The sequence below is a fragment of the Macrotis lagotis genome, chromosome 1 (genome assembly GCF_037893015.1).
Source record: "Macrotis lagotis isolate mMagLag1 chromosome 1, bilby.v1.9.chrom.fasta, whole genome shotgun sequence".
NCBI lineage: Eukaryota > Metazoa > Chordata > Mammalia > Peramelemorphia > Peramelidae > Macrotis > Macrotis lagotis.
In genome coordinates this window covers 143,473,680-143,617,858 of record NC_133658.1, presented here as the reverse complement: position 1 = coordinate 143,617,858, position 144,179 = coordinate 143,473,680, and the positions used below count along the sequence as shown (strand labels likewise).

Below are 144,179 nucleotides of genomic sequence, written 5' to 3'. Positions count from 1 at the left end.
TCTGAACCTCAGTTTCCTCCTCTGTTAAACTGGGATAAAACTCCTAGGCTAGTTGTGAGGGTTAAATAAAATGATATATGAAAAGTGCTTCACAAACCTTAAAGAACTATATAAAATCAACTATTATTGTTAACAAATGAGATGATATATATATGTAAAACACTTTGCATATTAATATCAACCCTTATATTTCTTTTAGTGTCTTCTTATGCTTTAACAGGTACATTTGTTGTTCACATTGAATTAGATTTATTGTTGGGGATGAAATGATGTTTGATTATAGTCTTTTATAAACTGAAGGGACCTAAATGATTATTGAATTTTGGGCTCTATTTCCATCCAGCTTTTTATAATCTGGCCATATCATTCCCTCACACTTAGTGAAGCATAGTGACTCCATTTTATTTCCAGGATAAAATATAAATTCTTCTGTGTGAATTTTTATGACCTTTATAGCCTGGCATTTTCCTATCTTTCCTGTTGTCTCACACCTTAATCCCCTCCATGTGTTCTTTGAACCAGGGACTCTGACCTCCTTGAGTTTCCTCAATACTTAATCTCCCAACTTCATATATATTCAAATACATACACATCTATACATAATGTTTGTATGCATATGTAAATATGATATAGATTTATATATACAATATGCATAAACATATGTTACATATATACATGGATACACATGTATATTCATATGGATATATATGTGTGTATATATAAATATGTTTTATTTATTTATATGTAGTTATTTCATGCTGTCCTCCCCAGTTCCTTGAGTTTCTTGAAGATGCTTGTTTTTACCTTTCTTTTTATCTCTGGGACTACTACAAAGTCTGACACACAGTAGGCACTTCATAAATGCCTGTTCTGTCACTGCTCCAAGTCTCCAGATAACCTCCTTTTCTCTTTGACCTTGAGGTGCACATTAGAGAAGATTCTCAATAGTACATGATTGGAGTCCCTGAAATACTCACTCCCACCCCACCCCCACTTTGACAGATGTTTTATAGTCTAGCTAGTAGAAGGGATTTGCTCAAATGACTTAGAGGGAGAGCTGGGACTCTTCAGACTTCTAGTCTAGTGTTCTTTTCATATGCTGGGATGCTTCTCCTCTAAACACAGTTTCCAATCCAACCTAACACGTATTTGTTAGTGCTCTGCAGGAAAGAGGAGAAAGGATGTTAGCTTTATGGGGGAGAGAAAATCTACAAAACAATGACAGTTTTGATATGTGTGTGAGGAAGAAAGGAGAGTTTGAGAATGAAGTTATGCAACTGGAGAATTCTGGGAGTTTGGGGAACTAAGGGATAACAAATTGGAGAAATAAGGGAGTTTGAAAAAAGGGGAGGGATATTTAGAGGGAAAGACATTCAGCTATGTTTTGTACATGTTGAATCTGAAATACCTAAAGGACATCATATCCATCTGGAGATATTAAACAAGTGAGTGGTGAAGTGGAACTGAGACTCTGGAAGGATATCAGATTTGGAATACATAGATTTGAGAGTCATCTCCATAGAGATTATAATTGAACCCATGTGAGCTGAGGCCACTAGGAGAGAGTTCTGGGAGAGAGCCTTGGAGGTTACCCACAATTGGTGGTGGAATACAAAGGATCCTAATCCAGTACAATCAGACAAATAGGATAATTATAACAACATTATTCTTATTGTTATTAATAATATTAATTAATATTGATATTAATAATACATTACTATTAAAAGTAAACAACGAGCATTTGTGCAACTCATTAAAAATTGTGAAGTACTTTACAGGTGTTATGTCATTAGATCTGGAAGAACCAGAGCAATGGTTCCAGGACTGTTACCAACACCCAGGGAGAAGATTTATTAACAAAACCTCATTAAAAGGAGAAGAGAAATGAATGAGAGTTGAGGAAGAGAGGAAAAGAGTAAAGACAACTTTTTCTAGGGGTTTATTGAGGAAAGTTATAGGATAATACTATAAGAAGATATTAGGATAAGGTGAGGCTCTTTTAAGGTTGGGAGAGACTTGGTCATGTTTGTAGGTAGCAATGAAGGAATAAGTAAATAGGAGAGATTGGAAAATGGAGAGAGAGAGCGAGAGCGAGAGCAAGAGAGAGAGAGAGAGAGAGAGAGAGAGAGAGAGAGAGCGAGAGAGAGCGCAACAGAGATAGAGAGAGAGATAGAATGTAGAAAGACAGAGTCAGAAGGGAGAGAGGGAAGAGAGGGAGGAATTGATTGAAAAAGCATGCACCATAGCCTTTGATGCAGCAACATCACTATTAGGTCTGTATCCCAAAGAGATCATTAAAAAGGAAAAAATACTCACATGAACAAAAATGTTTATAGCAGCTCTTTTTTGTAGTGGCAAAGAATTAGAATTTGAGGAGATATCCATCAATTGGGGGATGGCTTAACATACTGTGGTATTTGAATTTGATGGAAAACAATTTTTCTGTAAGGAAATCATGAGCAGGTGGATTTCAGAAAAACCTGAAAAGACTTAAAATGAACTGATGCTGAGTGAAATGAACAGAACCAGGAGAACACTGTACACCTCAACAACAATATTGTGTGATGATCAACTATGGCAGATAGCTCTCTTCGGCATATAATGATCAAAGATAATTCTAAGACTTCTGATGGAAAATGTCATCCACATCTTGAGAAAGAACTATGGAATCGGAATGCAGACTAAAACTTACTATTTTTAACTTTTTAAAATTTGCTTTATGCTTTTTTCTTTTTCATGTTTTTTTCCTCCCTTTTGTTCTGGTTCTTCTTTCACAAGGTGATTAATATGGAAATTTGTTTAACATGATTGTACATATATATGCTATATCAGATTATTCATTGTCATGGGGAGGAGGGAAGGGGGAAGTATAAAAATGAGAAATTCAAAATCTTATGAAAATGAATGTAAAAAACCCATCTTTATATATAAAATTGGAAAAAATAAAATATTTTTTTAAAAGAGCATAGACCTGGAAGTGATGAGCTCAAGGGCTCATACAGCGGTACTAATCTTGGTAAAAAGGGCAACCTCTCTGTCAGAGAATGGAATAGGAAAAGACTGGATGGTTAGTTGAGAGGTTTTGAGATGTGGCATAGAAGAGAGTTCAGACAGAGAGTCTTTATTTTCTCAGTAAAGTAGGAGATCAAGTTCTCTGATGGGGACTGGGGGGCTGAGTTAGTGGTACAGTAGATTTAAAAGAAGGCTTGGGGGGAGGGTGATAAAGATTTCAATTAATGCTGAATAAAAGGTTTGTCATGACCAGAGATTGCCTGGTTGAGTATAGACAACATAAACTTCTACTGGACCCAATCATCATGTTGTAGGACTCCCCTTCCAATCCTCCAGTATTGTCCACTATAGGACCTTTGTAGGAGTGGAGGAAGATGATGCTGGTAGTAACCTAAGGTTAGAATTTGACAAGGCATGAGTGCCAATAGAACCAAGAGCAAGGAGAGTCAAGGGAATGAAAATTGCCTATTAGTCATTTTGTTTCAGTTACACATGGATAACATGATAGTGCTGATGTAATATTAGGAAGTCTCCTAGAATATTTGTTGGTTCCCTGTGATGGCAAGAGTAAAGCCACATGAGATGACAATCTATATCACTGGAAAGAGTATCCACACATCCCAGATTCATCAGCACATCTAAACAAATATGTCTTAACTTTACCACACCACCCCTACAAGGTGGGAATGTTCCAAGAAGGCAGGGGCAGAGTCTTATCTGAAGCATCAGATCTGTCACCTGAACTGAATTCATTTCCATGCTTCATCCCCACCTTTACCTTAATCTATGCTATGAAACTCAGATTCCTTTGAATAAAACAAAATTTTATTGATATTTTTGTTTTTACTTTTTTAACTAAATTTTCCCTGTACTTATTTCCTACCCCTTCCAGAGAGTCATCCCATGAAATAGATTTTTTAAAAGAAAAAAGAGAAAGAAGAGAAAAGAAATAAGTAAAATAAATTAATACATCAAAAGAAAAATTTTAATATTTATGCAATGTGGAGGCGGCTAGGTGGCACAATGGATAGAGCACTGGCCTTGGAGTCAGGAGTACCTGAGTTCAAATCCGGCTTCAGACACTTAATAATTACCTAGCCATGTGGCCTTGAAAATTCTAAAAAAAAAATTTTATGCAATATTCTATATGTGTGGATCTCACACCTCTGCACAGGACTAAGAGGAAGCATCTTTCAGGATTAAGGGGAAATGTCTTTTAGATCTCATTGTTTTTGTTGTTTTGTGGTTATTCTTTTTATTTACATCATGTAGAAATTGTGTATATTGTTTTCTTGACTCTGTTTACATCATTTTGTATCAGTTCCTGGAAGTCTTTTCATGCTTCTCTATATTTGGCATTTTGTTGTTTCTCACAGCACAATAAAATCACACTACATTCATGTACTGCATTGTGTTTCATTCATTCATTCACTCACCGCCATATGAAATTTATTGTTTGGTACATTTTCCTTTTCTTCAAGCCTAATAACTTACCTGAAGAAAATAATAATACTAACCATTTCTGAAGATGTCAAGGATAGTGGGGCTATCCCACAGAACAAATAAAGTAATGTCCTAGTATCTTCCAGTGGGCCACATTCTTGTCCATTGTTAAAGAGCATGTATTATATTGTATCTCCTGGTTAACCCCTTGAGTCTCATGATATAAGGGTGCTATGTCAAAAATGACTGGTGACACTACAAGAAGAGCCCCTTCTGCCATAGGTTAGGTGAATGCGGCCTCTTTGTTGCAACACAGACAAAAACTTTGAATTTCTAGTTAACAGAAGAAAGGGATTTCTATTTTTGAATTGTTATATCCATATGACAAAAGACTAAATGTTTTCCTAATTGATCCTGAGACTGGATCTCTGCCTTTTTTGTTTTGTTTCCCTGAGTATAGATGACTTAATACCTATCTGAAAGAATGAATATTTCCTGTCTAGGTAGCTGACAATCTTGTGAATCTGAAAGGTTGAGAGTGGTGCAGATTGCCAGTAGGAGATACTTCCACAGCTGGGATGCTTCTTTGAACAGGGAATGACCATTAGTAGGATCACTATAGAACTTTAAATTCTAAACCATGAGTTGGCTGACCAGAAGATCTAAACCTTCAGTTGCTTCCATCAGAATAGTTTGAGAGGAAAGTGGGATCTATTCATCTTGCCTTATGAGATTTCCCAATGTCTTTTTTTTTTACCTCCTACCTTGATGGGTTACTATTTTATGTTTCAAATATTTGTCAGTGTGTGCTTGTAAGTCTTTTGTGTTCCATTTTTTAAGTAAAGGAGTAAATAAATAGCTGTTCTTTCATGGTAAATGCTAATTTGTACATTGAGTAATTTTTCTATATATGTGCCATATCTAAATTTTATTTAAGAGATTTTCCCCAGGGGTTGGAATCAAGGAATTGTAAGCAAAAGTCTAAACTACCCTTCTTTGAAGGTGGACCTCCTCAATACAGAACTCTTCTTGAATTCAGTATTATAGTTTTTTTGTTAATGGAGAGTTACCCTAAGGCCATGGGTGTTATAGATAATTATACATTTCTTGATGATTACCTGAAATGCAATAGTTTTCACAGGATGTCCAGGACTTAATTTTTTGGTAAATGTATGGTTGCTCTAATCCATTTACACATTTATAGTTATTGTGTATTCATGATTCTACTTATTTCACTCTATCTGTTCATGTAAATCTTTCCTTTGCTTCTCTGTATTCATCACATGGATCATTTCATACAACACAGGAATTTTTCATTATATGTACATCTAACATGTTTAGCCATTTCCCAATCCATGAGCATCTACTTCACGTGATACTCAGAGACATCTAATAAGTCCTTCCTAAATTTTCTCTTCTCCAGATTAATTTGCCTTAATTCCTTTGATTAATCCACACATAGTATGAATTCAAGATTCTTTAGCAGTCTGGCAACCTTCTTTTGGATGCTCAAAACTTATGAATGCCTTTCATAAATTTGACCATCTTTGGAGACCATTATTTTGTAGATAAAGTCTGATTGGGCCTAATAGTGTAGGACTATGACCACTCTATGTTAGGGACTATAATTTTCTTGACATAGTCTATAATGACATTAGCTTTTAAGTTTTTTGCTTTTTATACCCTTAGTTTATATGGAATTTGTACATCACTAAGCCCACAGAACTTTTCAGGTTAATTCTGCTTGCTGTGTATGCCTGATTTATCTATTTGTGGAATTGATTTTTTTGAACTCAAGTATAATATTTTAAATTTAATCCTATTAATTTTCATACTTTTGGATTCAGCCTAGTGACTTAACCTGTCAAAATATTTTCAGATCTTGATTCTGCCACCTATTGTATTAACTATCTCTCCTAAATTTATCCCCAAAGCATGCTGTGTATGATTTTATCCAAGTTACTGATTAAAAATATTAAACAACACACTCAATTAGAAACTTCTTTTCAAAGGAGACTTGAGATCAATAATTGAAACTCTTTGGGTGGGTCCAACCATTCAAATGAGGTGGATTAGGTCCATCACTCTATCTGTTGAACTTCCTCTGTGGCCAGAAATTCTTGAGTTCAAATCTGTCTTCAGAAACTCATTAATTGTGTGGCCTTGGACAAGTCACTTAATTCTGTCTACCTCAGTTTCTGCATCTGTAAAATAAGCTGGAGAATAAAATGACAAACTTCATGGAGAGTTGAATATGACTGAAATGAATCAACATACACACCATCATGTGCCAGGCACTGGATTAAGTAATGGATACAAAAAAGGCAAAACCAATTTTGAGGCAACTCACTATCTACTAGGAGACAATATAAAAACAACTCAGTACAAACAAGATATCTACAGGCAACATTGGGTATGATTTTAGAGGGAATGTACTAAGATGAAAGAGAATTGGGAAAGTTCTAGTAGGACTTTAGATGAGACTAAAGAAATCAGAAGATGAGGATGAGGAGAGAAAACATTTCAGGCCTTATATTCTCTTGATTTTCAAGTCTAGTAATTCTATCAAAAAGAAAAAATGGAGACTTCCGGCCAAGATGGCAGAGAGGACAGGCACAGTTCTAAAGTCTCCTGATCTTTCCCCCATCTATCATATGAAACAAACCTATTTAAAGAAATCTGACCCACAAAACCCAGAAAGAAAAGCCAGGAGAAAGAACATCTACCTCAGAACTTGTCTCTGGCAGCAGCATTGGCCGAATTCGGTCCGGTGAGTCTGGGCTCAGAGGGAGGATCAGCCCTGATCAACCAGATTAACAGCTGAATTGGAGCTGGGAGTCTGGGGGCCCCAAGAGCCGGACCTGCTGGATCAGTGGTGGGGCTAGACGGCAGGGGCTTGAGTCAACTAGGGAGCAGAGGCACTGGTGTTAGTGCTGTCCCTAGGGAGCTTGAGGACAGGGCTAGGGGGAGAGTTCCGGTGCAGGAGAGCTGGGGACACCATCCCTGGGCTCCTCTGGTCTGAGGAACTCAAAGTCCATGCCTCCATTACAGCTCAGACCTCTTCCCAAACAAACAAATGCAAGCTAGTTCTGCCTCAGGCCCAGGTGTGTGAGCAGAAGAACCACCCAAGCTGATGAATGACCTCAGGCCATGGTAAAGAGCACCATTGACTGAAGGCAAAAGAATTCAATAGCTCCAACTCCTCCCTTCAAGCAAAGGGAGAAGGCCTCAATCAAGGTCACAGACACTCCAGAGAAAGCAACCAGCACCTCCTACTGGCCAGCTAGAGAAATTGCATTCAGTGGGTAAAGCATTTAGTGATCCGAAGCCCTTGTGAACCAGACCCTTCCCAACTCAAGGTCTTAGCAAAATGAGGAAGGGTCAGCGGAAAGGTGGATCCATAGAAAAATTCTTAGAAGGGAAAGACCCTAACTCAGAAAGACCTAGAACCTCTGAGGAGAATATGATCTGGTCTTCAGCACAGAAAGACTTCCTTGGAGAAATAAGGAAGGAACTTAAAAATTTGGGAGAGACAATTAATACTTTGCAACAAGAAAACGAAACCTTAGAAAGTACTTAGAAAGTACAAAAGTACAAAAGGAGAATAAATCTCTCAGGTCCTCAATTGTACAAATACAAAATGAGAATAATTCTCTCAGATCCTCAATTGGGCAAATGCAAAAAGAAAATAATTCTCTCAAAACCTCAATTGGTCAAATGGAAAGGTCTTTCAAAAGTAGAATTAGCCAATTGGAAAAGGAGTTGTAAAAGGTTAATGAAGAAAATTCCTCCCCACAAAAAAGAATGACGTCTACAGAAACTAATGACTCCATGAGACAGCAAGAGTCAGTTAAACAAAATCAAAAAATAGAAAAAAATAAAAGAAAATGTAAAATACCTCATCAACAAAACCACTGACCGCAAGAATAGATGGAGGAGGGGCAACCTGAAAATTATAGGACTTCCTGAAAACATTGAAGAGAAAAAAAAGCCTGGACTTAATATTACAGGATCTAGTGATGGAAAACTGTCCTGATATCATGGAATTGGAGGGCAAAGTAGTTATTGAAAGAGTACATAGATCCCTACCAGAAAAAGATCCTAAAATGAAAACACCAAGGAATGTTGTGGCCAAATTCCAGAACTATCAGATAAAAGAGAAAATCCTGCAAGCAGCCAGAAAGAAACAATTTAAATATCAAGGAGCCACAGTAAGGATCATGCAGGACCTGGCTGCACCAACATTAAGGGATTGAAGGGCCTGGAACAAGATATTTCAAAGAGCAAGGGAGCTTGGAATGCTTCCAACAATCTACTTTCTTGCAAAGCTGAGCCTTCTCTTCCAGGGAAAAAGATGGACATTTAACAAAATAGAAGAATTCCAAAAATTTCTGATGAAAAGAGCAGAGCTAAACAGAAAATTTGGACATCAAACAGGAGGTTCAAAAGACACATGAAAAGGAAAAACAGAGGGGGTGGTAAAAGGAAAAAAATGCTATCCAGTAAGTTGAAACTATATCCCAGCATGGGGAAAAAGATTCTCATAAATCTTGCGAATTGTAACTCTAACAGCGAGAATATACCTAGCCAGAAATGATGGACATTTCATGACCTATCCATGAGACTGCTATCTAAAGAGATGTAACTGGCTTTAACCCCACTTAGGAGAAAGATTCTAATAATTCTCAGGAATTTTGACTCTATTAGATAGAATATACTGAACTAGAAGGGACAGACACTCAGAATTTTCTATGACTTAGATAGAATGATCTAAAAAACACTACCTCCTTAAAAAGCGGGACAGGAAAGAGATGGAAGGAGGGAGGGGATTGAATGGGGTAAATCTCATTACACTAAGAGGTATAAAAAACCTATGGTAATAGAGGGGAAGAAGGGAGCAGATGAGAAACACCTAAATCTTCTTCTCATCAGACTTGGCTTAAAGTCAACCTACATATACTCAATTAACTTATAAAACATCTAACCTTTCAAGTATTAAAAGGGAAAAATGGGAGGGGGGATGGAGAAAGGGAAGGGGAGTGGGGGGAAAAGGGGAATTAACGAAAGGGAAGGGAAAAGGGGAAAAAAGGAAAGGGGAGGGTGTAATATAGGAGGGCAAACACATTGAAGGGGGTGGTATTCAGAAACAAAATACTGAGGAATATGGATAAGGGGGGGGAAGGGGGAAAATACAAACAGAGGGAAGATAACATGGAGGGCAATAAAGAATTAGTAATCATAACTTTGTGAATGGGATGAACTCTCCCTTTAAAACGTAAGCAAATAGCAGAGTGGATTAAAAACCAGAATCCTACAATATGCTGCTAACAAGAAACTCATTTAAAGCAGAGAGATACATATAGAGTAAAGGTAAAAGGTTGGAGGAAAATATATTTTGCTTCAGCTGAAGTAAAAAAAAAGCAGGAGTAGCAATCCTTATCTCAGACAAAGCAGCAGCAAAAATAGATAGCATTAAAAGAGATAAGGAAGGAAGCTTTATCCTCCTCAAAGGTACCATGGACAATAAAGTCATTTCAATACTGAATATATATGCACTCAGTGGGACAGCACCCAAATTCTTAGAGGAGAAGCTGAAAGAACTACAGGAAGACATAGACAGCAAAACTCTGCTAGTGGGAGACCTCAACTTCCCACTATCAGATCTAGATAAATCGAATCATAAAATAAACAAGAAAGAAGTTAAGGAGGTAAATAGATTGTTAGAAAAATTAGATATGGTAGACTTATGGAGGAAACTGAATGGGGATAGAAAGGAATATACCTTTTTCTCTGCAGTACATGGAACTTATACAAAAATTGACCAGGTACTAGGACATAAAAACCTAATGATCAACTGCAGAAAGGCAGAAATAGTGAATATATCTTTCTCAGATCACAATGCAATAAAAGTCATATGCAATACTGGGCCAAGGAGATATAGACCCAGGTCAAATTGCAAAATGAATAACCTCATTTTGAAAAATGAGTGGACCAAAAAACAAATTATAGAAAGAATTAGCCATTTTATCCTAGATAATGATAATAATAAAACAACATACCAAAACCTATGGGATTCATTCAAAGTGACTCTCAGGGGATATATTATAGCTCTAAATACTTACATGAATAAATTGGAGAAAGAGGAAATCAATGAACTAAACATGCAACTAAAAAAATTAGAGAAAGAACAAATCAAAAATCCCTAATTAAATACCAAATTAGAAATTCTAAAAATTAAAGGAGAAATTAATAAAATTGAAAGCAAAAAAACTATTGAATTAATAAATAAAACCAAAAGTTGTATTATGAAAAAACTAATAGAAATTGATAAACCTCTGTTCAATTTGATTAAAAAAGAAATCAGAAAACCAAATTGCTAATATCATAAATAAAAAAAGGTGAAGTCACCACCAATGAGGAGGAAATTAAAGTAATAATTCAAAATTATTTTGCCCAGCTCTATGCCAATAAATCTGATAATCTAAGTGAAATAGATGAATATTTACAAAAATACAAGTTACCCAGATTAAATGAAGAAGAGATTAAATACCTAAACAACCCTATCTCAGAAAAAAGAAATTCAACAAGCCATCATTGAACTCCCTAAAAAAAAATCTCCAGGGCCTGATGGATTCACAAGTGAATTCTACCAGACATTTAAGGAACAATTGGTTCCAATTCTATATAAACTCTTTGGAAAAATAGGGAATGATGGAACTCTGCCTAACTCTTTCTATGAAACCAATATGGTGCTGTTACCTAAACCAGGAAGAGTTAAAACAGAGAAAGAAAATTATAGACCTATTTCCCTAATGAATATAGATGCAAAAATCTTAAATAAAATCTTAGCAAAATGATCACAAGAAGTTATCACTAGGATAATACATTATGATCAAGTAGGATTTATTCCAGGAATGCAGGGTTGGTTCAATATTAGGAAAACTGTTAGTATACTCAATTATATCAACAACAAACCTATCAGAAATCATATGATCATATCAATAGATGCTGAAAAAGCTTTTGACAAAATACAGCATCCATTCCTATTAAAAACACTAGAGAATGTAGGAATAAATGGACTGTTCCTTAAAATAATTAGCAGTATCTATCTGAAACCATCAACAAGCATTATATTCAATGGGGAGAGGCTAGAGGCATTCCCAATAAGATCAGGGGTGAAACAAGGGTGCCCATTATCACCACTACTATTCAATATTGTATTAGAAATGTTAGCATCAGCAATTAGAGAAGAAAAAGAAATTGAAGGAATTAGAATTGGGAAGGAAGAGACAAAACTCTCACTCTTTTGCAGATGGCATGATGGTCTACCTAGAGAATCCCAAGAAATCATCCAAAAAACTACTGGAAACAATTAGCAATTTTAGCAAAGTTGCAGGTTATAGAATAAACCCTCATAAATCATCAACTTTTCTATATATGTCTAGCAAGAAACAGCAGGAAGAGCTAGAAAGAGAAATCCCATTCAAAGTAACCTCACACAATATAAAATACCTGGGAATCTATTTGCCAAGACAGACTCAGAATCTTTTTGAAAACAATTATAAAACACTTCTCACACAAATTAAATCAGATTTAAATAACTTGGCAAATATCAACTGCTCATGGATAGGGAGTGCTAATATAATAAAAATGACAATTCTACCAAAACTAAACTATCTGTTTAGTGCCCTACCAATCAAAATTCCAAAAAATTACTTTAATGAGTTAGAAAAAATTGTAAGTAAATTCATATGGAGAAACAAAAAGTCAAGAATTGCCAGGAGGTTAATGAAAAGAAGTGCAAAAGAATGTGGCTTAGCCCTACCTGATCTAAAATTATATTATAAAGCATCAGTCATCAAAACTGTTTGGTATTGGCTAAGAAATAGAGTGGTGGACCAGTGGAATAGACTAGGTGTAAAAGCAGGAGATGATTATAGTAATCTGCTGTTTGATAAACCCAAAGAGTCTAGCCATTGGGATAAAAACTCCCTCTTTGATAAAAACTGCTGGGATAATTGGAAGTTAGTATGGAAGAAACTTAGATTAGACCAACACCTAACACCCTTTACCAAGATAAGATCCAAATGGTTACAGGACTTAGACATAAAAAACAACATTATAAGCAAATTAGAGGATCAAGGACTAGTTTACCTGTCAGATCTATGGAAAGGGGAGCAGTTTATGACTAAGGAAGAGTTGGAGAACATCACCAAAAACCGATTAGATTATTTTGATTACATTAAATTAAAAAGCTTTTGCACAGATAAAACCACTGTAATCAAGATACAAAGAAATGTAGTAAATTGGGAAACAATCTTTACAACTAATGATTCTGACAAAAGACTCATTTATAAAAATATACAGAGAACTGAGTTATATTTTTATTTTTATTTTATTTTATTTTTTTAGGTTTTTTGCAAGGCAAATGGGGTTAAGTGGCTTGCCCAAGGCCACACTGCTAGGTAATTATTAAGTGTCTGAGACCGGATTTGAACCCAGGTACTCCTGACTCCAAGGTCAGTGCTTTATCCATTATACCACCCAGCTGCCTGAGTCATATTTTTAAAACAAAAAGCCATTCCCCAAATGACAAATGGTCAAAGGATATGCAAAGGCAATTTACAGATGAGGAGATCAATGAAATTCATAGCCATATGAAAAAATGCTCTAAATCATTAATTATTAAAGAAATGCAAATTAAAGCTTCTCTGAGGTACCACCTCACACCTCTCAGATTGGCCAATATGACCAGAAAGGATAATGATCATTGTTGGAAGGGTTGTGGGAAATCTGGGACACTGTTACACTGTTGGTGGAGGTGTGAACTCACCCAGCCCTTCTGGAGAGCTATTTGGAACAAGGCCCAAAGGGCAACAAAAATGTGCATACCCTCTGACCCAGCAATACCACTACTGCGTCTATACCCTGAAGAGATGATGAGAAAGGGTAAAAACATTACTTGTACAAAAATATTTATAGCAGCCCTGTTTGTGGTGGCAAAGAATTGGAAATCCAGTAAATGTCCTTCAATTGGGGAATGGCTTAGCAAACTGTGGTATATGTATATCATGGAGCACTATTGTTCTATTAGAAACCAGGAGGGATGGGATTTCAGGGAAGCCTGGAGGGATTTGCATGAACTGATGCTGAGTGAGATGAGCAGAACCAGAAAAACACTGTATACCATAACAGCAACATGGGAGTGATGATCAACTTTGAAGGAATCGCTCATTCCATCAGTGCAACAATGGGGAGCAATTTTGGGCTGTCTGCAGAGGAGAGTGCCATCTCTCTTCTCTAAGGATATGATTTCTCTCTCATCACACCCAATTTGGATCAAGGTACAACATGTAAACATAAAGACTGACAGATTGCTTTCCATGGGGGGTTGGGGGAGGGAAGTAAGATGGGGGGAAAATTGTAAAACTCAAATAATATCTTTAATAAAAATTAATTAAAAAAACAAAAAAAAAAAGAAAAAAAAGAAAAAATGAGGTTACTTGGAAATGGATTGTTGCTGCTGGTTCTTTGTAATCATGATTTCCTTTTCTTAATTTTCTCTGTTGAATCCCTTCAATATGTTTGTGAATTGAATTCAAACTCACTGGCCTATGGGGGTAGACCCTCCTCTTTCTTAAAAAAATCAGGACAATGTTTCTTTTTAAGTCATAAGGTACCTCACCCATACTGCTTGATTCATCCAAGATTCCTGGGGTGATTTAGCCATAATGTCTGCTGGGGTTTGTAGTATCCTAAAGTATATGGTTTTGGGGAGGCTTTTAAATAGAAATTATAAAGGATAACTATGTAGTTTATATTATCTTCCTAGTAATTGAAACTTGAGTACAAACATCCTATTATTTATTTTTATTCTGCTCTTTTTGGTTCAAATATAATTGCCTTTGGCAGAGAAAACAAAAGCAAAAAATAAGAATGGAAACAACTCTGTCTTTTTTCATTGTTCATTTTCATAATTCACAGGATTTAGAGTTTGAAGGGATCTTAAAGATCACCTAGACTATTGCCCTAATCATACACATGAGGATACTGAGACTTAGAGAGGCATATAGAGGATCAGGGACCTTGGGTTGGAAGATATACTTCAAAGATCATTGAGTCCAACTCTCATTTTATAGATAAAGAAATCAAGGCTCAGGGAGGGTAAGTGACTTCTCAAAATTAGACCTTAGGATTTCAGTGACGGGATTTGAACCTAGCACTCCAGAGCCATTCATTCTTCTTTCCACAGGACATTGAGTTTTTCTTGCCTAAAGTTATACTTATCCTTATAAAGTGGCAGAGCTGAGATTTAAAGTCAGTTGGTCTGACTCAAAATCCAGTACTCTTTCTACTCTACCCCAATTGATATAACCACAAACCAGGTTGAATAAGGTATTTAGAAAGAAAATAGAAAACATAGGACTGTGTTTTCTGGAGTTATTTTTCGAGTCATGTCAGAATATGGTTTTCTGGAGTAATTTTTCAAGCTATGACAGAATATGGTTTCCGGAAAGTTTTCCACCAGATATTCACTTTTAGTTGATTCAAATCTTCTCCCTTGCTTGATCATTTTATGAATCTCTATAGCTTCTGATGCTGAAGTACCATTCCAAGGCAAATAAACACAGTCCTTTAGAACACTCCCCCAATCCTCTTTTGGTTCCCTTTCACTGATGCCCAGTACCCTAAAGTAACTCTCCACTCTACTGTGGCAGCCTTAGTTTTCATGCTCCTCCCATTTCCTCATCACCCCCATCCCTATCCTTACTTCTAATATAAGTTATCAAATCATAGCTCCTCAGGACTCTTCCATTAAAATACATAGGTCAATCTTTTAATCACATAAACTGATCCTTGTTAATCTGGTAGATAGGCTAAAGTGTTAACCTTTTCAGATAACACATTGTTTCACCCAAGTTAAAAATGCCTGATCCTTTAAGAACATAGCCTTCTCAATCAATTTTCGTCCCAGTGAATTTGACTCAGTAGTCATGGAAGAATGACCTGCTACCTAAAGTTCCCCCATTCTTACTGAGACAACTTCATTGTCAATTAATAGAGTATATCATATGCATAATATAAGAATATCACTTTTTTGCATGAGTTGAGGGGGGTAGGATCATGAATTAGCTAGAAGTAATGAAGAGGTAGTTGACAAATCCTCTTAGTTGGGGAAGAATGATTAGGGGAAGAATACAAGATATTGATAGAGAAGAAACCAAACTTGTATACATAGATGGATGATTGCAAACTGTTAAGGAGAAAACTTGTCTTATTCAGACCATGGGGCACTAAAAGGATCATCATTTTCTTCCTTCTCCTCTCCTCAAGGTAACTTCTTTGCACCTCAGACAGTAAGTCTTAAAATATGATAGCAGAAAGGGAGAGGAGTCACGTAATTGTCAAGGTGATAGTGTAGTTACTTTTAGCAGAACATTCATATACCACCACCTCAAAATAGCAGCAAATTTACTCTACTACTGCTATTATAAGTACTACCATCACTACCACCCCTACTAGTTCCACTATAATTACTACTACAATTATCACCACCTACCATCACCACCACCACTACACCACTACCATTATCACCACTACTACCACCACTACTCCACTACCATTACCACCACTACTACTAGCACCACCACTACTGTAACTTATTGTCACCTAACCTCTGCAAAGCATTTTAAAGTTTTCAAAGTGCTCCATGTTTACTACCATATTTAATCTTCACCACAACCTTGTGATATACCATTTTAGAAATGAGGAAGTTGAAGTTATGAGAAAATTATGTACAAAGTCACACAGCTAGGAAGTGTCTCAGATAGGTTTCAAACTCACATTTTTCTGACTTAGTTCAGCACTCTTTCCACCATGTCAACTAGCTGCATTTAAAATAGCTAGAGGAAGAGAAGATAGAAACATTTCCCTACAATATAAAATCTTCTGATATAAAAACAGAGAGCCCAAGCCACCTGAAGTCTCTACTCACCCAAACTATTCTTAGCCCCCCAGTCAACCTGTTTTTGATTTATTCAGGACAAACTAGCTAATACACTTATTTTAAGTCTAGGTTGGTATAGATTATTTTTGTCCTTCCAAGGTTATGACTCAATATGAATTCCTTGCTGCAACCCAATAATAGGTAGAGAACAGTGATACTGATCAGTCACTTATCAGACAGAGAATGAGACTATGAGGGGAATGTATAGTCATGGCAGTGTACAGATGATGGTACCAGGGGAGAAACTTCTTTGTTATGGTTTATCTTTTCCCTGTGAAAACTGAAGACAAAAATGCTAAAGACCAACCACTAAGCAGCAAAAAATAATAGTGAAATTAAAAGAAAGAGGAAAAAGGATAGATCTAACAAAGTTCACAATATCATCAATAAAGATTAAAGGAGGCTGATCTAAAAACAGAAAAAAGAAAGAGACAATAAATGCCAAGAATCCCCTAGTTATGATGGATGTAGAAACACTAGAAGGGTTAAAAAGAAAAACAAGAATTTTAAAAGTAGAATTTTAGATAGAAATTAGGTTAGAAATCAGAACTCTCTAAGCTGTTATCAGTATGATTAAATAAGAGAGATGCCAACTTAGAACACATGGCAGAGACCCTATTCATTATAATAAAAATCTTGAAAAGGAGAATGACAGATTTTGAACTCAATATTACAGAAGTGGAAGAAAATTTGACAGGATAAAGAGAAAGACAATTTTGAAGGAACATATGAATTCTATATAATTCAAAACATCTGACCTTGTATGCCTCTATAATGATGATGGCTATGGTTATGGCTATGTCTATTACTACCACTAGTGCAAAGAGCTGGTGCAGTAAATAGAGCACCTCCCTGAAGTCAGGAGTATTTTAATTCAAAATCTGGCCTCAGATACTTAGTAATTATGTGATCTTGAGTAAGTCACTTGACCATGCTTACTTAAGTTGCTCATCTGTAAAATGAGCTGGAGAAGGAAATGGAGATCCTCTTTAGTATCTTTGCCAAGAAAATTTCAAATGGGATTGAGCAGAGAAAAATATGACTGAAATGACTCAACAACAACTCTAACAATATTATCACTACCAGGAGATATTGATATAGCATTTCAAGGTTTGCAGAACACTTTACATACATGATCTCATTTGATTCTAAAAACAACTTTGAAGTTGGTGACATTATTATCCTCCATTTCACAGAAGAAGAAACTGAGAATCAGAGGTTAAATGATTTTTCCATGGTCATACAGCTATTAATTATTAGAGGTAGGATTTGAAATAGTACTCTCAGAGATCATTTAAATATTATACATAGCCCGTGGTGGGAGAGATAATAAAGAAACTTGAATGCTATTATGCAGGGATTAATACAAAAAATAATCCACAATATTGAAATCAAATGGCAAAATTCTGGTCTATAGGATCCACAAATCTTCAGTAGAAAGAAGCCCAAGTTTTAAACTCCCTAAATATATAATGTTTAAATATCAGAATTTCAATGACAACAAATACTGTAAATCAAGACAAAGGTCTTTGGTAATGAAAAAACGAATTTTAGGATTACTTTTTATCTATGAGAAATTAAAGGAGATCAGAATGAATTTCCAAGATAGCCTATCTTGCAAAATGGAGCCTGATCATTAGTGAAAATGAACCCTGAGTAAGAGGAATTGAGTCATTTCTCCAACAGAAAACAAAGATGAGAAAAATATTGGATGTACAAAAACTCTGAACAAGAGAAATAAAAGAAACATCAATATAAATATGCCAATCAAGGAAAAGACCTAAGCAATGAAGTCACTATTCTCATAATGATTTGGCAAAACTATTGTTAAAATAACCCACAAAACACTAATTGAAAACTAAAGAAAAAAAACCATGAGGATAACAGAAGGTCAAAAGTATCTAAGGGGCTAAAGATTTAAAGGGAATATAGCAAGTAACCAAAAGGAAGGAAGAAAAATTAAATTAATATCCTGTGTACTAAACTCTACATTTTTTTCTAAATGAATCAATATTATTTTTGTAAGTGGGGAAGAAGAACAGATAACCACCAATCAACTAATCAGCAAACATTTATTACTTATCTACTGTACCAGACACTGTGCAATGTGCTGGATACAGAGAATACAGAGAAAGGCAAAGACATGGTCCCTAAACTAGAGGAGCTGATATTCAAATAGGGAAGACAGGAGTTAAACAACTATATACTAACAAAATAGATGTTAAAAAATCAAAGGTAGAGAGCTGGGGGCAGAGCCAAGATGGTGTCAAGAGCAGATAGTGTCTTGGGCACTCTCTCATAAAACTTCTAAACTAAGGACTCTAACTAAATTTTTGAGACACAGAACCCACAGAAGGACCTAGTGTGGCAGTTCTCCTATTCAAGGTAACCTGGAAAAGAGCAGAAAGGCTCTGCTCCCCGGGGTTGGAGGGGCGCCCTTTCAGAGGTGTGGCCAGCAAGAGTGAAAGAACTTCAGCCTCCTGGAGGCAGCCCCAAGGTGCTGGGAGCTGCGGCTCACAGCCATGGGCGGGGGGGGGGTACCTGACCAACGCCCCGGGGGAGCACCGGGCACAAATTGGGGGAACAGCAGGGGACCTCTGCCAGAGTGTGCATAGCCCTCAGTACACACAGCTAGCAGTATGGCCAAGGCAGTCCAGATCCAGGAAACAGAAGCAGGCGGAGCTGGCAAGCAGAAGCCCCCAGGGCATGAGCCCATTGAACCTAAGGAGGGGAGTGAAGAGAGATTGGTGAGCTGTCCTCTGCCCCTGGAACAGAACACTGGGGTTCTGACCACATTCAAATACTGATTGCAGTCTAAGCCCCCCATAGAACAGCAGGCCCCCCCCATCTCAGCCCCATAGCAGATGGGGGTGCATATAGTCATTCACAGACCAGGAGGGAGGACAGAGCCTCTCACACCAAGACCCTTGTGGGAGTGTCCCAAAAGCTCAGGAAGCACCCCCAAAACAGTCTAAGGCTCGGAAAATGAGCAAGCAGAGAAACAAGAGGAACATCATTGAGAAATATTTTACCTGTGAGCCCAAGAAAGATCAAAATACTCAGTCTGAAGATGAGGAAGCACAAGCTCCTGCATCTAAAGACTCCAAGAAAAACAGAAATTGGGCTCAGGCTATGACAGAGCTCAAAAAAGACTTTGAAAATCAAATGAGGGAGTTAGAAGAAAAACTGGGAAAAGAAATGAGAGAGATGCAGGAAAAACATGAAAATGAAGTCAGCAGCTTAGTCAAGGAAATCAAAAAAAAAATGCTGAAGAAAATAGCATGCTAAAAACCAGCTTAGGTCAAATGGATAAAACAGTTCAAAAAGTTATTGAGGAGAAGAATGCTTTAAAAAGCAGAATTGGCCAGATGGAAAAAAAAGAGATAAGAAAGCTCTCTGAGAAGAATGGTCCTTTAGACAAAGAATAGAACTCAGGGAGATTGATGAATTTACCAGAAATCAGGACTCAATACTTCAAAACCAAAAGAATGAAAAATTAGAAGAAAATGTGAAACATCTCATTGAAAAAAAAAACAACTGATATGGAAAACAGACTTAGGAAAGATAATTTAAAAATTATTGGAATACTTCAAAGTCATGATCAGGAAAAGAACCTTGACATCATTTTCAATGAATTACTACAGGAAAATTGCCCTGATATCCTAGAAGAAGAGGGCAAAATAGAAATGGAGAGAATCCACATATCCCCCTAAGAAAGAGATCCCCAGGAATATTACAGCCAAGTTTCAGAACTCCCAAGTCAAAGAGAAAATACTACAAGCAGTGAGAAGGACACAATTCAAATACCCTGGAGCTGCAATCAGGATCTCACAGGACTTAGCAGCAACTACATTAAAAGCTCATAGGGCTTGGAATATAATACACCAGAAGGCAAAAGAGCTTAGAATGCAACCAAGAATCAACTACCCAGCAAAACTGAATGTCCTCTTCCAGGGAAAAAGATGGACTTTCAATGAACCAGGGGAATTTCAAACGTTCCTGTTGGAATGGCCAGAGCTGAACAGAAGGTTTTATCTTCAAATACAGGACTCAGGTGAAGCATAGAGAGTGGAGGAGAAGGGGAAAATATGAGGGACTTGATGATGATGAACTGTATGTATTCCTGTATAGAAAAATGACACTGATAATACTCATATGAACCTTCTCAATTATCAGAGCAGGTAGAAAGAGCTTTTATAGATGAAGCACAGGAGAAAGCTGAATTTGAAGATAAAATATGATGTAAAAATGGAGTCAAAAGAAAAAAGGGAAATGTAATGGGGGAAAGAAAAAGGAGAGGGAGAATAGGCCAAGATATTTCATATAATAAGATTTTTCATTATTACAATGAGATACTGCAATGATATGGAAGCGGGGAAGGCAAGGGGGAATGAAGGAACCTTTGCTCTCATCAGAGGTGGCTAGGAGAGGAAACAGCATATATACTCAATGGGGTATAGGCATCTGGAGTAAGAAGGAGAAGGGGGTATCAGGGGGAAGGGGGGGATGTGAATGATGGAGGAGAATTTAGACCATGGGGGGAGAGTGGTCAGATATAACACATTTTCTTTTTTACTTCTTGCAAGGGGATGGGATTGGATGGCCTGTCCGGGACCATAGGGCCAGGTGGATGCTGGGCCTAAGGGGTGGTATGGGTCTCAGGGTCTCTTGGCCCCAGAGCTGGGGATCTGTCTGCTGTGCCACTCAGCTACCCTACAGCAGAGTCAGAGTGAAAGGAGAGAGAAAATCTAGTACATGAAAGTGGAGAAACACGAAAGGAGGGAGTTGCAATCAGCAATGGCAATGGTGGAAAAATATGGAAGTAACTTGTGATGGACTTATCATAAAGAATATGATCCATCCATGACATAGCTGGTAGTTTTGGAACACAGACTGAAGCACATTTTTTATTAATATTATTGTTTTGGGGGGGTTGCAGGGCAAATGGGGCTGGGTGGCCTGCCTGGGGCCACATAGCAGGGTAATCGTTCAGTATCTGAGGCTGGATTTGGACCCAGGCGCTCCTGGCTCAAGGGCCAGTGCTCTGTCTGCCACTCAGCTGCCCCTACTATTATTACTATTTTATTTTATTTTAGGTCTTTTTTTTTTCTTTTTTTTGGTTTATGCAGGGCAGTGGGGTTGTGGTGGCTTGCATGTCACACAGCTGGGTGATTGTTGGGTGTGGGGGCCAGATATGGGCTCGGGTGCTCCTGGCTCCAGGGCTGTTGCTCCATCCACTGCACCACCTGGCCATACCTACAATTATTACTATTATTTTTTTTTAATTTAAATTTTAATTTTTTTCTCTCCCCTTTACTTTATTGCTCAAGAGAGTCTATATTTTTGGGGGAGGGGGTACTTTGTTTACTCTTAAAGAAGAATATTTTATTAATGTATAAAAACATTGTACAAAATGAGAATAAATAAATATTAAATTACAAAAATTAAAAAATTAAAAAAGTTCCCTTCTAAAAAAATAAAAAATAAAAAAAAATGGGAGGTAATTCCAGAGATATTGGCAGTTGGGTGGTTGTAGCAGAGGGAAAGGCATAAGGACTAGAAAAAATTTCTTGCAGAAAGTGAGATCTAAGCTGTCTTGAAGAGGACAAAGAACATTCTCATGAACTGGCACAAAGTTAAAATGTGGAGGATCTTGTTTGGGAACCAGCAAAAAGAATAGTTTTGGTGGATCATAGAGTGTATAGAAAAGAGTAGACTGGTAAGCTAGGAAGGGTTCAGATTGTCAAGGTTTTAAAAACCAAATAGAATTTTTAATTTGATCCTACCTAGAGGAAATAAGAAATCAATAAGGTTTATTGAGTAGGGAAAAGTTGCTTGAATGAAGGGAAGGAAGGCAAGACTAAATGAATGAATGTATAAATGAATAAAACATTTATTAAGAACTTAATGGTGCAATGTAAAGAGCACTGACTTTGGAGTCAGGAAGAGGGGAATTTAATAGTTGTGTGACCTTGGACAAGTCACTTAACTCTGATTGACTGGTATCCAGAGCCATCTCTAGTTGTCCTGATTCATATCTGGCTCTGGAGGAAAAAATGAGGCTGGTGATCACTCCCTCAGATCCATTTTATGTGATTGTCATGGCATCACCTCCTTAATGTCAAGGTCTTCTTTGAGAATAAAGGACAATCATTAATATAGTTAAAACATTGTGCTAAGTGATGGGAATACAAAGAGAAAAGAAAGTTCCAATCTGAAGGATCGCAGTTTCTAATAAGATAGACAACAAATATGGAATGTTTCAACTGCAAATTAAATGGAAAGAACTTATGGTTCTTTAAGTATGACAAAGTAATATTAATGCCACTTCTTTAATGTCACCTACACTCCACAGAGGAGAGTTGGGGATACATTTCTACTCCGCTTGACTATGTGCAAAGAAAGAATAACAATTTCTTTGGTCTCTTGACAATAACAGAAGGCTACACAAATACAGATTAGAGAGTGAAGCGGGGAAGAACTGAGGTTTGGGGGAATGGGAAGCTGATTCTTCTCTAAAGGAAGAGAGGAATAGGGAGTGTCACTAACATACATTTTCTAGGGAAGGATGATAAGGATCTCATAAAAGGTTTTGTTTAGAGGAAATTGGCACCCTTGGAGACCACCTTTGATAGCAAGACTTGTGCTCCATAGAAATGGTTCTCATTCCAAGAGTGTTCCCAGAGAATGGCCAAGGTGGAAGCAGAAAATACATCCAGAGGAAGGATATACTGACCCTAGGAGGGATGAGTGATTGTTATGGCAAAGAATTGGAAATTGAGAGGTTGCCCCTCAATTGGGGAATGGCTAAACAAGTTGAGCAATATTATTTTTCCTATAAGAAATGATGAGTAGACAGATTTCAGAAAAATCTGAAAAGGTTCACACAAATTAAAACAAAGTGAATAGTGTACACAGTAACAGCAATATTTTATGATGAACAACTGTGAATGACTTAGATTTTCAGCAGTACAATGATCCAAGACCATTCCAAAGGCCTCATTGATAAAAATGCTGTCTCCCTCCAGAGAAAGAACTGATGGAGTAAGTCTGAATACAGGTAAAATAATGTCTTCTTAAACTTTTTTCTTGAAGTTTATTTTTTGTCTATGACTCCTTTTACAACATGACTAATATGGAAACGTATTTTGCATGAATGAACATGTGTAATCTTTATCAAATTACTTGCCTTCTCAAAATGGGGCAGGGGGAAAAGAGGAAAAGGAAAGATTTAGAAACTCAATTTTTTTTAGGTTTTTGCAAGGCAAATGGGGTTAAGTGGTTTTGCCCAAGGCCACACAGGTAGGTAATTATTAAGTGTCTGAGACCGGATTTGAACCCAGGTACTCCTGACTCCAGGGCCGGTGCTTTATACACTAGGCCACCTAGCTGCCCCTAGAAACTCAATTTAAAAAAAAATTTTTTTATTAAAGATTTTATTTGAGTTTTACAGTTTACCCCCCAATCTTACTCCCCCCTCCAGAAAGCAAGTCAGTCTTTACTTTGTTTCCATGTTGTACATTGATTCAAATTGAGTATGATGAGAGAGAAATCATATCCTTAAGGAATAAACAAAAAGTATAAGAGATAATAAGATCAGACAATAAGATATATGTTTTTTTTTTTCCTAAATAAAAGGGAATGATGCTTGAACTTTGTTCAAACTCCACGGTTCTTTATCTGGATACAGATGGTATTCTCCATTGCAGACAGCCCCAAATTTTTCCTGATTGTTACACCGATGGAATGAGAAACTCAAAACTTTTTTAAAATGATGAAATTAAATTTATATGTAATTGGAAAAATAAAATGCTTAGAAAAGCAAGAATGATAATGGTAAGAGTGAGGTCTCATAATTTCATACTGAGAATAAATATGAAGAGTTTTGCAAACCTTTAACCATTATTATCATACAGAGCAATTCCCACCATGTGATTCTTTCTTTTTCCTGAAATGATATTTTGGGGCATGACATACAATAGAAGAGGGCTCCCATAAAATAAACAAAGTAAAAATGTGTAATAGAGAATAGCATATGATCTATACATGCACTAATAAATAAATATAATAAAGGAAGGAACATATTTTTTCTTCCATAAGTCCTACTTTCCAGAAGCATGAGGACATTGAGAGAAAAAAGAAGGAATAAATAAAATAACAAATGATTAGAACAGATTTCAGAATACCTTAGATTGTAGAAATAAGGGAGTGAAAAAAAGTAAGTGAATGGATTTTAAGAAAGATTGCTGTAGAAGAGGATTATTCAAAATCAGTGTTTTGGGGGAGAGATGAAGCATTCTGAATTTACTTTTACCTGGGCAGTCTCTTTGTGTGTGTGTGTGTGTGTGTGTGTGTGTGTGTGTGTGTGTGTGTGTGTGTTTAAAGAGGAAGAGAAACTAGTGTATTAAGTCACTTCAGGAAATTTGGAATAGGGTAGGTAATTAGAGGAGCTTGAGAAGAGTTCAGGTAAAAATCAAGAAACAAATTATTTTAAATTATTTTAAGCAAAAATATAGGAGAGATGTACTAATTTAAAAGAAAAAGGGGGGAAATAACACAAAAAATTACATTTAGGAAAACACAGTCTTAATAATTATAACTTTGACTGTGAATATGTTAAACTTCTTAATAAAATGAATGATGATAGAATAAATAAGGAAGCAAAACCCAACAACTTGCTCTAAACAAGAAATTATTTTAAAAACAAGGATATGCTCATAATTAAAATGATGCTGAAATAATTTACTGAATACTGAATTATGATATTTAAAAGAACATAAATTTCAATTCTCTTACACATTTTTACTTTGTTTATTTTATGGGAGCCTTCTTCTATTGTATCTCATGCCCCAAAATATTTCATGAAGAAGAAAGAATCACATGGTGGGAATTTCTCTGTATGATAATAATAGTTAAAGGTTTTCAAAGCTCTTCATATTTATTCTTAGTATGAAATTATAAGGCCTCATTCTTACCACAGCTAAGCAAAATAAAAATCTGTTATGTCTTAAACCATCATAGATAATAAAATATAACTATTAATTACATATGCACCAATTAGCATAGTATCAGATTCACAAATGTAAAAATAACTACATTTCTATTCTCTCTCTCTAAACATAATAATTGTAGGAGTTATTAATGTTCCTTTCTCAGAGTTAGATAAATATAACAAAAAGAAAAACAAAATTGAAAATGCATAATTTAATAGTATATTGGGAAAAAAGTCAAACAACTTAGGTTGCTGTTTGAACAGGAACATATAAAAATTTACAAATTCTTAGCATCAGTGATAGCCTATATATACCATATATTAGGTAGGACACAGAAAATTATACATAAATATTAAAAGGCAGATATATTAAACATATCCTTTATGGACAACATTGCAAAAAAGTATATATGTAATATATGTATATACACATTATATTTAGTATATAACCAAAAGTATAGACAAATAAAAATCAACAACATCCTAAAAACATCAGTGTGTCAAAGTAACAATTAACTCCTATGCAAAAGGGATGATAATGAGGCAATGTACCAAAATTTGGGGGTTGCTGCTAAAACTGGCTTGAGGAAAAGAGCATACCTCCAAAAATGTACATTAACAAAACTGAAAAAGAAATGAGTGAACTGAGCATGCAATTGAGAATTTTTAAAAAGTCATTAACAAACCTAAGTTAAGAACAAAACAAATCTTGAAAATTGAGGGAGGAAAAAAGCTGAAAAGGAAAAGCTTCTGGAAACAAGGTTTGGGGCTTCTTTTATAAAAAAGAATGAAATGGATTAACTGTTAACTAAACAAATATAGAAGAAAAGAGAGAAGAAAATGTCAACAAAATGAAATATGAAAAGGGCGAATTTATGAAAAATTGACTAGAAATAAGAATCATCAGAAGTTACTACCTGCAATCATGAAAGTAAAGCTAAAAATTTAAAATAAAAGGATTTTTAAAAATTAAAAAAAATTTTCAAAATTCCCATACTGATAAAATAAGAAATAGAAATCTTAAACAATACATCCTCAGAAATAGAAATTTAACAAACATTTTTTGGGTTGTTGTTTTTTTTTTGCAAGGCAATGGGATAAAGTGACTTGCCTAAGGTCACACAGCTAGGTGTTTGTGTTAAGTTAAGTGTTTGGGGCTGGATAACAAACCTTCATAAAAAAGGTTGTCATATCTTCTCAGTAGACTTGCAAATAAATTCTCACACATGTAAAAAGCTATTAATATATGTCAAAACTTATTCCTAATAATTCAGAAAGAAATCATTCTACAAAACTTCAATTATGAGACAGATAAAACATATTGGACAGATAACCAATCTAGGGAATTTTAAAGTATAGAAAGAGAACTATAGGCTTATATTGCTAGCTACCATATATGTTAAAACTCCAAAAGAAAGGCTACAGAAAAATATCTACTTAATTATTCAAATTTTTAAGCTGTATTTCTTTTACCAAGAATACAAGAATAGTTCAGTATTAGGACCTTAATAATTGATTTATTAAAATTAATTGATCACTATTAATAATTTAAATATAAAAATAAAACCATATGTTTATATTAATAATATAATTAAGATTATTATGTTGTAATATTTAATAATTTAATCATTCAAGTAGCAAAAAAATTATGATTATATTAATAGGTTGAGAAAAAGGGTGGCAAAAATTTAACTTTCTTATGCTAAAATCTCAAGTGAAGGACTTTTTTCTAATAAGATATATATACATGCACACATTCATGTATGAATATATATATATACATATACACAGCTTTTGGTTTTGTGTATATACATATGTACATAGGTACACAAATATACACATATGTGTACATTCACATATGTAAAACTGTTTTTATTATTTGCAATGGAGAAATATGAAACACCTTTTTTAAAAATAAAGAGGTAAAACAAAAATATCTCCTAGATATTCCTAGAAGTATTAACACTATTAAACAAGAGAAAAAATAAAGGCATATACCTCGATGAAGAAAAGATAAAATCATTCCTTTTTATAAATGTCATGATGACTTACTTAGAAAGCCTAAGAACCAACTTTAGTAAAAAATAACAGGATATAAAATTAATTCACAAAGATTAAGAGGTGTTCTATGCAGGAATAACAAAAATCAAAAGAAAATAATACTGGGAGAAATCCCATTCAAATAACCACAAAAGGTATAAAATATTTGGGAATCAACCTACCAAAATGCAATAAAATAAAAGACGATAAATATTTGGAAGAGTATCCATAGTTCATAGTTAGACTACACCAATAAAATAAAAATGAAATTGTTACCAGAATGAATTTATAGGTTTAGTACTATTTCCATCAAAATAACCAGGGTTTATTTTATAGAACAAGCAAAAATAATAACAAAATTCATTTGGAAGTACAAAAGGTCTATAATCCCAAGGAAAATAATGAAAAAAACAGTAAGAATGATGGGAAGTTAGAAATTCCAGACCTCCAAGCTATAATCAAAACTTTTTGGTACTGGTTAAGAAATAGTAAAGATTACTGGAATAGATTCAATGAACCAAAACCAGCAACAAATACGGTATCTCTGTGTATTTATGTAAACATTCTGAAAATGACTTCTTATTCAATAATTTCTGGGAATGCTAAAAACTATTTGGCAGAAGATAGTTTTAGAGTAGAATTTTATAGCAGATATCTTCAGGTGTCCTTATCCTCTTGTCTCCTACATTTTTCTTTTCTCCTTCTTTTGCCCTCAGGAATTCTGTCCACACAATTCGGATTCTCCCTGGGGGTCTGATCTCTTTCTCTCCTATTTTAATGTGCCCACCTTAGAGTGAAATTCAAGGAATAACTCTAAAACAAAACTTAGGTATAGCTCATGTTTAAGGTTTCCATATATATGGGTAACAGGGTCCCCTTTCTCAAAGGTGATTAAAGTACAATATAGATGTCAGGTAAGGGATAGCTTTTTATTTACTTCATTACCAAAAAAAATGTATAAGACACAAAAGACTCACAGGTTCATGTGAGGAAATACAGGGAACATAAAATACTCAATTAACTCATTGTACTTATTGTACAACTCTGAAAGGTAAAAATCATTTGAAGACTGTTGAACAGATATTGCCCAGTTCACCTTAGACCTGAACTATCTAAGTTCTCATGAATGACTTGTAGATCTTTATTATGTGACATTATTCCTAGTAGTACATGGTAGTATATAGGATCATTAATTTCAAGTTCAAAGGGACTTCAGAGATCATCTAGTTCAATCCCATTTTATAGATGAAACTAAGTCCAAAGGAGGTTAAATGACTTGCCCAACTTTAACTATAGGACAGATGCCCTCTGATAAAAGCTGTCAAACTCCATGTCTTAGGGTTACCAGTTATTGATCTTTACTAGGAAAAGAAAACATCAAAAATGAAGAAGACAGCCAGGAATTGGGAGGCCTATGACCTTCAGTTTCAGGCTCATGTGGGCAGTCACATTTTTGCCATGATCATGTGCTGCTGCTACAAGTCACCATTAATCCTGAGGTTGGGAGGGGAATAGAAGAAATCCTTTCTCACTTCACTTACTGGAATTCCAAGGGAGAAATCATTAAAAATGACGAAGGTCCACAAGGGTAGAACCATCCCATATAATACTTTTATACATGATAAAGTGAGTAGTTTCTCTAATAACAGTCTTCCCCCAATTCTCAGTTGTCTGTAATCAAGGGAAAACTCATTCTTAGGGATCAATCAGAGAAGGGCATTGTGTCTTACCAGGAAGGGGTTAGAATACATATCTAGTTCCATAGGGAATGCTCTCTTCTAGCTATGCCCAATGGCAATCTCACCAGCTTTCTTGGGAGATTTATCAAGGTTCTCCTTATAATCACAACTATAACAATTTCTGAGTGAATAGATCAATTAAATATAAAATGTTACTTCATAAATAAATGAGAGGAGAACAGGAATAAATGATTTTCACATCTCTGATGAGGGGAAGAATCCTTAACCATAGAAGAAATTAAGGTGATCATATAAAAGAAAATAATTTTAATTACATAACATCAGGAAAGTTTTTGCATGATGAAAACCAATGCTGAAATAAGAGAAATGGTCAAGTGAGAAAAATATTTGCATCAAATATATCTGATAAAAGTCTGATATACAAGATTTATAGAGAACTGAAATAATGTTATATAGAAGACCAAGAATCATTCTTTAAAGTGGTCAAGGGATAGAAATAGTTTTCAAAAGAATTGCAAACTCTCAACTGCCATTTGAAAAATTGCCCTAAATTATTACTATTAAGAGGAATGTGAATATAAATAACTCTATTGATTCACTTTTCCTATCAAAGGTGACAAAAGATACAAAAAAATTAATGTTAGACTAAGTGGGAAGATAGGGATTATTAGAGTGCCAATATTCTGAAAAATACTTGTAATTACTTAGAGAAAATCATCAAACTATTCATATCTAGGAAGTCAATATATCTGGGCATATAATACAAGATAGACAAAGATAGAAAATATTATATAATAATATATGCATAATATTAATGTAATTATATCTAATATATTATGGTATGGAATTTGAACATATAAAATGTCTATCAAAATGTTCATTGTAGTACTTTATGTAGTAACAACAAACTGGAAACAAAGTAGACGCACACATTGATTTTTGGAGTGGCTGAAGAAATGGTATTGGAATGGAATGAAGTATTATTATACTGGAGGTAGAAATAAAATGAAGACTTCAGAGAAACCTGGGAAGACCTGCATGAACTGATGTAGAATGAAGTTAAAAAAGACTCCAGGGATATTCGTGAAAGTAACACTAAAGCCAAAGTACAATATCTGAATCATTATAATGACTAGTTTTGACCCTGAAAAGAGATGATGACAGGCATCTCCCTCCTTTTGATCAAGAGGTGAGAGACTCAGATATAAAATGTTGTATATGTTATCAGAGACAATATTTATGTTGGTTTATTTTGCTTAACTAGTTTTCTTTTTAACTAGGATGCTCCTTGTGTGGTTGGGGAGTATAAACAGAAATGTCTCTGAAGTAAAAAACAAAATCATCAACAGAGCTTATTATTTCCTTTTATTCAGAACTGAACATAACATAATTCAGAAGTAATCTAATCAGAGAAGAGTACAATGGGACTATCATGTCCCTTATTCTGGACATGATCTTTTCATAAATTCAGTTCAAGATTGCATTAGGTTTTCTTGGCTTCCATGTCACATCTTTTTTTTACTCATATCAAGATTTAGTCAATGAAAACCCTAATTCTCCCCACCTAAATGGTGACCCTGAGCTGGGTAGAGATACTCAGCTTTCCCCTGAAGGGTTGGAAGTCTCTTTTGTGAACCACTGAAGCAAGGCATCGTTAGTGAGCAGAGAGGAGGAGGAGAGAACAAAGAGCAAGGAGCCCAATTATTAATAAGGCAGCAGTCCCATCCATCTTAATGAGACAGGGCAAAGAAAACAGCAGCCAAGCAGGCAGTATACAATTACAGGCCTCATTGTTCTATAACAAAATTTAATTTAATTGAAAGAAAAATCTCTTCTAAACTAGAAAATAATTCCTAATTCTACATCTTCTTGGCTCCTCAAGGTTGATGTCACCATATGCTAGAGCTCCGCTCTCCATAAAACTATTAAGTATGCTGTGATCTTTAGTTGCTCTTTAAAAACCATTAACTAAGTGTTTACCTTATGGCAGGCAATGTACTAAGCAGTGGGGTCATAAAGATGAAAACAAAAATAGAACCTACTTTCAAGAAGCTTACATCTTACTGTGATAAATTGTCTATATCTACATGTGTAGATTTGTATATCTGTACATACACACATAAATATCTATCTCTAAACAATATAGCACATATTATCTTATATAGTTACTGTGACATATAATATCCTATGTAAATGTATATTATAAAATATATTAAAATGTAATATAACAATATAGAATAGAACCTATAATGTATTATAGAATAATATACAATATATCATGACATTTTAGAATATACATGCTAAAATATATAAAATATATTAGCAAATATATAGAATATGATAATATATAATATATGATATATTAAATATACTAAAATATATAATATATTACATAGATATCTCTACATATTATATATATATATATATCTGTCTATTGAGAGAGAACAAAATGCAAAATACATAATAATGAATAGAAAATAATTTGGAGATGTTAGGGTCCTAAAACCTGGAGAAGTCAGGTAAGGTCTCATATAGGAAGTAGCAATTGAGCTGAGCCTTGGAGGAAACTAGGATTCTAAGACAATAAGTTCAGGAGGGAGTATATTTCTGGTAAAGAAATGAAAATGAATGTTAGGCACAGAAATGGTCCATGCCAAGGTATGGATATTGGAGATGGAATGGCATGCATTGAGATTAGCAAATAGGGTAGTAGAATATAGACTATATGAAGGGGGAGTAATATGTGATGAATTTGGAAAAGTAGACTAGAGTTCCTGCAGTATTTTAAATGCTAAACAGAGAAGCTTGTGTTTTATCCAAATGGAAATAGATACCATTGGAACTTCTTGAACAGGAAAGTGACATGCTCAGATTTAGGAATATAAATTTGGCAGCTGCCAGAGGAGTATGGATTGGAGAGGGGGGAACCTGGTAGCAAGAACTTCCATAGGAGGTTATGGCAATAGTAAAATGTGAGTTGATGAGGTAGTGAATTAGATTGACAGCTGAGTTAGTAAAGCAGGGAAAGATGTGAGCGATATTGTGGAGATAAGAGTCCATGAGATATGGCACCTAATTGTACACATGAGATGACAGAGAGTAAAGGGTCAAAGATGATGGCAAGGTTGCAAACTTGGGTGACTGAAAGCATAGCAGTGCCCTCAACAGAAGAAGGGAAATTAGGAAGAAGGGTGGATTTTTGGGGAAAGATAAAGAGTTTGTTTTGGACATGTTGAATTTAATATGGGACTCAGATAAATGACAATTCATGACTGAAGGTAATATTCATAGAGATGACAACTGAATCCATGTAAATTGATGAAATCATTTGGGGGGAGAGAGAGAGAGAGAGAGAGAGAGAGAGAGAGAGAGAGAGAGAGAGAGAGAGTTAGTGTGGTGAAAGAAAAGAAAAGAATGGGACTTCCTATATTTGCTAGGATTGGAAGTTAGAAGATGAACTATAATCTTTGGTTATCAACATTTCTGACTACTTTCTTAGGAAATCAAAAAGGAGGATTTTGTGAAACTGACACACATTCAAACACACTGATTATTGAGAGGTGAAATGATTTTCCCAAAATCATACAGAGCTAGGAAAACTGAGCCATATGAATTTTTGACTCAAAATTTAAGAAATTTTTTTTTAATTTTAAGAATTTATCATAAGAAACAGTGCCAGGGCTCTAAAAATAGCTTTCATCTGAAACCTTTGGATATAGCTCAAGTGGATGTGATTTGGTTTGAGGCCTAAACACTTATCTAGGTTGGTTGGACAACATTAGTACTTTGAAACTGATCTCTCCTTTCTGTTCATACAGGAACAACATAGTGTGGAGGCCAATAAGGAGAAAATTGATAATTGATAATGCTCAATGGTTAGAAAGATGGGGGTGAATCTGACAACCTAAAGGAAAGAATGATTCAATTCCCATCATTGTGGCAGATATCTGGGGGAGGTCTTCCAAGAGGAAGTGGTGATGCAATGACTGGAAATTGCTCAATTCATACATACCCCTAATAAGTCCTTTTGGGGAGGTTGGGTCTCATTCCATTAGAAGATGGTTCATTATATGTGACTGCTAGCATTTCTGATTCATTCCTTGGGAAATGAAAAATGAAGATTTCAAGGCACTGACATGTGTGCAGGCACACTGGGGTCCCTTGAGATGCTAACCTTCATTCTTATCTCTTGCTTGCTTCACTGCTCATGAATAAAACATTGCTTGCCCTGTGTTGCCCTGGAATCAATGCCCTGCCTGGTGTTCACCGGAAACCCAGGCATCTGAAGAACATGTTTTTGCCTTGCAGCACCTCTTGCCATCCCCACCCTCCCTGGGACAGAGTCCAGTCCCACAGAGGAGGATGCATTTTAGATGGCAAGTTATTACAAGATGATAAATACCTATGTATTTTCAATGAGCAACTGCCAGAAAGTTTTCTCCTGGTATGACATGGTCTTTGACCATCCAATTCTTGTTGTTTGGCACAGTTATTAGATAAGGGATTGCTGCAAGTAGCTTTTTCTTTAAGTAAAAGATAATATAGGGGATGTAGGCACATGTTGGAGAATCAAGAGGCCTGGTTGTTGCTGACTTACTGTGTGAGCTTGGGCAAGTCACTTAAATTATTTGAACATGTTTCACTGCTTGCCCTTAAGACCATTTTTGAACTGGGTTTTTAAAATTTGTGTGTATTGTTGTCATGGACCCTTTTATCTGTCAGTCTACTGAAGCCCATTGACCCCTTCAAAATCATGGTTTTAAATACATCAAATAAAATACATGAGATTACAAAAGAAATCAATTAATAATCTTGAAACGTAGCTATTCAATTATAAAAAAAATTTCAAAGACTGTTAGGTTTAGAACTCCTGCTTTAGAACATTGGTAAAATACAATCTCTTCATGTTTCATTTTGCTTTATTTCTTTTAGGGAGATGACCTTTTCTGGACCTAAATTCTGTGATCCAATGAAAGCTTATTGTCTCACCTTTGCTCAGAAATGTTCAATATCTTCCTATTACTAATAGAATGCAATGAAAGCCTTTAGGCTGTCATGCCACAATGTAGTTGGGTTAGGTTCTAACTTGCCTCTTCAGACTTATTCCAAGACAGTCTCCTTCAAACACACTAAGGACCCTGATCTCACTCTGCTCACTCCTTTCATATCCTCCATGCCTAGAATGTACCACCTACTACCCCCTGACTTCCTTTCATTTTTTTCAAGTTGTAGTCCAAGAACTGATTCCCTCATGAAGTCTGTCTCCTTATTACATCTCTTAGCCCACTCCATTTTGCTTCTTTCATTCATGAAATCATTTTCTGCCATTTATTATATCATGGTTTCGGACTATTTCCCTCACTATAGATTCCTTCATACATATTTCTTATCACCTATTTTTCATGCTGGTCCCTTCATTGCCCAGGATACTGGATCATAGTGATAGAAGGTACTTTAGAGGTCATAAAAATCCAATCAATTCATTGTATAGATGAGGAAACTGAGGTATGGAATGGTTAAATGATTCGACTAGGATCACTCAAGTAATAAGTGATTTGAGGAATGATTTGAACTCAGGTCCTCCTAACTCCAAGCCTAGTGCCCTATCTACTATGCCATGCTGCTTCTCCCCTGCACAATCAATGATTATTGAACTGAGATGTAACAATGGAAGAGTTGGCATATCTCAGGGGGAAAAACTGTAGATATCCCTTCAGTATGGATAACATTAGGCAATGAAAAGAAGAAAATGATAGGAAAAACTACAGTAAATGGTTATTCTGCATGCATACCCTTCTAATGTTGGGGAGATGACCTTGTATATAGGTATGTATGAGGGTGAATGGATAATTTCAGCATGAAATTATAGCAATTTGATTCCAGGTTCTAGACAGGATTATGTTTTTTTAGGAGGCAGCTAGGTGGCAGACACAGTGGATAGATTCCTAGACTTATAGTTATGAAAACCTGAGTGCAAATCCTGCCTCAGTCGCTTACTAGCTGTGTGACCCTGAGCAAGTTACTTAATCTTTTCGCTTCTGCTTCTTCATCCACAAAATGAGGATAACAATAGCACTTCCTTTTACAGTCCTTGAGAGGATCAGATGAGATAATCTTTGTAAAGCTCTTTACAAACCTTAAAGTGCTTTGTAAATGCTAATTATTCTGATTCTGATTCTGATTCTGGAATTTGCAGAAATCTCAGGAGACTAGTGTTCCATAACAAGGGGTAAAGGGCAAAGAGTATTAATCAGGAGACTTGGTTATAATTTGAATTATTTTATTAGACCATTACTCCAGACTTGTTGAGTCAAGTTGTATATTCATCTGTATGTATTGTTCCGTCTTTCAAATACATCCACAAGGGCAAAGATGAAACTAACCTGCCTTTAGCTAACTGTTCTCAGGAAAGTATATTGAATTTGAAATAAACTTTGTGGTTTGATACCATTGAAGTGACTTGTACAAGCTCCAAATCTATCCTGATGGGGAGAAGTATCCAGAATTGGAAGCAAATTGGGATCTCAGGTAGAGTTTGAGCCTGGGTGAATGGCACAGGCCATTTTTATAGGGACCCAAACTAGCAATTCAATCACTAGTCTCTGGAGAATACCCTTTGTCAGTAGGTTTGTGAGATTATTGCATCTGCATCCTTGAGAAGACTTTCTTTGGAGGGCCTGCCTCTCTCCTAATGAACTAAAATCAGTCATTTGGTAAAAATCATCTCAGTTGCTGCCATTGTCCTTGGAGAGGTAGAGCTGAATGGGGAAGGAGGAGGGAGGGAGAATTGGATAAGGGAGATGGATGGGGAGGGCCAACAAATACACCATGCAACCAGGACAACTAATATATTCTATTATGCTCCTTGAGCCTGGCCTCTGGAGAAAGGAATACTTCTAATCTGAAGATTTGTGAGGAGAGACTCTATACCAAGCTGTCTCACACTATCTTGCACCCTTGAGGGTCCTCATATTTTAGAATCAGCCTAAGAGTGACTGTACACAAGAGTTATAGGGCTCTGGGTCTGGCCATGTCCTAGTCTTGTATGACAATCTCAAGAAAACTCACAAGAAGGATGGGCTGTCTTTATGGAATTTGCAGAGCTGGGGGAAGGGACAGCTTTTTAAGTAATAGAAGAGAATAGTAAGGACTTGAAGGAAGATTCATGTAGGGCATTTGTTATGGATTGCATTGATTTAGGAAAGCAAAAAGAGGTGAGGAAGAAGGGTGTTTGACAGTCCAGCATGAAGGCCGCCATATTTAAGAAGTAGATGGGTGGTATGTGAATGTGGGTGACAGGGATTAATAGACTGATAAAGGTGTGTAGGAGAAGAGTCAGGCTCCTTGTAGCTTACCTGCCTGGACATATCTCTCACTCCCCATTCTTCCTGCCTCACAACTCAAATCTGCAGGGAACATTCACCTAACTGTGTAGTCTATGTCTGTTAGCCCTCTTTGTGTGCCCCAAGGCCCCCCTGCAGATGTACCTTGAAGTCTGACTCCACCAGAAACATTCCTCCCCCAGAGAATAATGGGTGGGAGACAGTGTTCTGCACAGCCCACGGATCTCATGTTCCGAGGCTAGTTATCCTTGGAACAATGGAATATTACGTGTCAGAGACAAGCTGAGAGAGTGAAAGGACTTGGAGAGCTAGGGTCATGTTCTCAAGCCTTTATCATGCCCTTTCAACTCAGGAAGGGGGGATTTTCTTCCCTGGGTTTTTTTCTCAGCAGTCTGGGTCAATGCACACAGTCCCTTGTTGTTCCTTTCTCCCTTCCCCCAACGCTAACCCACCTCTACTCTGGATTTCACTTCAACTCATAATGGTTGAGTTCAGACTCAGCAAGCTGAGGGAGAAGAAGGGGCCCTGAGGTAGCACAGAGGTCCAGCTATCAATCTGGAAGGGACATCTGTGACCATTTAGCTCAATCTCTTCATTTTACAAAAGAAGAAAATAGGGCCAAAGGATCTACTTGCCCATGGTTATAAAGATGGCACAGCTAGGATTTGAACTTAGCTTCTTTCCACTCTACTACATATGCTGTTGTTGTTGTTGTTGAATCTTTTCAGTTGTATACAACTCTTCATAATTCTATTTGAGGGTTTTCTTGGCAGAGATACATTTCCTTCTTCACCTCATTTTACAGATAAGCCAACTGAAACAAAAAGGGTTAAAGTGCCTTGCCTACAGACATCCAATTAGTGTCTGAGGTCTTGAAGGATGAATGAATGGGAATAGTTCCCCAATGGAATAGCAGTGAGAACTCCCTTGGAAGACTATCATTTGGCATTTTTCCTAGAGTTTCAATCTCTTCCCCTTGGCTGGATAATCATTCAGATAAGGGATGTAGAGATATATTTTCTAAAATGGAGTAGAAGGATAGTAGATGGTGAGATTGTCCAGTAATGTGTCCTCTGTGTATGTCTCATCTTCCCAGAATGATTACATATTTCATACAACCCTTTTCCCTATCCTCCATCCCACCCCTGAGGATCCATTGGATTTGGGATGCCTGGAATAAGATAGGGAAAGATTATTAGTATAGGGCATATTTGCAGTGGTTGAATGTACTGTGGCTACCCTTTTCTCTTGCCTCCATACTAAACTAACTGACCCTTGCCAGTCTGTATATTCTTTTCCCCCTCTGTTTCCAAGGCTGCTTCTGAACCCTCCTCTATTGTTATGCAGTGAGAAAATCAGGGGATTTAAAATAGTATCTAAGTTAGAATCCTTATTTGTTTCTTATTAGCTGTATGACTTCTGCAGTAGGTAGTGTAGTGTACTGGATAAAGTACCAGGTCTGGAGTCAGGAAGACTTCTATTTCTGAGTTCAAATCTAGCTTTATACACTTACTCCTGCATGACTCTGGGCAAGTCACTTAACTCTCAGTTTCTTCATCTGTAAAATGAGCTGGGGAAGAAAATGGCAAAGCACTTCTATATCTTTCTACAAAGAATTAGACACAACTGAAATGACTCCACAACAGCTGTGTGACTCCGCCGAGTCCTTCTACCTATGTAGGCTTCGATTTCCTCATCTGTAAAGTGAGTGGATGAGACTAAATGACATTTACAATCTCTTCCAGCTTCAAATCTATGATACCTATGATTCTATAATCCTAGAGTTCTTCCTCACTCATTTCTTACATCTTCTGGTATTCACTGAAGTCTAAGTTTCTTCTGACAGCATCACCACATTCATATTTATGAATTTTGGTACTCATCAGTTGATTAAGGTAGAAACCTTTGGAAGTGCTATTCCTATTTTGTCTTTCACTACCCCTGTCTCTCAGACCACCCTCATATTCTGGTGCCCTCTCTAAGACTGGCTGTTCTTTCTCTGATACTCAGGACCAAGAAGAAAAATTGTCCTGTTGTTTGCTTCCTAATGCCATTTTCACACCTGCCCTCTGCATTACTTAACTTTAAACTACTTCAACATCTTATCCAGATTCTTGTTTTCCCTGGTTCTCAGGGTCCTTTTTCAACCTCTTTAATAAATTCAGAATCTTATTCACTGAATTCTCCAACCCACCTACTTTTCCTATCAACTACCCTGGTTTCCTAGTTCACTGACTTTCTCAGCACCCCAAATCTGCCTCCAATGTATCTCAACTACATGCAGTTGAGACCACAGACACACCTTCCCTATCATCCCTGCCTAAGGCTAAATTTAACCCAATTATCTGAATTCCTGGCTATGGTTCTGGTAAGTCAGAAAATCACAACTAGTAAGGAGATATATCAGAAAGCACTGAGTTCTCTTTTACAGAAGAGGAAACTGAGGTCAGGGAGGTGAAATGATCTGTCAGAACCATAACTAGTGCCTAGGTCTTCTGACTTCCATTCTAGGATTCTTCCTTTTTTAAATTAAAATTTTATTATTATTATTATCTAATCACATATGCCTGTGAGCTCTTTGATATTGGGAACTATATTTCCCTTTTTTTAATTCCTAGAACTTATTGCAGTCCCCAGTACATAGTAGATGCTTAATAGATGGTAGTCAACTGAGTCTTTTCTCTCTCTCTCATCCTCCAGACCCTCACAAATTTTGGGGAAAAAACCCAAAAAACACTGTGACAAATATGAATGCTCAAACAAATCACATTTCCATATTGCCATCTCCATCAATTATAATGGCTGAACAAATTATAGTATTTGAGTGTAATGGAATTACTACTATGCTATAAAAAATGAGGAAAGAGGTGCTTTCAGGGAAACCAGAGAAAACTTGTATGAATTGATACAGAGAAAAGTGAGTAGAACAAAAAGAACAATTTATAGTATAATCATAGCAACACTGTAAAATGAGCAACAGATGGTGAAAATGAACAATTCTGAAAGACTTAAGAACTATAATCAATGCTACAACCAGCAGTATTCCAAAGGACCAAGTATCAAGACTGCTATTCATTAGATATGAAATTTATAGAATGAGATACATATTTGAAAGTGTCCTGGATTCTCTTCACTGTACCCACAACTTTTCTAAGGTAGGAATGGGAGAGAGATCAAGGTTGAAAGTTGCAGACTTTTAAGTGCTCACAGTAGCAATTCCAGATAGGTTAGAAGTAAAACAAAGATGCTGGAAAAGTAGGTTGATTACAATCATGGTGACTGCTACAGCATTTCAATTTTCAAGGAGAATATTATATTCTCCAGTAATGGGACTAAGGAAAATGGCAACAAAATATAAATGTTAGTATTAGGGATTACACAGTAATATAAGAAGTAACTAGTTATATATTTATGGACTGAAATCATTGGAAAAGCCTTCACACTGGAGGACTTAATGTAGGGTTTGGAAAGGGCTCCCAGGCTTAGTGTTTCTATTTGGGAAGTTGTTATTTATGAGGCTTTATATGGTATATTAAGCAATTTGGTGGTCTAGACTGTAGTAAAAAAGCAAAAAGCAAAAAAAAAATCCTTCCTGCACAAATTAGGTTTTGGGGGTAGTTTATGGCTTTTCCTCTGATGTTATAAGGAATTTGATAAAAGGCAATTTTCTCATAAATGCAGATATTAAATATTAAATGCTTGTTGACTGAGAAGTGATGCAAGAAACAGAACAACATGAATATTATAAAATCATAGACAGGAGAGAAAGCAAGAGTCACAGAAATGTAAGTTTTTAGAGTTGGAGGAGCTCTTGATCCAGTCAACTAATTTAATGGTGAAGGAAAAAAGGTCCACAGAGGGACAGTGACTTATTCAATGTTATGTAGAGGCAGAGCCAAGTCTAGAATGCAGAATTCTTGGTTTCGTGATAGTATTCTATTTCTAGAAAGAGTACGGAAAGAAATAAGTATTTATTAAGAGGGTATTATGGCAAGTCACTTAACCCTGATTGCCTCAAAAATAAAAAATTAAAAGGAATATGTTCAGTAGATAGAAGACTGGTCCAATTGTCAGGAGGATCTGAGTTCAAATCTAGTCTCAGATACTTATTTGCTATGTGACCCTAGGCAAACCTCCTAACTCCCCTCCTCTCACCATGATAAGTAATTTACAAATATTAGCTCATTTATTTCTCACAACATCCTTGGGAAAGGAGTATTATTATCACCCCCCCCCCCCATTTTACAATAATGGAAACTAAGAGAATCACACCTCAAGTAAATATCTAAGGCAAGACTTACACTTTATTGTTATAGGCTCACAGAAACTATAGGAATGGTTGGTTTACCTCCTTGACTCCTGGGAACATTTTCAGAACTGGAGTTCTGTTTAGCTCAGAAGAAAGTCAAGAAGGGCTGGAGGAGATGGAGCCAGTGCTCATCTCTCTTGATCTATACAAGTATTTCTTTGAGAGTTTCTTTACTATGTTGAATTGGGTTTCTTGACAGAAAAGTCTCACTATCTGCCCTATGTCCCTGAACTAGATTATTTTTGTAAACTGAGTGTCTGAATGATATATGTTCCTGGAGGGCTGCTGACCTCTTGGAGCAATGTGTATCCTTTTGTACATGGGTATACTTTTATTTTTATACTTTATAAGTCCCTTCTAGTAAGCTATTTTTTAAAAAAAATATTTATTTAAGGCAGTGGGATTTAATGACTTGTCCACAGTCATACAGATAGTTTCTTTCAAAATTATACCCATGTCACTTTTCTACCAGAAACCTTTTTTTGATCCTCTCAGACTTTAATGTCTTCCCACCTGTTTAAAAACAAAACAAAACTTAACAGCAAAAGAACACTTAGTTTTTTATCTTGCACATACTTTTTTTCATTTTTAATATCATAAAATCATGAAGTGCTAGAGTTGGAAACTTTCTTATAAATTCCCTTTATTTTATAGACTAGGAAAATTATATTTACATGTCAATATCTATCTAGTTTTATATCCATATATATATATATATATTATCTCCTAAATCTCCTTGAAGATAGGAATCATTTCATTTAATTTTCATCCTTATTTTCTTAGCACAATGACTTATAATAGATGCTTAATAAAATGTTCTCAATTGAGAAATAGATGGACATATGGAAAATTCAGTGAACTTTGTATTATTTTTATTAATAGTGCAATACTAACCATCTAAAATAATGTGGCTATTTTAACACTCTTGCTTCTCAGAATTCCAGGATCCGAGAGTTGGAAGGGATCTCAGTGAGCATTCTGTCCAAATCTTAACCAAAAGGAATCCCTTGTATAGCAAACTTGACAGAGATTGTCTAGGCTCTGTCAAGATTTCCAAAGAGGGGAAACTTCACCTCTCACAGTAGGTCATTCCCTTTATAGACAACTGCAATGGATAAGAACATTTTTTTTCTGGTTTAACCTTCTTGGACCAAACAGAACCAATCTAACTTTTTCATCTTATAGAACTTTAAGTCCTTGAGGATTGTTTCCACAACTCCCCTGAATCTTCTTCTCAAGAGTTCTTTCAACTTTCATTCTCATATCCTAGTGGTCTCAAAGTTCTTAAGGATCTTAGTTGCCATCCTAAGCATATTTTTCAGGTCATCAATGTACTTCTAAAAATTGTAGTCCCTAGAACTAACAGTAGACTACAGGTGAGATCTGACGAAGACAGAGGGACAGTGGAACAGTCAGCTCTCTAATTCTGGAAGATAAACCTCTTGTGATGTGTGCTTAAGAACACATTAGCTTTTTTTTTATTTGGTTGACAGATCATTCTTTTGATTTTTCTTAGGCTTGTAGTCTACTAAAATCCCTAGATCTTTTTCAGAACACTTGCTGTCTGCTTTTGCATTTCCTATCTAATACTAATGAAGTTGATTTCCCCCTTGTAGTCAAATATCCCTTTTACATTCCAGTTCATTAAATATAGCCCAAGATCTAGCATTTGAAGCTAGAACACTGGTCTTATATTCAGAAGGCAAGGGCAAATCTCATCTTTCTGGGACTTATTTTCCCCATCTGTAAAATAAAGGTGGTTGGAATAGATTATTTGTAAGATATCTTTCAGATCTAATACTTCATTATTCTATTACTTGAAAAATGAGACATGTATATGCTATAGTTTAACATATGGTCCAGGGTTACATAGAATTTAGATGAAATAAGAACTTCTTTCCCTTAAGTTTGTAGTCTGCTATGGAAATTTTGCTTTCCCTTTTTGATTTAAAAATTATTTCCAGTTCCAAATTCTCTCCCTCATTCTACTCCCTCCCATACCCATGGAAAATATAAGAAATATAATACATATTATACACAACAAGGCATGCAAAAAATTTTTTGATATTTTCCATGATGTGGAAAAACCATTAAAAAAATGAAAGAACCATGCTTCACTCTGCACTTAGAGATCATCAGTTCTTTCTCTGGAGGTGCAAAATTTTTTTTTAATGAGGAGTCTTTTGGAATAGATCATTGTATTGATCAGATTAACTAACTCTATCAAGGTTGATTATTGTTACAATATTGCTGCTACCATGTAAAATGTTATTTTGGTTCTGCTTACTTCACTTTGCATAAGATCATATAAGTCTTTTCAGATTTTTCTGAAAGTATTTTGTTCATCACTTCTTATGGCACAATAATATTCCATCACAACCATGTACCACAACCTGATGCCATTTCCCAATGGATGGACATACCCTTGATTTCCAAGTTTTTGCTACCACAAAAAATCCCTGCGAAATTGCATTGTATAAATAAGTTATTTTCCCTTTTCTCTGATCTTTTTGGAATGCTGACCTAGTAGTGGTATTGCTAGGCCAAAGGAAATGCACAGTTTAAGTGTTCTTTGTATATAGTTATAAATTGTTCTCCAAAATGGCTGGACCGGTTCACAGTTCCAGATTTGGTTATTTTGGTTATAAACCATTCAAAACTTCACAAGGATAGAATATAATTATCCAAATCATAGGTTGAATTCTAGTCCAGCCCTTCTATTCTACGTCCATGATAACATTCCTGACAAGAAGATTTCTAGTTTTGGGGTAGTGTTAAGATTATCCGAGCTTATTATCTGAGTCAAGCACATTGTACCTTGACCTCAATGTTGTGATTTTTTTTTGTTTCTCTGCAGACATGAAAGATGAACAACAACAACAACAACAACAACAACAATGTTAAGAGCATTTATTATAGAATCAGAAGAGCTGTGTTTAAATACTACTTCTGACACTACTTTTATGATTTTGATAAATTGTTTACTTTTTGGGACTTTCCTTTCCTTGTTTGCAAAATTAGTGGGTGGGATTAGATGACCTTGGGTATTGTTTTCAGCTCAAGAATTATGATTTTAAGACTTTCAGTGAATGGGAATTCTATAACTCCCAGAAAAAGTCCATTTGGTTTTGGGGCAGCTCTAATTGCTAAAAAGGTTTTTTCCTAGCTGTGTGACCTTGGTCAAGTCACTTAATCCTGATTGCCTTGCATCCCTGGCCATCTCTAGTCATCCTGATATGTATTTGGTCACTGGATCCAGATGGTTCTAAAGGAGAAAGTTAGGTTGGTAACTTAGCACAATCCCCCCCTCACTCAAATCCAATATATGGGATTGTCATGGCATCACCTCCCTGATGTCCTTCAAAAATGAAGGACAAACATCATATTTTATGGACTTCTAAAATAAATTTGTTTATATAGCCCCTGTTAACTCTTTTGGGAACCATACCGAATCACTGATAGTTGTCAGAGGAGCAATTTCTTTTATTAACTGTCAGTCTCCTTGATTCAAATACATGTTTTCATAAAATCATAGAAGTTTAAAATTGAAAGAGACCTCAATGGCATTCCAGTCCAATTCATACATGACAAAAGATTCCTTCTAAAATAGTCCTACTTTTCTACCCTATTCTCTATCTAAATTTGTGCTCTTAGTAGAGCATGAATTAACTTCTTAAACACTTTTCCATAACCTTAAAAACTTTCCATAACCTGAAGTGTTAATGACTTAATAGCTTAGTGGATTACTTCTTGCCAAGGGGTGGGGGTAGGGTTATAATATAAGGGGCATGTTCTAGACTTGGATCCAAAATAATGATTCTGGTGGCATTTCATCCAAGAATGATGGTATAAGAGGAGGTCAGTGTGTGTTTTCATTTGTGTGGTTGTATGTGTGCTGTAGGGAGTGGTGAGCTCTTGGAAATGTTTCTACAATCATACCCATAGACAGTCTTGCTCCCATGGACATTGAGGTGTAGAGTACTATTATAGGGAGATGGTTGGGAAACATATGCAATTCATTCCTGCCCCCCAAATCTTCCCCTCCCCCCCATAATTAGGTCCTTTGAGAAAGGCCAGTGAAGGCCAGGGCATTTTCCTGCAGAGAACAGGTTAGGTAAACAAGCACCAGGCTCCATGGGGAATGCATCTTGTCTCCTAGTCTCCTCCCTGACGTCATTTTGGCAGATTTATGGACCTCCTGTCACTGAGGCATGTGCTGCTTCACTTTCGATTTCCTAGAGCTCCCAAAGTGGAAAGAGGTGACTGATCTGTCCTCCTAGCTATAAGTGGTCTTCTTTTGCTCCTCCTACCACTATGGAGACATTACTAAGACATCTACCAACATGATGTAAAGGCTTCCTCATTCTTTCATCTCCTCCCTTGTAGCTTTTGCTACAGCTTTCCATGGCAGGCATGGGGATGTCTGAGCTCCTGATTTTCAGACTGGACAGCTGACAGTATGGGGAAGTTGGAACATCTTTTGAAATGGGAAATTTGATGTTTAAAGTTCTTCTTCCTTCCTTCCTTTTCCCTTCCTTGCTTCCTCTTTTCATCTTTCTTTCTTTCTTTCTTTCTTTCTTTCTTTCTTTCTTTCTTTCTTTCTTCCTTCCTTCCTTCCTTCCTTTCTTCCTTCCTTCCTTCCTTTCTTTCTTTCCTTCTCTTCCTCCCTCCCTCCCTTCCTTATAAGTGTTTTTCTTTCCTTCCCTTCTGCATTTCCTTTCTTCTTCTTCTCTCCCTCCCCCATTCCTTCCTTCCTTCCTTTCTTCCTTCCTCCCTTCCTTCTTTCCTTGAATCTCTCTCCTTCCCTCTCTCTTTGCTTCCTTCCTTCCAATCTTTCTTTCTCCGTCCTTCCCTTCCTTCGCTTTTCTTCTCTTTCTCCCTTCCTTCCTTCCTTCCTTCCTTCCTTCCTTCCTTCCTTCCTTCCTTCCTCCCTCCCTCCCTCCCTCCCTCCCTCCTTCCTTCCTTCCTTCCTTCCTTCCTTCCTTCCTTCCTTCCTTCCTTCCTTCCTTCCTTCCTTCCTTCCTTCCTTCCTTTCTTCTTCCTTCTTCTGCCACCTTTCTAACCAGAATGAAGAAATACTTTGTTTCTCAGCTCACAGGATAGAACTTTGGAATTATTTGACTCTATTAACATGACAGAAAATTCCCCAGAATTTTTAGTCATGGATATTAGCTTTGGAAAACTTCTCAAAATTATCAAATCCAACTATTTTATTTAACAATTGATTAAACAGAGAACCAGGAATGGAAAATGGGTGACCCAATGTCTACAAAATCCTCTGTTTGGATTCCTCTTTTCCTTCTTTTCCTCCCCTCCCTTCTATCTCCACCCCTCCATAGTCTACTAAGGAACAAAGAAACTGAACTTCAACATACAAAATTTGAGCAATGCCGTGTTGCAATTCATTGTGAATCATAGAATTTTAGATCCAGAAGGCAACCTAGACTTAACCAAACTTTTAACCGTTTTGCAATATCCCCAATGATAGGTTGTTTAGACTTTACCTGAAGACCACCAATGATGGGGAACCCTCTCCTACCCTCTCAAGGACATTCCATTATACTTTGGGATAACTCTCATCATTAAGAAAGTTTCCTTGGTGCTTCATCTTCAGATGAGGAAAAAACATTTATTAAGCAACTACTACTACTACTACTACTACTACTGCTACTACAACTACTAGTGAGGCACTATGCTAACAGTTTTGCAAATATGATCTCATTTGATTCCAAAGTTGTATATATCCTAGAAATGAAAAGACTACTTACTGGTCAGTCAGTCTGGCAACAAATATGTATTTTATTTTTCAATTTATTAAAAATAATATTTTACCCCAAATTACATGAAAAAGCAAATTTGAATATTCTTTTTTTAGTTTTGACTTCCAAATTCTGTTCCTTCCTGATCTCTCTGCTCCCTGAGATGCCAAGAAATCTGATATAGGTTATATATGTGCAATCTTGCAAAAATATTTTTCTGTATGTCATTGTTTTTTTATTTATTTTCAATATGATTTTTAAAAAGATTTTGAATTCCAAATTCTTTCTCTTCATATCCTTCCCCATCCATTGAGAAGGCAAACAACATGGCATCAATTTTACCTGTGAATTTTGCCTCCCCAAATCAAGAAAAACAGATTGAAAAAAGTATACTTCAATTTGTACTAAGAGTTCATTCATTCATTCAACTCTTTGGAGTTGGATAACATTTTTCATTATGAATCCTTTGATAATGTTTTAGATCATTGTCTTGTTTTATTCATTTTTAGTTTTTTGCAAGGGTTGAATGACTTGTCCAAGGTTACACAACTGGTAAGTATTGTGTCTGAGACTGAATTTGAACTCAAGCCCTCCTGACTACAGGTCCACTGCCCTATCCACTGTGCCACCAATCTCCCTCAGAGTTATGTCTTTCACTACTGATTATCCTTACAATATTGCTGTAACTGTGCACAAATGATTTCCTACTTCTCACTTTATTTTGCATCAGTTCATATACATCTTCCTAGGTTTTTCTGTTACCATCCTGCTATTCATTCATTGCTCAAAGCACAATACCATTACAATCATATACCATAACTGCATGAAGCATTTATTAAGTATTTACTGCATACCAGATACTGTATTGAAGTACTTGGTAATTATAAAGAAAATCAAGAATGGTGTCTGTTCCCTCAAGTAGCTTAAATTGGAATGGGGAAACAATATATAAATAACTAGGTATATGTAAGATACATATAGAATAGAAAGAAGGCAATTTTAGAAGCATAGGATATGAGGAAAGAATAGAGAGAAAAGAGAATGAGGAAAGGCCTTCTGCAGAAGGTAGGACTTCAGCCTTGAAGGCAACCCTGTAGGCAGAAATGAGGAAGAGGAGCATTTCTACTATGGGTGCAGCCAGTGAACAGTAATAGAATGGAGAGTAGAGTGTTGAGTATGAGCAACAGCAAGAAGTCTGATGTTGCTGGATAATGGAGCAGGGAAGTAAATTTTAATAAGGCAAGAAAGATAGAAAGGGGTGAAGTTGGGAAGGATTTTAAATAATAATAAGAGGGTTTCACATTTATTTCTTGAGATAATATAGAGCCACTGGACTTTATGGAATTGAGGGCTGGGTGTGATATGTTTTAGAAAGACCAGTCTGGCAGTTGCAGGGAGAATAGAATGGAGTGGACAAGACACTTGAAGCAGTGTGATCAACTGAAAGTCTATGGCAAATAGTTCAGGTGTGAAGTGAGTGAAGAATCTGTGAGTGGAGAGAAGGAAACTATGTAAATCACATTGTGAGGGTAAAATGACAAAACTTGGTCACAGTTTGAATATGGAGAATGAGTATGAGTTAAGAATTGAGGATGACACTGAAGTAAAAACCTGGGAGGATAGTGCTGCCCTCGACACTGCTGATAAATCATACCAATTCCTCTGGCCCAGTGTAGCTCTTTATAATTTGTTCCCATTCCCTGGTAGAATCTAATATTTACTCTATTCTTGGGAATAATGGGATGACCATGTGAATGGAAGCTTATGGAATAGTACTTCCCCACACAACTGGATAATCCTGGAATTGAGATTTTGGGATATTGCTTGATGAGTCTTCAAAATTGTCTCACAAAGACCCTCTCCCTTTGTCCTTGAGACACTTACATACCATCACTGCTCTAGTGGCCCCCTGCTAGGTCAATAAGAATGTTTGGAAAGGAATGGAGGTATTGTGAAGAGCAAGACCTGAATAAAAGTTCAAGAAAGATTTTAGTTGACATTCCATTGGCTGGCATTGAGACAAAACCTAGGTAAAGCTGGAGATATTCTTAGGGGAAACCTTGTTCAGGAGCACTAATTACTCCTTAAGGTATGATTCAAGTCAGCCTTCACTCCATTTTCCATCATAGTTTGATTCTACAAGGGATATGATTGTAGGGGGTTAAAGGGCTGGTCATCAGAACCAGTGTGGGAAATTTAAACCTGGGCAACTAAGGTGGTCAAATAGATAGCGTGCCAGGTCCTTTCCTGAGTTCAAATTTGACTTCAGACATTTACTACTGAGTGATGGTGGTTCAGTCACCTAATCCTGTTTGCCTCAGTTTTTCATCTCCAGCAAACTACTCTAGTAATCTTGTCTAAAAATCCCCCCTCCCCCATAAAAAGGGGTTATAAACAATCAGACAAGACTAAGACAACAACAACAATAACAACAAAGGCTAGAAAAATGATTCAAGGTGATAGTAGAAGTAGAATAAAATTGGAAGTCCAGTGAAGCTTGAATTGGGGGGGGAAAGTATCTGCAAATGCAATTTCTCCCAAATATTCATTAAATGGGGAAATTTGGCTTGGAATCAGAAACATTTTTTTCCGCCAAATGTCCCCTGAGTTCCTGCTGATTAATTTCTGTGAAGACTATGACTCTGTGGACTTTTGAGACAGGATACTAGCAATTGTTTCAGGATTAACCTCTTGTCTTCCATGGTCTGGTTTGAGGCATTCCTTTGCCCTAGGAAGACTTCTAAGTCTCCATACCTACCCAATTGAGTCATGGTTCTATCAGTGGTACTATCTCTTTAAGAAAAGAACTTTATTTCTTCACAAGTGCCATAGTTTTCCTTGGAATTGATCCAACAAGAAATGAGGTCTGTGAGGTTGAGACTAAGTTTCCCTGAAGCATTCTGAAGCTTAGCAAACAAGCTAGCAGAGCCAGGCTGAGTTTCTGCCATGCCTGTCTTAGTCATTCAGGTTCTTGAGTCCCTTTGCCAGGTGGAGTGGCATCATGCCTAAGAAGAATGGTATAGTGGAAAGGATGACGGATTTATTATCAAAAATCTGAATTTGATTGGAAGCATTGCTATTTACTTTTGTTTGAGACCTTGGACATAGGCGTAACTTTTCTGGACTTCAGTTTCCTCATCTATAAAATGATAGTCAGACTAAATCATCCTTGAAGGTTATTTCAGCTCTGACTCTAATGATGTTGTGATCTTTCCACCTTGAAATCCTGTGGTTCAACTGGAATATATGAAAATTGGTTCTCTATGGGGCCTTCATCTTCATCCATATCCCAGGATACCTACAGAATGGAAAAAGGAGGAACTCTTTCTGTCACCTCAGTTGCTTTTGAGAATATCATAGTCATGATGAAGTGGAAAGAGTTCTTAATGAATAATCTCATGTTTCAGTTCTGAAACTTATTGTGTGACCATAGGCAAGTTATTGCCCTACTTCGGGCCTTACTTTCTTGATCTGTAAGATGGGGATGATAATCCTGGTGTACCTCCTTCTCAAGGCTTTTGTGAAGATCCACTGGGAACATATAAATAAAGGACTTTGTGAATCCTATATAGATCAGATGCAAACTCCTGGGGTTTTTCATTTAAAGTTCTTCAGAAATTAGTCCCTTCTTACCTTTCAGTCTTCCCATCTATACCTTACTCCTCTTTAAATACTCTGCAATTCATCAGCATTAGTCTATTTTCAGTCCTTTGAATATGACTATCTTTTGTTTCAATAAAGGAATGTCTTTATGCTTGCCTCAGTCTCCCTGATCTTTGAGACTCAGTTTAAAGCCCATATTTGGCAGATTTTTCATTTCAAATGAAGAAACAGACTCAGAGATGTGAACCGGCTTACTCATTGTAGTTGTCACTCTGGTTTCCTGATTCCAAGCACACAGATCTTCCCATTTTAGTGCAGCTAAGAGTCAATCTCAGAGTGGAGACAACAGTCCCAAAAGTTTTTACTTTGTGTGTTCATTTTCTGGGATTGGGATAGGATATGACTGAGGGCCCTATAGAGGGCCAGATCATGAACATGGATGACATCTCAATTGTACTATGCCTGTTTATGTTTCTGGACTATGTTTCTAATGAATGACTACATGCACATGTGTATGCATGATATTTGTATGTGTATATAGTCTCTACCATGGTTAATGATGCCACCAAGGTTAACTAATATTAATATTTAAGGACAGCTTGAACATGAAAATAATATTTCACAAAGCACTGAAATTCCCCAAGGAATCTTCAGTATTGGTTGAGAGCAACTTTCCTCATTACTGTGTGAAAGGTGGCATTTTTCCTAAATAAGAAGCATGTAAGTCCCAACTCCTTTCACTTGGTCAGAAGGTGGATTCAGAAACCCAGTTATTGGTGTTGAGTAGTTATGGGGAAATTATCAATCTGTATCTTTTCTGAGAAAGGATACATCTCTAGATACTGCCGCCCCCCCCCCCCCCCCCCAAACTGGCCAGGCTTCCTAGGAGAAACAGAGATCAAAACCAAGTAACTCAACTACCGGTCTGGTACTCCCAAGTCAGTGGTTTAGAAAGAGATAAGAAAGAATAGACAATTGCCCAAATCTCGGGTGCCTGTAGGATCTTGGCGTTATAGATTTAAAGCAGGGAGAGACTTGAAAGGTTTGTCAGTCATTTTCTTTGAAGACTCAGTTATAGAGTTAGGCATCTCTGTGTGTGTGTCTGTTTCTGTCTGTGACTGTCTGTCTGTCTGTCTCTGCTTTTGCCTCTCTCTGGGTTTTGTTTTAAGGGGTGTTGACCTGTATTTAGCTTTACCAAACTGAGTCTTCTTGCAAGTGAAACGATTGGTTAATTGAGGCCGTGACTGACATGGGGAAAAGAGTGCAGAGAGGCGCAGCTCCAAGCTGATTGGCTGAGAGGAGAGACTCTGAGGGTTCTTCTAACAAGAGCACGGGGCACACTCTTCAGCCTGCAGCCTCCGGGAGTCGGTGCTGTTCACCCCGCGGGCCAGAGAGGGAAGGAGGGAAAGACGGCCAGATCGGGCTGTATTTGCTTCGCTCCCTTCCCCTCCCCTCCCTACCCATTGCCCACCACCCACTACCCACCACCCACCACCCACCCAGCTCCAGCAGGAAGAGTCCAAGGTTTCCTGGATTGGGCAGGAGTGTGCAGCAACTGTGCGGGTGGGGGCTAGGGGTGGAGGAGGCTTCTTTTGTCCCCGAGGATCACTGGCAGGAGCCTCCAAACTTTCTGCACCGTGAGACCCCTCTGCGGCCAGAGAGAGCAGCCCCAAAGTTGCTTTGACTCTGGGCCAAGGATGGGTAGGGCGCGCCACTCCCCGGGCAGCTGCTGGCCCCCTGTGGGGGTCCTGGTTGCCTTAGCTGCCGGACTCTGGGCTGGTGGCATGGCCAGCGAGTATGATTATGTGAGCTTCCAGTCGGACATCGGCTCCTACCAGAGCGGGCGGTTCTACACCAAGCCCCCTCAGTGTGTGGACATCCCCGTGGACCTGCGGCTGTGCCACAATGTTGGGTACAAGAAGATGGTGTTGCCCAACCTGCTGGAGCACGAGACGATGGCCGAGGTGAAGCAGCAGGCGAGCAGCTGGGTGCCCCTGCTGAACAAAAATTGTCACATCGGCACCCAGGTCTTCCTCTGCTCCCTCTTTGCCCCCGTCTGCCTGGACCGGCCCATTTATCCGTGCCGCTGGCTCTGTGAGGCTGTGCGGGACTCCTGTGAACCCGTCATGCAGTTCTTTGGCTTCTACTGGCCAGAGATGCTTAAGTGTGACAAGTTCCCAGAGGGAGACGTCTGCATTGCTATGACCCCTCCAAACACCACGGAGGCCTCCAAGCCTCAAGGTAAGGCGAAAGGCCCTCCTTCCTTCCCGTCCTCAGACGTGTTTCATCTTCTTGCACCCTTTGGGCTTGGGGGTGGGGAAGGTGATGAAGTTGGATCCCTGTAGGAAGATGGCATCCCTAAGCTCCGTTCCGCCATCACTTTCTCCAGGAGAAAGGTAGATCACTTAACGAGAAGTTGCCCTCAAACTTTTAGGGATAAGCACAAAAGCTTTTGTTGTCCCCTGGAGCTGGCCGTGGGTAGACTCTCTGCCTGGACTCCCCTAGCCACGCCTGCCTCCTTTCACTGAGTTCTGAAAGTCCTTATGCCCATTTCTAGCTCAGTGTTTCTCTGAAACTGAGTCTGCTCTCATCCCCACCTCCCAACCCAACAAAGCCCGGAACCTTGGAGTGAAAGGAGAGAAAGAAACCTCTTGCACCATCCTCTGGGAGTGTTGAATGTTCCCAAGGACCACTTTTTTTTTTAAGAGAAGAGCAGAGCTCCCAAATGAAAAGTCAGTTGTGTATCTCTCTCTCTCTCTCTCTCTCTCTCTCTCTCTCTCTCTCTCTCTCTCTCTCTCTCTCTCTCTCTCTCTCTCTGTGTGTGTATACACGCGCAAGCAAGTTTTGGGAGAATGCTAAGAGACATTTTGTTTATTTCCATAGGTACAGTGAGGCTTAAACACCATCTTTAGCCAGTCATTAAGCAAAATAGCCCCAGGACAGCAGTGTGGCTAGCTGCAAAAAAGTTTAGAAACTGCTGGGATTTCTCCCCCTTCCCCCTCCCCTCCCCCTCCCTTTCAGTTTAGGACTGTTAATCTGGGGCTGTGAAGGGATCCCTTTCCCTCTCATCTTTGGATTCCTCCACTTCCCCTCACCGAACACTTACACAAATCCCGGGGTAATTAGAAGGAGGAAAAATGTAATTAACTCATTGTCTATTGTCTCAATGGGGGTGAGCATTGGCCCTGCTAGCTCTGGATTTAAAATGCTCCTGGATGACCCATCTATTCTCAGCAGCTTTTAACAAGTGTTTCCTCTGAGACTTTAGAGACAATTCGTGTGTGTGTGTGTGTGTGTGTGTGTGTGTGTGTGTGTGTGTAGAGGGAAATAGACCGAGACACAGAACTTTCTATCTTCACAGGTTTAGGGGAAAAAAAAAACCAGTCAGTCTCAGGAAAGGATTATAACATTTAGCAGGCTAACTAGCCTCAGGTGTGCGTGTGTGTGTGTGTGTGTGTGTGTGTGTATGTACGTATGTACACGTATGTGTGTGGAGATGCTGAGTGGAGGGAGCTAAAGGCGGCTGCTTTTTACCAGTCCATCTACCAGTCCACCTTGAAGTGTAGTGGCTCCTCACACCCTGTAGATTCATAAAGAAATAGTTCAGGGGGAAAAGGCGAGGGGTGGAGTGGAGGAAGTTAGCTTAATTTCAAAGCTACAGAAAGATAAAATACTCCCAGTAGTGGGACTGTGAGTTGTATGTGTGTGTGTGTGTGTGTGTGTGTGTGTGTGTGTCTGTGTGTGTGTGTGTTGGGGGGGTATTACTTAAATTCAAACACAGTTGCTTGTTTTAATGGGACATGGAATAAGAAGGGGAAAGTGGTGTGAGAGATGCGGTGCAGTCATTGGAGCTCAGGACTAGGGGCGCTGGGAAGTCCAGGCCATAATGAAATGAGTTGGGGGCAACCGGATCGACACTCCCCCTGTCTACACAGGGTTAACCTTACGGGAAATTCAGCTCCTCTCGAGAGCCAGCCGAGTAATTACCTTGAGCAAACAAAGCACGTTGTGTTCTGCCCATGTGGAATGGTCCGTCGCCTGCAGCCTGGGCAGGCTTTTCCTTCTCGCCTTCCTCTCTCCGCTGGGGGGACGAACCCAGCGCCTGCCCTGGCAACCGCGCTTGCCGGCCCGCCCGCCCGCCCGCCCGCCCGGCTCTTATTGCACACAGCCCTCCTCCGATTACCATGTAATTGCCACTTTCGGGGACCGGAAGCGGACACGACCTGGGAGAGAAGAGTCCGGCCTTTGGAGGGGGCAGCCTCGGAGAAAATAGCCGGGAGGCTGGTAATGGGTCAAGTGGATAGATGGGCAAAGGAATGCTATCCTGCCTTCATCCCCATCCTCCTTCCTTGGGGGGGGGGGTACAGAGAGACCGAGGGAGACAGACAGACAGACAGACAGAGAGGGCAAAACACACTCACAGAGACAGAAATACACACACACAGACAGAGCCAGAGTGAGAGAATGAGGCAGAGACAGAGACACACACACACAGACCGAGACAGAAACACATATAAAGTCAGAGTGAGAGAATGAGATAGACAGATAGAGAGAACACAACACAGAGATAGAGTAAGAATGCGGCAGAGACAGTGATTAGTGATTTTTTTTTCTGCTCAGTGTTTCTTTGGCAACATTTTACCATTAAACCTTAAGAGGTTTCCCCAATTTTCTCCACCCTGACCTCCTTGCCTTTACCTAGAGGGCTTAGGTAGACACTTCTCCCTCTTTAGATTAGACTGAACCGAGCAAGACAGTATGTTCTACAACTAGGGATCCAGGAAGGGAGAGAACTTGGTTGCCACTTACTTTCTCTCCATTCCCTTGGTGATCTTGGCTTTCTTAAGCCTCTTTTTTCAGCTGCCTAAAGATTCTCTGGTTTAACATCAAGTCAGCTACCTTTCAGAGTAAGGAGTGGTGTGTCTGATTTTCTAAAGGAAGTCAATGATAAAGAATAACTACAGTTCTGAGAAAGGGGCACTAGGCAGCTGGCAATTCATCAGTCCAAACGGGTGGTTTAGAAGAACGACCCTGGACACTCACAAAATCAGTATTAAGCAAAGTTGCTGATACTTTGTACATGGCAGAAGAGACCCTAGCCATGGAACTATTACTGTGCTCAGTCATTTAATCAGTCAACATTTATTACATGCTTTCTACTTCCCAGAAACACTGGTAGGGACACAGAGAAATGCAAAAGACAGCCCCTGCTTCTCAGTAAACAGGTAAACAGCCATGTGCAAGAAAGCGCCACATAGGATAAGTTATAAAGCAACAGAGGGGAGGTAATAGAATGAAGAGAGATTGGAAAAGGTTTTTCAGTGAAGAATTTAACTGGGACTTGAAGGAAGTCAGGGTAACAAGGAGGAAGAAAAGAGAATTCCTGACTTGTACTAGCACCTTACATATCATCAGATTTATGTTTTACTATCCAATCTAGATCTGCTGCTACACCAGATCTCTGTGCTTAGCATGCATGAACATGTTTAAACACTCAAGTGCATATACAAGCCTCTATACATACCCTGGGCTATGGGGATTGGGGTTGTTTAGCCTGACCTAGATTTTCCTTCCAATAAACCTAGAACCACAGAACATTAAAACTAGAAGGAACCTTAGAGAAAATGTCCTCCAACCCCAGTCATTTTACAGGGGAGAATACTAAGGCTCAGAAAAAGGAATTGATTTGCCTAAGGTCACTTAAGTAGTATCTGCCTTTATACAGAGTAATACTCAGATATTCAGAGCTAGGATTTGAACACAGTTCTTCAGTTTTCAAATCAGATGTTTTTGCTATGATCTTAAACTGTCTTGCTTGCAAATGTTGGTTCAAAAGCCACCTTTCCTCAGAGTGGATGCCAGGCCTCTGTGGGCTGTTATTGGACAGGCAATTGCATACTTTACAGAAGAGTGATTTCTCAAGCACTTCAATCCTATCAACACTTAAAACCTCCAAAGCCACAGTTTTTTTAGTTTTACCAAATTCAAATTTGAAAAAAAAAGCTAACTCTCATGTCCTTGTTTCATGTTCTCTTGTTTAAAAACTCTTGACTAAATGAGTAACCTAAGATGATTTTTTTCTTTTGTAGATTGCTGTTGTATTAGTGCCATAATCTTTTCACAATATTCTTGGGTTCTCTATGTGGTTCTCCTAGAAGGAGGGTGGGTGCATGTGGGTACTCTTTTCACCAAAGTACAGAAATTTGCATGATTCCTTCCCAACTCTTGAGTCTTCCATGTAAGAGAAAATGAAATGAATGAATTCTTTAAAATCCTTTGAAATCCTATCTTAACAGCAAATGAATACAGTCAAAATTAAGTACCTTAAAATTGTTTGCTCTTCCTCCTGTATTTGTAATTAAGAGGTGATAATATCATCTGAATTTTGGTGTATCTACCCCTTTTTATTTGAGGTTTGTGTTTGTGTGTGTGTGTGTGTGTGTGTGTGTGTGTGTGTGTGTGTAAGAAAAACAGAGAGAAACAGACTGAAAAATATACAGAAAAGAAAGATAGAGGAATGCTTACACACACACAAACACACACACACACACACACACACACAGAAAGAGAGAGACAGAGAGAGAGAGATCAAGCAAGAGTGTATGTATTTTAAAGCATTAAAGAAAATTATAAACCCAGTGCTTGGTTTTTCCTTCATGCTTTATAACTTCTACTACTATTCCTACTCCTGTTGCTGTTACCCCACCCCACTCCACCCCACAATATTTCTGGGTTTTCTTGCTTTTAAAACTTTAAAAAAGTAAATGATTATTATACACTTTAAAATTGGGCTTTGGTTCCATTTTTCATTTGAATAACCTGTTGCATTCCGCCTGCTTCTTGCAGTCTGTAGGGTTCCCAAGTACATGTCAGGGGAGTCACAGATTAATATTGCATTATACATTCCTTCTTCTCCCCTTGGAATAAATCTGCTCCAGAATGTCCATAAAGAAATAGTCATGATAGAGGAAAGTAAAGTGCTAAAATCAGAATTCATGGCTTCCACATTTGCCATCATCAGAAGTAGTAAACCGACTCCCCAAAGTTAAATTTAGAAGTAAAGAAAATGACCTTGCCCTGGTTTCCAAGAGGCAGTTTTAGGGACCAAGAGCTCTGATCAGAGAAGTAGCACAGAGTTAGTACATAGGGAAAGACAAATTTATGGAAGTAGATTCCATGTCTCAATGATCCTGACTTCTGTGCTGCTGTCAAGATTCTATTCTTATAACTTTGCAGTAGAACATTTTCTATGGTTTTTTTAAAACCCCAAAAGGGAACAAACTTAAGGTATTTATACCATCCTTCTCGGATTTCAGTATTAATTGGGAAAGGCAATCATTTTTTTCCCTTAGCAATTGGAGGTATATTTTGGCACTGCTTCCTGTATTTGTGCACTTAGGATGCTCCCCCCCCCCCATCTTTCTTCAATAATCCCTCCTTCCTTTAATACACAGAGATTATGGCCAAAACATCAGTCAGACTTTGTCTTTGTTCATGGGATACCATTACCAGCACTCATCCCCCAAGTCCTGGGCAAGGAGTAAGCTTATAGACTGGCCTGATTGAACACTATCTAATTTTTATTTTTCAGGGTAGGTGTTGACTACTTTCAAACTGCTGGGCATTTAGTAGATTGTTATGTGTAGAATGAGTGTACGTGAGTACCTGCACTTTGAAATAATAGAGAGAGAGAGAGAGAGCGAGAGAGAGAGAGAGAGAGAGAGAGAGAAACAGAGATAGAAAGAGAAAGAGAAAAAGTATGTGTGTATGTGTGTGTAATCCTTCTGTACAGAATATGTCTAATGGACTTTAACATAAACCATCTCCAGACTACACGGGAAACCTGCTTGGAAAGAAATTAAAGCTACCATGAACTGTATTGTCTCCTGATTGCTGACACAGCATTAATCCATCCCTAGCTGTGGAGTGCAGATACTCTGAGTGAAATATTAATGTGCTAGAAGTTATTCATCATCCTTCCCATTCATGCTCCTTTCCTCTTGCCCTGGGAAGAAGTGCTCTCTCTCTCTCTCTCTCTCTCTCTCTCTCTCTCTCTCTCTCTCTCTCTCTCCCTCCCTCCCTCCCTCCCTCTTGTTCTCTCTTTCTCTTTTTCTCCCAGTTTCTCTCTCTCTGTCTCTGTCTCTCTGTCTCTGTCTCTGTCTCTGTCTCTGTCTTTGTGTCTCTCTCTGTGTCTCTCTCTCTCTTCTCTCTCTCTCTCTCTCTCTCTCTCTCTCTCTCTCTCTCTCTCTCTCTCTCTCTGCATCTGTCTGTCTCTGTGTATTTGGTAGTAGTGGTGGGGCAGGAAGCTACAGTCTTCTCACTATCTGTGTCCCATGCTGAGGAGTTTCTTTGATCTGTTTGATGAGGGAGGAGAAGCTGAAGGCCACTTTCTTGAGGGGGGGATGGGAAGAAGAGAAAGAAGGTTGGGGACATGTTTCTGAGTAGAGGACACCTCCACCTGGAACTGGCTCCTTCCTGAGTAGTTCGGGGTCTGTCACCAGCTCTTAATATGAGGTCTCAACAAATTCATCAGACAGTGCTAAGAAGGGACCTTAACCATTCTCCAGACCAAATAGGATTGGAACCCACTCCTTATGTACCAAATCCAGTATTCTTTTCACTCTTCAAATCTGCCTTTCTCTGGAAGAGCCATGGCTTTTTTCTAGGGCATAGAGAAGACTGTAGTAATAACTTATGGACACCTCAGTCTACCAAGTCCCAAACTGTTGATGTATATAGTATTCCATTTCTTAATATGACTCTCTTTTGGACCTTGGACAGATTTTTCTAGCCTCCTTTGCCCTGATCTCTTCCTGGAAGAGATATTCTGTTTCCATTGGGTCCTTCTGTTATGACAAGGACTTTCACTGATTAAACTAGGAATCTATTCATTAAAGACCAATTCTTGAGTGGAGAGAAGGGAAATCAGGGAAGACTTCCTGGACAAGGTATCACTGAATTAGGCCTTGTAGGAAGTTTAAGATTCTGAAAGACAGAGATGAAGAGGGATGGCATTCCAGGCAAGAGAGTTGGTTTGTGTAATGCCTGAAGATGGAAGTTGAGGAACATTCATTATTAGGGGCTTGTAGTTGAGTGGTTTCAGGTCAGAGAAGGATCTATCCTGGGTCAGTCTCCAAAGTTTCTTTGGAGGGTGGCAGGCCCCTCCCCCAAGCACTCCTCACCTTTCAAAGTATTTTACAGGCATTCACTAATTAAAGTCCACTGAAGTGCCTCTCCCCACCAATGTCTGCCTTTCCATTTGGCAGCTCTTTCTGGTGAACCCTCCCCACTCTAATTCTCCTTCCTCACTTTTAAAAAATTCTGTACTTTGTACAGTGGGTGACAGTGTTGAGAGGACAGAATTCATAAATAAATTTAGAATGCAGTCTTTTTCTGCCACCATCTAGGTTCAGTGTATCTTAGGGAGTGAGTTCTTGGTCAAATATGTGGGAAGGTCATGTAGGAGAAAGAGGAAAGTATGTAGGGTAAAAGGAAGAAAAAGAGGGTCTGTTTTTTACTTTTGGTAAACAGTGAACAGTATACAAGGAAGAAAGGAGAAAGTGAATAGTATACAAGGAAGAAAGGAAAAATACCTAAAAACAGAATAAAACTAGTCTTTAAGAGAGAAAGCAATGCTTTAAACAATCTCAAATTCACCAGGAAGTGAGCTGTTTTAACCATTCCCCATATTTCATCCCTTTCTCTTTAAACAGTATTGGTTTAATCAGAACCAGAAGTAGTCCATATCTTGGACTTAGGGCAATATTTCCTATACACTGAGATAATCCTCTTCACAGGACCATAGTTTTGGAGATGGAAGGGATGGTAGAGGTCATATTGTCCTCATTTTGCAGGGGAGGAAACAGGGCAAGAGTAGTTTAGAATCAGGATGCAAACCCAGGTCCTTTGATACCCATTCCAAGGTTCTTCTACTTCCCTAGCCTCTGTAACATGGTTCCATTGATTGGGTGCCTTCTTTCTCCATCCATTCTCTATTTCCAAGTCATTCATTGCTTTGTCTCATTCTTTTCCTTCTCTTAGGCACAGCTGTTTGTCCTCCTTGTGATAATGAGATGAAATCTGAAGCCATCATAGAGCATCTTTGTGCCAGTGAATTTGGTAAGCACATCTTTTGGACTCCATAGATTTGGTAATCTCCCTACATGCTCCCAAATAGGGGCCAGCCTCCCCTGATGCAGCATGTGCATACAACTGATAATAGCTTCCCTCCTGGGGTGCCTACTAGGTCTCTGAAGAAAGAGGAAAAACTGGGGAGTCTTCCACCAGAAGATTCTTCTAAGAACTTGGAAGCCGGATGAACATGTCCTTTTATGAAATGGAGTCTCTCCCTTCTGGGTTTTCTGCAGGGAGCCCAAAGGGGTTGTGCAAATTGCTTCCTCAAGATCTACCCCTAGGTGTCAGTGTTACTCCATCAAAATGAGAGAATGATTGGCAGGAGGCCAACTCCCCAGGGATGGAGAGAGAATGTGAATGAGGATGAAGGGTGACCATCCTTCTCTGAATCAAGATGGCCCAATCCATGGAAGCCCTTCATCAGAGTGGGTTAAAAAAAATTTTTTTCCCCTCATAGTACTAGCATAAAAAGAAAGATTCAATGAGAAGGGAAGGATAGAGATGACCCTGCTTAATTTCTGAGTTACATCTTCCTTTGTGAGATGGCTTCCTTAAAGGTTTATCCAAAGGCTAAGAGATAGTCTGGCCCTTCCAGTGACATAAGTCTAAGTTTTATTTCTGGGTCAATCTTCTCTGTGGTATTTGTCCCCAAGGGCTAATATAGATCTGCTCATATATGGAATGAATCCTTTTCAAGTGAGAATGGGAGATCAAAGCATTCTCCTCCACCACTTTATGTCTTCTGCTCAGACTGTTAGCTTTGGAGTTAGGAGACACTTAAGATTTGATATATGCTCCTCATTTCCCTCTGTTCAAAGAGAATAGAAGAAGATCTTTTCTCCCTTTTCATGGTGTGGTAGGGATTTGGGGAAAACAAAGGGTCATAAAGATGTGACTTTTAGAGCTCCAAGGGACCTTGGAGATCTAGTTTAGCCTTCACAAATTACAGTGGAAGAAACTGAGGCCCAGAGAGCAGAAAGGTCCTAAAATCCATGTAACTTGTAGCAAAGTTGATTTTCCCACCTGAGTAGACTCACTCCTCTGGGAAAGGTTTACTATTGGGGCTTATATTCAGGGTAATATACTTTTAACTTTCAAGATCCTGTTCTCTTTTTCTTTGTATGAAGGAACTATACAAAATTGTGGTTTTGACATTTCTGATATTGTCATCCTGGGACTTCACTACTCATATGCCTCAGAAGAGTCATTCCTTGCAAACCCCTCTCTGCCTGGCCAGATATATGTTTTATAAGAGAAAGATTAGAGGACTAAGTTCTCTATAATTCACAATGCTTTGGGTCTCTGAGTTAGAACTTCATTATTTTGTTTATTTGTTTTTGACTGGATCTTCCTATTTTGTCCTGGCTAGGTGAAAGGGGTTAATCCTGGACCTGATGTCAGTACTGATTGTCCCAGAGGCTTTAACCAGATCCCTTTCAGACTTCATTCATGTTTACTATTTCTACAAAAACAAGTTGAGGAAAGGAAATAGCACTATAACCAGATGTAAGCAGTCACCAAGTAATGGAATTGATTGAAATAAGGGGAAAAAAGCTCAGTCTTTTCTGGAGGAGAGATTATAGCTCCTTGAAAATGGCCAGATTTACTTGAACTTTATCCATTTAATTGGGTTTCTCTTTCTGTATTCTTATTGCTAGAAATGAACTTTTTCCAGAGGTCTCATTGGACAAAGTCCATTATTTATTTCTCTGTTCTTGGAGACTTGGCCTTCTTTCTTACAGTTATTTCAAATCCCATCAAATCATGAAAGATGACTCTGCATGCCATTTTGCATGTGAATTAGGTACGCCAAGTCCTAGTACCTTTTGCTGTGACTTGTATTGTAACAGATGTGCTCAGGGTGGAGGTTATTGGGGGCTGTGTGATGTAGTGGATGAGTGCTGGCCTTGGTTCTGTCTTGCCTGAGATATTGTAAACTGATGCTGTGTGAACTCAGAAAAATCACTTAACCTCTCTGGGTTTCAGTTTCCTCATCTGTAGTCAGTTAACAGGGCCAGCAAATCCACAGTTATTTATTAAGTGATCACTATGTACCTGGCCCTGGGCCTTATGCTGGTATGAGATACTGTGAAAGGCAAAAACTAATCTCTACCCTCAAAGAATTCCCAGTTTACTGGGGAAGAACAAAGGCAAGCAACTATTTACATACAAGATATACATAAGGTAAGTTAAAAGTTGAAGATAATCAAGAGAGGGAAGGTTCTAGATTTGAGGAAGGTTGGGAAAGGACCTCTTGAGCTAATATTTGAAGGAAACCAGGGAATCCAAAAAGTGGAAGCCAGGAAGGACAACATTCCATGAATGGGGGGGACAATCTTTGAAAAAACATATATTTAGAAGATGAACACCAAGAAGAGCTGAGTGTAAGAAGACCAGAGGGTAAGGTAGATTTAGACCAGTTTGTGAAGGACTTTAAAAGCCAAACAGAGGATTTTATGTTTGATCCTGGAATTCCTATCCATTTCTAAAACTATGATTCTTTTTTATATTTTTAGGTGCTATAAAAGGTTGGCAATTAAATTCAACACATTCATTTAGTGTCTATTGTCTACAAGACACTGTTAATTAAGTACAAAGGGATGCAGTGGAACTGTCCTAGTCTTCAAGAAGGGACATATGTACAAATGAACAAAGTAGAAGGGAAATCATTGAGTGAGAGAGAACTAACCACTTGGGTGGGTGGGTGGGTGGGGAGGATCAAGGAAGATCTCATGATAAGATGTCACCTTGTTAGTTTTGCAGGAAGACAAAGATTTTGGAAGGCAGAGAGGTGGAGGCAATATATTCCAGGAAAGGGAATGGGCATGGTTTATATATTAAATGCCCAGAGGTGGGAGATGGAAGATTGGATTGAGGAGTAGCTAGAAGTTTAGTTTTTCTGCAACATTGTTTGGAAAGTGAGAATGGAAAGGTAGGCAGGCCCTACAAAGTCTTTGATAAAGTAGTCTTAGAATCTGTCACAGAGAAAGAAATGACGGGCCCCCCCTAGACTTTATGCAGAATGTATCCTCAATAACACAAATACGTGTGAGGCTTCTTTCCAAAGATGGATTGTTTTTCTTATTACAAAAACAAGAATGTTCTATAAAACCTTTCTGCCTAAGAATTCCCAACTGGATGCCTGATACAGCACAGCCACTGGAATGAAGAATATCTTTCAACCTAGTCTATGTGAGGAGGAAAAATTGAAGAGAGAGAAACTGGGGAATACTTGGAAACTTGAAACCTTCAAAAGACCATTTTTAGCTGATAATGGTAGATTGCAAATGCTCTTTGCGTCAGCAACTTTGGCAGTCTTTTGATGAGAATATGCTGATTACAGATCATTCTCACCTAGGTAAAGTGGCCAGCTAAGGTATAGAAAAGACTAGCTCTGAAGGAACAATTAGAAGTTCTCTGTGCTGTAACCAATAGGCATTTTGCCATGTTAGCTTGGAAAATAGTCTTTGGGAACCACTTAAAACTACTTATCTCAGTTATAATAGACATGGAAAGTGAGGGAACTATTCCAGTGAGCCAGACAGTGCCATATTTGTGTTTGTTCTATAGGCAATTGGAGAACAACTAGGTATCTGCTAAGTTCAAATTGCTTTTCTGCTAGAGGAAAAGGTGAAAGAGCTGGAGGAAAGCCTCTTTCTTCTTTGACTTATCAAGGGAAGCTAAAATCTTCCTTGATAGGATAGAAGAAATGATGGAAGTGGGAAACAAAAATATCACTCAGAGGAGGTCAAATGCAACTCAAATATATGTCAGGAAATGAGAGGAAAGATGCATGTGATGCAAAGAAAGAAGGAAAGAACCTTAAACTAATAAGTGTTACCCATTTTTTGGTGATTTATGGGGAAATAATGATATTTATAGAACAAATCTGGAAAGAACCTTTAGGGGTTATAAAAGTTTGGATGAAAAATTGAAAGAATTGGGAAATGAATGATTACATCACTCATTTCCTTTAAAGGTACTCATTTTATTATAGAAAGGAAGATATGAGAAGCAATCGGTTGGCTAAAGAGGATGGTATAAGGGGGTTGGAATTTGATTTTCTACCTGTTCCCAGGGATGGAGTATATCTAATGAGGGCCAAGAAAAATATTTCTACCTGGAGACTTGTAGATCTGCCAAATGGATTTTTAAACTGAGAAAAAAAGCAGAAACTTCTCATCTATAACTGCTAAATCATATACTGAATAAAATAGTGTGTTTTTTTGGGAGAAAGAGTAACCATAGAAGTATCTAGTAATTCACATTTGACAACATGAAAGAGAAGAAGAAATGATACTCATGGTCTTAGATGTCTATAAACCAATAGACAGAGGATGTATAATAAACAAAGTGATTAATCAGACTTAGTAGGATATTATTTATGTCTTGAATATGTCAATAAAAAGGCCCACCGTACTTGATAGGAATAGATTATTTAGAAGAAAATTTGAATGTGGCAATATATAACAAGAAGAGCATGAAGCAGCTAGCTAGCACAGTGGATAACACTGGATCTGGAATCAGGAAGAATGGAGTACAAATCCACCCCAGACTCTTGCTGGCTGTGTGACCCTAAGCAAGTCACTTAACCTCTGTCTGATTCAGTTTTGCTATCTGTAAAATAGGGATAATAATAACCATTCCCATGATTGTTGTGAGATCAAATTAGAGATACTATTTGTAAAGTTCTTTGCAACCTTTAAAGCACTATATGGATTCTATGAAGAAGAAGATGATGATGATGATGATGATGATACAGAGCTCAATGATAATTATAAATCTGAGGGAGGAAGTACAGTAGAGAGAGAATTTGAATAAGGACCAAGGAGGGAGAAAAAGAAGTGACATTAGGGTAAGAATTCATATTTTTAAAAAACCTGGCAATTTTAGGGGACTTTAAGTTGAAAATAAAATGATAGTTTGTGATATAACACCTTAATATATCAATGTGATCTTAGATTGCATTAATAGATCTAGTATGTGGAACAAAGGAACAGACTACATGTGGAGTTTTGTATCTTGCTCTAAGTACTTCATTTCAAAAGGGTCATTTTAAAGCCATAACAGATTGAGAGGAAGACAATGAGGATGCTAAAGGGACTAGAAATTACATGAAAATTTATTGAAGTAATTGATGATACTTGGTCCTGAGTAGAGAAGGCTTAGGAAGGGACATGATTGTTATCTTCAAGTAACTGGGTTAACACTTGGAAGGAGACTTAAATGCTTTTACTGTCTCTGAGGAAATAGTTGAAAGTTATGGGAGGCAGATTTTGACTCAATTAGAAGAAAAATTTCATAATTTCCAATAAGAGTTATTCTGAAATGAATGGATTGTTGCCTTACAAATGTTAATGAGTTTTCTGTCATTAGAGGCTAAAGACTCTCTGGAATAGTGAAGAGTATATTTCTGGCAAATCTTTAACAATTAGCTCTCTGAGAAATGCATGAAAGACACATTTTTAAGTTTAATATGTTTTATTAATATTTCCCCCCATCACTTTCTTGTTTAGACAAACTACAAAACAATAAATCAAGCTCTAATTCATAGCATTTGCCAATTTCCAAAGGGAAATACTTTTACTAACAATTCCTTCCTTTGTTCCTTTACTCCATTCCATCCTTCTTTTTTCTTACCCTGTTCTTACTCTTTTCTTTTCTTTCTCGTTTTTTATGTTTATTCTTTCTCCCTCCCTTTTCCTCTCCTTCCTCCCGCTTTCCCCATCTCTTTCTTTCAACAAATTTATTATCATCTATTATTTGTTCATATCTTATTGAAAACCTACTTAATTTTCATATCAGCCTTATATAAAAATTATCAGATTTTTTTATAATTCTCACCTCTTGCTTATTGGCTGGGCTTCCTTAATCCCTCTGAATTTCATTAGTGTCATTAATCCACTTAATAATCTTTAATGTCATTAACTACTTTAATAACCTATTAATATCACTAGCCCACTTTAGTTTCCTAACCTGGGAGACTGGAGCCAAAGGGACTCAAGCACATGATGGATATAAATGATGGAGGAAAAATAGAATTCCTTCATTGCTGACCCTTTCCTGCTTACTCTGCAAAGCTTTGCTGCATCTGTGACTATATTTTATTCAGAACCTACCAACTGGGAATTGGCTTTAGTTATCTCCTCTGAGCCCATTTCCCATCACAGATTTTGGATCCCCTGGGGACTTGTGGCAACTAAACAAGTTGGATATATCCCAGGAAATATTAAGATAGAACTGACTCTTTGAGAAGGTTTTTAATAGTCATATATTTAGTAAACTTACCAAGGGGTATGTGTTCCTTACTCGATTCAAACTATGTAGCAGATTTGAGGGTCAGACTGAATACCTGTACCACATCAATATTGATGATGCAGACAGAAAACTATTAAGCTTTTGCACTCTTTTCTAGAGGGAGCTTTGTTGTAGTTGTTCATTCGTTTCAGTCATGTTTTCTTAGGAAACATACTAGATTGGTTTGTCATTTCTCCAGCTCATTTTACAGTTGAAGAAACTGAGGCAATAAAGTTAAGTGATTTGTCCAGGGTCACACAACTAGTATCTGAAAACAGACTCTGGCCTTCCTGACTCTGGGTCTGGTACTCTATCTATTGCACCACCTAATTTTCCTACCAAAAGGAGAAGCAGGTCCTAATTTGAGAAATAGTAAAATTTTGGTAAACCTGTGTCATTGGCAGTTTGGATCTATGGTTTTAGGGGGAAATGAAATTTTCTTCTTTGGCTCATGGAATCATGGAAAGCTGAAGTTGGAAAGGATGTTAGAGAGCATCTTATTTAACCCTTTCAGATGTGGGTAGAAATACCCATGCAGTAAGGTCCTACTCACTACTGGAAGCCTTTGATAACTCTCCCTAGTCTTAGTGCTTTCCCTCTGATGTGGCTTCTAATTTATACTGTTTATCTCTTGTTTGTGCACAGTTGTTTTTATGTCGTTGCTCCTTTTGATGGAGCTTCTTGAAAACAGGCACTGTTTTCTTTATTTCTTTTCTTTGTATCATCATCATTTAGCACAAAGTAATAGGTGCTTAATAAATGCTCATTGATTGACTTAATACTACAGTTTCTTTTTTCATATCATCATGAAACATCAGGACTTCATAGGATCACTGAATCAGTTTCAAAACTTCGTACTGGAAGAAACTTCTAGATATCACCTGATCTACTTCCCCTCATTTTGCATCACAGAAAACAAGCTCAGAGAGGGAAAGTGATTTTCATACTTTTACAATGTTAGAAAGTAACTTCATCTTGACTTTCCATTGGGACCAATTTATGTCATTCCAAAAAAGTCCCCAAATTTGGTCAAACAACTCTCATTGAGATACTTATATAACAGCACCATACTGTTTTGGGTACCTATGTCAATAGGACTTGATTGCAGGGAGGGAAAACTAGTCCAAGGGTATATATAACAAGTAAGGGGGAAAAAAGTAGTAGAATTCCCCCCCCCTTCTTTTTTTTTAAACATCAGCTCAAACTCAGCAATAAATGGGTCTGACAATTCCAGAGGGGAAAAAGGATGTAAGTTTCCTGGAAGACTCTCCACAAAATCCTAGGTCCAAAGGTGGACATTCCATCAGGGTTAGTATGCTACCTTCCTTTCTGCCAAAGCTTTCTCAGGCCTGACAGCCTCCAGGGTACTTGGGCATGCCCGGTCCCCCAATAGACTTGTCTTCTAGTAATGAATTCTCAACTCTCTTGCAGGTCTGTATGGTGACAATCCCCTTCCCACTGTTACTCCCTCCTCTTCCCCCCAACCCCCACCCCCCCAGTTCCAAGTACATTTTTTTTCTCTCAATAGGGAAAAAGACCAGCAGGAACACCTGTGTGTTGCTGCTTAGGAATGCAGCTGGATTGGCCAGGATCAAGTAACAGATGTTAGAAGCCAAAGGTTTGATGGTACACAAGCTCTGAATTCAATATGGCAGCTGGCCTGCTTGCTGGACTAAAGTTCGGATACTCTGTCTGGGTTTATTGGTTGTGGAATTTTTTTTCAGTGCTTTTTTTTTCAGGTGAGGAAATGCTACCAAGACTGGAATCTCCTTTTCTCTCTTTGCTCTTTGTCATGGGATTCATGGCTTTCCTCCTTGCAGGAGAACTGAACCAGAGCTCTTTCTCATTGGTTTGTTCATTCCTTCCAGGTGATATGATGTTTCTTGTGGTTCCAAGAGATTAGGGTCTCTCTATTCCTGGCTGCAGATTCATGCCTCTTTTCCACTTTGTATCTCTAAATTCCCTTAAGTTCCTCTGGCATAATCAAACTTGGCAAAGCACTGCATCTTTTCCAAAAAAGTGAACTAATTTATTTTTATTTATTTATTTATATATGTTTGCTTCTGGGAGATTTCACGTGGCAACTTCTATTTGACTTTTTTCTATGGATGAGGACTTTCTTTGCTCTCAGAAAGTTTCTTAGCTTAGAACAGATAAGTCTTTGTAAGTTGCCCATACCTTTGTTTTTTTCCTCTGATATAATCTTTCAGTACAATTCAGCATATGCTTAGTAAATGCCTAGAGTTTACAAGGAATGATACTGCATAATGGTACACATATCTGTAATGTTTTAGTCCCCAAAGCCCTTTCCTTGAAACCAGTAGCATGTATTACCATGCTTGGCACACAATAGATGTTTAATAAATGATTTTTCACTGACTGATAATTCATAAAGGAAGAAGTAATGTTTACCCCCATTTTACAGATGAGGAAACTAAATCTTAAGAGGGGTCAAAAGGATTTTCCTGTGATCTCGGGGCTAGTAAGTGGAGGTGCTAGTGTTTGAGCTACAGTTCATTAATTCTGCCTATGGCATTCTTGATATTGTGCCAGACTCTGTTTTATATCTTTTTTCCCAAGGTGACTTGATTATTTTGCTACCAAAAACTTCAGTATTTAGTCTAAGGATGGTCTGTCCATCTGACTTTGAGGAACTGAATTCTTAAGGTTTTTTTTTTTTTTTTGCAAGGCAATTGCTTGCCCAAGGCCACACAGCTAGGTAATTATTAAGAGTCTGAGGCTGGCTTTGAACTCAGGTACTCCTGACTCCAGGGCTGGTGCTCTATCCTCTATGCCACCTAGCTGCCCCCAAGGACCTGAATTCTTAAGATGCCCTTCCCTTTGTTAGACACTAGAAATTTCACTACAGAGATGAAGATACCTGGCAGCTAGTGCAGTAATTGCAGGTTATTTAATTAATTGTTGAATTAATTAGTTAATTTTTAAGTTTCTGGAGGATAGAGGCTTCATCTTGTACTGGTCTGTGCCATGGCCATACAAGATAATCAATATTAATGGAAACAAATGAAATGATTTGGAATGATGGAATTGGGAGGGGAAGTTGAATTTAGTTTCCACCAAGGAAAAGGCTCATATCCAAATTAATATGCACCATTTGTTTAAGAACAAGGAAAGCTATGAGCTCTTGCTTAGGGGTTGACTTTGTATATATTTGTATGTAAGTAAAAAAGTCTATAATCTAGAAATCTATTTCAAAGTCAAATTAAATAGACATGGGAGAAAGAGCTATTACCCTGGAGTGGAGTTGGCAGCCTAAAAACAACTGGTTTTTATTGCTATTGAAGATCTCTAAAATACATATCACATCCTCAGATATATCAGTGTTTGGAAGGAGTTATAGCAATTTGTTTGTGGGAGAGCACAGGACTATTTATTTAGTAAGTAAAATTGATGTTCAAACCACATACTTGTAGTTAATAGCCTATCTTAAAGATTCTTCCCATGTCTTGGGTTGAGTTTCACATGTACAAAAATGTAAGGCCAAACCAGAAATATTCAAACCCTGGAATGGTTTTGTATCTAACTCTTCTCATCCTCACCCCCCCCCCCCCACCTCCTTCACTGGTCCCAATCCTGTGATTGTTACAGATTATGGATAGAATTCCTGGGAAGAAACTGGACCCTGTGGTCCTTGGCCATAGACACTCAATGAGACCTTAGGCAGTTTGGGCTGTGGCCACAGGATGGTCAGGTTACAATCTGACCCTGTGGGTGGTGTCTGTGAGCATGGAATGGAGAGAACTGGGTTGACCAAGATAAAAGAAAGGCAATCTTTCCTTTCTGAAGAGCCAAATTCAACTTTTCTCCATTTGTTTCTCTTCTGTGACACCTTGAAAAGGAAATGTTTGTACTTAAAGTCCGTCTACAGGAGGTGTAAACATCTTAGAAAGATGGAATCTCAAAGTTGAAAGAGACCTCAGAGATCTTCTAGTCCAATCTGAAATCAGAGAAAGAATCCCCATCAGATAGTCATTCAGTGTTTGCTGGCAGACCTCCATTGATGGACACATCACAATCTTTCAAAGCATCCCATTCCATTCCTGGGCTGTTCTTTTTAAAAGTTTTTTAACTACTTTTAGCCTTAGCCTGTTTAAATCAAAACTTTAAAAAGTAGCATGTTTTCAGATTCATGGGCCCGCGATTCTGTCTCTGATGGAATGATCATGGGGAGGCTATGCTTGCTCTTCTTGATGTCAGTCTCCAAAATTCCCCCAACATCTTCTCCCAATATTCATCCCTTCCAAAATTAGAGGGGAATTTTTTGAATGGATATATATGTATATAAATGTATATATGTTTGTGTGTATATATATATATATATATATAGCTACATCAACACATATAAATATATGTATATGCACACACACACACACATGAATATGAGAGATCAAAAGGAAAATTAATTTATTTTTGGCTAGAACCATCTTTTGGCCCAAAGATATAACATAATTCCAATTTAAATTAATCCCATAACTGCCTCATTCACAGTTTCAATCTGGGCATAATTAGGTCTTCTTGTTATTGTTCAGTCTTTTCAGTCATGTCTGACTCTTCATGACACCATTTGGGGTTTTCTTGGCAAAGATACTGTAGTATTTGCTATTTCCTTCTCCAGCTCATTTTTACAGATAAGGAAACTGAGGGAAACAGAGTTTAAGTGACTTGTCCAGAGTCACATAGGTAATGTCTAAGGACAGATTTGAATTCTGAAGAATGAGTGATGGCTCCAGGTCTGGCACATTATCTACTGTGCCCCCTAGTTATTTAAAGGCCAGTATAGGTCTTTCTCATAATGCAGCTTTGGTTGGAACCGATCTGCTCGGATTTATAGATTGTCAGAGCCAGAACAGGTCTTAGAGATCTTCTAGTCCAGACACTTCATTTTTATAAGTTAGGAAATTGAGAGTGAAAAAGAAGAACTTAAATATGGTTGAATTCATCTAGGCTTTGAGTGCATATGGGGAAATTTGTCACTTAGTCTATTTTTTAACCATTTGGCATGAATGTGGAGAAGTGGGAAAAGATTCAACTATGTCTCAGGGGTCTAGATGTGATGGTGGTAATTGAAAGACAGATGTGTTTACATCTCAAATTCAAGCTGCCATTTCACTGGGCACTCTATTGCAACGTTTCCTCTATTATTTCGTCTATTCCTGGTCCCAAGTTGTTGCCTTTGTGGTCCTTTTGGTTCTATTTCCCTTGCTATGTGGACATTTCCATTTCTTACTATCCCACTCTCCCTCATTCAGAGATCATTTGGACTGTTAGCTCCCTTTAAGAGAGAAGAGAGAAGTTTTTCCTTCTCTAAAATATGATTCAGGATGAGAGATGATGAATAAATTTAGGAATTAAAGTTATTCATTCAACAGGTATTAAATTCTCACTATATATGAATCATTGTGCTAGACACTGAGGGTGATTCAAGGAAAAGTAAAAGTCATTACAGTCTATATTCAAGGACCTGATAGTCTAGTAATAGAGCTAAGATAAGTTCACACATTACTGCAATCTAAATAAAACACAAGTGCATTAAAGAGACATAAAGTAAATAAATGGCTCAGAGAAGGAAGAAATTATTTCTGACTCAGGAGGGCTAGAAGAAGGCATCATGGAAGAGGTAGCAATTGATTTGATTCATGAAGAATGGTAGTAGGATATTTATTTTTCTTTCTTTCTTTTTTAATTAAAGGAGGTAGTGCTTTATTGATGCTATTGCTGTGATGTGAATCAACCAATGGACCTACACTTATTATGGCACTGTGCCAGGCTGTAGAGATACAAATACAAAAAAGAGACAATTCCTACTCTTAATAAATTTATGTTTTGGGCCATGGGAGGAAGGTGCCTCAGTGCTGAGAGACAATATGTATGTGTACATAGAGATAGGGACTAGACCTGTGATTTCATTGATATAGGCACTCCTGGAAGAGGATATTCTGTCAATACAATTTGATACCTTCTCTGCAGCTTATAGTGTTAGAGAGCTGCCCAGATTCCTGTAAGATAAAGTGAATTGTCATGGTATGTGTCAGGGTAGGACTTGAACCCAGATCTGAACTATCTCTGTGGTCATTCTTTATCCACTCTTCCAACTTTCTTTCAGAATATATACATATATACATACATTGCACATTCATACCTGCCTACATGTGTACAGAAAAAAAAAATAAATTAAACAAAAAACAGGGAAATACACTATATTTCCCAATGACCTCACCCTTCTCATCAATAAAACTATTTATTCTTTATAACAAAAAGTACAATTAATTAAACATACAAACAAAAAATCAACACATTGGCTCCATCTGACAACATATGGCTCATTCTACAACTATGGTCCATCATCTTTGGAAAGAAAGAATGCATGCTTCACTTGGTCCTCTGAGGGCACAATAGGTCTTTCAGTTTTGTTGTCATTTATATCATTTTGGCCAATGATAACATATTGTTTTCCTAAAGGCAGCGAGGTAATGAAGTGGATAGGACAGCTCTGAACCCAGAGACAGAAAAGTCTTGAGTCCAAATTTTATTTCAGATTTCTATGAGCTTGTGTAATGTTGATTCAGGGCACTTAATATGTTTGCCTCAGTTTCCTCAATTGTAAAGTGGTGATTATAACAGCCCTTCTCTCTTCTTTGGAGACTGGGCAGGCTATGCAGAGATTCCAGAATGTAACCTGACTGTACAAATATATGTATGTGTCTGTGTGTTTCCTGTATGTATGTGATAGAAACTGTGGGGGAAATTCTGAGGATGGAAGAACCAGGTTTAAATCTCACTTCTGATACATAAACTGTGTGTCCTTGGCTAAGCCACAGGCTTTCTGGGCAGCAGTATACTGGTAAATGTGTAATTATTTTCTCTGGAGGAAAAACACAGACATGACATGCTTTTAAGTTTCATTTGCATTAGTAAGAGTTTTCTCCTTTACTTTCTTAAATCTAGGCAATCAGCAAAATAAATCAATCCCTGACTTGTAGTGATTGAATTCACAATGAAAAAATTAATAGTAGAGCCTATAACAGCTGATTCTAGTTCCTCTTATCCTTAGACCTTAGTTTTATCATCTGTAAATTTAAGGGGTTTGGACTTGAACACTTTGACGTGCCTTTCAGCTCTAGAGATATGATCTTTTGCTCTTAAGATGGAAATTTGGATCTAGTCCCTTACTATCTATGTGATCTTGGACAAATCCCTTCTTTGAATCTTAATTTTATAATTTGAAAAATGAGGATGTTGGTTTCTAGGAGATGTCTAAAGTCCCTTTCAGCTTTATATCTCATGATTCTTCTCTGGGCTTATTTATTGGGTTTATTTTTTTTTTATTGGGTTCTGGTTGAGACTTTACTGTTGACTTCCTTCCCCTGCCTCCCTCCCTACCTTATGCTTTAATAAGAGATCTAAATTGGGAGCTAAGAGACTTTGATACTGGTCTTGTCTTAGATTCTTTCTAGCTGTGTGACCTCAGACATGTCCTTTTGCTTCTTCGCAAAATAACTTTGTTATCTGTAAAATTGTTATTGCTGTCCGGTTGTATTCACAACTTCTATTTTGGGTTTTCTTGGCCCAGATTATGGAGTGATTTGCCACTTTCTTCTCAAGCTCATCTTACAGATGAAGAAACTGAGGCAAATAGAGTTAAATGACATCCAAGATCACACAGTTAGTAAGTGTCTAAATTCAAATTTGAGTTTTAGATAAGTCTTCCTGACTCTGGAATACAACACTTTCTCCCTTACACCACTTAGCTGCCCACATTTGTAAAAGATAGGTGTTGATAGTTATATATGTATAACCTATATTTGATTTCTCTCTTTCAGGGGAAGGGGGAAGGGAAGAGGAGAAGGAAGAAAACTGTGAAACTCAAAGCCTTAACAAAAAGTGACAGTTGAAATCTACCTTTGCATGTAGTTGAATTTAAAAGTTAAAAAAAAAGGATGTTGAATTTGATCAATTGTTAAGGTTCTTTCCAGCTTTTTAAGTTTAGCTGGACTTTCTTGACTTTCCCTTCTATAAATATAGCATTCAGAGTAGAAGGAACTTTATAGACCAAATCTAGTTCAAATCCTTCTTTTTTAATACTGAGAAGGGAAATGAGTAATACAAAGCTACACTGCTAGTAGTAGCAGAGGTTTCCCTGGCTGCTTCCATCAAGACTCAGCTCAAATCCAGTCTTTTGAGGAATGCTTTTCCATGTCTTTCCCCTACCTTGCTTACTTCCCACATTGTGCCTTCCCTTTGAGTTGACAGTCCATGTTCACTGTATTACTCTTAGGGTATATAAAACTGTTTGCTCCTTCAGGACAGAGACTATATTTTACCTTTTGAATCCCCAGCACTTAGCCTGGAAGCTGGTTTATGCTAGGTCTAATTTAATTAGTGCTTTAATGGTGATGATGATGAGCTCAGACTTAAGCCCTAGCTCTCTGACTTCAAATCTAATAGGTCTTTCTCTTACAGTACAACTAGCTCCCAACCCTTAATGATGATTCCTGGCATTGGTCTAATGTACTCTATACATACAACGACAGCAATCTGTAAGTCTAGTAAGCAGCAAGCAATTGATAATAAGCATGTTTTTTTCCTTCGTTGCTTAAATTCTATTCACTTTTGCAGAAATTACTCAGGAAATCTAACCTGCAGTATTTATTTTTCCTTAAAAGGGGTAGCAAATGGTAAAAAAAATGCCAGCATGCTCAGGACCTTGCCCTGCCCCAACCTGTTCAGAGCAGCCAATTAAAGATGCATTAGCTTTTGGAAAACTTCTCAAAGGGCTATAGATTGCTCTTGAAATCTTTGTTTAGTCTTTCAGGAGTACTGTCACATGGGTGATTTATCAAAGAAAGTTGTTTATCTGGCAGTAAAATAAACTCCCAGGCTATTCAGACTAAGATTTCCCGTGAATTTCCACCAAGGTAAACATGAGTAACTGGCAGGTTGCAAATTCCGTGTGAAAGCCAGACGCTTACAATAAATATTTAAAGGAAAGATTTGCTTGTGTAAGAGGCCCCAGCCTGTCACTGGAGCTGTCATTCTGGCTCTGCCTGGGAGGACCCTGACACCAGCCTGGCGGGCTTGGTTTATCTGAACCATTAGGAGGGAGCACAGGCAGGGCTTTTTGCCAGGCCCAGGAGCTGCCACTGATGTGTGGGCCTCTTTCCAGGCCAAGTGCCGCGCTTCAAGCTGGCAAACCAAGACTTCCTGGTTCACAGAAAAGATTTCAAATGGCTTCCCAAAGCACCAAACAAACAAGCTTGGGATGAGTTATGGGGGAAATGAGCCAGAAGCAGGCAGCTTAGGTTTCCCTTAAAATTGACAGGCAGTAATAGAAGCGTAGACTTTGAAGGGACTGGAGACATCATTAGTTCAAGATTCTGAACCATATGCCCATGAACCTCTAAGGGGTCTGTGCATGAGGGGAAGAGAAATACATTCATTTGGATAGAAGAAAAAAAATAATATCTTTATTTTCAGTGACCTTTGGTTTTCTTTGTTACTCTATGTATTTCATGTTATGCTTTTAGGGGTCCACAGACTTTGCCAAAATAAAGGTTAAGAAATGCTAATGTGTTCTATCCTCAGCTTTTTATAGAGTAGGAAGTCAAGGACCAGAAGAATTGACCCTAGTGACTTATCCAAAGTCACATAGGTCATAAAGAGAAGATTCTGGATTTGAATCTGGGTCCTCTGACTCAGTCACAGAATGTCAGAGCTGGAAAGGATCTTGAAGACAATCCAGTTCAACTGGTACCTGAACAAGAATCCTTTTTGCAACATATAACATCTAGATTTCACTTGAAGACTTTCTGTGAAGGGGAACTCACTACCTTATCAGGCAACCCATTTCCATTTTTCTGTGCTCTGCTGGTGAGGATGTTTGCCTTGACATTAAATCTAAATCTATCTATAATCCGACCCTCAAACAGAGAAAGTTGAATAATCCTTCTCTTATGTGCTTGAAGACAGATCTCATGTATCCCCAAGTTTATTCTTTTCTTGGCTAAACATTTCTAAAACCTTGAACCAGGTCTTATATGTCCCTTCATTATTCTTGATGTCCCCTGGATGTTCTCTGCTTTACTAACATCCTTCTTGAAATGTGGGGACCAGAACTGAGGTTGGACAAAAACAGAGGAGAATAGGACTTCCACCTATCTAGTCTTACTCAGCCTACTTTTCTTCAGGTAGTCTAATATTGCATTAACCTTTCTGCCTGACTGCCACATCACATGCATTTGATTTATTTTGTGTCAACACAAAATGAGAATTGATGTCGTTACATTTCCACCATCCTTTTATTGGGAAATACAAATTTCAATGTCTTATCTATCACTTTAGGCTCTCATTCATTTAGCCAAATTGATTTGGGTGGAGAGGAAATATATAGGAGAGTTTACAGAGAGTCAGGAAATTTAGGAATGAGGACCAGAAAGTCAAATTATCTTCTGATTCTTGTCAAGCTTGAATTTTACTTTCAGAATATGTCATATGAAGTCCTCAGGAATAGAAATGGGGTAGTTTGACATACTGTATAGACAACTGATTTGGGGGTCAAGAAGACCTGGGTTACAACCCACTTCAGACACTTATTAGCTTTGTGATCCTAGGTAAGTCACTTAACCTCTCAGAATCACAGTTTTATCATCTTTGAAAGAGAGGATTGGACTCAAATCTATTGATATTTCAAACTAAGAATAAGTATGATAGAGTGGGTAGAGTGCTTGATGTGACACTGCTAAAGCAGTTCTTAGAGCTACCTATTTTTGCTGCCTCTTCTTCACCATCTACTTACTTCTCAACCCCTGACAGTCTTCTTTTCCTACCACTTAACAGAAATGATTTCATACAAAGTTCCTGGTGATCTCTTTACTATTAGATCCCATGGTATTTAATTTATGAAATTTTAATTACTAGTGATTACCCTTTCTGCCTGGATAGGCAGCCAGAAAGGTAAATGCAATATTAGCCTACCTGTTTTTTTTTTGTGACACATCTCTCAGTCCTCTTATTTGACTGATGACATCTCCAAACTACCACCCCCCATCAGCATTCATCTCCCTCAACACTCTTGTCTTTTTCCTTTTTCTATGAAGTTGCCCTTGGAAATCAGGTTCCATGGATTCAAGATTCAATTAGCATTTCTCTCTCTCTCTCTCTCTCTCTCTCTCTCTCTCTCTCTCTCTCTCCCCCCCCCCACATCCTTCATACATTCCCCCTCTTAAACAGCTGTTTCACCTTTGCCAACTTTTTGTGGACATCTCTACCTGGATATTCCATTGGCATCTCAAACTCAATGTGTTCAGAATAGAATTCATAATCTTTCTTGCCCCTTCTAAAAACTTCCCTATCACCCACCTAATTACTCAGTTTTGTAAATCCTAAATTACCCTTGAACCTTTCATCTTCCTTAACACCTAAATCTAAATTAGTTGCTAAGTCTTGGGAATTTTATCTCCATAATATCTCTGGTATCTTTTGCCTTTTTATATTCACAGCTAGCATCCTAGGCTCTTTAACCCTTGCCTGAACAATTGCATTCACCACTTAAATTGATTTCCTTACTTCTATTCCCTTCTTTAATATATCTTTCTTTTTGATACCAGACTATCTGAAGCATAAGGCTGATCATGAAACTTCCCTATTCAGATGCCTTCAATAGTTCCCTATTGTCTCAAGGATAAAAGGCATTTAAACCCACTACAAACTTACTTTAATTTATTTTTGCAATTTCATTTCACATTATTCCCTTTCACACACCAGTTAAACTGACCTTCTTACTTTTCTTCCCACATGACTACTTGTATCTCTGATCATTATTCTCTTATTCCTCCCCCTCCTTCCTTGCCCCTTCCTCTTAAAATTCCTAGTTTTATGTCAGTTCAAGCACTAGCTTCTAAATGAAGCTGTTTCTAATCCTTCAATTAGGAATCTCTCAGCCCCCATCTCCTGGTATCTATGTGTATACTTATATATTACGTGTAAAGTATTTTTTGACTGATTGATGGATTTTAATAGTAATTTATTTGCCAGACTATATCTAGCAGTCCCTCAAAGTCAGAATAATAGATGAGAGGCATCAAATGCTGTTGCCTGCAGTACTTGGATTAAAATGTAACTGGGAGGGGGCAGCTAGGGGGACTCAGTGAATAGAGCACTGGCCCTGGAGGCAGGAGGACCTGAGTTCACATCTGATCTCAGACACTTAATAATTACTTAGTGGTATGACTATGGACTAGTCACTTAACCTGATTGCCTTGAAAAAACTAAAAAAATTAATTTTAATTAATTGGGAAATAATGTTATGAATACAAATAATTTTAATATATGGTTTTCTAAGTTCATTATAGAGCTGTTGGTATCCTTATGTACATTTAGTAGCCCTCTTTTCATTTGGCTTTGATACCACAGGACTAGACAATTCTTTTTTGTTTGTTTTTTTTGTAAGGCAGTCAGGTTAAGTGACTTACCCAAGGTCACACAGCTACTAAGGTCTCATTTGAATTCAGATCATCCTGACTCCAGGGCCAGTCCTCTATCCACTGTGCCACCTAGCTGCCCTTTAGACAATTCTTGAATTTAACATTTCATCTGCATTTGCCCTGTTTGTTTCCTGGCCCTGGAAAGCACCTCCCCTCAGATGAGGTGCCAATGATGTCAGCAAGACCACCACTGCAGTTTGAGGTAAGCTTCTGACTCCACAAACTGAGGGAAGTAACAGATCCCTTCTTTGCATACACCACTAGAAAACTTTTGTTTTGGATGTGTTGAGTGGGCATCCAAAGAATGTAATCAGCCTGTACCTCAACCACCACAGAATTCATTACCAGTAGACGTCATCATTAGGAGCTATCATAAATCTCCCTTGGCTTTTCTTTTCAGTCCTTATTAGTGGGTAAAGACAGCAGCCAATGCATAGCTGAAGTTGGCTTCATGATTTTTGGATGTATTATGTCCTTTGTGAAGACCCCAAGGGATTGGGGCTAGTTCCAGAGATTGTTGTCCTGAAGAACTGTTTCTTGGGATCAAGTGTTGTTTCCTTTGGTGACAGAGAGGAGGAGAAGAACAAGTGAGGGCAGGGGGGGAGTCTGTGAACCTGTTTCTGCCAAGACATGGGTGTGTGCATGTGTGCATATGTGTTTTGCCTAGAGAGTAGGAAGGCTCTGGGTATATATTTTATTAACAATCACCTGCTACTTAACACTTCTTTGTAGCCTCTCCCTCAGGTAGTTTTAGAGTAAGAAGAATTTTAGGAACAGTTATTCTCCTTTGTTTTATTTTGTTATTTCTCCTGCTAGCTATGACACAGATTTCTTTACATACTGATATGGTTCTGGGAACTTGTGTTCTTGCTACTTCTCAGATTCATTGTATTGTTTTGTGAATAATTTTTCTTCAAATCCATGATACTGAGATAAGATGTGGCATAGTAAATAGAATGCTGGGCCTGGACTTAGGAAGACTTGGTTCAAATCTAGCCTCAGACAGTTACTTAGCCTCTGTGACTTTCCAGAATCAGACAGTTACTTTGCCTCAGTTTCTTCAACTGTAAAATGGAGATGATTATAGCTTTTACCTCCCACGGTAGTTATGAGGATCAAATGAGAGAATACTTGTAAAGCAGTCAGTACTTGGCATAATTGGTGCTTAATATAAATACTTTCTTCTTTACTTCCTATTCCATTTAATCCCTATACCAGATCATAGTAAATAACACATGAATTAAAAGCAAAGTCATTTAATTAAGATGAAAAACAAGATAAACAACACAGAATTGAATCAGGTAGCAAACATTCTTATTGCCCACATTGAGTGGCTGCCAACTGCTCTACTTGGTAACTTCCCTCATAGTGCTACAATTAGGGAGCATTGTTGAGTGAAGAAGTCTTTGGCAATTTCCAGGACACTAGAGGGGAAACTTCCCATTGTATCTCTAATTGCAATCCTGTCTCCCTGTTTCCTCTTGTGTCTCTGATTCTCAGTGACTGCTGCAAGACTGTATCTTTGCCACAACTCACAAAATACACCCATCCTCTTTTAGAATTGCACATGCTGGAAGTACACTACCCAGTCAGCATTCATATTGAGTGATATTGTTTTATGTTGATGCTCAAGTATAATCTTCTTAGAGAAAAAGTCCACTCAGAATTGTTCCTATTTACTGAAGCTCCCCTGGCTCAATATGCTGTGGGAATATGGAATCTATGAGCACATCTCTTGTAAGTGTGTGATACCAGATAGGTCTTTAAAGTAAAAAAAAGAACTTCATGCAATTTCCCTGTGTTCCAGACTTGCAGGGGATCTTTTGCAATCTTTTGTCTTGTTGCTAATCCTGCAGTTTATTTCATTCATCAAAGAGAAGTTGATCCAGCCCTTTTTGATCTTTGAAGTTAGAAGTAGGGTACATAGGACTCCCTGGACTTGGGCCACTTCTGTAGAGAATACTTCATCAACTTTCCAAGTATGCTTATGAACTATCAGGCACATAGTTATATGTGGAGATGGAGGGAAACTTTCTTTAAAGGTTATAAATGCTTTCCAAGCAACACTCTGTGAGGCAAAAAGTACAAATATTGTTCCCATTTTATAGATGAGTAAACTAAAAATCAGGTTCTTATTTGTTCAGGGTTATGAAGAAGTAGCATGAATTCTGCGGTTTATAATCAGAGAACCTACATTTGAATCCTGGCTCTAATATGTAAAACCTGCGTGACTTTGGGTACATCATTTAACATCTTTGGACCTCAGTTTCGTCATCTCTAATATGGACCTTGATGGTCTCTCAGGTGTCTTTCAAGAGTCTTATGATTTATGAACTCAAGCACTGGCTAAATGTCAGAACTAGAATTCAAATCCAGGTTTCCTGATTATAAGTCTCCTTCTCTTCTTACTATTATACCACATGGTGGGTATCCTATCATAGGATAGAATGCTTGGTTTATTTTCCTGAACCTCTTTTGTTACTCTCTTCTCTTCTTTTAAGATACTGGAAACAGAGGAGGGGCTTGCTGGAAATTTTAATAACCAGCTTTTGGGTGGGGTGGAAAAGGAATAGGGGAATGTATCATGACACGTATAAATTTAATCATAGTAGTAATATTTTTCTCCATCACTTTCTTAAATCTAGACTCTCAACAAAATAGCAAATCAAGTCTTGACTTATAACATTTGTAAATTTTTGAGCTGTGAATGTTCTCACTGACAATTTAACTGTTAGCTCTCATGAGCCATTTTGAACTAGTGTTAGTACAACTCTGAATCAAAAGGACCAATTAGGAAGCTATTACAATAATCTAGATGTAAGGTCCTGAAAGCATGGACTATTGTGGTGGTTGTGTGAAAGGAGAGAAGGGGATGATTGTAGAATGATATGCATTTAGCAGCAAGTTGGATGTGGGGGAAAGATGAGGGAGAGGGGAGAGTCAAGTATGATACTGAGATTGTTAGCCTGAGAAACTGAGAAGAGAAGAGGGGTGGCTGTTGATAGAAATAGGAAAGTTTACATCAGGAGTAGATTTAGAGAAAAGATGACAAGGTCTACTTTGAATAAGTTGAGTTTCATTGCCTGTGAGACATATGGATAGGGATATTAAGCAAGGATGTTCATGATATGGAACTAGGGTTCAGGAGCATTATTAGAATCTGATGGCAGCTTTATAGAAATGAAACTTGAATGATTGGGAACAATTGAGATCTCTTGGTGAAAGATAATAAAAGATCCAAGAATAGAGATAGGAGAGACTTGCACATTTTAGGGGCAAGAAACAGATGAACCTTCAAAAGAGACTGAAGAAAAAGTCAGTCAAGTAGGGGAAGAACCTCAAGAGAAAAATCATAGAGGCTGAAGGAAGAGAATGACCAGGAGGAGAGGGCAGTTGACAGCATCAAAAGCTACATAGAGGTCAAATATGATGAGAATTGAAAAAAAAAGGTCATTGAATTTCAATATTAATACAGTCAAGTCTCTATGTCTCTATGTTTGCATACTTAATTTTCTCTAATCTCATTTTCACTCCAATATCTTTGCCAAGAAAACTTCAAATGGGGTCACAAAGAGTCAAACATGACTGAAAAATGACTGAGTAAATACTTTATAGATTTAAGAAAAAATTAATTCTCCCAAAAGTTTTATGAGTTAGGAGTATACTAATTATTATTCCCATTTTAAAGGTTAGGAAACTGAGGTACAGATAGAATGAGTGATCTGACTTAAGGTCATGAGAAATGAGAAATTCTGAGAAATGAGAAATTATTTTAGTGCAATAGAATATTGGAGAAGGAATTTAATTTGGATCCCAGAAAACTGACTTCAATTCAGGCTCTCCATGATGTGGAACTTTATCTTTATTCTTTATCTTCCTGGGTCTTAGTTCTTCATCTATAAGATGAGAGAGTGGGACAAGAGCACAGGAACTGGATTTGGAACTCACAATCTATGTGATCCATCTCTCTGAGCTTCAGTTTCTTCAGTTATAAAATGGGAGGGGTCATGTTGGATAACCCTTCATGTGCATCTCAGCTTTAAATACCATGATTTTAGGATTTTGAACCCATTTATACTCTTAATTAGACCCACCAACCTGTGGATTGAAGACAAATTCCTTTAGGATAATAATTGCATATCCTTTCTATGTTTCAAGGGCAATGTTTTCCTCAAAGGCACTCAGTGAATACCTAATAAATATGAAAAAAATGTTTTTACTGTGGAGTAACTGAAAGAGCAACTGCCTAGGAACTCTGGGACATTTGGATTCCAAATCTGCTAATAACTAACTGTGGGGAAGGAAGAAGTATTTTAAAAGCACCTATGGGACAGACATGGGGCTAAAAGCTTTACAAATATGATCATAAATCCTGGGAAACAGGTGCTATGATTGTCCCTAGGAAACTGAGACAAACAGAAGTTAAGTGACTTGCCCAGGTCATACAGTTAGCCTTTGAGGTCTGATTTTAACTCAGATCTTTCTTATTCTAGGCCCAGCATTCTATTCATTGAGGCAAATAACTACTTCAAGAATTAGGCAAGACATTTTTATTTTTCTGGACATTGGCTTCTTCATGAAAATGAGGAGTTTGAACTCTAAGAATGCTGATATTCTGTTTTATCTTTTAAAAACATTTGCTTCTTTGCTAGTTCTGCTCCAATATAATTTAACTAAAGAATCTGGAGTATTAAAGATTATCTTGTCCAGTCTTATGTGGCTAAGGAGAGTAGCTCTGAGAATGGCAGAAACTTGCCTCAAGTCACACAATGAATTTGTAGCTAAATTAGAATGAGAATCTTGCTCTTCTCATTGCCAGCACAGTATTTGACCCATAGCACAAAACATGAGCTTTCCATAGAAGATATTTTAGAGAGATAAATTATTTTGATTTAAAAAAATATATATGAATTGCTTCAAGATGCAATTGGTGTCCCTTGTTTTGATACCTCAGACACTGACTAGCTGTGTACACTGGGCAAGTCACTTTACCCTGTTTGCCTCAGTTTTCTCAACTGTAAAACAAGCTGGAGAAGGAAAAGGCAAACCACTAGTGTCTTTGGCATGAAAATCTCAAATGGGGTCATGAAGAGTCATATATAAATGAAAAATGGGGTCATGAGGAATCATATACGAATGAAAAATGACTGAACAGCAACAATTAAAAATAGTTGGGGGAGGGAAGTTTGTTGAATCATGAAGAAAAAAAGGAATAATGGTTGAATCAAATTAACTACAGGTATCAGTTTTTTTAATTTTATTTTTTTCTGTTATCAAATTTATACCCTGATTTCCCGGTAAGGAGAGAGGCTATATCAAGATGACCTCTAGGATTTTAGAAGATTTCACAAGGGGTACACTGATGGTTTGCCAAGAGTTTTGATGGAGAAGTATTGTTTGCTACTAGCATCATCTCATTAAAGTCTATGATTATGGTCACCCAGAAAGAGGAAGACAAATAGATGGTTTGCTCACTGAATTAGGGATGGCATTAAATGGGCAACCCTAGAATCTAGCTTGGTACCAGAACTGACATCTCTAGCTTAGAAAAAAGAAAGCTTGGGAAGAACAGTCCCTCTCTTCAGTATTTGAATGGTTGTCCTGTGGAGAATGAACTTAATTGAGTTTTGCTTGATCTTAGAACTAAGAGCATTGACTTGGACAGGCATAACTCAGTCTAATCTAATGGTTCACGTTCAAATCTGAAATCAAGGGAGACCCTCACAGTTCAGATTCAGCAAAAGAAGGCTTGCTTAGCTGGATCATATAAAGGATATTCAACAAGAATTCAGAACTAGCTCAACTAGACCCATTTCTTTTCGTTTCAGTACAAAAATATATTTGTTCAACAGGACATAGTGTGGTGACATGAAAGCCACAGGACATCTACCAACTCTAAGGAAGCAGTGACTCCTTGTGGGATGACTTCTCATGAATTTAGGAAGCTAGGTGGCACATTGAATAGCACTAATCTAGTTAGGAAGCTCTGAGTGCAAATGTGGTCTCAGACTTAACTGGTGTATGACCCTGGGCTAGTCACTTAACTCTGTCTTCTTCAATATCCCCATATGTAAAATGGGGACAATAATAGAACCTACTTCCCAGGATTGTTGTGAGGGAAAAATTAGATGATATTTATAAGAGATAGCTCATCATCATCATTATTATTATACAAATAAGTCCTCTCAAGAGCTCAAATTTTAGCCCTCAAGTCTCAAGAATAGCTTTCATGCCTTTTATGGAAAAAAAAGAAAGTCAAAAAATGTTAACCTGTCTTACATAGTAGGGGATCCTGGGAGTTCTTTCTCTCACCATAAATTTAGGTAGCTGTTGTAGGGGAAATGATTTCAGCTAAATGTAAGGAACACCCCCCCCCCCCAAACATTAAAGCTGACTCAAGTGCATGGGTTGGCTTTGGAAGGTGGGTCATTCCCCATCATTAGAGATCTTTAGCTGAGAGGTGAGTAGCTACTTGTCTGGTAAATTGCTAAAGGGATTTCTTCTTAGCTGTGTGTTACACTATAGAGTCTCTGAACTTCCTTTCAAATCCAAGATCTTAGGACTTTATAGACAGAGGGGCATTGCAATCAAAGGAACATAAGCAGTCCTGATAGTAGAGAGGGGAAATGACATAGAGCAGGGATTCTTGCCCTTTTTCCTGTGTCATACCTCAGTTTATTAACTGGCAAAACCTATGAACTTCTTTTCAGAATCTTGTTTTTTTTTCAGTACACAAAATGAAATGCATAGGATTATAAAGGAAATAAATATACTGAAATAAAGTTATTAATATATTTTCAAAAGCAAGTTCACAGGTCCCAGGTTAAGAACCTGGGATCTAGAAGGCACTAATTAATAATTGAGTGATTTTTTAGTAGATAAGGAAATCTAAATCTTGCCAGTGCTTTAGTGCCTTTCAAGTCCCCTAGCTATTATGCCAGCTGAGTCCACAACCTAGCTTTTGTCTAGAACCATTTGGGCTCAACCCAATTGACATGCCCTTGGCATTCCCAGTCACCCATGTCTTAACTCTGATATCCAGGAGGCATCACAGGAAGCCCCTCAGCACCTAATCAGAGTGAAATCTTACTGCCCTACTTGGAGAGCCCAGGAAAGTCTTTCTGTTCCATTTGAGGTTGCCCAGATACCCAGTAATCCCGTTGCCCTGGGTATTTGTGCCAGCAGCCCACACACTCAGTCTCTCTTTTCTTTAAATGGCATTAATGTATTTTGTAGACACACCATTTTTGGAACAGGATTGTAACAATAAGGTCTCTCTCCAGGGAGCTCTATACAGTCTAGAAATGATTAACACTCATCCTGACCCCTGACTCCTCTTATAAATTTGAAAGATAGTTTCTATTACCTCAATTTCTAGGTGAAGAAACTGAGTCATAAGAAGTTTGATGATAGAGGCAGTTTCATGATGAAAATCCAGACTATTTGTTTCATTGTCTACTTCCTATTCTGTCCCAAAGGAGGTAACAATTCTTTCACCAGGATCTGGTGCTCAGGTTTCAGTGGGTATATGAATATGTCTAGTAAAGTGATTGCTGAACCTGGACTTAAGGAGGTTGATTCAAATCTTGTCTCTTAGATTTTTTAGTTGAGTGACTCTGGCTATGTTCCTCCACTCCCACTTTGTATATAGATTTGCAGTCAGGGTGTTTTTCTTTCTTTCTTTCCTTCTTTTTTTTGCAATTAGCAAAAATTATATCAATTAGCAAAATTACATCAATCTATGAGAGGTGATCAGGATGGCAACTAGTTTTGAACTAATACTACTTAAGGAGGAATGGTTTAAGAAATTATGAGCATTTAACTTGGAAAAGAAAAGATGGGATTCTGATCTTACTTTTAAATATCTGAAGGAGACAATCAAGAAGTAGAAAGGTTTTCAGAGGTGAGCTGGTTCAATGCCCACTTGAAAAATGAACAAATATATCTCCCTATTTCCCCATTTCCCCCTCTCCTCTTCTACCTGTTGTCATTTCAGAGGAAAGAACTGGAGCCAATAGGGCAAATTACGATGATGCAATTTGAATTCACTATAAGGAAAAAAATTCTTGAATATATAAATGCCAGAAAGTGGAATGTATTGTCTTAAAAAGTAGTAAGTTTTTCATCACCAGAGGCAAGTAGAGGTTCCTGAATTGATTGTCAGGAATAAGGGATTATTGTAATTGATGAGAGATAGATGACTTTTAAAGTTTCTCTACAGACCTGTGATTTCCTGATTCCTTAGGGCATTGGACATTTTTCTGCTGATATAATAACAATAATGCTAACACTAATAATACTGCTAATAATAAAATACCTAGTATTCATGTAACTCTTTAAGGTTTGCAAAATGATTTACAAATATGATCTTGTTTGATCTTCATACGACCCTAATAGGAAGGTACTATTATTTTCTCCATTTTACAGATTAACCCCACCCCACCCCAAACTGAGGCAAACAAGAAGTTAAGTGACTTGCCCTGGTTTATACATTTAGTAGCATTGCAGCTAGATTTGAATTCACATCTTCCTGACTAAGTCCAGCATTCTATCCACTCTGGCACCTATATGCCTCATAATAATACTCTTTACCCTAAAAGTGGATACATATGATTAACTTGGATATAAGGTAATTTTTTTTATTTTATGGGATCAGAAAGAATAGACTTGATGATACACTGTATGGCTTATAGACTATATAAATAACCAGTAGCACAGAATTTAGCCACAAGTCTATCACTAATCTTACAGTAGTAACTTGGCTAAATCTTTGTCAACCCAGGAAAGGTCCAGCTCCTTGTATAAACAGATAGTTGCGTTATTATGTATTTGTCTTTGAATAAATATCAATTGCATAGTATCCCAGGGATAATAATTTACACTTATTAGTGATTTAAATTTTGTTAAGTATTTTACATGTATTATCTCACTTAATCATTACAAAATTTCATGAAGTAGGTAGTACCGGTATTGAAAATTTTTTAAAAGATAACAGAAATGACATTGTTAATCATAATAATTTGATATAGAAGTTATCCATTATAAATTGTGACAACAGAGAAACCAGAAGAAATTAGGAAATACCTAAGTCAGTAAACATTTGACTTACTTGCCAGTTGAGTAGAGAAGGCTGCCAAAGGCAACATTGGATTAGAATATAAACTTGTCTGCAAAATCTTACAAAAATGAAAATGATGGATGATTATGAGCAGCATTGTCTCATAAAGCAAAGAGAAGCAAAGGAGAATCAAACTCTATTAAAATGAGCCAGATATTCAACTAAGTAAAATCATCCCAAGGGTATTCAAGAATTAAGTGGAAAGAGGACTATAAACAGAAGAAAAAATGGAAAATATTTGCAAACATTATTTCAACAGTTTTTTCCCACTTAAAGATAATAGAACAGCCATACTTGGACCCTATTCTCAAAATCCTTGACCTCTTATAGAGGAGCACTAATGAGAAAAAAAAAAGAAAAGACAAGGAACTAACTGGATCAGATATATATATATATATATATATATATATATATATATATTATATATATCATTCAGTTATGAAGGTACCAAGGGAGTGGTCATTCATGATTCCTTGAGAGATGTATCAACAGAAATAATTGCTTAATCATCAATCAACTGATTAATAAATAAATATTGCAAAAGGCATAAAACAAATAGGTGTTTGCTTGCCAGAAATATTTGCCACTGTGATGATAGAGATCCAGCACAGAATCCAAGTTGAGGAGGAATTATCTGTCCTCCAGATGCTCCCTTTTTGTGGATGACACTTGTTGGTTGCCTCAAATCCCCAAACACAACAGAAATTACTGAAGGTGATCTGTAATCAGGAGTTTTGACTATCTATACATAGGAAAGATCAAATGGATAATGATATCCATTGTCAAGTTTCAACATGCATCTGAATGGACATCATATATGGAATTTGTTCAATAAATAGTGTCTGTGTCTGGGACAAACAGTACAGATGGACAATGAGTTGAACCCAGAGTTGATAAAGAGGGGAATGGGTTACATTGTTTTTAGGAAATTGTGAAGTACTTTTATTAATCCCAAGTTTTCTGTGGCAGCAAAAGCTCAGTTTTTAAATACAAACATCTTACTGAGATGTTGAACAGAAGTGAGACTTGGAATACTTCTTCCTCAGAGGAAATAAGAATAATCGTCCCACAATAAGAGGTGGATGGAAAGATACACAAAGGTGGATGCCAGTTGACTTGTCACTTATAATTAAAGAAAAACCCTGAAGAACAACAAGGATAAAGAATAAATAGAGATAGATTGGTTATGTATTGAGGGTGAGAGAACAACTGGCATGCTTCATTGGCACTTCATGATAGAAAGCAAAGAAGTCTTTCAAGACCATATTTGTACCCTCATATGGAAAATTTTCAGAAGGACATTGTCAGATGTTGTATAGGATAGGCAGACATGGGATATGATTTGCTTTATTGGAAGTGACTCCAAAAGTGATGAGCTCAGAGGTTCATTTGGGTATTTAGTATTTTTCATGTGAGAGAACAGAAGCCTTGGAACTTTCTGTGACTTCCTCAGGATCACCTGACTTATAAATACCAGAGGCTGGATTTGAACTGGGGTCCTTTTACCCTGAGTCTGGTGTACTCTCTGCCATACCCGAGGGCTTGTCTGTTTAGTTTGCCATCCAGTTTCCCATTGAAGTCAATAAATGAAATATGGAATGAAATGCTGCCAGCAGAACAGACTTTCTCTGCTATCCTCCACCCCATATCCATCCCATTTTCTTCTCCCTTCCCCCACCAGTCTTCACCAGGAGGAACATCTATTCTCCCCCCTCACCCCAGGATGTAGTCAGCCCATCTGCACAGTCCTTGGAATGAATTCTTCTGGTGATTTTGTTTATTGTTTTTGCTGTTCCCAGTTTGAGGGAAGGGGTTAAAGAACAGGGATGCATATGTGCGCATTTGGGGGAAGGGAGAATGGATGCTGAACATGAAGCTTCCCCTGCCCTGGAGAAGGAGAAAAATCAATATGGTCTGTTTACATTCCCTCTTGACTGACAGGTTCTTGCCTGCAGCCTTCTACTCTTACAGCTTTAATGTGTCTTCTGGCAGGTTTCCTTGTTTTGAGTGATCATTAAAGGAGAGAACAGTCAGGCTTAAGAGAAAGAAGAGCTTTCCCTTTCTTCTCTTCATCTTTCTCTTAACTTCCCCTTTTCTCAGGGCACTGGAGAACCATCCAGTTCATACAGTAGACCTTTTGAGAAGATTCTCTTTGACCTTTTAAAGTTTTCATCCAAGTTGTATGTTCTATAAGAATAACTCCTGGAACTCTGGGTGTTCTGTGACTGGAGTTAAATGGAGGGAAACTTTCTGCTCATCTATGTGGACGGAGTTCTTATCTTGTAGTCAACTGGAAGGCACAAAGATTGGGAGAAATGCTCTTAGGATGATAGCTGGAGACATGGAAGAAACCTTACAAGACATTTAATTCAAATCCATCCATGTCCCTTCTTCCTCCTCCCAAACTTTGAAAGACTCCCAATTGCCTTTAAATAAAATACATACTTCTCAACATGCAATTTACATCTTTCACATTAATGTTCTCACATACCTTGCTAGTGGGTTTTTTTTTTATATTACTCCCCTTCAGGCATTTCAATGCTAGTTTAGGCATTCTCTCTCTACCTTTTACAGCTCCTAGCCAAGACTGAGCTTAGGTGCTTGAGCTCCTAAAAGAGGTCTTTCCTGGATTTTCCCAATTATCATGCATCCCTCCTTATTTTTTATTTATCTAGTAGTTTTCTCCTGCTCATTTATCTTTGTATATAGAATATCATGCTCATGAAAATGAAAACACTTAGGAAGCTTTTATTTTTCTCTATGTATCCCCAGTATCTAAATATACAGGAAGAGTTTAATAAATGTGTGTTAAATTAGGTGAATTTTCATTCTCAATGCCTTTGCAATGGATTTGATTTCAGGAATTTACAGCCTTCTCTCCTGGCAGATTCCTCCCTTCCTTGTAAACCATCTCCTATGTGAGTCCTGTCCTGACCCCATTAGTCATTAACACTTGCTCCCTCAGGAAATTACTTTCAATATATACTTAATCTTTATTTACCTAGTTAGTATTCATGCTATATCTCCTTAGTCAAATGGAAATTCTCTGATCATAATTCATTATCATCCTTGGACCTCTAGTATCTACCTCAGTGCCTGGTATATACTAGGTCCTCTCTAAGTATTTGCTGAACTAAATTGGATCTAGGGAGGTAAAAAAGAACAAAAACAAAAACAACCTCATTTTATGTGTGCCATTCACTGAAGACCCAAGAAATGATGTGACTTGGCAAAGGTTATAAAGTAATAAGTAACAGAGTCCGAATTTGAACTCAAATCCTTTGACCTCAAATCTTTTGGGCCAACTTATGGTAGTCCCTTTTTGAAGGAGGCACAGTGGGGCCACCAACAACTGATGAAGGCAACTGAGTTCAGGACCTGCTTTAAAATAGTATTTACAGTAGGGCAGCTAGGTGGCAAAGTAGATAGAGCACTGGCCCTAGAGTCAGAAGGACCTGAGCTTAAAGGCAACCTCAGACACTTAATAATTACCCAGCTGTGTGACCTTGGGCAAGTCACTTAACCCCATTGCCTTTATAAATTAAAAACAATTTAAATGACTAGGAGATTAGAAAAGTAGTATTTACAGAAGTGACTTATCCTACTTATATTCACAAATTCCACAAGCCTTAGAATCTTCACAATGGAAGGAATGTCTGTGGGGATGATTGGTCTGGAAAACAGAAAACTGGATGGGGAAGGATCAGGCTCACTTTCTTCAAGTATTTCAAGGTATTTGACAGAGAAAAGGGATTTGACTTTTCCTTTGTCCCAATGGGGACCTCAAAGTGAGACCAATAGCTAGAAGTTAACAGATAGGCAGAATTCAACTTAAAGTAATGAATATCTTCTAATTATCAGAGCTATGCTTAAATGGAATAATGATAATGATGTGATAAATTTCCCATAATTGGAATTTTTCAACTGGTGATTACATGACTGGGATGTTGTCATAATAATAGTAGTAATAATAATAGCTAGCACTTTAAGATGTAAAGCACTTTGCAAATATTATCTCATTTTACCCCAATAAAGATTCTGGGAGGCAGGTATTAAGAAAACAGAGGCAGGCAGAAGTAAAGTTACTTGCCCAGGGTCACATAGCTAATAAGTACCTAAGAGATAGGATTTGAACCCAGGTTTTTATGACTGCAGGTCCATTCCCCTATCCACTATGCTACCTAGATGCTATAGGAAAATACTATTTTTTCATCTAAGGAATGACCTAGATAGCCCCAGAAATTTTTTTTTCCTGACTAAAATTCTGATATTGTGCAAAGCTGTAATTTCTGCTCCTAAACTCCCACTAGTCTTTGGGGGTTTGATGATCCCCAGTAACTGATCTGTCTTTTCACTTCCAGATACTTCTCTAAAATTTCACATAAATTCTCCTTGTCCCTCAGTTTCCTCTTTTTTTAAAATTACTGGCAAGAGAGGAAAGCAAACAAGCATAGGTCTCAGTTTTTCCTTTTAAATTAAAAATGATTATTCAAGGTAATGGGGTTAAGTGACTTGCATAAGGTCACACAATTATTAAATGTCTGAGTTCAGATTTGAGTTTAGGTTCTCCTGACTCCACAGCCTGTATTCTATCCAGTACACCACCTAGCTGCCCTTCCTTAGTATGATTTTACACAATCTGGTCCCTGGAAGAAGGCTGGGCAATTTGCCCAGCATGATTAGGATTGTAGGCTGAGAATTAGATCCTGGTCTCCATTTGTCCTCTACTCCCTCTCCTACCTTCATTTTGTAAATAAGGAAAATGAAGATTATGAGTTTCAGTGACTTGTTCAAAGTCACAAAGTAGCAGAGCTAGTATTCAAACCCAGATTCTTTGACTTAATTTCTCCCTATGTACCATTTGGCTCATTTGCTCTTTCTCCTTCCTGGCCTGTTGGTACCTCAAGCTTGAGGAGCTCTAGGGCACTCTGTAGAGTCCCATTTCTGGACTCTTTCAGTCTCCCCAGCCAAGTGTTGGAGGGGCAGGAGACAAAGGAGACAAGCATTCCATTAAGATCTCCAAGTGCTCCCTTTATTCACCAAAATATAAGTGAATAAATACCTTTCCAATCTCTAATCCACTCCAATTTAGTAAAATAAGATTCTGGTGTTCAAGGACACCAGGTGAATATAATTCACAATACTCCCATACACAATGATTTCCAACATATCCCCTTCTTGTTTTTGAAACAAAATTATTACATAATGAATACCACATAAGTTGTAAACAAAAGTTCAAAAATAGTATAAACAAATGTCAATGAAACAATAGTAAAAACCAAGATTCCCAAATTCCTTGAAATACATTTTATCCCCAACTTACAAAGATCACAAAGTTTTTCTTTTGCCAACCAAAAAACCTTTCAAAGCAATCAAATTCAAAATTCAAACTAAAAGTAACATTTAACTTTACCCAACTATTTCAGAGTTTAGGCACTAACACATTCTCAACACAAAAATCAACTCTTTTGTATTTCAAACTTATCAAAGTGAGATTGTTGGATACCCTGACTAGCACCAAAATTCTCAAAGTATAGAAACATTTTCCCACCTCTCCAGGTCAGTGGAGAGATGTGAAAACATCCTATTGATGATTAAATACACAAATACACATGACACACCAATTAAGACCACTCAACAGAAATATAAGTCAGAGGCACAGACTTCACAAGACAAAAACCAAATTTCCCAATCCCAGGAAAAAAAATCTTCCCTTTTTTTCTTAACTAATTGAACCATGAAACTTCTCAATCAATAGTCTATTGAAAAGCATAGTCATTGCCCACTCCCCCCTCCCCAAACCAGAAAGAAGGAATGGGAGTCCCTTGATTTCTAAAATAAGATTTTTGAGATACGGGTTTGTTTCAAAGTTCCAACAAGAAAGCTTTCCCTTCTCCCTCCCCCTCCCTCTCCAAAGGGTGGGAAAAATCTTTGAAATTACTTGAGATGTTGACAGTACAATTTGGAGTTGTTGAATTTTGTAAGCAATAGTCAATACTATTATGGACAGTGAAATTCGTTGTTGGCATCGAGGTCCGAATCAGAGTCTGACTCAGCAAGAAAGGTCTCTGCAGCAGGTTGCAGGTCCAGGGGCCCGGGTCTTGTCCAGAGTGCATAGTGTTGTCAGGTAGGCAGCCTCAGTCAAAAAGAATAGCAAGCAGGTTCTCAGAATCCTACTCATGGCACTGCAGACTACTGCTTGAAAAAACAACTCTATGCCCTGGGGCACTGCCTCAGAGGCTCTACTTCAGCTGACTCCTCAATGTTAAATATATAATTGTTTTCTCACTTTCACTGGTTCCTCTTAGTTTAAAAGCAGCCCCCTAAGTAACAAATCAACCTGTTACTTTCTCCAGAGTCCTCTGCTCTGAGATATCGCCTGGTTCTCTTGCTTGTATTTGCTATGTCCTTCTTCTGGACTTTACTCAGATAACGGGGCATTCATTGTTCCTGTTCTGGTGCCAATATATAGAGTCCCACTTCTGGAATCTCTTATCTTTTCCAGGAGAGCTTTGGAGGGGTGGAGGACAAGGAGAGAAGTACTCCATCAAGATCTCCAAGTGCTCCCTTTATTCACCAAAACACCAGTGAATAAATACCTTTCCAGTCTCTAATCCACTCTCTTGTGGCACTTAATAAGATAAGATTCTGGTATTCAAAGACACCAGGTGAAGATAATTCACCAACTCTTCCCATGCACAATACACAACTTTCCCCAAAGCACGTAGCTTTGCTATTTTTTTTTTTTTGCAAGGCAGATGGGGTTAAGTGGCTTGCCCAAGGCCACACAGCTAGGTAATTATTAAGTGTCTAAGACCAGATTTGAACCCAGGTACTCCTGACTCCAGGGCCGGTGCTTTATCCACTATGACACCTAGCTGCCCCATAGCTTTGCTATTGACTACTGCCCTGTTTCTTATAGGAAATGATCTGTTTGATGACGAGATAGATCTGGACTGTGCAGACCTGGAAGGGGATTCAGTTTTCCAGTTTTTGGCAACAAAGACTGGCTCTGAGACAAGAGGCAATACTCTGATATTGAATTTTTTTTCCATGGAGGTAAATTGGGTGAATTCTGAGCTTGTAAGCTTTGGATGGCACAGGAGTGTGATGCTCCTATTTCTGAAATAAAACTGATGAGAGGAAGCATAAATGAGAGGGGAAAAATACTGGAGGAGTAAAGAGAAGGGAGAAGAGAGCCAGGAAACCTGGATTCTAGTTTTTATTCTTTTATGGGGAATTTAGAAAGGATCAGCAACTATAGAATGAGGACTTGCTGAGCTTTTTTCAGGACTGCTCAGGACTGGTGTCCACCTGTCACCCATCTTTCACCTGTGGTTCCAAGAAGCTGTAGCATGTGCAGCAGCCACACCTTGATTAAACTGGCTAATTAAACTTGGCAGACAGGCTAATCCAGGTTGAGGGTAACTGACAAACTTCAAACCCATCAGTGAGTTAGGGAGATGTATGCCTCAAGCCTATGAAGCTGAAATGATCAGATGAGAACAATTTATTCCAAAGGCTATGAAGGCAACTAAAGCAGTCAGTGTAGAACTTTGGTCAGACATCAAAGATGCCAAGATCATCCATTGTGTCCATTGCCCAGGACTTTTGTCTTTCTACTAGACTTTAATGCCTCTTAGAAGAATGAGACTGATGACTTTGTGAAACTCTGTATCATTTTAATCCAATTGATACACAAGTCAAGACATTACCCATAATATCATGTGTCTTCTTTGAAAACAAAAGATGAACAACTAACTTACAATTTGGGGCAAGTTACTTATTCCCCTCCTCAGTTTCCTTCTCTGAAAAACAATGGAATTAGATGGTCTCTAAATCCTTTACCATTGACATTTTATATTTCTAGTGTCCCCTTCAGTAGTAACATGCTATCATCAATTCAAGGCATTGCCAAGGACCTACTATGGCAAGGTTGACCTTAAGAATTCTTGAGTATTACCATCATCCTTGTCACTGAAGTCTTCCATCTCTAGTTCTTGCCATCGACCTGGCTATATCTTCTCATATTTGTGAACTCCCTCAATTACTCTCCTTGGGAATAAAAGACTGTCTTCTTTTCTAATTGTATCTTCTGTACTTCATACAATTCCTGGCAAATATACTAAGCATTTAATTAATGCCTTTTCTTTCATTCTTTCATGCATGTTTCTCCCAGCAGGATGTATGCCTCCTTGAGGGAATTTATTATTTCTGGTTTTGCATCCTCAGAACTCAGTACACTGTTTGGTACACAGCAAGTTGTTAAATCTTTATTCAATTGAACTGATTTAAATACTGAGTAAAAGAAGGACTGAAACACATCCTTTGACCTTTTCTTTCTGAGTTCTGGGTGTGAAAATTTTGCCAGGCTCCTCAGCAGAATGGTCATCCAAAGAAATAGAAGCCGTCCCAATCAAAACCAGGTGTTTTATAGTGTCCCATAAGTCTTTGTGCAGCTTCAAGCTTTAATCAGGACTGTTCATAAATGGGGAAAAAATACTTCCCTCAGAGAAAACAGTATTAGAAGGGGCACAAGAAATTTCTGACCAATTCTTTGGGACATTCTAGGATTGAGAAATGGAAAGAACTTTAGAAATCATCTATTCCAAAATCTGCATTTTACAGGCAGAGAAACTGAGGTTCAAACAGGAAAACTGACTCTCTGTTACACAGCTTATAAATGATGCTCTTACTATGCATCATGCTGCCTCAATGGTGCCTGAATCATACTTGCCTAACTTATCTTCTGTACAGAAGTGAAACTAAATCAGTGTGACTAGTGTCTCAGTTTCTTCTGCTGCTCATTTCGAGGAAAATTTCTACTTCTTAATTTCCATTGCCTTAAACCTCAGTTTGGAATTGGGGATGTGGAAATAGCTTCTAATCTCTTCTCTCTTCCCTCCCCTCCATTTTTTCCTTTCCTTCAGAATCATAAGACTTACAACTGGAAGGGAACATTAGATATCAGTTGATCTATTTTATTTTAAAAGAGAAACAAGATACTAACTTAGGGAAAATGACTTGATAAAAGCTCCAAAGTGGAGGATGTTGATGATGATGACTACAGCCAAGCAATGAAGCAACATCTTTCATGCTGAGTCTGAAATTGGCAGGTACAAGGTGAGAGCATCACTAGTCTTAGAGCTTCAGAAGTGTGAGCTGACCCTTCTCACATATGCCTTGAACTTGTGAGAGTCAAGTCAATGGGTATAACTAGAGCTCTGGGGATAATTATATATTGAGAGTTAGGAAAATAAAGTGTCAAGAGCTCTGTTCTGAGTCAGCTAGAAGTGGTCCTTGCTACTTAATTGCTGTTTGAGAAAAATCACTTCCCATCTATAAAAGTCCTTTCTGGACTCAACAATCTGTGACTCCAGTAAGCCCATTAGTACCTGGCAACAGCATAACCCACTATTTACTAGGTGTATAACTCTAGTAAGCCACTTAACTTTTGCCTGACTCAATTTCCTCAGCTGGAATGGGGATCATAATAGCATCTACCTCCTGGGGTTGTTAGGAGGATTAAATGAGATAATATTGCAAAGTACTTAGCATAGCACCCAAAAAGTTGCTGGTTAGATGTTTTTTCCCCTTCCTCTCTCCCCTGCTTCCCTTTCCCCTTCCTTCCTTCTCTCCCTCTCTCCTTCCCTCCTTCTCTCCTTCCCTCCTTCCCTCCTTCCCCCTTCCCCCCTTCTCCCTTCCCCCTTTCCTTCCTTCCTTCCTTCCTTCCTTCCTTCCTTCCTTCCTTCCTTCCTTCCTTCCTTCCTTCCTTCCTCCTTCCTCCTTCCCTCCCCTCCCCTCCCCTCCCCTCCCCTCCCCTTCCCTTCCCTTCCCTTCCCTTCCTGAATTTTTAGGTCTTGCAGGAAGGATTCATGACACACTTAACGCACTGGAAGCAAATGATGGCACATCAGAGTGGTCACTCAAATCATGAGAGCTTCTCCATTGAAATATTTAATTCATGTTGTAGGAGATTGATCAGGAACTCAACTGGATCCCCCCCAGTCTGCTTGTGGAAATTTCAGGAACAGAAACAATGAGCAATTAAGGGAGTATTTGCTTCAGGCTTAGAGTGGGCTAATTTATAGGTTGGAAAAGTATATCCATTGTAGACCTTGAGTGATCCATTTGCATGTTAAATAATCAGGAAAAAAAAGACAGTGGATTGACTAAGACAATGAATGGGTCTGCTATGAGCCTTGTTCTCTGCCTACTCAATGAGTAGGAGTGACAGCAAAAAAAAAATGAGATGACCCTGTTAGCAATTACAAGTCAAGATAATTACTGAGGAGTCCTTCTAGGAGACTGAAATTAAGTGTTCACAGATTCCAGTGCAGCCCAAACCATTTTATAATGTTAATTTGGAAATATTTAGCAAAATAAATAAAAATACAGTAGAACATAGATAATGTTAACAGATGGTTTTCCATGTAGCCTGCAGAGGTCCTTATGAAAGGTTTCATGGCCCCCATTTCTATTTGACATCAGTGCAGTAATGGGAGAGGGGATTATTTCTCTCCCATTCTTCTTTAGCATGAACGGTAGCAGAAAGACATATATATATATTACCATTCAGTAGAATAGAGTCTGGCTGTCAAGTCAAATCAAGCTCCCAGCAAAAAAAAAAAAAGAAAGAAAAAAGAAAGAGTCAGAGAGATGGTGACTGCCGATTGAGAGATGGTTGTTCTTAGAGATAGTCTGAGAGAGCAGAATTAGGCAAGCTCCTGCTGAGTCAAAGGTAAGAACTCCAGTTCTTTCCAGAAAAAGCAATGGAAATCCCTTCAACTAGGACTTCAGGGGACAGACACTGGAGATGAAGTAGGATCCAGCTGTGACTGAGATGGCAAAATCCACAGGAGTAGTGTGAGGATATCAGAATCCCTGAAACCTCAGAGGTATTGATGTGACCATCTTCACATGGGCCTCAGCCACAAAGGTTTCCTACTTCTAAGTCTTACCACTTCTAAATGTGTAAATTCAGCCATTCAGAATTGTAAAGCAATAACTCTTTAAATCTTGTTTTCTTCATTTCTGGCTCCTTATAGATCTTGTAATTTTAAGCAGATTGTAGATTCTCAATTAATCAGAGTCCCTGATAGGCTATGGTTTACAAAGCACTTTCCTCACAGCTATGCTATGAGATAAGGAGTGTAAGTCCATTGTCCCTATTGAAAAGATGAGGATATTGAGACTCCAAGATAAAGTGATTTGACTTAAGACCTGTTCTGGTCTTCAACCCAGTGCTCATTCTGTTGTTTTATTCCATCATCCCGGAAAGAGTCACCATTTGCAATTGTTGTTATAGGGCCTCTAAAGGGGTGAATTGGAGGCACAGCTAACTGACCAGTTGATTGTGAAAGAAATTAGAAAGCATTGTTACTCTGGAGCAGAAGGAATTCTTGCTAGCTTCAAGTTCTGTCTTCTAATTGGCCCCAGAATGGGCAAGGGAAAGGATAATATGTAGGCAACAGCTTTCCTCTTCAGCTTATTTGATGGGATTTATAAGACATAATATATAATGTCACAGACTAAATTTGAGTAATGCCAAAGAAAACACAGAACCACTGGATTGGCTTGTCCAGAACATCTGAGGTGAGAGAATAATGATTTTGGAATGAGAGGAGAAGAATTTAGATGTTCATCCTGTAAAGAGAAAAGGTTCCAAGACTCCCCAAAGTCTTCCTCCCTGGAAACTGTCTCCTTGAAGGGCCCTTGGATTGACTTTGTACTCAGAGGTTACTCAAAGAATGCGCTGAGAGCGAAGAGGACTGCCCTCTCAGTGTGAAGAGCTTGATTGTAGTCCAACCCCTTAGAAACATTTAGTAAACTTGCAACTTTGGACAATTTAATTCATTTTCATGGCTTCATTTTAATCTTCTTTTATATGAAGATGATAATCCTCCCACCCTCAACCCCTGTTATGAAGACTGAATAAGAAAGTGGACATTGAGATTCACATAGTCTTCAAGTGCCATAACAATGAGCTATCTTGTTCTCCTGATTGCTCAACCCCCTCTTTGGACCCCTCTATCTCTTGACTAGCAACTAGGGATTTTTATGCTGCCTCCTCCCCAGTTTAGGGGAAAATGTTTTGGTTTTTTTTTTTTGGTTTTCCAAAGTAGTGGTGTTAAGTAACTTGCCCAAGGTCACACAACTAGTAAGTATCAAGTGACTGGATCCCAGTTTAGGTCCTACTGACTCCAGAGCTAGCACTCTATCCAGTGCACCACCTAACAGCCCCCACAAGATGCACTTTCAAATTTAATTTGTATTATTAACACTTTCTTAAGTCTAGGCATCAATAAAACAATAAACTAAGTTCAGGCTTGTGCTATTTGCTTATTTCTGAGGTGTAAATATTGTTCAGTCATATCTGACTTTTTGTGACCCCATTTGGGGATTTCTTGGCAGAGATACCAGAGTTGTTTGGCATTTCCTTCTCCAACTTATTTACAGATGAGAAAACTGAGACAAACAGGGTTAGGTGTCTTGCCCATGGTCACACAGCTAGTAAGTGTCTGAGGTCACATATAAACTAGTCTTCCTAACTCTAGGCCACTGCATCACCTAGCTGCCTTGAGCTGTAATATTCACACTGAAAATTTAAGTCAGTTGTCCTGAACTGATTTGAACTGGTTCCAGCTTACCCTTATCCTCACACAATAGTTTTTTAACTCTGCTTGTTGTTTCATCTTCTCCTTGAGAGTAAGAACCATTATATTTTCATGTATTTTTGTTTATCATAGTGCCAGGACACAAGTAAGCACTTAATAAATGCTCTATTCTATTATTAATTAAACTACTCAGCTACTGATGAAATCTTACATCTTGAAAGACAATTCTCATCATAAAATGACAATGCATGGTTCTCAAAGGTTCTATCAAACTAGAAGGTCATTGAATATGGAACTGGTGGTGGGCCTGGCATCTATCAGAGAGAGATACCTGGATGATTATAGACTTGGTATCTGTCATTATCAAGCAGCCTAGAAAAGTGCCCTTTGCTCAATATCTGAGAGTTGGTCACCAGGTGAACATTCTTTTAGTTTCCATAAGTTATAAAAACCATCAGCAAAAATGATATAGGGATGGAGATATGCTTCCTGGATAGAGTACACTGTTTAGAGGACAAAATCATTCAATTGTAAATCTAGAGTTAGGAATGCGATGATCCTACTGGGGACCATCTTCTTCAAACCCCTCATTTTATAGGTGAGGTAATAACTTGTTCTAAATCATTCAGGTAAATGTTAGAAACAGAATCTGAATGTTAGAAACAGATCTTCAGACTCCAAAATTATAGTTAATATTTAAAGATATACAGAACTCACTTCAAAAATGCATCTTTCTTTATTAAATGTGTAAGGTCAAATTATTCAAACCTCAAGGAATTAGGGTGTTTTTTGGTATTCTATTTTTACTTTGATAGTTTTTCCTCCTATTTTATTTTTTCTCAATAACATGTAAAACTTTTTAGGCATTAATTTTTTTAAAATTGTTGAGTTCCAACTTGTCTCCCTTCTTTCCTTTGCTTCTCCTTAAGAAAGCAAGCAATTTGATATAGACTATACAGATTTACATTGTTTTGGGCTATTAGTTGATATTGGCCACCACCCCTTTTCCCATTCTCTTTGGCAGTTTGTTTTCTGAATTATAGCCCCATATTCTGAATTCTAGCTATAAGCAAAACACAAGTGGGAATTATTTGGATCTGATTAAGATTTTGGACATAGATGTCTAAAATAATAATGATACTTCATCTTCACTGTGTCAGTGGAACAATCCTTTGATTTAGAGATGAGTTCAACTCTATTCAATAAACTTGTGTTAAACATTTTCTATGTACCACATACTTTGCTAAGTGATGAACAAGGAGATCATAGCCTTTACTGATGGGAGAACAAAGATCCAGAGAAGTGGTGATTTATCTAAGAATTAGAAATGATATTTGAATCCAAGTTCTCCAAATCCAAATATGGGATCCTTTTATATATTTTTTTAAATTTATTTAAGGCAGTGGGGTTAAGTGACTTGCCCAAGGTCACACAGCCAGGCAATTATTAAATGTTTGAGGTCAAATTTGAACTCAGGCCTGCCAGGGCCAGTGCTTTATCCACTGCACCACCTAGCTGCCCCCCTTTTATATTTCTTAAGTCAACAAGTCTTAATCCATTCAGTAAGATGGAGGACCATTAGATCTTATCATTTGCTGTTACTATATCTTCCAGACCCTTGGGCACTAGTTTGATTTGTCAATATGATCTAAGGACTCCTAGGCCTTTCCATCTCTATTGTTGGTGTAGGACCACTAGGCTTTTCCATTAACCCTTCTTTATGGATTGTTTCTCTTTTTTTTAGAACTATACATCCTTGAGAGCAGAGACCATCTCACTTTTCTATTTATATCTTAAAGCCCTTAGTATAATACTTGGTGCAAAATAGGTACTTAGAAAATACTTAGAAATACTTAGAAAATACCTATTTCTTCATTATTTTAAATTATTGAGGATAGCTTTATACTAAGAGGCAGTTAGATTAATTATCAAAAACCCTACACTGAGATAGCTAAGAGAAATGCAATTTAACTCTGTCCTTGTTACTTACTTATTATGTGAACTGGAGCAAGTCATCTATTCTCTCTTGATCTTAATCTTCTCAAGTATAAAATGAAGGGGTTGTGCTAGAGGATATCTATGGTTCCTTCTAGAGTTGCCAATCTGTCACTCTACTGGTGTTTTCTAGAGATAGGGCAAAAAAAAAGCATTTTAAAATACATGCAAATTGTGCAAAGTATGAAAGTTAGCCCAAGCTTGGAAGAAGGTGGCAATAAGGTCTGGACCTTGAATCAGGAAGAGTTGAATTTAAATTCTGTTTCTGATGCTTTTTGATGGGCTAATGGCTTAAACTCTCTGACCCTCAGACTTATCTGCTAAGTTCTAGATGGGTTATGATCAGTAGTATCATGGAGGGTTGAATAATGTAGGTGTAATAGTGCAGAGGAAATGTCATGAAAGGGAAGAAGATAAGGAGGGTGTGAATCAGATTATGGAAAATCTTAAATTTTGAATTTTAATTGGTATGCAGAGAAATCCTAGAAAGCTTCATGATTCCAATTGTCAAATATCTTCAAGATGGTAGTGATTGGAGGGCAGTATTGCATTTATATACATTTCTTAAGCCTAGCCTAGAAAATTTTTCCCCTCTTGGTCCTGGCTTTCCATGTTTCCATATCACTGTGATTCTTTTACCACTGCCATTAAGTATACTTGCTGGAAAAGTCAAATAGTACCATCTAAATAGATTGAAGATATTTGCCAGTTGGAGCCATGATGCTTTCTAGAATTCTCTATTTATGTTACCCCTCCCCCCCATTTATGAGGCAGATATTAAATAGCCCATTTGGTAAGCAGAACTACTTGGAGTGGCTTACTTGATGATTGGACTTGGAAACCAGGAATCCTAACTACCAGATCACCAGACCTCATCTATTTTTGTGCCAACTGATTCTGTACTGAGAATTCTGAAGAAATGCTTCCCCCTTTCCAAAGAACCTTATCCATAGGGTCTAGTCTTGATAATGGTCTTGGACCTAGCTTCTGTAAACTCCTCAGCTGATTTGCCATTATCCAGAATTCATTTTGAGCCAAGACATTTGTCAATATTTAGGAATCAGTATCCCTTTTTACCTTGTTTCATGTGAGCCATAATCCAACTCTACCTCTGGTGATTCTTTGTCTATGCTGATGATAACTGAGCCATGTGTTCATTGTTAACCGTTAAAAGTTTTTTGTAGTGAGAGCCAGAGCTCTGACTTTGCATTGATGGGAAAGGTCAATGAATATGTGAAATTGGTCTGGTTTAGGGGGGTCAGTTTTTTTTTGTAGCTGCCAAAGGGTAAGGTTTGGAGCACTTGAAGTAACATATTATCCAAATCTCTCTGCTACTATTTTTAAAATTTTATTTATTTATTTTGAATTTTACAATTTTCCCCCCTAATCTCACTTCCCTCTCCCCACCCCTCACAGAAGGCAGTCTGTTAATCTTTACATTGTTTTCATACTATACATTGATGTAAGTTAAATGTATTGAGAGAGAAATCATATACTTAAGGAAAAAAAATATAAGAGATAGCAAAATTACATAATAAGCTTATGGGGTTTTTTTTTGAGGTTTCTGCAAGGCAAATGGGGTTAAGTGGCTTGCCCAAGGCCACACAGCTAGGTAATTATTAAGTGTCTTAAGACCGGATTTGAACCCAGGTACTCCTGACTTCAGGGCCGGGTGCTTTATCCACTACACCACCTAGCTGCCTGTTTATTTTTTTTTAAATTAAAAGTAATAGTCTTTGGTCTTTGTTCAAACTCCATAATTCTTTCTCTAGATACAGATAGTATTCACCATCGCAGATATCCTAAAATTGTCCCTGATTGTTGCACTGATGAAATGAACCAGTCCATTGAGGTTGATCATTGTCCCCATGTTGCTGTTAGGGTGTACAAGTCCTTCTGGTTCTGCTTATCTCATTCAGCATCAGTTCATGCAAATCCTTCCAGGCTCCTCTGAATTCCTGTCCCTCCTGGATTCTAATAGAGCAATAGTGTTCCATAATGTACATACATCATAATTTGTTCAGCCATTCCCCAGTTGATGGATATTCACTCAATTTCCAATTCTTTGCCACCACAAATAGGGCTGCTATGAATATTTTTGTACAAGTGATGTTTTTACCCTTTTTTCATGATCTCTTCAGGGTATAGACCCAGTAGTGTGGTATTGCTGGATCAAAAGGTATGTACATTTTTATTGCCCTTTGGGCATAATTCCAAATTGCTTTCCAGAATGGTTGGATGAGTTCACAGCTCCACTAAATATATATTCCTCAATGCTACTATTCATTTTCATTTCAATATTTCAAAAAGTCATGATTTGATAGGTGTGGATGTTCCCTCCTCTGATGCAGAGAGACAATCCTTTCAGGCTTTAGGAGGCAGTCTTTACAAGAGATTATAACAGGGAAAAAAGACCTTGTTTGCTAAACCTCTTCTGATAAGCCTCCCCAAATTTATCTAGGCCAGCACTCAGACAAGAGACCTACAGTCCATCCCCTAGTCCTATGCAATAAGACTTTCCAGCTTGCCAGAGATTGAGTTCTGATCCAAACCAGAGCACCTTGGGTGTCAGGCTTACTTTCACAATGTGGCATTGAATGCCTTTAGTGGACCTCTGTCTAAGTGTAAGGAACTGAAGAGAAAGAATCAGGCTGATAGTTCATTAAATAATAATAATAATAATAATGTTTGTCCTTCATTCTCAAAAAAGAACATGACATCAGGGAGTTGATGTCATGGCAAGCATGTGAATTGGATTTGAATAAGTGGATGCTGTGCTAAGTCACCAGGTTCACTTTCTCCCCAGAAACATTTGGATCCAGTGGCCTGATATGAATCAGGATGACTGGAGATGGCCCTGGATGTAAAGCAATCAGGCTTAAGTGACTTGTCCAAGGTCACACCTAGTTCTCAAGTGTCTGAATTCAAACTCTTAAACTCCTCACTTCAAGGCTAGTTCTTTATCCACTTCACCACCTAGCTGCCCTAAGCATAAATGGAAATAGAGACAAAGGGTAAGTGACTGGATGTGGAGGGTTTCAGATGATGGAGGAAGAGCTACAGAAGGGAAGGGCCTGGAAAGCAGATTTTTCTTTTTGGATCACTTGATCCTTTTGCTTTAGGAGTTAACTGAAAGAAGACTGAGACAGTTCTACCAAAGGGGAAGCTCTTTCCCCCTCTTCATCCTTCTAGTCTTGAGGTAGCCCTGAGAATCCCGGTAATCTAGAATGCAATGGTCACAGAACTTTGCTGTTAGAAGGACCCTCAGAGACCATCCAATCCAGTCAATAGCTGAACAAGAATTCCCTCTAACCAACTCACCACTTAATCAACCAGCCTTTGCTTGAATTCTTTCTGTAGAAGGAGAACTCTGGAACTCCTGAAACAATTCACTCCTCTTTGGGGTAGCACTGATTGTTAAAAATTTTTTGCTTAGATCAAGCATAAATTTGCTGTTTCAAAATTGCTATCCATTTTTCCTAGTTTCCTTCCTTTCTTGCTGGGTATAAGCAAAAATAAAATGTAATCCTTTATTCATGTCCTTTAATTACATGAAGACAATTATCATGTCCCATCTAAGTCTTTCTTTTCTTCTCTAGACTAAATAGCCTTCATTTTGGTTGGTCTTCTCTGGATGCTCTCCAAATTATCAGTGTCCTGAAAATATAGGTCTCATAACTGAGCACTCCAGTGCGCAGTACAACTGAATGATCAGTTCCTGTCTTCAGATTACTCTGTTCTCTTAATGGTGCTTCAATTCAAATGAGTTTATTTGAACTTCCAGAGTATATTGACACAGAGGCAATATGGTATGGGGGTGCAGGTAATACAAGACTGGGAGTCAGGAAGACCTGGGTTCAGCTACCTTATCTGATAAGAGCTCTGTGATTCTGGGCAAGTCACTCTATCACTATGACCTTATGAAGCTTCCTACTAGGATTGTAGATGGGATTGTGATCTGCATTGGTGGATGAATTCCCATACCAAGAGTTTTCCCCAGAAACTCTTTTCTGTTTGCACCCAAAAGGAGGGAAAAAAACAAATCAGAAGAAATGGTTGACAATTTCAAAAAACGACAAATTTATGCTTGACCTAGGGAAAAAACTTCCTAACGGTTAAAATTACTAAAGTGAATGAACTGCTTCAAGGGGCCATGCCATTTTCCTTCTTTTTGGAGGAATTCAAAGGATGGATAGATACTTTATTAATTTTAGAAGGAATTCTCATTTAGTTATTGTTTGCATTAGAAGCTGTTCCTAATCCTGATTATAAATCACAAATTGTTTGTGTATTCCAGTTCTACATTGGTAACTCACATTGAGTTTGAAGTCCATTAAACTCCAGAGATTTTTTTCAGATCTGTTCTGAAGTAAAAGCTCCCCTATATTATTTATGAAGTTGATTTACAAAAATAAGGTCATAATTTTACATTTACCCCTATTAAATTTCATTCTATTTGATTGGATCCTTACTTTTAACCAGATGAGATCTTTTTGGATTCTGACTCTGCAGATGATATAGTGGGAAGGTTAGCTACTTTTGATGACAAGTTTAATAAGCACACCATCTAAGTCTTTAGCCAAGTCACTTTGAGAAATATTAAATAGCACAGGGTCAGCCACAGCTGCCATTCTCACTCCCTTGGAGGCCTCCTTCCCAGTTGACATTGATCCATTAATGACTATTTCAGTAAGCCCAGTTATTTAAACACTTACAGATATACCTAAATGTATGATCATCTTATACATTTTTCTCCATTTTTTCTAATCAATCAATCAACAAACTTTTTTTTTTTTAGGTTTTTTTTTTAAGGCAAATGGGGTTAAGTGGCTTGCCCAAGGCCACACAGCTAGGTAATTATTGTCTGAGGTCGGATTTGAACTCAGGTACTCCTGACTCCAGAGCCAGCACTCTGCTCTACTCCACTGTGCCACTTAGCCACCCAATCAACAAACATTTTAAAATACCTACTATGTGTTGGGCACTGTGTTATTAAGTTAAGTATATAAATGCAAACAATAAAATTCCAATTCCACAATTGCCAAACTTTGATAAAACCTAAATAAATTCTGTATTTACAATGTTCTCTTGATCTATTTGTCTAGCAGTCCTGTTAACAAAAGATATGTAGTCAGTCTAACATGATCCTTTCATGAGGAAGCCACATTGGCTCACTGTTGCTTTTCTAGTTGTTTTACTAACCATTTCTTTAACAATATGTTCTGAATTTTGCAATGAATCAAAATAAATTTCTTCTCACACAGTAAACACTTAATAAATGCTTTGTGGATTGATAGATTCTCATTGACATATAGAATTGGCTTATGGAAAACTCAATCTTCTTTCCTTTCTGGAATATGATTATATTTGCCTTTTTTTTTAGCCTATAGTGCCTTTTCCTTTTTCATGATTTTTCATAATCCATTCCCTACTTCATTCAGTTCCCTGGATGAAGTTTTTTCTCATCTTGAGTATTTTTTTGAAAGGCAACAGTAGCAAAGCAAGACAGAGACAGAGGCACAGAGAGGAGGAGGATGAGTATGGAGAGAGAAAGAGAGAGAGAGAGAGAGAGAGAGAGAGAGAGAGAGAGAGAGAGAGAGAGAGAGAGAGAGCACTCCAGCAGACAATTAAAATTCTCCATACTTCATTCAGTGCCAGACTTGTGATCTTTTTCTTAAATTCCTCTTCTTCCTCATTCTGACCAAGTAACTGGTCATATTCATCAATTACAATATTTTATTGTGTCCTTTTTCTGTTGATCTGCACCATATGCTCTGCACTCCACATTTCTATTCTGTGCCTGAGTTTCCTTACAGAAGAAAATTTTTCTCAGTATATAATCCTATTCTATTATTTCCTTTTATCTGTCTTTTTCCTTTTAAATATAATATTCCTTTCTAGAACTATATTCCAGTAATAGAACCCATTCTCATTAAATCTCAGTGTTATCTGCAATGTCAAATTGCTTTCTTGCTACTTATTCTTTTCACCTTTATGGTTAGATACCTGAGGCCATGCATTTTATTTCTTTCTCTTCTCAGGAATTTGCAATTTATGAATTTCTGGTTTTTTTTAAAACTAATCTTTTTCCTACATTATAGTTATTCTCGATGGTATCTATAGTGATAGAATTAGTAGAATTCTCCCTCCCTTTTTAATTTGAAAGTTTTTAATTACATTTACAAGGCTTGAGATGAATACACTCTTACCTTCATTATGTGAGTATCTTTGTATGTATGAACACATATACACATGCTTGATCTCTAACCAGTAGCTTCTTAATCCTCTACTTAATCTGCAGTTCATAAATATAAATCTAATTCTCAGATAAAATATTTTTAACAAACTGTTCTCTTTACAATATGTCTTTCTCTTTGATAAATCCATTCCTTTTATTGGCAACAGTTATGAAAAATGCCACCTGTGCTCCTACATTCTTCACTTCTTACCCAAGAATGAATGAGACTTTTCTTTTCTTACTCAGAACTAGGAAGTGATACGAGTTGGGAGAAAATGTCCTGCACTGAGTCAGGAAAAGATTGAATCTTAAAAGGCTAGCATTAGAAGTGGACCCAGAGTCATGTAGGTATGTCTTAGGATTTTGTCCTTGGTCTATTTTTTTTTGTTCAAAACTTTTAATCAATGGTTTGGATGAAAGGCAGGACTGACATGTTTATCAAGGCTGTGGCTTACATGAAATTGGAAGGGATAGCTAACATGTTAGATGGCAAAATAAGGTTCCAAAAAGATCTCAACATGCTAGAATGATGGGCCAAATCTGACTTCAGTAATTCAGGGGAATCATGATGTCATTGGTATGGGTTCTCTTTCCAAGACTGCAGTTGTCCCACAACCCATTGTTATTAAAGGCTAAATCTAATAGGATGGAAGTTTATAGGGATAAATGTAAAGTTCTGTATGTACATTAAAAATGATTCAACTTCATAAGTATTCTACAGGGGACATATGGCTAGACGATAATTATTGTGGAAAAAAATCTCTGAAGGGTGGTGTGGGGGTTAGCTCATTATGAGTCAATAATAGGATGTGGCAGCCAAAAAAAGTCAGTACAAACATATACTTCACTAACAGAAGTGGATTTCCTGGAGGAGAAGATTGCTTTGCTGGAGCTTGGTATCCAGTTCTGAGCAGTACATTCTAGAAGGAACACTGAGGAACCTGAATACATTTAGAAAAGAATAACCAGGATGGGGAGGGATCTCAAAATGGTACCATTTGAGGATTGGTTAAAGTGTCTGGGGCTATTTATCCTGGAGAAGAATGAGAAGAATAAGATTGCAGTTGTCAAAGAGGATGTTATCATAAAGAAGAGGCATTAGATCTGTTTGGTTCCTGAGGACAGAACTTGGACTACTGGGTTGAAGTTGTAAAGAGGAAGATTTCAGATGCCCATAAGGAAAAATCTCCTAATACTAGAATGATCCAAAGATAAGATGAGTTTTGCTAATAGGGTAATAAATTCCCCATTACTGGAGACACTGGAACAGAAACACTCAGCATGGTGTGCCCTCATGAGAGGGTGCGCCATACTCTATCAACAAGGCAGAATGGTAGCAGCTCAAAGGAAACATGAGATGTCTAAGTTTAGAGTATCTACTCAGGTGTTCCCATGGACTATTTGTATCCATCCTATGATAGAGCATTCTGATCTTGTATTGGTTTGATCAGGCAGTCAAATACATTGTAATTTACCTCTAACATAGTGATATAGTTTTGGTCTTCTTTGATATCAGAGGACAAAAACCAACTGGAGATATTCAAATGACTACTTGATGGTTAATTTTTTAGGGGTGTTCTAGACCCGATTTCCTATTTGTGTTGGAGTTGGACTAGCTCATATGTAAGGTTTCCTCTAACTCCTTATTTTTCTTTTCTTTTCTTTTCACCTGGTTACATGCAAAAACACATTTCAACACTGACTTCTAAAACCTTCAGTTCTGAATTCTCTCCCTTCCTTTCATCCCAACCCCCCTAATTGAGAAAACAAGTTATTTGATATAGGTTAAAAATGTATAGTCTTGCAAAATATTACCACAATAGTCATGTTGTAAAAGTAAACATAATCTTCCCCCCAAGAAACCTCAAGAAAAATAAAGTTAAAAAACTATTTTCAATCTGTATTCAGACATCATCAGCTCTGTCTTTGATATGTATGGATAGTATTCTTTATCATAAATCCTTCAGAGTTCTCTTGGGTCACAGCATTGCTGAGAAAAGGTAAATCATTTACGATGAATCATCCTACAATGTTATTATTTTATCTATAGTACATTTCCCATTGCATCTGCTCATGCAATTTTTTTACTGAGAACATCCTGTTCTTCATTTCTTATAACAGAATAGCATTTCATCTTAATGACATGCTACAATTTGTTCAGTCAATGACTGAATTGTTCCAACTTGCATTTTTTTAAAAAATTATTTAAATAGATAGAATTGATAACCTCATCTGAAAACTCAGATCCTTTTATTTATTTATTTATTTATTTTGAATTTGATAATTTTTCCCCACTCTTGTCCCCCCCCCACCCCAAGGCAGTCTGTTAGTCTTTACATTGTTTCCATGGTATACATTGATTTAAGTTGAATGTGATGAGAGAGAAATTATAATATTTGGTATTTGTTCAAACTCCACAATTCTTTCTCTGGATGCAGATGGTATTCTCCATCACAGATACCTAAAAATTGTGCCTGATTGTTCCACTAATGGAATGAGCAAGTCCATTAAATTTGATCATTACCCCCATGTTGCTGTTAGGGTGTACAATGTTCAGGTTCTGTTCATCTTGCTCAGCATCAATTCATACAAATCCTTCCAGATTTCCCTGAATTCCCATCTGTCCTGATTTCTAATAGAACAATAGTGTTCCATCATATACATATACCACAGTTTGTTAAGCCATTCCCCAATTGAAGGACATTTATTTGATTTCCAGTTCTTTGCCACTACAAATAGGGCTGCTATGAATACTTTTGTACAAGTGATTTTTTTACCCTTTTTTCATGATCTCTTCAGGGTATAGACCCAGTAGTGGTATAGCTGGATCAAAGGGTATGCACATTTTTGTCGTCCTTTGGGTGTAATTCCAAAATGCTCTCCATAATTTTTGGATGAGTTCACAGCTCCACTAATAATGTATTAGTGTCCCAGATTTCCCACTTCCCTTCCAACATTGATCATTGTCCTTTCTGGTCATATCAGCCAATCTGAGAGGTGTGAGGTGGTACCTCAGAGATGTTTTAATTTACATTTCTGTAATAAGTAGTGATTTAGAACAATTTTTCATATGACTCTAGATCACTTTTATTTTCTCATCTGTAAATTGCCCTTGAATATCCTTTGACCATTTGTCATTTGGGGAATGGTTTTGAAAACTCATATTTTTTTGATCATTTATCAATTGGGGAATGATTCTTATTTTTTTATAAATTTGATTTAGTTCTCTTTGAGAAATGAGGTTTTTATCATAGAAACTTATTTCAATATTATTTTTCCCAGAATTCCTATTGCTAACTATATTTCCATCCATCCTAATCCTTCCACTCCCATTTATTCTATCCTCTCTCTCCTTTCACCCTGTCCCTCCTCAGAAGTGTTTTACATCTGACTACCCCCCCCCCCCCCCCCCCCCCCCGCACAATCTTCCTTCCCTTCTATCACCTACCCTCAACACCCTTTCTCCCATCCTTTTCCTCTCCTATATCCCTCTAGGGTAAGATAAATTTCTATAGCCAATTGATTATGTATGTCATTCCCTTTCTTAATTCTGATGAGAGTAAGACTCTTCTTCACCTCCCCCCTTCCACTCCACTGAAAAAGTTTTTTCTTGCCTTTTTAATGTGAAATTCTACTTCCCTCTTTCCCTTTTTCCTAGTACCTTCTTCTCTCACTCATTAACTCCATATTTTTATTACATTATCCCTTTAAATTCAGCTCCTACCTGTGCTTTGTCCTTACTGCCCTAATAAATGAGAAAGTTCATTTGAATTGTCAATATCATCTTCCCATGTAGGACTATAAGCAGTTCAATAACATTAAGATTCTTATCATTTATCTTTTTATGCTTCACTGGTCTTGTATTTGAAGATCAGATTTTCTGTTCAGCTCCAGTCATTTCATCAGGGAAATTTGAAAATCTCCTATTTCATTGAATGGCTTATCTTTTCCCCTGAAAGAGTATGTTCAATTTTGCTAGGTAGTTGATTCTTGGTTGTAATCCAAACTGTTTTGTCTTACAGAATATCATATTTCAATCTCTATGATCCCTTAATGTAGAAGCTGCTAAATCTTGTGTTATCCTGACTATGGTTCCACAATAATTGAATTGCTTCTTTTGGACTGCTTGCAACATTTTCTCCTTGAATTAAGAGCTCTTAAACTTGGCTGTAATATTCCTGGCAGTTTTCATTTTGGGATCTTTTTCAGGAGGTGATTGGTGGATCCTTTCAATTTCAATTTTACCTATGGTTTCTAGACTACCAGGGCAGTTTTCCTTTAGAAATAATGTCTAGGTTCTTTTTTTGATCTTGGTTTTTAAATAGTCCAATAATTTTTAAATTATCTCTCTTGGATCTGTTTTCCAAGTCAGTTGTTTTTACAGTGCAATATTTCAAAATTTCTTCTAGATTTCATCCTTCTGGTTTTGATTTATCATTTCTTGATTCATCTCTAAGTCATCAATTTCCCTTTGCTCCATTCTATATTTTATAGAATTATTTTCTTCAGTGAGCTTTTGTATCTCCTTTTTCATTTGGCCAATTCTGTTTTTTGAAGAATTTCTTCTCATTGACTTTTGGGATCTTTTTGACCATTTGACCCAGTCTGGTTTTTAAGATGTTATTTTCTTCCATATTTTTATATCTTCTTCACTAAGATGCTGACTCAGCTTTCATGATTTTCATAGTCTTCATCATTTCTCTTCCAATTTTTCCCCTACCTTATTTTAAGAATCCTTTGGATGTAGAAACTTTGCCTTTGTTATTTCATGAGTGTGTATTTTGATCTTCTATATGACCATAGTAACTGTCTATAGTTGGATTTTTCTTCTATTGTTTGCTTATTTCCCTATCCTATGACTTGATTTTAACTCTTTGTTAAGGGGGACTTTACTTCCAGAGTAGAGGACACATTGTATCCATTTTTGAGAATTTTTGCAGCTGTTTTAAAAGATACTTCTAGGGACCTGCAAGTTTTCAATTTTTCCAACCTCTTATGAGTGGTTATGCCTTCTCTCCTTGCCCATGTTCTGTTTTGTAGGTGATCACAAACACCCTTTTCTGCCTAGAATGGTGAGGAGAGTACCTGCTTTGTTATGGCAATAAGTTCTATTGTGCTTCTGTTCCTCTTCCCAGGATTGGAGCCCTAGACTGTGACCCAGATCTGAGTTTGGGCAAAGAGAAAGAATATTGCTTCAGGGGTAGCAAAGAGACTCCTGTAATATCCTTCTGACTTCCTTACCATCTGTAGGTTGACAACTACAGAAGCAGCTGCTGCTGTTAATTCAGTGGGTCCCAAGGCCTGCTCCTGGTCTGCTGGGGTCCAGTCTGTGTTGCTGAGGCCAGTGTTATACTATGTTCCAATCTCATCAGGGTGAGGCAGAGTTTTCCTGCTGACCTTCCAATTTGTCCTTGGCAATCTACTGAGAGGTCTGGAAACTGCTACCTCTGCCACTAGCCCTGTAGTCAGGAAAATTGAGTTCAAATCTCAGTCACTTCCTAGATTTGTACCCTTGGCAAGTCATTTAACCTCCTGTTTTATAGTAATAACAATACCTACCTCCAAAGATTGTTGTGAGGTTCAAATGAGATAATTTTAAAGTCTGATACTATAGGGAGGCACTATAAGATGTTAGCTATTATTTTGCTTTTATTACTTTAGAGAGGGAACTATAACCCAAAGAGGTTAAATGACTTGTTCAAGGTCACACAATAAAAGGCAGAATTAGGATGAGAAGCTATTTTATCTAAATCTAGAGCCAATCTATTTCCATTTCACTTTGTACCACAGAGATTGAGAAAGCCTAGTTGAATATAGACAAATAGGCATTTAACATCATTAATCAATGTCATCATTTTCCATCTCTGTCTGATCTGCTTTCTAACTTTCCCTACTATATCTGTCATTGACAACTTTATTTCCTGATTTGCCAGGATTTTAAACTTTAGCATCATCTTTGACTCTTTTCTTCATCTCCACATACAAAATTTCCTTGGCAATATCCTTCATCTGTCCCCTTCTTTTCCACTCATCCTGCCAGTAACATATTTTGGCCTCTAATCACCTCTTGCCTGGATTATTTATTTCAATAATCTCCTAACTTGATCTCTCTGCCTCCATTCTTGACCTCTAAGGTTTTTTCCCTTGCATCTGTGGTCTAAATTTATGGTCTCATGATATCCCTTCTTCAAGTCATCCTTCACAAAATTGGCAAAAGAATCTCCTGATCCATAGATAGCTCCCCAAATGCCTAAAGGATTAACTGTAAGTTTATGAACCTGGCCTTCAAGGCCCTTAACATTCTGACTCCTTTCCAATTTTTCCCTCCTCCATACATGATCCTCCCCCCCCCCCTTCATTTATAGTTCTAGCCAAACTGGACTGCTTGCCTGTCTTGGATTTCATCTTGTCCTTTCATGGCTGTATTCATTGATGCAGCTTCCCCACCCATGCCTGGCACATGCACATTTCCTAGTCAGTTAAATCCTCTTCTTTCACAGCACAACTGAGATCCTACCTAGTTTCATGAAGCTCTCCTTGGTCCTTCCATATAAAAGCGAGCTTTCCCTCCTGAAGTTCCTCATAGCATCAGGCCTGGATCCTCTCTTTTGCCCCATCCTAATCTACTTCAAATAATACTTATGCATTTATCAATCCCTTTCTAATCCTGCAAATTTGAGGGCAAGCATCTCAGACTTGTTCCTCTTTATTTTTTTTAGTGCTGAGTTTTATGCACTGTCTACAGTAGGAACAGGAATAAAAGTCTATTGCATTTAAATGAATGCCCCTTGATATCTCTAATAGTATCTGTTTCTTCTGCTGATGTCTAAGAAAGGACCACAAATTGTTCACATGGGGATCAATTATTAAACTAATAGACCCAGCATTCAGAATATATTTTTTTAGGTTTTTTTTTTTTAGGTTTTTTTGGTAAGGCAAATGGGGTTAAGTGGCTTGCCCAAGGCCACACAGCTAGGTAATTATTAAGTGTCTGAGATCAGATTTGAACCCAGGTACTCCTGACTCCAGGGCCAGTGCTTTATCCACTACGCCACCTAGCTGCCTCCAGAATATATTTTAAGCTGAAAGTTTTTGTTGTCTTTCCAGTTTAGTGGCAGCATTTTACCATATTAGTGCTCATCAGATGATTAATTTTCAATTCCTGTCCACCAAAGCCTCCAGAGGGCCCTTGTATTCTTTGAAGTTGTCATTACCTTCCTCAGGGGAGGCTAGAGATTCAGAACTGGATGGAAGAGATCATAGAAACCATCTCATCCACTTCCCTCAGTCTGAGAATGAGCACATTGGGGTTCACAAAAATGAAATGATTTGTCTAGCCTCAAGTGAGTAGCTGGTCCCAGGCTTTCACATTCCAAATCATGTTTTCATTCCATGATATTATGCTGCCTTCCAACATTTCTTTTCTTCTTAACTAAATCATAATTGATTTGAGAGCTGACTGTTTATTATATTTATTTTGTATGGCAGTCTTTCTCAGCATTATTCCTTAATTGCATTTCATAGTTTTTGATCCAGCAAACATTTAATAACTATTAGTGCTTTTCAACAATTTCAAAGTGCTTCCCAAACACAAAGTAAGTGCTTCACAGTGATGATGGAAGGAAGAGCAGTGACAGAGAGGGAACAATTACTCCTCATTTTACACACCCCAAATATAGAGGTGCAGAGCCAGGAAGTTTGCCTAAGGTTACCCAGTGGGACAGAGCTAAGAACAGAATCCAGACCTCCTGAATTATTGTCAGTGACCCTAGTGTACCATATGCTGCAGGGAATATTATACAAATTATTGTGTCTAAAACTAAAAAATTTGTATTAAACTACAAGGAAAGTGTCAAACATGAGAAGTAGTTGTCAATGTTTGGCCAGTCTTTGTGACTCTACTGCTATTTAAGAAACCTCTCAGGATCTATGAACAGACAGACTTATTTATTAAAGCCAAAATATTGTTCTTTCCTCCCTTCCTTCCCCTCCTACTCCAGGGCATTGAAACTCAAAATTTGCTGGGCTTTTAAACTTGTTTCTTAGTACTAGCTCATATTTGTATAGTACTTTTCAGTTTAAAGAACATTTGACTTGGTAAAGAGAAAGCAAAAACATGAGGATATAGGGGGTCTAGGTTTTATCATCTCCATTTTAAAGATAAGGAACCTGAAGTTGAGAAGTCTATAATGCTTTTCCAAGCATCACATGACTAGTAGGTTTTAGAGCAATCATTTGAACTCAAGTCTTCTGGCTAGAGTTCCACTATTCTTTTTGCTATCCCATATTGCTTCTGACAACCAGTGTTACCAAAACTTGGATTACCAAGTCAAAGAATCCAAAAGGGGAAAAATAGCTCTAGCAAAGCCATCTGCTGGGAGTGACCATCAGCAATTAGTTAATGAGCTTGATTCCTTGGAAGCTAAGAACAAGGGTGACAGAGAATTCTTTCAGCTTTCTTTTACATAAGACCTCATGGAGGATTTGGCACGTATGATCTTACTCATTATCTGGCTCAGGATTTCCTGATTAGTGACACACCATGAGGTTCAAATGACTCTATGGGGTTACCGTAATGGCCTGAAATTTTTCCCTTTGGTATTGGATCCAGCTCCTACTCCAGTGGACTTCCATGAAGACCACTTCAGATTTGGCGTTCTGTTCTGTCCCTCTCTGTCCTTCCCTCATCCACTTCAGATTGATATATCCAACAACAGAATGGAAACAGAAATGGAAGAAATGGGGTTAAGTGCTCTAGGATAGAATGTGGTGTAGTTGTTATTGGTTTGTCTGGTGTTTCAAAATCATCACATTTTAAAGTCACTGAACCATAAAGGTCAGTTAGTCCCATCCTGGTTTTTAAGGCAAGGTATTTAATGGGTTAGGGAGAGGAATCAATGTGACCAAGTTCATACATCTAGTTAGGGAAGTTTCAGGGCAGGCTCTATAGTCTAAGTCTAAAGATGTGACTCCTATAGTACTTACTCAAAGCACATATATTGAAATGCAATATGCTATATTGTATAGAATGCTAGATCTGAACTAAGGAAGATTCTACTCTTTGTACATCTTTGTTGTGAAAATCATGAGTAAATTAGTAAACTTCTCTGAATTGATTTTCTTATCTGTAAAATAGTCATTATAGCACCTGTGTTGTCTTTCTCATAGATTTGCTGTGAGACTCAAGAGATAAATGTAGTTTAAAGGAACTTTGCAAAATTCAAAGTGTTAGAGAAATGTCAGTTATTGTTAGTCTTCCTATTATTCTTATTATTATCATTTTGGTTTGCTTTTCTTTTACTAGGACAAGCTATGTTTCTATTACTCTCTAATATTTGGAGTTCCATGGACAATTATGTAGGTGGATAAAATTACTCCTTTTTTGTAATCGAATGAAAATATTGAGATGTAAGCTTATATATGCTCACCAAAAGCATCTTTTGGACAACTCCAGTAGCAGCAAGAATGACAGGCATAATATGGACTTCATCCTGTTTGCATGTGGTTTTGATTTCTTCCAACAGTTTTTAATTCTAAATAGTTCAGAGATTCTGAGTATTTGGTATGGAGACAGCTATTAAAAAGGCTGTTCTTAAATTTTTAAGGATTGATGTTATGTCTCATTTACTGTGGGCAACATTTTTATCTGTGATAATAATAATAATAACAATAACCACTAACATTTATGTAATACTGAACTATGCACCAGATGCTAAATGTTTTATAATTATCATCTTATATTATTCTATGATAATACTCTTATCCTGATATGATTTATTTTTGAATGAATCTACATTCAGAATTTAGAGATAAACAATAGTTTATAATAAACAATAATTTATTGGCTTATTAAGGAAAGTTATCTTCTGGAGTATAATTCTAGCCACCCAATTGTATCTTTTTAAATTTTTTTCTCCCAAGTACACATAAAAACAACTTTTAACATTTTTTTAATAAAATTTTGCCTTCCAAATTCTCCCCCTCCTCTTTTCTTTCTCCTTTCCTTGATGAAGCAAGCAACTTGATATAATCATATAAAATAATTTCTTAGCCATGTTGCAAAAGAAAATACAAAGATCCACCCCCACCAAAAAAAACCCAAGGGAAAAAAAGAAAGTTATAGAAGTACTTCAATTTGCATTCAGACTCCCTCAGTTCTTCCCCTGAAATAGTATGTTTCATCAAAAATGCTTTGGAAATATCTTGGATCATTGTATTGCTGGGAATAGCTAAGTCATTCACACTTCATCATCAAACATTTTTGCTGTTACTGAATACAGTGTTCTCTTGGTTCTTCTCATTTCACTTTGCATCAGCTCCTGTAAGTCTTTCCAGGTTTTTTTTGAAAGGATCCTGTTCATGATAACTTAAAGCACAATAATAATCCAGCACAATCATATACCATAACTTGTTCAATCATTCCTCAATTCGTGGGCATCCCCTCAATTACCAATTCTTTGCTACCTCAAAAAAGAAATGCTAAGAATATTTTTGTACATATAAGTCCTTTTTTTTCTTTTTTCTTCAATTTCTTTGGGGTAGAGACCTAGTAGTGGTAGTAGAAAATCAAAGGGTATGTATGCACAATTTTATAGTCCTTAGGGTATAGTTCCAAATGACTCTTCAGAATGGTTGGATCAGTTGATAACTCTACCATCAGTGCATTAGTAGCTCTGTTTTTCCATATCCTCTCCATTTGTCATTTCCCTTTTCTGTCATTTTAGCCAGTTTAATAGGTATGAGGTGATTTAGTTCACATTTCTTTAATCAGTAGTGATTTAGAGCATTTTTCCATATGACTATAGATAGCTTTGATTTCTTCTTTGGAAAACTGTTCATATTATTGGACTACTTATCAATTCGAGAATGACATGCATGCTTATTTAACTCAGTTCTCTATATATTTGAGAAATTTGTTATAAACATTTTTCTTCTGTTTACTACTTTCTTGTTAATCTTGGCTTCACTAGTTTTGCTTGTGTAAAACATTTTTAATTTGGTATAATCAAAATTATCCATTTATTTCCTGTAATATTCTCTATCTCTTCTTTGGTTATACATTCTTTCCTTATTTATTGATCTGACAGGCTGAAATATTCCATCCCCCACTAATTTGCTTATGATAGCACCTTTTATGTTTATTTAATGTACCTATTTAGCTTCATCTTGGTATATGGTGTGAGATATTGGTTTCTGCCCAACTGCCTTCCAGTTTTCCCCCCAAAGTTTTGTCAGATAGAGAGTTCTTATCTCCAAAACTTAGATCTCTGTGTTAATCAAACATGAGATAGCTATAGTAATTCATTATTGTTTATTATGCTATTTAATCTATCCTACCAATTCACCACTTTGTTTCTTAGCCAGTAGTACTAAATTGTTATGATGATTACTTTGTAGCACAGCTTGAGATCTGCCAGACCATCTTCCTTCACATTTTTGTTTTTCATTGATTCCTTTGATATTCTTCATCTTCTGTTCTTCCAGATGAATTATTTTTTTCTAGTTCTATAAAATAAGTTTTTGGTAATTTGGCATGACACTGAATAAATAAATTAATTTAGATAGAGTTGTCACTTTTATTATATTGAATTGGCCCACTCATGAGCAAATGACTTTAATTATTTATAAATGAATTTATTTGCATAAAAATGTTTTGTAATTGTGTTCATATGGTTCTTGGGTTTACCATGGCAACATGAACTCCCTGACTGGGGGAGTTTCTTTCTAGTTATTTGGTAGGTATTGATTTTTTTTTTAGTAGACTGAAGTGATATGTAGGATAGTTTTTGCTATTTTCTAGCACAAATAATCTACATTAGTCATTAAGTCTAGGCTCTTTATGGCTAGGTTGTATAGTTATTTCAGTCTTATCTGACTCTGTGAGCCCCAGTTTGGGTTTTTCTTGGAAAAGATACTATAGTGGTTTACCATATTTTTTTTCCAGAAGAGGAACTGAGGGAAATTGGGTTAAGTGACTTCCCTGGAGTCTCACAACTAGTAAGTATCTGATGCCAGATTTGATAAAAATAAGTATTCCTGGTTCCAAATTCAATGCCACCTAGCTGCCCTTAAGGCCAGCTGTTGTAATTTCTGGTAGCAGTTGCCACAGACAGGAAGAAGTTGGATATTAAGTACTTACTTTGTGGTAGTAGGCCCTATGTTAAACAGTAGTGAATACAGACACAAGTAAAAATAAAGCATAACAAGTACAAGCAATAACCTGATCCTGAAACACTATCATAAACTCCTTCATTTCTCTAGACAAAGCCAAATGACTCAACTTTTTGTTTAACTCTTTTTTGTCAATAGTGTTGGTTGAATTAATGTGGATGTTCCCCACAGAGAGCCTTTTAATTCCATTCTTGGATCTCTAGGTTTCAGTTATTTTATCTCTTAACAAGTATGAAGAATTGCATGCTAGGCATTTTGGAAAGTGATGACTAAGTCCAAGGAATTCTTAGAGAACTCTCCTTCATTCAATCACTCCACAAATATTTATTAAGTATTTACTATGGACCAGACATTATTCTAAGTGCTAAGATACAAAGAGTAAAAAAATATTCCCATACCCAGAGGAAATAATATGCATGCATATAAGTAAGCATATACTTTATCTGAATCTAAATATTTATTATTTTTCTATATGCCTCTGTCTCTTTTTCTCTCCTCTTCCTCTATTTTTCCTCTTTCTTCCTTCTCTCTCTCTCTCTCTCTCTCTCTCTCTCTCTCTCTCTGTCTCCATCCTTCTTCCCTGTCTCTGTATATTTCTGTGTCTGTCTCTGTCTCTCTCTATAACTACTTATATCTCTACATTGGTAGAAATCATTACCCATCAGGAATTCCCAGTATTTCTCTGCATTTTAGATCTTTAGAGAGTTGACTGGAACATAGAGTTATTAAATGACCTGCTAAAGGTCACATGGTTGGTATGTATTAAGGGCAGGATTGAACTTTGATATTCTTGAATTAGAGGTCAGCTCCCTCTCCACTAGACCCCACTGCTTCTCAGATACAAAATATATGAAGGAAATGTAAAATAATTTTGATAGGGAAGGTTCTAGCAATAAGAAAGGAAAGCAGGCTAAGCTTCATGCGGGAGCTGAATTTTGAAGCAAGCTTTGGGATTCCCAAATGAAGAATAAGGGTCAAAGCATATTGCAGGCATGTGAGACAGCCTGTACAAAGACATGGAGACAGAGGGTATATTGATGCATATGGTTCATAAATAACCAGTAAGCCAGCTTCATAACTTGACAAAGGAGAGTCTAGGAGTTTGGGAAAGGATGACCTATAGAAAATTTTGATAACACAATTTCCCCAGATCGGCGTGTTCCAGCTGGAAGGGCTGCCCAGGGTTAGCTCCAGGCTTAGTTAGCCCAGCTGTCACCAATTCATCTATGTGCACCCATGATGAAAAGTCAAGTTACAACTGTTCTGCCTGCTCCCTCTCCCCCTCCCTGCTGAACCAAACTCAAAACCAAAGCCCCTAAAACATTCCTCAGAGGTCTGAATTGCTGCTCTCTTTTCCACTTCATTGTATCCTTGCAGTGCTTAACCCCTTCCCTGCCACCTTCCAGAAGGGCTGATTTGTATCCTCAATGACCTTTCTCATTGTCACTTGATGACTGTTAGAGGATAGGGAGCAGGATGCAGCTTGGGTAGAGTAATTGAGGATGGAAAACAAGAGCTCTGATGGCAGAAAAATCTGTTTGCCTTGGCAGCCCAAACTCAGATCCAGAGCCAAGGTTCAATCCATCTTAATGATTGACTTTCTTGAAGCTCTGGGCTCCCTATTCTCCTTGGTTTTATGTGTGGGTTAAGGTGTTTATTGGGAAGGCAAAACGCTGAAGCCATTATTTTTTCTAGGTCTGAAGCCCATATTCCTTCTCCCTCAAAAACTAAAGTCCAATATCCCTCTGAGAAGACCTTAACACAAGAAGTTTTGTTTTCAGGTCCCATTATACTATTACTCCATTATTAAGACAGCCTGTACCAAACACACTGAATCTCCACCCATCTGCCCTAGGGAGTGTCCAGCTTGATATTTTCCATTAGGCAGATATTCATTTCAATGGGGTGCTGTCCAGGGAGGGTTTATGCTCCATATATCTTCACCTTAGAACTTCTCAGAGCACTTGCTCCCTCTTGCTCTCCCCAGAGATGTCTAGGGTCATACTTGGAGGATTCCATCAGGTCTGATAGTCCTAGGGAGTAATTGCTGTCCAGGGAGGACTCCTCCCACACTCTTTTACCCCTACACAGCATTGCCCCTCCCTGCTCCACACACAGGTGTCCAGGTCAAATTTGGAGCTTCCATTGGGGCAGACATTCAGAGGGAGGGCTGCTCCATCCTGCTTGCCTGCATAACACTGCGGCTCCTCTTCCTACCCAGCCCTCCCATGCACACAGGTGTCTGGGGGCTGCAAAACAGCTGGACTCCAGTGAAATAATCTGTCCCATCTGAACCACCCAGGAGTCCTTTCTGCATTTGAAATATCTGGTGAACAAGGTGAGAAATGAAAATCTGCTTCCAATTCCCCAGTCTGTTGGTCATTCCTGCCTATGTTCCTTTAGTAAATCTGACAATTTAGGAAAGTTTACATGCATTTGTAGTTTGTGGTTGGAGCAAGGGAAAACCTTAGCTATTGTGACAAACAGGGAATCTAGAGCCTGGCTAAATGGATTAATAAGTCTTTACTCTCACCCCACCCAACCCAGCTGTGACTAGCAGTCTCCTAAACTGTGCCTTTGTTCACTGTCCTTGTATGTGCTCTATTGCCTCAAAACTAGATCTCCTGAACATCCCCAGCCCCAGCCCGTGACTATGGTTTCACAAGGAGGCTGCCTGCCCTCACAGCCAGCCCAGGCTCTTTAGGAAGTGCTGCTGGTCAAATTGGATTTGCACAGTTGGAAGGGGAAACTGGCATTTCCCCCATCAAGGCTGTATCATGAGGTCTTCTGTGGGGTTGACCTTGCCCACCCAAGAGACTCCTCCAAGTGAACCCAGGGACACAGGATTCTTGCTTGATCAGTTCTCTTTTGAAAACTGTATCACTCTCTGGGATTTGATTTAGGGGACTCCAAAATAGGAATAAGGGAGAGGTTGGGGGGGGGGGATAAGCATGATCATTTCTAGCCCCTAGGCCCCTTTAAGACTGAGAAGTCTGACAATTAGAGGTCTGTCCCAAACAGCTTGGTCACATGCCATTTCTTAATGAGAGCTTTGCACTTTCTATCCCTGGCAATAGTACAACTCCCATGCCCTTATAATCCTCTGTGGAGAGGCTTTGGCCCTCTTGAAAAAAGTAATGGAATTGGGTATCAGACTGAATGATGTGGATGGCAGGCCACCAAAACCATTTTATCAAGGCCTGTTGGAGAAAATATATCCAGGTCAGTTGTCTGATTGGCCCTCAGTACTACACAGGCTTACCAGTTATCACTGTTGCTCTTTTGTCTAGGAGAAGCAGGGATACTAAAAAAAACAAACAAACCTGGGTTCTAATTTTGGCTTTATCATTAACTTGCTCTATGACCCCGAGTAAGACATTTCTTAGGGCCCCCATTTTTATATCTGTAAAATGTAAGTAAAAAATTTCTTAAGATACCCTTTTGGTTTATGATTCCAAATCTTATTTTGCCTAAGTATACCTTAAGTTTCTCAAGGATAGGGAGCTTGTAGTTGTCTCCTCTTCTTCCCCATCAGCTTCCTTCTTCTGCTCATCTTCCTCCTTCTCTGTCTTCTACAACCTCTCCAATATTATTTTAGTGTTTAGTCTTTAGCCAATTTGCTAAGTATGAAGTGCACCCTTGGGGTTATTTTGATTTTGATTTCTCTTATTAATTATTTGGACCATTCTTTCATGAGATATTTCATAATTTACAATTCTTTTGAGAATGGTATTTGAATTGAAGCACCTATTCTAGATTGGAGACTGCTTAAAGTTTTGTATTTTGTATTTCTGTGTTTTTGTGAATATATTCTAACTTTCCCATAGGACTGTAAGCTCTTTAAAGATAAGTACTGTATCTGTTAAAACTTTTTATCCTTCACCATACTTAGAATGATGCCTTGCACATAGTAAGTGCTTTATTGAGTGAGTTAATGATCATTTTGCAGCAGAGGAAACAGATTAAAACAGATCATAAGTTTACTAAAGTCAGATATTCAGGGAACATCATAGTCAGGGACTAGGACCTAAGTCTCCTGATGCTTAGATTCCAATCTTCTCTACAACTGGACTAACTTCAGTCTAAGCTTCTTTCAGAGTTTGAACTTTTTCCCACCATGCTCATGCAGAATACATACTGCACAGGTGTTCCCCAAACAAAGTTGTTTTGAAATAATGCTGCAAGTAAGCCCTCTTGTAGTATTCACTACAAAGTAAAATGGAAAGGGAAATGGAAAAGAAGAAAAGAAGAGGAAGGAAACATTGAAGGAGGAGAAAGGGAGAAAGAAAGAGAATAAGGGAGGTGAAAGTGAAGAGGGAAATAAAGAAGAAGAAAAGGAGAAGAGGAGAAGGGAATGGAGGAGAAAGCTTGCTGGAGTGAAGAGGAAAGGAGAAGATAGGAAGACAATGTCAGGGAAATGGGTGGCAGTAAGATTGGGATTCCACCAAGCTCCTCATTTCCCTCTATTCAGTGTTGGATCCTTTATCCTACTGTTTTATTTAGAGCCATGTTTTCAAGAATACATTTTTTACATTAAGTGGGGTAACTATAGGGACCATTGAGGAAAAGGTGTGACCTATTCAGGTTTGAAGCCAGAAGGATAGAGGGCTGAAGCCATGGTTAGTAACTAGTAATCCCATGACCACACATTGTTTTTATGAGGAGCTTGACATGTTTCCAAAGGAAATACAAAAAAACAATATTTGGGTTAAAAGATCTCCAGTGTTCCCTCCAGTCCTACATAATATGAACTTTTTATTGCCTATTGTATGCCTAGCATAGCATTGTGCTAGTGGAGACTGTTAGGTGGTACCTGACCTGTTCTGTCTCTTCACATTTTCACCCCTTATAAAATGGTCAACAAGATCAAGTGCCCCAACACCATGAACTAAAGTCTCTTCCAACATGACTAGGAGGCCAGATAAAAGGAGAGAAGCATAATAGACTGCAAGTTGCTCAGTCATCCAACCAAGTTGGTTCTACTCCACACCACTCCACTTCAAGACCCCCACCTTTGCCCAGTATGAGACCTCTCCCCATGTTGCAATGGCTGAGGGAACAGACATATCCACAAGGCAGAGGACAATCAACCTAGGACACCTAATTGCCTCTCTAAACATGTTCCCAATCTGCATCCCTAAAATAAAACCCTGAAAGATGGAAAGATGTTAGTAATTTCTGGCCATATGTACTTCCCCCTTTTGCTCTCCCCCTCCTACCCAAAAGAAAAATGGGTAGAGCCAAATGGCAAGAAACAAAGATTTTTAACACACAACACATTTTCATCATTTTATCCCCTCTGCCCTCCCCACCCCCTCTCCCACGTAAACTACATTCCTCTACATGGTCATGGCAAAGGAACATTAATTTCTGATTCGGGTTGTGATTAACTTATGAAAGCAACTCAATCAAAAGGGCAAAATAGTTTCCACTGAAGTAAGATCATGAGAAAGGCAGCATGGCGCAGTGGGGGAGAAGAGTGGCCTTGGAATCAGAATATTTAATACCTGAGTTCAAATACCAATTTTGCTGCTTACTTTTCTTCATCTCTCTGGATCCTGGATTCTTCTTCCATAAAGTAAGGATGCTGGGTTAAATATCTTAAGTTCCTTCCTATCTTTTAATTATATTATATGTTAAATTACATGTCTCTAGTAGAAAGAGGGGGCTGCTATATTTGACACATTAGCATAAGTAAAGACTCTCTCTTCAAGTCCTACTCTCCCAAACAAACAAACAACTTAGGCTACTGGTTTTTTTTTTTTTATCAGGTCTAGTCCACTGATGGGGGAGGCTCATTTCTTGCCTGATTGACCTTTGCGAAGTAATCTGAAATTATCTTCCCCAAAGAAATTAGCCACATGTGAGAATATTTTTGAGTGAGGGCAACTGGAGTAAGGGGTGTAAGGTCCTTTTTTGGTGTTCATATCAAGTCTGAAGATCTAGGATATTTAGATATTAAGATGTATTTGAAATTTTGGTATGGTTCAGTCATTCAAGATACTGGAATGGTCTTATGGATGTTTAGCCTGGAGAAGGAAAAGTCAAGCAGCAACCTATCAATAGCCTCAAGGATTTAAAGGTAAGAGATTTGGGGTAGAGTAGATGATATTAATATTTCCATTCTAGAGTTGAGGAAACCAAGATCACAGAGGCAGGAAATGTCAGAGACCAGATTTGAATTTTACTTTTGCTTACACTCTACCCACTGCACTAGCTAGCTGTCAAAAGACAAGCGACAAAAGTTTTGAGTATGGTCTTGGTCTGTGAGTTGGACATCTGAGAACCAGCCCTCCTCAAGTTCAGGGAGGCATCTCTTCAGTAAGTTGGATAGCAGGAGATGAATTAACTTTGAACTCAAGAATTCCTGAAGGTCATCTGCTGAAGCAGGGAGGGACTGCGGTCTACATTTGGGAAGGGAGAGTCTCACTGATAAAATCATGAATCTAGTGATGTCTTGAACTTTGTAAGCATTTGCAAACTCTTGCCCAACAAAGGGAAAAGAGTGAGGGAAAAGGGCAAGGGAGGTACTCAGAAGCATTGCCATAAGCAGGGACAATCCTCTTTTGAGCAATTCTCATTAGAGAAATGTGGGTCACTTATGGTCCCATTTCAGTTCGAGATGAAAGATATTGGGGAGTGGGAGAACAGGTGAAAATCCCTCTAACTACCTGGGGACACTTTCTCAAGCCATCTTGTTTCATTCATTCAGCTTTGCAGGCCTTAGGTGGAAGGAAGGAAGGAAGAAGCAGTAAAAGCTTTCCCAATAAAATATTTAAACAAACATTTAGCAAGTGCTTACTATAGGCTAATTGTCCTAAGGTTACAATAAAAAGGGAAAACAGTCACTGCTCTCAAGGGGCTTACATTCCAACCAAGAGACAGCATTTACACAAATAGGCATATAGGAGATCTATGCAGCTTCTATAGAAGCTTTTCTAAGGGAATATCATGGGGAAATCTGTGACAACTGTGGAGGAAGGCTGAGGACTGGGAAAAGTCTCCTAAGGAAAGGAATATCCTGAGATCCTAAGAGCGAGAAGGGAGGAGGGGACAAGCATTCTGAAGCATACTATAAGAATGATCTTATTTCATACTCAAAATGAATTATGGGAGGTAGGTGCTAATACAATTCCCATTTTATAGTGGAGGAGATTGAAGCAGGCCAAAATTAAATGTCTAGGATCACACAGACAGTAAGTGTCAGAAGGCAGATTTGAACCTGATTCTAGACACTAGACAACTGACTAAGAGGTAGAGGTGAAGAGGGTATTGTATTTCAAATGCCACAAAAAAATAGGAGATTCATTCAGTTGTTAAAAATCCAGGACTGGGAATGATTGATGGGGAAAGGGAGGCAGAAGTATAATAGTAGCTAATACCATATTTTGCATAAAACCCCCCAAAATTTTCTCCTAAATTTCTATGGCTTTTGTCCATCACCTTTCAAGTTTGTCTTTATGGGCTCAGGGATGGGCAGTAAAATTTCCTCTATTGCAGTCATAATTTTTGATTGCTGATTTATAAGAAAAAACTTTTCTAAAATAGTTTATTTCCATTTTTCTCCTTTCTCCCTTTTCTCTCCTTTCCTTTTCTTCCCTCTTCTTCTTCCCTACTTCTACAGCACTGAGGATGAAAATAAAAGAAGTGAAAAAAGAAAATGGAGACAAAAAGATTATCCCTAAGAAGAAGAAACCACTGAAATTGGGACCCATAAAGAAGAAGGAATTGAAGAAACTAGTCTTGTACTTAAAGAACGGGGCTGACTGTCCTTGTCATCAGTTGGATAATCTCAACAACCATTTCCTCATTATGGGGCGGAAAGTGAAGGCTCAATATTTGCTGACAGCTATCCATAAGTGGGACAAGAAAAACAAAGAATTCAAAAACTTCTTGAAGAAAATGAAAAACCATGAATGTCCCACATTTCAATCAGTTTTTAAATGATTCCCTCCCAAAGGGTGGGTTTGAGGAGGGCAAGGGTGGGCTGGGACAAGGGGTGGGGGAAGAAACAGCCCTGGAACCTTGGTGGTTCACACATATGGCTCCTTTTGTTAGTAATGGATGTTGTGTCTATGGTGATTGTGTGTATGTGTGTTTGTGAGTTTGTGTGTTTGTGTGTGTTCTGTGACTCCCTTCAAAGCTTCCACTTCTTTATCTTCCCCTTCCCCTCCCTCTCTTTCCCCTGCCATCCTTTCTTCTCCATCCACACCCCAACTTTTGAGATAAGTCATTATTAAAAATAAAGACATGGGGTCTAGGAGGGATCAGTGACACTGGAGAGCCATTTTAACACAAAATCCAAAGCCCCCCAGTCACTAGTTAAAGCCAAATGCAAATAAATCCATTTCTACCAAGAGCATGACTGTTTAGGAGGAGGAAGTGAACCAGGGAAAGGGGTGATGGTGGCAGTGGAGAAGGGACAAAAGAAGAAAGGGGACTGGTAGAGGGAGGTAAAATCAGATTATTTTGTGAGTCAGGCAATGAGAAAACCCTCCAAATGCCAAATTCTACAATTTTGCTTATTTAACTGATAAAGTACTCACAAATCCATCAGCAAAAATCTACCCAGAGGGATGAATCAATTCTGACTGGTCAATAAATCAAGTTACACTTAATTATAGGTTATTTTTCCTTTTCTACATTTCTGTATTTTTTAAAAAAACTTCAGACCAATAAAGTAATATTCACAGAACGGAAACTCTTTAAAGTACAATTTGCAGGCCCCCCCCCCCCCCAACTAGTAACAGAGCCACATCAGTGAATGCTCTCCCAAAAAAAGCCTTTCTCCAATCACCTTTCCAAAGAATTTCCTTCTTTCTGCAAGCAATGCCATCGACAGCTGCTCTCAGATATCTTCTTGGTAATGCTTCATGATTGGCCAGGGCACATGGGTGAAGGTCAGATTTTCCTGTACTTCCTGTCAAGCAGAGGCAATACCATGGGCATGAAGCTGCTGACATGAAACAGATGACTTCTTTTTTTTCAGTGACAGCACTTTCAGACAGAGCCTAAAGGCAATACTTAGTGGTTCCAAAGAAACTTGTTTAAAGGGGAAAGAGAGTTGGAAAGCTGTTTTAAAACAGTTTTGCAAATAAGTATTCACCAAGCATAAATCACAGGTTAGCCTGGGTAAGGAGCACAGGGCTCTGATTTCACTAACTTTTCTGTTTATGTACCTCCAAGGGAGAAAGAGATCTGGCAATTTTGTTGTTGTTGTTGCATTAGTTTCCAAGGTTTACAAAAACCCCAACAACATTCCTCGCCCCCCTACTTCCCCCCATATTTTGTGGTTCAGTGCAGAGGAGAGGTGAAGACAGACCAAGATTCCTGGATTGTTTTTAGACCTTTTTAGGAGTGGCACTCTAGGAAGTATTAGCTGGTTTTGTATTCAATAGTAATAGTATTCATACAGTATTTAAAAGAGCATTACATGTAATTTTTATTTGATTCAAGAGGCTTAAGATTACTGGTGAGGAAAGATGGGTTCCTCATGGTAGGGTCATTACATTCAGGGTACATCTTCATCTTTCTTTTTTATTCTGATTTCAAAAAAACAAATCAAGAAACACCCTACTTTAAATCTGGTTATTTGAAGTTAAACTGGAAGTTTGAAGTAAGGTCCACTGTATGGATCAATAGAAAATCAAACTAACTTGCCCATCCCTTCCCTCTTTACTTTTCCAGGCTCTCATTTCTACTCAGTAAAGTTTTAGCTGTCCCTAGCCACATGCAAAGAGCACCCCTCATCAGGTCAATGGTTTTTCCTCGGGCCCCTCAAGAGATTTCCTGTGTTAATGTTTCACTTTAAAAAGGACCTTTCTATTCCTGGAATCTTCTAGAAAGACATTTATTTTTTTCCTCTTGTGTTTTCTCTATAGTCCAGCTTAGGGAGGTTAGTCACTTAAAAAGTGAAATCATTTATGACTTCTGGAGCTCCAAAGATGTGTAGGTAATAGAACCCTCTAGGGAGGTGCCTGGGTCTCCTCCAGTGTGATGTAGAATTGGTCAGGCATGCTTAAAAGTCATTGGAACCTTTATAAGAACTTCAATTACTCCCCTCCTATCCCTTGTTTAAGAGTTATCAGTCATCATAATATAATTAATGAATGACAATATCTTTTGAACACTTAACTCTTCTATCCCTGATAAAATGTTGGGGAGGACAAGGTAAGATTGATTTGATTTGTGTGTAATATTTTAGTTGAGGGTTTTGTATTTGTTTTTGTTGATTTTTTTACACATGTATGTACATTAGCTGATTAGAATTTTAAAATCTTTTCTGTTGTCAAACTGAACTTAAAAAAGCAAGTCCATCACTTACATGGAGATAGTTTTTAGACTTGATAATTGATTGTAAATTCAAGCATTTTTGGTCTGTCACTTTTGATCAAGTTGATAGAACCTAGGAAGATTTTTTGTATGTGACAAGAATCTTCTTTCCACAATTATTTCAAAAAAAATTCTGATATGATGGTTGACACTAGTAGGAGAAAGAAGTTTATGGAAGAAAGAGAGGCTACTTCTTGTCAGTCTTCATTAAGTGAGAATGCTAAGACAACACATGACTTTTAGAAAAGAGCTAAATAGTAAGAAAATGAGCTTTACTATTATTTCCTTTAGTCTATGAATGATATCTGGTAGTGTGACCTCAGCCTCCAAGTTCCTGGACTTTGGGCTTTTACTATGCATGTTACAAAGACTTTCAGTCATAAATAGCAGCCAGCCCTGTCCGTGTCCCTTGCAAGCAATTTCCAGAAAAGATGGAAGCTTTGCAAACTTTTCTTCTTCCAAGAGCAGCATTTCCATCTAAGATACTGGCATTTCCTGAAACCAGAGAAAACTCAAACCAAACTTTGAAACAGAACATGGGTTGTATCCCTGAAGGATTCCACATGAATATGCCCAGGATAGGATATGATACCTATTGCAAGTTGACTTTTACAGCAACTAAAATTTAAAAGACCACACAATCAATCCCCTCTTCCATGCAATCATTAAACCCTGTTCTGGTAAGAGGTGGAACTGAGAGCAAGCTCATAAAAATGACAGAATCAGCACAGAAGAAGATAGTCTATGTAGTACAAAGAGAAAATTGTATTGTTCTTTAGATTGGCACCTAGGCTTTCTCATTTGGTACCATGGGGAACTTTCCCCTTCCCTGGGATAGAAGCTTTCTTGAGTGTTTGACCCCCCCCCCCCAACCTGCAGTACCTGCAGTAACTCATTCTGGGACATAGCTAAACAAACAAAACCAAAATAAAAGTTTTCACTGATTTCTATGAACTGGAAAATTTCTACTTTAATAAAAAAAAGCTCAGAACAACAACAACAAACCAAAAAACCAAATTTTCAAATCCACTCCAGGACTCCAAATTGCCAAAAGAGTACCCTCTTACCATCTACATAGGAATTTCTACACTTCCTTTGGTTACTGTCATACTCATTCTCTGAGTATCTGAATTGTTAAGCATACTTCAGACAACTTGTAGCAGGAAAGGACAAGTGGTACCTACCTACCCTTTGCCAGAAAATATATGGAACATAGTGATGAAGAAATTGTGTCCCTCTGGAGTCCTTCAGTTCCCTTCTCTTTTATACTCCATATCTTATATGAAAGCTTTGAATACTGTGAAGATGTTTTCCATTCCATCTCATTTCAGTGTTGTTTTTTCAATCTGCATTATTTTACCAGATGTTTTGATGTTATCACTTATGTTAATAGCAAGTTCAATATTTGTTCATCTTATTCTCATGCTTTTCCTGCCATGTATCAATATTCACTTAACTAAAATTGCTCAATTAATCAATGGCAGTGTCATTTTTTTTTAACCCACCAATTCCCCCTCTCCCCAAAACAACATGACTCTCTATTTTCCATTTTTCTAAAGATAATGAATTCTCCTCTCTATTTGATGGCTTTCCAGTGTGGCTTGGGAACTGGGGTGGGTTTGAATGAACATTTGGGATCCACCACAGGATGGATGAACACCCTGTGTACTTAGACCATCTGTTGCTATTAATAACTTCCAGAAGTACTCCCGACTGCCCGTGTGTTTCAGTTCAGACAGAGAACATCAAATCCGTGTTCTTTAAATATACATTATCCAGACCTAGTAGAGTTTCTTTTCCATATTTTTGACTTTAGAGTTTGCCTTCTATTTCTTGATTATACTCTTTCCAACAGTTTCCTTTGATTTACCCTGTCCCTAGAATCACAGACTCTCAGATTTGAAAGGTACCTCAAGGGCATCCAGGCTAACCCATCTTGGAAAAAGAATGATCCCTCTACAAAATACCCACCAAATGGTTGTTCAGCCTCTGATTAAACATCTCCAGTGAGGGTAGTTCATTCCCTTTTGAGGTAGCCCATTCCAGTTTTGAACAGTTTTAATCATGTTGGATTTTGCCCTAATGTCAAACCTAATTTTACCTCTGTTCAACTTCTGCTAGTTCTTCTTTGTTCAGTCCTATGAGGCCAAGTTCAACAAGCGGAATCTTGCCCTTTGAATGCTGAAAGATAGTTATCATTTGCTTCCTAAAGTCTTCTCTGGGCAAAAATTCCCAGGTCCTTCAACTAATCCCTATATATCATAGATTCAAAGAATGCTATCTAGCTTATTGATTGCCCTTCCTAAGCTGTGGCTCTGGAACAAAATTTAGAAAAACCTCATTCTTTTTTTTTAATGATATTTTCTTTTCTCTTTTCCAATTATAAGCAAAGATAGTTTTCTACATTTGTCCTTGGCCTCATTGTTTCTGGAAGCTATTCTGTTTAAAGTCACATTAACATTTTTGGCTTCCATAGCATTAAAAAAAGGACTAGGGTGCTATAAACTTTATTTTCAATAAATATCATCTCCTTAACTACTCAACTCCCAAGTTGGTGGAGGCTATAATGAAGGGAAGTCTTTCTTCTGGAATGAAGGAGGTAAGGGTTCATTGTATTTTGGACCATGGTCACATGACTTAACTTCCCTCACTATAGTCAGTCCTGAGGGTTGTACATGCAAGACCAATAGCATAGTTGGAAAGTTGAAAAACTTGGTCAGTCATGTATTTGTTTAGTAGTGAACAAACCAAAAATCATGGAATATTAGATTTGGAAGAGACATAAGAGATCAATTCATTTTATAGAGGAAGTCACTGAGACTCATAATGGGGAAAGTTATACAGTCATTTAGTGGCAGAGATGGGGCCAGGACCCTTGCCTTATTACTTTTAATCCTATAGTTATAAAAGTCTGCACTTGTTCAGACAGAACTACCCTATGCTAGACCTTGCTCTAATCTGAAGAAGTCTCCAAATGTGATTGCTTCTTCAAAATAGTAGTAGCAACATCTTTGTGGGTGTATTAATTAATAGAATTAATAGACCAATTTCAAATTCCAAATTCCCTTGCATCTTAACATAGTGAAAAATAGGACAAAATAACATTGGAAAATATATCCTAAGTGACCCAGAATTGCCCTAAGATAATCTATGCCCTTTCTGCTTCACCACACTGCTCCTGGGTCCATTTTTCTGTAGATTGGTGTGTTGGATGGTAGTTTTGTAGCGAGTAATTTAAAACACTTCCTTTTCCTTTTAACTTCCTTCTATTTAGTAACTCTCCCCTAAGGTCTTCTTTCTCTGCCTCATTTTGGAATGGAGGTAATCCTGTTTTTCCAAAAGCAAGGGCCACAAAAAATAAGCTTTGAATGTGACAGGTGCCATGCCTAGTTAGGCACAGGTAAATGCAAAAAGCTTTATCTCTAGAAACTTGGGTAGCAGATCAGGTATTTTGAATCACTGCAATTCATAATGGGCAACTAGGTGGGAACTAGAATTCCAGATCCAGAGTCAAGAAGACCTGAATTCAGATTTGGTCTCAGATACTAGCTGTGTGACCTTGGACAAGCTTTTTAACCTTGTTTAACTCTGTAGAATGAGTTGGAGAAGGAAAGGAAAGACCACTTCAGTAACATTGCTAAGAAAACCCCAAAGTGTGTGTCATGATTAAAATGATTCAGCAACATCCATACTTGAGTAGATTCTCCATTCTCCCACAAAAAACACAGAAGAATATAATAATAGTACTCTCATAAGATAACTGTAGGACCTGCCTTGGGACCAATCCAAGGGATTTTGATTTTGTTCATGATATTCCTAAATCACTTTTTTTCTAGTTGCACTGGTCTTGCTTTAACTAAGTTCCATGAGCACAGAGGATGCATTACTGAGAGGAAACATGATCAATACAGGGGCCTTGAGATCATGGGTTTTGAGTATTAATTGGAGAAATTGGAGAAAAGAAGCCTTACTTTTTAAGGGAAATCAATGGAAGGAGTAGTAGTTTCATTTGCTTGGCTCCAAATGAGAGATACAGGAGCAATAGACTAAAAAGAAGATAGCCAGGCAACTATTAGAGCTCTCTGGCCATGAAGTGGACTACCTTTAGAGGTAATAACTTCTAATTCTTGAGAGACCCTTGAACAAAGACTGGATGCCAACATTTTGAGAGAGGATTAATTCCCATTCAGATTGTGGGTTGGACTATATTATCTTCTGAGATCTCATCTAACCTTGAAATTCTAAGGTTTCTGCCTCCAATATATAGCTTCTAAAAGAAAAAAGAAAATATTTACCCAAATATAAAAGGGCACATAAAATTTGAAGTTGGGAGAAAAAGGAATTTTTTTTTTACTTTTTCCTCATTCATAATTTACATTATTTAATTTTTTATATTAGCATATCAATTTATTTATGGTTTAAATTATATTTATATAACATACCTTTATGTTTTAAAATATATTAAAAAAATCTATTTTATAGGATTTTTGATGGAAGGGAGTTGAGAAGTCTCTGTAGATTAACCTCATTTTACAAATAAGGAGACTAACGTCCAGAGAAATACAGTAACTTCCTTTTTTAAAAAAAATTTACTTAAGGCAAGGGGGTTGAGTGACTTGCCCAAGGTCACACAGCTAGGCAATTATTAAGTGTCTGAGGTCACATTTGAACTCAGGTCCTCCTGACTCCAGGGTCCATGCTCTATCCACTGGGCCACCTAGCTGCCACTTAGCTGTCCCATTAAGGTCACACAACTAGTAAATAGCAAAGCTAGATTTCAAACCAGGTCTTACGATTCCAAATTCAGCATTTCTCCCACTAAACCATACTGTCCCTCAAAAAGTTTTAGTCATTTTTTTTTTTAGGTTTTTGCAAGGCAGTGGGGTTAAGTGGCTTGCCCAAGGCCACACATCTAGGTAATTATTAAGTGTCTGAGACCGGTTTTGAACCCAGGTACTCCTGACTCCAGGGTCGGTGCTTTATCCACTACACCACCTAGCTGCCCCTAGACATTGTTAAATGTAGCAAGATTAAACATAAACTCAAGCTCTATAGCTAGACCCTTATCTTTTCCCAGAAATAAGATATGGATCACAAGATCATGGATATTAAGTTGGAAGGGAACCTAGAGGATCAAACTCATCATTTTTCAGAAGAAAAAACTGAGGCAATAGAGGTTAAAACGATTTTTTATAGGTCACACAATGGAAGAACCTTGCAAAGACTTGCGATTGTACAACCTTTTTTGTTGCTATGGTTGGAGGCATTCGTTCATTCAGTACATTTACCAGTTCCTCATTGGGTGTAAATCAAAACATTTTATTCCTGCCAAAACCTGGCAAGCTATCTTGGGAATCACAGGCCCCAAATGACTTTGGTTACCATCAAGTGGCCAACAATAAATTCCAGATCAAACCCACTAGTCAATGTTTGGATACTGTTTGACTAAGAGTAGAAATAAATAGCCATAATTTCTGTTTTGTCCAGAAAACCTGAGGATCTTCCTTTCCCATACTGATTGTTTTTGTGGGGGATTAAATTAAAGAGGCCCACACTATCTCATCTCTTTCTTACCTAACCTTGATCAATAAATGGACCAATATTGCCTCAGTCAAACTGAGAGATGTTAAAGATCCTTGCTTAAAAGACCAGTCTTCCACTGCATCCAGGCCATTTTTAGTCTTCTCCTGATCCCTATCTGGTTCTAGGCTCAGATGACTCCAGAGGAGAAATTGAGACTGGTGACTTTACACAGTCCTTCCTCACTTAAAGCCAATTCACTTGCATGTCATGGCATCACCTCCCTGATGTCATGGTCCTCTTTGAGAATAAAGGACAAACAACACAACAATAACAATATCGTGTGTAGAGCACTATGCTCAGTGCTGAAGTACAAAATTTAGATGGCACATCATCTCTGTTGTCAGAAATCTCATTCTAGATGGAGAAATTATAACACCAGGACTTCAAACTATCACAAACTGGATTTAATTCTTGGAGATAGGGGAATCCGTAAAGAAGGTTAGCTTCTTTTAGCTAATTTCTCTTACCTGTAGCTTTTTCTTTGAAAATTTCCAAAATATAACTTGTGTGTAGATTCCCACAAACATGGTTGATGGGGGATCCTCAGATCCCTTAAAAAATCTGAGGTAACAAATATATACTGAATATAAAGACTTGGCTTCATTCCACTGAAATTCTAGAAGGTTCAACAGACTAATGTGAGCCCATATATAAATGAAGAACACATAAAAGTCAAAAGATTCATAAGAGCTAACCCTAACTAACCAAGTATGAATAAGAACAATTTCTCTGGGTGGGTGGGGGAAAAACTAAAACTCTCTTTGTGCTTGTGGTGGCAAAAGAAAAACACACAAAAAGACAATGTTTATTACTGGAAAGAACAAATCATAGAAATAATAGTAAATGTTATTAAAGGCAATCACAATAACTAATCCTAACTTTAACCCCCCAAATAGGAAGAAAAATCACAAAATAATCAAAGAACATAGAATTATAGCTTTAGATGGAAAGGATTGTAAAAGTCTTTTAGTCCAATCTCATTTTACAGATGAAGAAAATGAGGCAGAAGGAGGTTAAAAAATTTGCCCAAAGTTACTCAGGAAACAAGTGACAAAAGTTGAGATTTGATCCCAGGTCATTTCATTCCAATTTCAGCTCCATGATACCACACCCTCAGAAAGAGCTGAAATTGGGATTATTGATAGAGCAACATTTTGATGAATCCTTATCTTCCCTAGAGGGTCCCACAAAATCTGTCCCAAATTTGTAAGAACATCTATAAATTAGTCTTCCTTTAGGAAGCAGTCATACCTGACTTATGCTTGTTCTTCATTCTGGAAGAAGACCATATCAGGGAGGTGATGCAAGGCCAAATAAGTGAACTGGATTTGAATTGGAGGTGGGATGCTGTGCTAAGTCGCCAGTCTTAGTTTCTCCTCTGTAGCCATCTGACCAAATATATGAATCAGGATGACTGGAGATGGCCTTAGATGCAAGGCAATCAGAGCAACTACATGGTACAGTGAATAGAAGACTGGCTCTGAAGTCAGAAAGAGCTGAATTCTTATCAGACCTCAGACACTTACAAGCCATATGATACTGGGCCAGTCACTTCACCCTGTTTGTCTCAATTTCCTTATTTATATATGAGCTGGAGAAGGAAATGGCAAAAAGCTCCATATTTGGATATCACTATCTGGGCAAATGTATTTGAATTGGACATGCACTGGCCAAATTACTGTAATGTCAGGAAGTAGCAAGGTCCTGTTTTCTTCCCTCCCATCCTCTATTTCTTGGTGTGATGGGGAAGCTAGAGCCTAGTATTTATAAACATGAGCAATGTGCTCAGTCTAATGACATCCCCCATATATACTTCAGTTTTCTATGACTGTCTCCCATATACCACCTGACTGGGGGTAAAAAAAAGATCTCTTTACTTGACTATGAGTTGGAACTGAGATAACTATGACTGACTCCAATGGGAGGCAATTCAAGCTCTCTTTTTGAAGGTGGCAGTCAAAGAAAGATGTTCTAGAAAATAGTGTTTCTTGGGTAGAAGAACAAATCATAGAAATAATAGAAAATGTTAATAACATTAATGACAACAATGAGACAACATTCCAATGCTTTTGGCATACTGTTAAAACAGTTCTTAGAGGAAAATGTATGCCTCTAAATCTTTTAATGAAAAAGAAAAAACCCAAATCAATATATTGGGAATGCATTTAAAAATACTAGAAAATGAACAAATTTTAAAATCTCAATTAAATAGCAAAATATAAATGCTAAAAGTTAAAGAAGAAATTAATAAAATCAAAAACTAAGAAACATTGAATTGATATGTAAAATTAGCTTAAAATAAATTATTAGTTAATGATTAAAATGACTAAAATCAAATCACCAGTACCAAAAAAGAAAAAAAGAGAATTTGTAACAAGTGAAGGAGAAATAAAAAATAATATTAGAAACACTTTGCCTAAGTATAGGAGAAGAAAACTAGAAACTTTAATTAAATAAATCAATAAATTGTTTAAATTCTCTTTCATAATCTGTTCCTAGAGATTTGGTTTTCTCTTTCTTTTTAATCAAGTTGGTTAATGGTTTATAGATATGTATATAATGTATTATAACAGTTTATTTTATATTATTATTAGATATATTAATATAATAAAATCATTGAAATATAATAATTTTGTATATTTTAATACATAATTTTATTTTTTGGAGGCAATTGAAGTTAAGTTATTTGCCCAAGGTCACCCTGCTAGTATGAGTCTGAAGTCAAATTTGAACTTAGATCCTTCTGACTCCGGGCCCAACATTCTATCTACTGTGCCATAGTTGTCTCAGCATTTTTGTATATATCTATCTATATCTATATCTATATCTATATCTATATCTATATCTATATCTGTATCTGTATCTGTATCTGTATCTGTATCTGTATCTGTATCTGTATCTGTATCTATAGGTTTATGTATGTGTATGCATATGTTTGTTGAAGTACAATATTTTTTTTTTTAGGCTTATGCAAGGCAAATGGGGTTAAGTGGCTTGCCCAAGGCCACACAGCTAGGTAATTATTAAGTGTCTGAGACTGGATTTGAACCCAGGTACTCCTGACTCCAAGGCCTGTGCTTTATCCACTACGCCACCTAGCCGCCCCGAAGTACAATATTAATACTGTGTAAAGGGGATACTTGACACTTTTCTGGGGCCTGAGAAACTCTCCAGAAATAGCTTGGCTAATGCCTCTAAGTCTGGGAACATACTGACAGGGCTCAAATAGTTGACCCTGACAGTCACGAGATATACCATAAATTTTATCTGAGGCTCACCTAATGTTCTTTTGCTGTTTCTGCAATATTCCTGCTCCCTCCTAAAACTGCCTCCCCCCTCCCCAGGTGCAGTTGGAGCTGTGAGATTAGTAAACTCCATCGACCTAAGTCTCCCTGGTACTTGACTGTCTTGTGCCACAAGCAGACCCCTGACCCTCTTTATTGGCCTCCTATCTATACTACGTCACATGTGTGCAACAGTCTGACAAGGAAATATATCTGCTATTTCTGCTTCTGTACCCTGCTTGCTCCTGATACCCCTGTCCCTCAAAATACTATAAAAACCTTGCTCATTCTATTCTTGGGGTTGTTAGATTTGTTTTTTTTACCCCTAGAAACCTCTGGCTAAATAAAAAAATCCACTTTTAATTTTGTTTGGTCTCCGACTCGCTTTCTGGGTACAACATTTGAATATGTATGTATATATATATATATATATATATATATATATATATATATATATAGATAGATAGTAACTTTTTTCAATTACATGTAAAATAGTTTTATAAAATTTTGAGCTTCAAATTCTTTTTTTCCTCCCTACTTTTTATCCCTTCTCCCCAAGGAGGTATGCAATCTGGTATAGATTATACATGTGCAATCATGTAAACATATTTCCATGCTTACTACAATACATTTGTGTCCCAATTTCCCAACATCTTCTCCAACATTTATCATTTTCCTTTTCTGTCACATCAGTCAATCTGACAGGTGTGAAATGGGACCTCAGAGTCGTTTTAATTTGCATTTCTCTAACAATACTTATTTAGAACTTTTTCTTTCATATGACTAATATAGATAGCTTTAATTTCTTCATCTGAAAACTGCCTGTTTATATCCTTTTATCCAATTTATCAACTGGGGAATAACTTGTATTTTTATAAATTTGACTCAGTTTGCTATATATTTGAGAAACAAGGTCTTTATCAGATATACTGACTATAAAAATTGTTTTCCAATTTTCTGCTTTCCTTCTAATCTTGGCTTCACTAGTTTTTTCTGCAAATTCTTTTTAATTTAATGCAGTCATAATTATCCATTTTGTAATTCATAATGTTCTCAGTCTCTTGTTCATTTATAAATTCTTCCCTTCTCCATAGATCTGACAGGTAAACTATTCCTTGCTCTCCTAATTTGCTTATGGTGTCATCCTTTATGTCTACATCCTGTATTTATTTTGATCTTATCTTAGTATAGGTGTGAGATGTTGCTATGCCTAGTTTCTGCTACTTCACTTTCCAGTTTTCCTAGCAGTTTTTGTCAAATAGTGAGTTCTTCTCCTAGAATCTGGAGTCTTTGGGTTTGTCAAACAGATAACTAGTCATATAATACTGTGTCCTGTGTGCCTAATCTATTCTGCTCATTCACTAATGCATATCTTACGTGGTGGCAAAGTTTTGATGATTGCTGCTTTATAATATAGTTTTAGATCTGGTACAGCTAGGCCATCTTTTTTTTGCATTTTTCCCCCTTGATATTCTTTTTTTTTAGGTTTTTTGCAAGGCAAATGGGGTTAAGTGGCTTGCCTAAGGCCACCCAACTAGGTAATTATTAAGTGTCTGAGGCCAGATTTGAACCCAGGTACTCGTCACTCCAAGGCCGGTGCTTTATCCACTGCGCCACCTAGCCGCCCTACCCCCTTGATATTCTTGATCATTTGCTATTTTAGATCAATTTTGTGATTATTTCTCCTAACACTATAACATAATTACATGCTTGTAATTTGTTCTTCATTCTTTCCTTAAATTCAAATTAACCAAAGGTTTATCTATTATAGTGTGGGTTTTTTTTTTTAAATAAACCAACTCTTTTTTATTTACTAGTTCAGTAGTTTTCTTTGGATTTTAACTCTCCTTTGAGTTTTCAGTATTTCTAATTTGGTTTTTATTTGGAGATTTTTAATTCGTTCTTTATCTGGCTTTTTAAATTGCATGCCCAGTTCATTGCTTTGCTTTTTCCTCTATTTTATTCATGTAAGCATAAAGAGATATTGAATTTCCCCTAAGTACAGCTTTGGCTGCATTCCATAAATTTTGGTATGTTGTTCATTATTGTCATTCTCTTTGATGAAATTATTGATTGTTTCTATGATTTGCTGTTTGATCCACTCATTCTTTAGGATTAATTATTTAGTTTCCAATTAATTTTTAGTCTATTTTCCCATGCTCCTTATCTACATCCTATTTTATTGTATTATTTCTGAAAAGGATACATTTAATATTTCTACATTTTTGTATTTGATTGTGAGGATTTTATGCCCTAATACTGTCAATTTTTGAGTAGGTCCCATGTACCACTGAGAAAAATATATATTCCTTTCTATAACCATTCATTTTTCTCCAGAGGTCTATCATATCTACCTTTTCTAAACTGCTATTCACCTCATTAACTTTTTTCTCTTTTCTTGAGTTAAAAGTATCATTTTCCTAGTAAATAGTTTAACTTTTCTGACTTCTATGATTTTTTTCTTTCCTGTTTACCTTTTTATGCTTCTCTTGAGTCTTGTATTATGGCCTCCTTAAAACACTAATTCAAATTCATCAATTCAAATCATGGTTCCAGGTACCCATTATTTTCAGATGTTCTTCAGGAAAAGTCTCTGATATTTCCCTCAATTTCTTTTAAGGAACTAAATGTTGGAATGCTCATTGATTTTAATGGCAATTCTATTCTTGTGCCCCTATATAGAGGCAACTAGATGGTGCAGTGGTCCTGAAGTCAGGAAGACCTGAGTTCAAATGCGACCTCAGATATGTAATAGCTGTGTGAATCTTGAGTAAGTCACTTAAACTTGGTTGTCTCTCATCCAGGGCCGTCTCCAGTCATTCTGATTCATATCTGGCTACTGGATCAGATGACTCCAGAGGATTAAGTGAGACTGGTGATTTAGTACAGTTCCCCTCTGACTCAAATCCAATTCATGTACAAGTCATGACATCACCTCCCTGATGTCATGGTCTTCTACATAAAATGAAGGACAAACATTATATAGGATATCAGTCTCTGGAAATTCTTTGGGTTTTAAGATCTCTCATTGGGAATTGCAGAACCAGGGAATGACTATTATGGATATATCAATGGAGAACTACTTGCTAGCCCCACTAATAGAGGTAAGCAATAGAATGAATAGTTCCCATGCTGGGGCAACTGTATCCATGCAGCTTTGCTTGCTAATTTATACCTCCTTCCACACAAGGCACTGTGGCCAGATTATTTCATGGAGGAGCCAAGTGCTGCCAACTCAGTGATTCTAAAAGAGAACCCTACCTCAGCAGTTTATTCCTCTTCTTCCTCAGCCTGTCTTGCAGCAGCACAGGGGATCCTCTTGTCCAACTTAGATGCCTCTCTAGTTAAGAGAATGCATTCTCTGTCCTGTCAATGCTGTCATCAGGGCTGAGAAGACCTGGTCCATTGTTTTTTACCTGGCATCTTTTCCTTAAATGTTTTACCTTGACAGTTAAAGTATTGAACATCTGATAACAGAATTGAAGTTTTTCATCTTGACTTCTCTTCACATTTGGATAATTTCAAGCTTGTGAGATTTGAAGACATGTACAAAAGAGGGTCAGTGAAAAAAATCAACAATCATAGGACTACAGATTTTTGAACTGGAGTCAGCTTAGAGATCATCTATTCCAACCCCTCCATTTACAAAGACATTGAAGTCCAAGGTGGTTAAGTAACTTACTCACATAGAAAATAAATATG

The 144,179-nt window shown here is 37.6% G+C and overlaps 1 protein-coding gene and 1 long non-coding RNA gene across 2 annotated transcripts in view; one reads left to right on the top strand and one right to left on the bottom strand.

Moving 5' to 3' along the window:
* Positions 1–51,540: 51,540 nt before the first annotated feature.
* SFRP1 (secreted frizzled related protein 1) lies at positions 51,541–129,258 on the top strand. The gene is made up of 3 exons (XM_074208994.1): positions 51,541–52,449; positions 60,250–60,327; positions 128,903–129,258. The coding sequence occupies exons 1-3, from the start codon at positions 51,906–51,908 to the stop codon at positions 129,223–129,225; spliced, it is 945 nt and encodes a 314-aa protein (XP_074065095.1). The 5' UTR covers positions 51,541–51,905; the 3' UTR covers positions 129,226–129,258.
* Positions 129,259–144,013: 14,755 nt separating this feature from the next.
* LOC141514361 (uncharacterized) overlaps positions 144,014–144,179 on the bottom strand; it is a 14,337-nt gene continuing 14,171 nt past the window's right edge. Inside the window, exon 3 of the long non-coding RNA XR_012476012.1 lies at positions 144,014–144,179. This exon is cut by the window's right edge and continues 366 nt beyond it. This is a non-coding gene — a long non-coding RNA (uncharacterized LOC141514361).

Coding starts and splice junctions, on each gene's coding strand:
- SFRP1 (XM_074208994.1), top strand. CDS start 51,906: ATGGGTAGGGCGCGCCACTCCCCGGGCAGCTGCTGGCCCCCTGTGGGG. Junction 52,450..60,249: donor GGAGGCCTCCAAGCCTCAAG/GTAAGGCGAAAG, acceptor TCCTTCTCTTAG/GCACAGCTGTTTGTCCTCCT. Junction 60,328..128,902: donor TCTTTGTGCCAGTGAATTTG/GTAAGCACATCT, acceptor CTACTTCTACAG/CACTGAGGATGAAAATAAAA.